Genomic DNA, 121,896 nt, shown 5'->3' on the forward strand with positions numbered 1-121,896 from the left:
TTTGCATGATGTGGAGTCCCACCATATCTGCACAAACACATAGACTTAGAGTAATGATGTCCACCATCATTCCACCATCTTTCCTGCCCCTATGTCTCCTCACCTGCATTGCCCTATCAAAGTTCCTCTCTTCTTCCCTTGACCACCGCCCTTGCCCCTTTTTGTTCAGCATCTACTTACCAGAGAGAACCATTGGACTTTGCTTTTTAGGATTGGCTTACTTTGCATAGCATGATATTCTAAACCTCCATTCATTTACCTGCAAATGCTGTAATTTTATTCTCTCTTAATGCTGAGTAATATTCCATTGTGTATAAGTACCAAGGCTTCTTTATCCATTCATCTATTGAAGGACATCTAGGTTGCTTCCATGTTTAGGTGTTGTGAATTGAGCTTGTATGAATACTGATGTGGCTGTGTCACTATTGTCTGCTGATTTTAAGTCCTTTGGGTAAAGACCAAGAAGTGGGATAGCTGGGTCAAATGTGGTTCCATTCCAAGTCTTATAAGAATTCTCTATACTGCTTTCCAGAGTGGTTGCACCAATTTGCACTGCCACCAGCAATGTAGGAGTGTGCCTTTTCCCCTTAACATCCTTACCTCACTTCTTGTTGATTGTATTTTTGAAAATTGCCATTATGACTAGAATGAAATGAAATCTTAGAGAAAATTTAGTTTGCATTTCTCTGTTACTGGAGATGTTGAACATTTTTTTCATGTATGTGTTGATTGAATGTATATCTTCTACTGACAAGTACTTGTTCGGTTTCTTAGCCCATATATTGATTGGGATAAGACCAAAAATATTAACACTAAAAACCAAATAACCAAATCAACAGATGGGAAATCACAATCCGTTCTCAAAAGAAGAAATACAATGGCCAACATTATTATGAAAAAATATTTCAACATCTTTAACAACCAGCGAAAAACAAATAGAAACAACACAGAGATCATGTCTCACTCCAGTTACAATGGCAATCATCAAGAACACAAAGAGGAATAACCACTGGCAGGGACTGAGTTAAAAGGAGCACTTACACACTATTGGGATTGGAGACTAGTACAACACCATGGAAATCAGTCTGAAGTTTCCTCAAAAGACTAGAAATGGAGCCAGCATGTACCCTAATCATAGAGCTCCTTGGGATTCATCAAAACAAAGCCAGCATACTATAGAAACACATGCACCCCAGGTGGATAGCAGTTCAACTCCCAGCAGCTGAGCTCTGGGACCAACCTTGGTGTCCACTGATGAATGGATACAGAGAATGTGGTTCATACACAATGGATTTTACTCAGTCATAAAGAAGGACTAAATTATGTCATTTACAGGAAAATGGATGGAACTGGAGACCAGCATGCTGATTGAAACAAGCCAGACTCACAGAGTCAAGGGTTGTCTGCTTTCTCTCATATGTGGAAAGTGCGCAGAAGAAGAATAAAATAGGTAAACCACAAAATAAGAAAAAGACCAGCAGAGTAGAGGACACAGACCTATATGTGAAAAACACTCACCGTTTCCTTGGATGAACCACTGAAAATACTGTTCCAGTGACTCTGGTTTCTTACATAGTTTTGCCATAGTCCAGTGATAATAACCTGACACAAGAACATCTTTGGGATTTCTCATGATATATGTCACCTTAAATTAGGGACAATGAGAAAATGAAAAATCAGTCTCAGTCACTCATTTCCCCACCTTGATCTTGATCTTTCCCTGGGCAGTTCTTCCTTAATCTTTATTAAACTTGTTGAGTTCCATTAATAAATTAGTTATACCGTTCATTCACCAAATATATAAATTATTATTATTATTATTATTATTATTATTATTTACATATAACAGCAGACTGCATTACAATTCTTCATTTGTTAGATCTTGGATATCCATGATCTGTACTGATCACCCATCAGCCATGGGGAGGCTGGAGAGGCTGCTGATCACAGAGCACAGTGACGTGAAGAGGGCTGGCGTCATTACCTAGCTAGCCACGACTCCTAGCAGTCCCCTGGATGTGAGCATTCATCAGTGTATGCAGGTCTGCTCCCCACATACAGGCAACACTGACTTGGGTGCTTCCTTGTACCCAGCAGGAGGCTGTGATTGAGTGAGTATTGACGGACATCTGTAAGAGCTGTATGCTGGGACACTCTAGTGTAGATGCAGTTTTAATTCTGCTTACACATGGAATGTGGTTTTCTAAGATTCTGACTTTAGCCAGTCATATTACCCCTGAATTCAGCTGAGGCTAATCTGCAGAATGGTCCACATCCTTGCATGCAAGTGTGGTCTGGTTGCGGCCACATGAACCTAAATAATATCTGGGAATGGCAGTGTCACCAATCTACCCAGTGAGCACTCACCACAGCAAGATCTACAAGGGTTATCTAGGCACATGGAAGGGGAAAGCTTGGGCTAAACATTAGACACTAACCTTGGCCTTGGAAGTGAATAAAGACTTGGGGAAGAGATGGAAGGGGAGGTGAGAGGACATGAGCCACGGGCCTTCTCTCTCATTTAAAAGTTTGTAACCATCATCTGTCTCTGTCCAGGGTGAGCGATCCCAGATGGCCACAGATCGAATCCACTTGGTATCACCATGGGAGTGAATCAGGCAGAGAATTTCAACCAACCAGTGGGTTCCTAGAGAAGGGAGGAAAAGTGACAGTCGCTCACTTCAACCTGGCTTGTGAACAAAAATTATGATAAAATACATAACATGCACTTTACCATCTGCCCATTTTAAGCATGCCATGGGGTGGTGCTGAGCAGTGTTCAACATGTTCCTGCTGTAGCTCAGCCGATGTCCAGAAGCTTTTGTCTTAAAAATCTGAAACTCTCTGCTGCTTAACATCATTTCCCTACTAATTCCATCTTTCAGGCCCTGGAACCCACCCCGGGGCTCTCTGTTTCTCTGAACTTGACTACACTTTGCCCCATGGATTCCTATACTATTTGTCATTTTGTGCCCATCAGACTGCACTTAGCATGAGGCCCAGTATTGACCTATATTGTAGAAGGAGTCAGCCTGTCGTCCTGGTTAAGGCTGAATCATACTCCATTGGATCAACTCACCACATTTTGTTTAGGCGTTAAACTACCAGTGGATTTTTGGTAGCTTCCAGCCTTTGGCTCTTGGCTGAGATCCTTCTAATATGTCCCAACTTCCCTTGACTTTCCAACCTCCTGTCTCTTCAAAGGTCATTGGCCCCAATCCTCGCCAACTTAGCAGTGCTCCTGCCCCCAGCCCCTCTCCTGTAGGTGCATGACACCTGTCCTTTCAGTCCCTTGAATTTTCCAGGCTCTTTCTGATTCCGAGGCTCTGTCCATGCTGACCCTCCTGAACTACAGAACCTCTACACCTTATGATCTCCATTCCAACTTTTCATTCCTATTGAGCTGGTATTTCAGCAGTAGGTCTTCACAGGTCACCCTTTTCCACCCCTTCTCCCATGCTACCAAACAAATGCCCGAATCTGCTTATGATTCATTCCTATATCTCACTCTCAAACCTCAGATGACCCCTGCTGAGCACTTATGTCATTCTGTCCTAGTCTGGATGCAAGTGGCCTCGGGCACTGCCCCTTCTTCCCCAAAGCAGGGGTCTCTGGCATGGAGAGGTCAGGCCCTCCATCTGCTGAGTAAGAGAGGAACGCAGCCACCGCCTTTCCCATGATGGTCCCTGTCCTGTTTCCTTACCTGATTTGGGGTAGGTCACCAATACTATGTCTTCATCCTTTATCACAAACTGAGCACATGCTTCTTTCAAAACTTCATAGCTGTAACCAACCACAGGGAAACCTATCCCTTCAAACCACAAGTAGCCATCTGTCATGGTGATGAGCTCTCTGTGCGAGGTGCAGGGGTTCCTGCTGCAGCCACCATTGGATGTTGGAGGAGGTACTGGGAGGCTGGACTTTGAAGTAAAGTCAAAAGAATCATTAACTTTTCTGGTTGTCAAATTAACTGGGTGATTAAACAAAATAGTGACTGGTGATCAAAGTTTCTTTGCATTGAGCAATTTTGGACTCATTCTGGGAACCACACGATCAGAATCTGAGCATGAGTTCATGGAAGGGTCCCCATAGCAAGTGCTGCAAAATAACCCACTGAGGAATGTGTGGGGCCTGAAGAAAGCCTTTTTTGTTGTTTATATGTATTTGGAAGAGTTTTCAAAATACAAATTTTACATGAAATCAATAGATACAGTGAAATAATAATAGCCTGGAAGGACTTTGTGGATCTGTGGATGGAAGACTCCTGACTTTAAAGGACAAGAACCTGCTTCAGAGTCAGCAGACAGAGGGGTGGACTGTCACTGACTCCAGGGTCCAGTCCTCCCTTTCCTCTGAATAACATGTGGGAGTGGGTTGCATGGTGTCAGGATTTAGGGACTGGAATGAGAGAATCTTCATATCTACCACATCAAAGATCTATGGAAGCTCTGTGTCATCCTTGGTGGAGCACTCTCAGTGCCCAGGGGACTTGGGGACCAACAGCTCCACATGTTCCAGCAACATGCCCATCCAGGGGGCCCATAAATAGCCACCTACTGATTCCAGGAATGCTGAAAGATGCACCTACATTTTTGTCAGTTCCTATGGGCTTCTTTCAGCCACAAGGAAAACCAGCTGATCAATGACATAAACCCCACATTGAAGGCAACAGGGTTTCATGTAGATGTTGATGATCAAGAACAAAAACACTTTCCAATTTTCCTGATATTTTTGGGAGAATCAATAGACTGAGCACTTGTGTGTTGAACTAGGAGCTGTGGACCCTGAATCTAGATCTATGTGGCCACAGACTGCTGTGTGCGTCCTGGGGAGAATGACCAACTGTCAAGGGCATGAGTATTCGTCAGGCTGAAGGCAGAGAAAAGTGAATCAGGCAAAGTTGTAGGAGCACATGTGCTCTGGACAGACAGAACACTGTGCACATCAAGACCAAAGAGCTACCTTTTATAAAAGGGGAAACTGTTTCCTGAATTTTATTTCATTACTAGTATTGCCAAGTAATTCTAGAGAGTTATGGCAATCACGTGACCCTGTGAGTGCTCACTAGTTATGGAGTGGTGACATGTGTCTAAAGCACTGTGACCCTCTTGAGTCAAATTTATGAAAGATGATATGTCATGAGCTTTGTAATGTTTTGAACAACCAATAAAAAAAGAACTTTAAAAAAAAATAAAGCAGTGTGCACACTTAATACGTGTCGCCAGTTGCACCTTCCCAGCAATCCCATGAGTTGAATGAGGAAGTGTGGGCACCACTCAGGCGACAGAGTAAAATGGTGAGCTTTCTGATGGTTTAGTGGTGCACCGTGGTGACACGTAATAGTTGGCTTCATTTTGACACAATCATACATGCATGGGATGTCATGTGCTCCACTTCCGTCCCTAGTGGCTGTGATGTTCCTCCCCCACTCTTCCCTCCTCTATCTGCTAGTATTTATGGACTTATGCTTTATAGAGATGCATTAAGATGGGGCCCACTGTGCTGTATTTATAATGCACACTTCATGATTTTTTTCATTCCATTCTCCATTTTCTCACCTCCAGTCCCTCCTACCCCCTCAGTGTTTTTCATCGTCTCTACTAATATTCCCTCTATCTTGATTATACCAGAGCACCTCCACACACACTTCTTGCCTTCACATTTTTCTTGGTTCTTCATATGAGCAAAATCTTCTCACCTTTCACTTTCTGAGTTGGCTTATTTCACTCAGCATGACATTCTCCAGTTCTACCTATTTTTTGGAAATGCCATAATTTCATGTTTTGTTATGACTTAGTAATACTCCTCTTTGTTTGTACACCACATTTCCTTAATCCGTTCTCCTTTTGATGGGTACCTGGTTCTTGTGAGTTCTGCTGGTGTATACGTTGGTGTGGCTGCATCACCACAGTATTCTGACTTTAGAGATGGATAAATGCCAAGGAGTGGGATTGCTGGCTCACATGGGGTTCCATTCCTAGTCTTTAGAGGAATCTCCATAGTTCTTTCCTAAGAAGATGTATCCATCTACAATTGTGAGTGTGGCCTTTCCCCACGTCTTCCTTAGCATTTATTATTGGTGTTCATGAAGATTGTCTTTCAGGGCAGAGTGAGATGAAATCTCAATGTCGTTTTGGTTTCCATTTCTGTGATTGTTAAGGATGCTGAACATTTTATTTATATATCTGTTGTCCATTTATATTTGCTCTTCTCAGAAGTGTCCTTTCAGTTCTTTTGGTAAAATGGTTATTTTATTGGAATGAGTCCCTGTGTCAGGATTTTGTGACACATATTGTTCCTGTGAAGCACCCTCTGCCTCCAATTGTCACCAGGTGTGACACAGTCATGCTCTCTGCTGGATCCCACAGTGTCACCCAAGTCCATTCTCAGATCTGAACTTCAGTCCATGCCCTGTCCTGGACCAATGCTATGTCTGAGGGACAGCAGAGTCCAGCACCCACTGGCCTACTGTGATCTCTGTGCGGCAGTACCCTTGTTGCTGGTGATAACCAAGTTCCTGTTCTATAAATGGAGAACACTGGGTGACCCCTGAGTCAGTGCTGCACTGGCCACAGTTATCCCAGTGCCCTCGAGTGCCTGCTGTGTACTGTCTGCAGTTATCCCTGGTGGCACAGGAGGCTCTGACTGTATAGCTACAATCTGTCCTTCCTGTCTAGTCCCTCTGCTGGGACTCTCCAAACATGTCACCCAGGAGTTTCCACAATGTAGTGCTACAAACCACCATGAAATGACTGTTAGCATTCCAAAGAGGAATCCTTCAGCACCAGCTTGATCAATAGCAGCATTTATTTGGGAACTCAAGTGTGGGCTGAAGAGTCCCTTGAGTGACAGATAGAGCAAAATATTCCATTCAGACTGGTGAGCGGTGGTGCCCCTTCTCTGGGAACACACTTGGGGCAGTAGACCACGGTTGTGAGCCTGCAGACTCCCCAGGGTTGGTTCTGCTCTCTGTCTTCTAGTTTCTCCAGCATTTTTAAAGCTGGTTTTTATCAAAGGCTTTTTCTGCTTGAGGGGCGATTGTGTAATTCTTGTCCTTAATTCTGCTATGTGAGGAATTACACTAACTGATTTATGTATGTTGAATCGACTCTGCATCCCTTGGAGGAATCCCACTTGACCATGGTGCCCCACCTTCTTGATATGTTTTGAATGTACTCTGTTAACAGTTTATTAGGTATTTTTTGTGTCTATGTTTAGAGAGAAATGGGTCTATGGTATTCTTTCCTTTTTCTATGTCTGGTTTGTATATAAGAAGGAGATCAGCTTCCCAGAACAAATTTGGGTGGGTTCCCTCCTTCCCTCCCTTTCTATTCCATGGAATGATTTGAGGAAGAAGAACATATTTCTTATGTGTTGTATTTTTGTGTGCACACTTGTGTTTTGTGTTGTATGTCTTTGTGTGCATATGTTCATATATCATATATGAGGAGTGCTCATGAAAAAATGGATCCAAATTTTTTTTTATTCACGTGATTTTAATGGTTTAATTTAAATTGGGTAAACAGCTATTGAGGATTGTTTTAATATGTGAACAAATAAGGACGTTAACAGATCTGCTTGTTTACTTTCACCTTTCCTTTTCATTATATTTAAAAGTTCTCTTCAGGATAATGTAAATTGTTCAGAAAATTGTTTTCTTAGTACCTGTTGGAATGTTACATAATTTTTTATCATCATTGCCAGAATTCCTATCTTCATCCCAGTGCCATTAAAGACAAAGATAAAACCATACTACAGTTTCTTTGATAGTTATCACAACAAACTGTATAAACTGATGCATCAATGAATAATAACTCAACAAGTAATGCTCAATCAAGGAGTCGATTTACTTTGGGAGGAAATGGACATATTGATAGATTCCTCCACTTTGAACTGCTTGCAGAAATTGCCTGGACTATGTATCACTTGTATGCATTATGAACTCTCTGTTGGTGCAGCGAATTGTGGTAATTCTGGAGTATCTTTGCTGATGGTGTCACCGGTGGTACAATTTTTTCAAAGAAGCCATCAATTGGCTGAGTGTGGTGGCATTTCTGTATCCTCCTCCCTTCTGCTAGTGATGGTATAAAATTTGGGGGCCAAGAGAGGTGAGGCAAAGAACCTCACCCCCTGACTGGTACCAAGGCCAAATTTGGGGGCCAACAGAGGTGAGGCATAGAACCTCACCCCCCCACCACTGGTGCAAAGGCCAAATTTGGGAGCCAACAGAGGTGAAGCAATGAACCTCAACCCCCTACTGGAACCAAGGCAAAATTTGGGGGCCAACAGAGGTGAGGCAAAGAACCTCACCCCCCCCCCACTAATGCATAGGCCTATCCACAAGTATGGCTGTATGCTGGACCGGTAGTCAGTAATGGGTATGATCCAATAGCAGTGGTACCAACCTAAGACAGGAGGCTGACGCCTAGCGGTCAGCTCATCTGATGACTGGTAAGGGCCATATGTATTATTGGACACCATAACAGGCACAGTCCCTAAGCCACATGTTTGGTGCTTAATTAAACAGAAGGGGGGAGATGCTGAGAGCCATAGCCAAGTAGGAATGATGCATGGCATTTTGGGTCCAAAGGTGATTCCAGCAAGCCATTGAGATGAGGATGATTATGTTAAGATATGCATTCAATTGGAGATTAGGAGGAAATGATTTCCTCCTACCACACTTCCCCAACCAATGGGAACTCTCCAGGAGTCCCCTGAGAGCTCCAAAGTAGCAGGCCAAGGCGAACAGCAGGGGTCTAATCTCCAACTGAATGCACATCTTAACATAATAATTACAGACAGACTTGCAGCAAGAAAACACTTCTCCAGTGGGTGTGTCTTGGGAACAGAGAAGGTGGCACAGGCACATGCATCTTTTTCCCCTGGAGAAGGGACCCTGGTCCCCTTACTGCAGCTGCTTCCTGTTCTGCTGTGTCCTCAGCAGGAGGTCAGTCCTCAGGGAGGAACCTAGGTGCCACCTTCAGCTACCTCATCAGCAAGCTGCACACTCCCTGTGATTCTCCCTCCAATCAACAATATGTTCTTACATTATTTCCACAGTTGGGTCTTCTGGTCACTCAGTGATTAGGGCTCACTAAAAAATAACTATAATAAAGGACTATGGTGCTGACAGGAGGTCTAGGTCTCCAAGGACATCCTCTCTTCTCATAATGACCTGTTCCCTTGCTGTGATCTCCCAGGAAAACCCATCGATAACCATGGGGTCAAGTTAAGGAGATATTGTAAAGCCCCTTGTGTTATTAAGTGTCAGTCAAGGGACACAGGGTCACTTGGGGTGAGGATTAGCCTTTGGGGACTTTGTCTCCCTGCCTTATCTTGAAATCTCAAGCATCTCCTTAGAAACCCCAGCCTCTGCCTTTGGGGTGTCCTGACTCAGACTCCTGGGAAGCCCCTGTGATCTTCAGGTCACCACATACCTCACGCCTCTACTGGCCCTGTCTCTGCCTCCCTCCATCTGGCGTCCACAGCAGGCTTCTCCCATCCTGATGTCATTCTCCCGCTCTTCCTCCCCACAGCCTTCCTAACACCCCTTCCCATCCTCCAGGTCCTGCTCTCCTGCCTGCTCATAACTTCCCTATTAATGTTCACATGTAGGACCCAAGAAGCCCCATAGAGAAGATCTGTCAATTCCTGGGAAAGAAGTTGAGTCCAGAAGAACAGGACTCAGTCTTCAAGAACAGCTCCTTCCAAGTCATGAAACAAAACAAGATGTCCAACTTTGAAATGTTACATGAAATTGTAATGACTAAGCCTTTCTTAATTAAAAGAAAAGGTAAATTCTCTGGATTCAGAATGGGTTAGACTACGTGGGCATCTTGTGTTTACCCCTGGCACTAAGAATACAGGTGTTAGGACATTTAAACTTGAATCCTTAATGGCCCAGAAAGCCTCTCATGCCCTTCTGGAAAACTGTGTTCATGGGACTGGGATGGGCTGCAGGTACCAGGACAAGGTTGCCTCAGTCTTGGGGAGAAGGGAGGTTCTGGAGATGGTGGTGTCTGGGCCACTCCACTGGTGATTTGCCACAGAGCACTGCCCTAAAGAGAGAGATACATAAAGAAAGACATGATTGGAGAGAGTAGAGAGGCGGGCATTTGCTATGAGACATTGTAAGGCCTACTTCCTGTGGGTTCAGGCCTACTGAAAATGTCTCCTCCACATAGTGGCAGGACCTGTTTTGCAAAATTCCTCCAGTTCACATGGATCTGAAATGGTGACACATGGAATCAATATACTAAGTGCTTCAAGGGATATTCAGGAGGTCAGGATTTTTGCTACCCAGTGAGCATGGAGCACAGAGCCATAAAACAGAGATGGGGAAGGGACTTGGGGAGAATCCCAGGCCTAGCAGAAGAAATCTGTGGTGAGCCGTTCCTGTGGACTGTGGTCGCCATTACATGATGGCGCTGGCTCCGCTGTGGTCTGTGAAGGACAACTCCGTACCAGAGAGAGTTGGCGTATTGTCAACTCCTTATCAGAGAGAGTTGGCGTGTTGTTTTCTAGCACCCTGTGAGAAGGGTCCACGTGGCAGCTTCGCATTGGGGTTCGCGGTGCTTTATTAAGGCTGGGAGGGGCATCCGAAGGGGATTAGAAGAATTATTAGAAGAATATCAAGGGCCTGAATAAACTGCTGAAAGAAGATTCCTGAGTCGCGTCTTCCTTGCGGGCAAGGGGGTCGTGACAAGTGGTGCCGAGACCCGGGAGAAAAAAGAAAAAAAAAAAAGAGTAGCCAGGGAGGCGCGCCGGTAAGTCCCAGGTAAGGTGGGACCCGCTGTTAAAAAGCGGAGGCTCCTCTATACATAAAGAGGGAGCGTTAAAAGGTACCTGCTCCTCTGTAAATAAAGAGAGGGCGTTACATCTCATAGCAATTGCACTCTGTATTTTCGTTTTGTTTTCTGTGTATTTTCGTTTTGTTTTTGTGTACTTTCACTTTCGTTTTCTGTGTTTTCTTGTGTTGCGTCATGGGTGCCGTGATTTCAAGTCCACTTCTTCTGGCCCTAGATGGCCTTTTACGTTCCAAGGGACTGGAGGTGAAACGCAGTACCTTAGAGAGATTTTTACAGAGGGTAGATACAGCTGCACCGTGGTTTGCATTTTTGGGCAGCCTCACTACACCCAGCTGGGATAAATTAGGCAAAGACCTTGATTTTGCTCATGAGCAGGGCATGTTAGAGGGCGGGGTGATACCCCTCTGGAAGATGGTCCGTAGTTGCCTTACGGATGGCAGATGCCAAGAAGCGCTTGTTAAAGGGCAAGAAGTTTTAGAACAATTACATGAGGAAAAATCAGAAACAACAGAGAGCGAAGTGTCTCAGGAAGAGGGGAGCGTGCGGGGCGTGGAGAACGGGAGGAGGCGACTGTATCCAGATCTCAGTGTGCTGCGCACGCCCCCATGCGAAAGTGGGTCAGAGGTAGAAGATAATGAAGAGGAGGAGCTGGAGACGCTGTCTCGGCAGCTAGGGAGTTTAGGTACAGGGAACAGAGATAAGCAAGGGCTCAAGAAAGGACAGCCTCCCGATCCGCCTCCGTATGGCGGGGGTGTTTCGGGACGAAGTTTCCATGCCCAAACATGGAGGGCTGTTAACGCTGAGATGGGTCTTGCTTATCCAGTTTTTCAGGATGATAATAGGGGAAGATTTCATGAGCTTTTGGATTTCAAAATGGTAAAGACCCTGGCGGAGTCTGTGCGCACTTATGGGGTCGATGCCGCTTTTACACTAACTCAGGTAGAGAATCTGTCTAGAAACTTGGCTCACCGAGGAGCCTGTTTGGGTGCCTCAGTGGCCCCTTCCCTCGGCTAAACTGGCAGCAGCCCATGACCTAGTTAAAGAACAACTTGACTTGGGCCACATTCAACATTCTACTTCTCCATGGAATACTCCCATATTTGTCATTAAGAAAAACTCAGGGAAGTGGCGCCTACTGCATGATTTACGAGCAGTTAATGCTCAAATGCAACTTATGGGGCCCATTCAAAGAGGGCTGCTGCTGCTTTCCTCTGTTCCTCAGGGCTGGCATATCATTGCTATTGATATTAAAGACTGTTTCTTTTCTATTCCTTTGCATCCTAAAGACTCACAGCGTTTTGCCTTCACCCTTCCCTCGTGTAATCACGAGGAACCAGATCAAAGGTTTGAGTGGGTTGTTTTACCACAGGGAATGTCTAACAGTCCCACGATTTGTCAGATGTATGTAGGGAAGGCACTCGCACCTCTCAGACAAAAATATCCTTCCATCAAGATTATTCATTATATGGATGATGTATTATTGGCAGCCAAATTACAACAGTCAGTTAATGAGGCCTATAAAGACCTGGTGAAGTTGTTAGCTCAATATGGATTACATATTGCACCTGAAAAGGTTCAAACAGGGTATTCTATTCAGTATTTGGGAGCGACGATTGGATATGACATGTTAAAACCACAAAAAGTTACTATAAGAACTCAAGATCTCCAAACTCTAAATGATTTTCAAAAACTGTTGGGAGATATTAATTGGATAAGAGGTTATTTACATATTCCTAATATCGTGCTCCAGCCTTTGTATGCTATTCTTAAGGGTGATCCAGATCTTACTTCCCCTTGTACCCTCACTAAAGAGGCCAGAGCGGCCCTTATAAAAGTAGAAGAAGCTATACAACATGCTACTCTATGCAGGCTCCAGAGTGATAAACCTTTCCAGTTATGTGTGCTTGCCACTATGCGGCAGCCTACTGGAGTACTGTGGCAAGATGGGCCTTTACTATGGATCCACCCACATGTATCCCCAGGAAAGTCTTTAAAATACTATCCTGATGCTGTTGCAGCGTTAGCACTTAGAGGGATTCAACAAAGCATTCAATTTTTTGGACAAGCACCTTCTTCTCTTATCATACCCTATTCTAAAGTTCAACTTAATGTTTTGTGTGCTACTCTGGACAACTGGGCCATTCTGTGTTGCTCGTTTCAAGGGGATATTGATAATCATTACCCTTCTTATCCATTACTCCATTTTGTTAAAGAACATCCCATCATTTTCCCTAAAGTAACTTCACCCACTCCAATTCCGGGGGCTGTTAATATTTTTACTGATGGCTCTAAGTCTGGAATGGGAGCTTATGTGATTAATGACTCTCCCCCTGTCCAGCATCAATTTGCTCCTGGAAATCCACAATGGGTAGAACTACAAATTGTCATTAAAGTTTTTAAACAATGTTCTTTTCCTTTCAATCTCATTTCGGACTCCATCTATGTGGTGCAGGCGCTCAAAATTCTGGAGGCTGTAGGAGCTATTAGTGACACCCATAATGTATCTGCTTACTTTAATCAGCTTCAACAGCTTATCCGTAGTCATAGTGCCCCTTTCTATCCAATGCACATTCGGGCTCACCCCTCTCTTCCTGGCCCGTTATCACAGGGTAATGCCTGTGCTGACTCGGCAACTAGAAGCCAGTTGGTATGCTTGGCCTCCTCCTTAGAAGAAGCTAAATTGTTTCATCACAACTTTCATGTCAATGCTATGACACTGCACAGACGTTTTTCCATCTCAAGAGCGGATGCTCTTCAGATAGTATTACAATGTCCCCATTGTGTCACATTTCTTCATCCTCCTACTTATGGTGTAAACCCACGAGGATTGAAGCCATTGGTTGTCTGGCAAATGGACGTAACTCACGTGCCTGACTTTGGTAACCTCAAATATGTACATGTTTCTATTGACACATACTCTGGAATTATTCATGCTTCTGCTTTATCGGGAGAAAAGGCGTGTAATGTCGTTACTCATTGCTTAGAGGCATGGGCAGCATGGGGTGCACCTGCATCCCTTAAGACTGATAATGGACCTGCTTATACTGGCAGACAGTTTACATCTTTTTGTTCTACTATGGGAGTACAACTTACTCATGGGTTGCCTTACAATCCTCAAGGGCAAGACATTGTTAAACGTGCCCACCACACCTTAAAAGAAACCTTAGAAAAACAAAAAGGGGGAATAGGAGTTGACCACACTCCTAAAGAATGCCTGTCCTTAGCTCTTTTTACCATTAATTTTTTGAATTTGGATATTCATGGCCGCTCTGCGGCCAATAGACATGTGTCCCCTCAGCCCTCTGTGACTGGCTATGTTAAGTGGAAGGATGTTCTTATGGGCCAATGGAACGGCCCTGACCCCGTGCTGACATGGGCACGAGGATCTATATGTGTTTTCCCCCAGGATCGCACGGAGCCGCTGTGGATCCCTGAACGCCTGACAAGAAGAGTCTCGAGATCTACTAACCAGCAGCGGGAGGTGCCACAACAGTTCCATGATGAGGAGCTTCATTCTGATGAGTGCTCTGGCTCTGATGCTGGTGCCAACGGTACAGATGACACCAATGCAGTGGTGGGCAGTGGCACGGGCATGGCCAATGCCAATGCCAGTTCATAGTAATTCTAGTGTCCTCCCCACTCTTTTTTCTATCTCATGTGAGATGTCTGCTCCTTGTACCTCTCCTAGAGGGGACATGGAAAATATTTTTAATCAGTCTCAAGTTAATCTCACAGGAGTTTTTTGTTTCAGCCTTGGGAACACTAATTGTATTAGCCTTAAGACCAAAAATTTGACTAACTGGGAGGACCCATTGCGGTCCAGTCAAGTCTCAGGGAGCATTCTCAGTGCTGTATTGAGCCAAGTAGTTTCAGGGAAGCAATCAGGCTCAGGGACCCCCGCAACTAGCTCTGTTTTAAACATAACTACTTTAGCTATTATCTCCAAGGTACTAATCCCAATGCCTCCTTCTTCTAATAGTACTTGCCATGCCACTCATTTCAAGGCCTCTCCTTACTGTACCCCTAATTTTGGTTTTCCCCCAACATTTACACCTTGTCAGGATCATTCTTGGGAGAAACATCAAGTTGCTAAAGGTTTCTCCTTTTCCCCCCCTCTTAAGAGATATGTTTACAACTTTAACAACAATGCCAACTCCTCTACAGGAACAGGTTGGTCCTGGTTTCAATGGCTCATTTCCAATGAGAAGGGGGCTTCAGCCGATATTTCTGCATTGGCTCAATTACTAGGAGACAAAAGTTGGCTGGCTAATGTTTCTGGCACTACTAAGGAGAGTGAACGAGGTAATAGGCTTACATCTGTTTCGTTCAACTCTCTGTTACATTATGCCACATTGCCTCCTGCAATGGTCTGTATCCAATCCCCGTTCCTGTTCCTTTTAGCTAATGACACCTCATCGGGGATGCTGGATTGTTCTAATATTACCTGTTTCTTATCTGAGTGTTGGAATGGTTCTTGGACTGTAGCAGTGATTATGAAAATTCCAACTTTTGTCCCAATCCCAGTCACTGCGGATCCAGATAAATTTCCTATTGTAGAGCTACTTAGAGTCCGCAGAGATTTTGGAATCACAGCAGCTATAGTGACAGCCATGGCGGCATCTGCTGCTACAGCAGTTACGGCCGGAGTAGCCATGGCCAGTCAAGTACAAACTGCTGCCACTATTAATCAAGTTGTTCAACAAACGTCCACTATACTTGAATCGCAAAATACGATTAATCAACATATTTTGTCAGGGATTTTAGCTACCAACCAAAGAATAGATTTTCTTCAAGCTCAGGTAGAGGAATTAGCTGACCTAGTACTTTTAGGCTGCATTGACCAACGTGCACATTTATGTATAACCTCTGTCAGATTTAATGATTCCAGGAATGCTTCCCACATCATTGGTGGATATCTGGCCGGGAATTGGTCCATGGAAGCGGAAGACATGATCCAGTCTCAACTAACCCAGATAGCTGTCTTGAATAGTACCCGTGTCGATCCCGTGACTCTGGGTCAATTCACCAATTGGATATCTTCTGCTTTTTCCGTTTTTAAGGAGTGGGTGGGAGTAGGCATTTTTGGTACACTGTGTTGTTTTAGTATGTTCCTCTGTTTGTGGTTTCTCTGTCGCCTTAAAGCTCGTAGTGCTCAAGATAAGGCTATGATCATACAAGCTCTTGCAGCTTTAGAACATAGCAACTCACCTCAAGTCTGGCTTGCGCATCTTAAACAGTAAATCTTTGACATGGTCATTGCACCCCAAGTTATTATAACATTGCACTGGGATTGACATGTCTTTCCTCGTTATTCTCTTAGTGTCAGAAAGCCCTTGCACTCTGCCGGTCTTGCTACCATTGCACGCAGATGGGTTTCTACACTAGTGCCTTTGACATGGTCGTTGCACCCCAAGTTATTATAAAATTGCACTGGGTTCGACATGTCCTTCTTTTGTCTTTCTTTTAGTGCTGGAAAGCCCTTGCACTCTGCAGGTCTTGTTGCCATTGCACGCAGAAGGGTTTCCACACTGGTCTTTATCTATCACTTTAAAGTCCGTGCCTTTCTTTCAGGGTGCTGCCAACTTGTTTGTAGTTGTACTTCTAGACAGCCACAGTTCAACCTCAGCTATTCCCTCTTACTCACCATCATCACGATACAGGATGCGAGGCAAGGCACTGCACTTGAGTGATCCATTGAGAAGAGGGACCTCAAGGGGAGCATGTCCTATTGCATGCGGGTTTGACGTGTCTCCGCCCCCCCCCCACGAAAAAAGGCGTCGGCTGATGTGGTGTCAGATCTGGGGAAGGCGCCCCCTAGGGCTGGGCCATACTATGCAGCCATTCTGCACAGTGGGATAGGACCTCTACTCTCGCCTGTATTGTCTTAGTGAAATAAAAAGGGGGAGCTGTGGTGAGCCGTTCCTGTGGACTGTGGTCGCCATTACATGATGGCGCTGGCTCCGCTGTGGTCTGTGAAGGACAACTCCATATCAGAGAGAGTTGGCGTATTGTCAACTCCTTATCAGAGAAAGTTGGCGTGTCATTTTCTAGCACCCTGTGAGAAGGGTCCACGTGGCAGCTTCGCATTGGGGTTCACGGTGCTTTATTAAGGCTGGGAGGGGCATCCGAAGGGGATTAGAAGAATTATTAGAAGAATATCAAGGGCCTGAATAAACTGCTGAAAGAAGATTCCTGAGTCGCGTCTTCCTTGCGGGCAAGGGGGTCGTGACAGAAATCAGTAAAGATTGTTCTACTAATGAAGATAACTATGAGTCATGTGTGGTATTAGGACAGCCATGACATATGACATAGGCTTCTACTTTATATTCATCTGAGTGTATGCTTTACATGCCTATCTTACATTGGGTTAGCTATTGTTATATTTTTAGTAATTAATTAGATCATTCTGCTATGTGAAAATTAATTTATATGACAAATAATGCTGTAATCACGTAAGTAAAGTGTAAGAATTATGTTCATATCTTTAGCATTCATTCCACCACCACCACTCTGTCACTGGGTAAACCCTCCAGGGTATTTTTAAAATCCTTCTCTGTAAAGCAGGGTATTATGCTAGTCTATTCCTCACTCTTTATCAGTCCTTTCAAAAAATTTTCATTAAGCACATACGATGTAATTCCTTTAATCAGTAATTCGTTGGCAATTTATGAAAATGATTTCATCCCCTAATATGTTAGATATGCATATCTTATGCACATTCAAAAAGAAAGTACACAGAATATCTCATGTTTGATCATTGCTATGAAGTGAACGAGGATGGAGATGTAGGGTTCTGAGCTGAGAGCCCCACTGAATCACTGCATTGGAGTAAACTTATGAGTGAGGCTAATGGACAGAGTTGAAGGTGTCTCCTGGGACAGCCCTCTGGGGTAAGGAGCAGGAAAGGTAAACACCCTGAGGAGGGGGCAGCCTGGCATGTCTGAAGCTGAATAAGAAGATTGTGTCATGGAGCCGAGAGAGCAAATGGGAAGTTTCAGGGATGGAGTCACAACCAACAAGGATCCTACACCTAGAGCCTCAAAGCACCAGGGAAATTGGCTGAAGTAGACTGGATGTCCTGGGAGACTCTGAGCCCCAAGGGACTGGACCCAGTGGGTTAGGCAAGGGTCAACATGGGTTCCTTGTGAAGAAGAACTGATCACAGGGATGGGCCAAAGCAGAGAGACTAGGTGAGACATGATCTCCTCACCCAGGTAAGAAATTTTGTTAGCTTAAGCCAAAGTGCTCAAAAAAACAATTGGTCAGAATTAGGTACAGTCCAGATGTTCGGTTTATAGGCAGGATCGCTGCTTGTAGATTCTGTGCAGGATGGTTTGGGAGAGAAGGGCAGTCAGGACACACTTTCCAGACAGGTAGAAGGGGAAATGTGCATGGTGGCCAGGCAGGAGGAGGCCTCACCAAATACCCAGGGGTCACTCTGCTGTCTTGACAGAGCAGGGAGGAGGTCGCCATTTTAAGACCTATCCCTATATCTGATCTGCATCTACTTCATGTTTTCCAGGCATCTGTGGGGACTGGAAGAATTACCTCACAGTGGCCCAAGCTGAAGCCTTTGATAAAGTTTACCAAGAGAAGATGGCGGGTTTCCCCAAAGAGCTGTTTCCATGGGAGTAACATCTAACAAATCCAGGATATTACATGGACACTGTGATGGTTTTCCTGTCCTGGGAATGTCTTCCCACAGTTATATGTAAATTAAAATTGAAAGTACGAACAAGGCTCAAAAGAATGAACAAGGCTCATCATCATAGAAATGCCTGTTTGGTGAGGAACAGCTCTGCTTATTCATAGAGCCGGGGGTGGTTTGACAGTTATGATAGTTTAATGGTTTGACAGTTGGCACGAGGTGCTTTCTGATTGGTGGGTAAGGATCATGTGATACAGCTGGGCTCATCATTGGACAGCTCTTCTGGGCGGGATGGGGAAGTTAGTCTTTGGAGCCAGGGCAACTCCCAACAATCCCCCCACTTTGTTATTAAATTGGAGCGTGTGCCATCTCATTCTGACTGCTTTCTGCTGAGATCAGGTGTCATGGGTGAATCAGAGAGGAGAGAAGTAAAGAGCCCCCACAGGAGGACATAGAGCACTGGTACAACTTCAGGAACAAGATGATGTCAGTCCATTCAGCATAGGTCTTCACGGGAGGTAGCCAGGAGTTGGTAATTCCTGAGGAGAGGCTGGTTAGAAGCTTGATTAGAAATTTTACCCACCTGAGTCTGAATGAACTTTATGATAAAGGACAGGAACAGGCACACGGAATTTTTATAGCACAAATCTAATGGGGTCTCTGAGTCTGCAAACTGCCTCATTGGCACAAGGGGGATTAAGTGTTCAGCTTTGAACGTGGGGTTGAGTGTTCAGCCTTGAGTGGGGGCTTGGGTGTTTGGGCTTGAAGCAAACAGGTGATAAAGAACCACACAGAAGGTTTGAGAAGCCAGGTCATCCTGCAGCTAACGTTGTTTTGCATGCCATGCAGACAACTTATTCAGCCTGGTCCTGCACCTAACACCTCCCAATTCCACTCTTTATTCCTAGTCCAATCTAGCTCTCTCCCCTCTCTATTAAGGCTCTTATTGACCATCAAACTCTCTCCTATTTGAGTGTCTCTGAAACCAGCTTGCTTCTCTCTTTACCTGTCTTGAAATGTCACTGTTCCCAGCTTTCTCCAGTTACACCAAGAAAGCATGGGCTTTGTAAAGAAAGCAGCTTCTCCCATGCTCTGAATGAAGGCGGCCAAGGGAGGACGGTGGCCCATTTTTACCAGATTTCCCTTTGAGAGCAGTGAGATCTCTCCAGGTTTTATGTGAAACACCTCAAGTTTAAATGCTGATAATGAAATTCCTATGAAACTGGGAGGGCAAACAAAACACACATATTTTTCCTTAAGCTCAGAAGGTAACGGGTCTTATGATAAGTTGGATATTAGACAGCTTGTGTTTAAAGGCTATGGAGGGGTGCTTTCTTCCCCACAGGTGTGCAAAGAGATAAGCCAGATGATAATCAACATATTGCAAGAGGGTGGATTCGGTGCACTGGGGGTGAAAAGATCCCTGAGGAAGGAGAGTCCAGGTTAATTGTGGAGACTGGTGGTGGGATCTGTCCAGGTAACCACGAAAAGATCTTGTGATTCAGGGGCAAGGGGAATGGAGAAGAAAGCATCCTTTAAATCTATGATCGAGAAGTGCGTGTCAGTGTGGGGGATCTGAGACAGCAGGGTGTATGAGTTGGGAACTAAAGGATATATGGACCTAAAGGAGATTTTGATGAGACATAGGTCCTGAACTAAGCACTAATATGGGAGTATTGTAAGGGCAATGAGCAGGACGGGGTACCCCTTGCTAAGAAGGTCCTGAATAATTGGTTGTAGGCCCAAAAGAACTTTTGTGGACAGAGGGTATTGAGCCTGATTGGGGAAGGTGTTGGGATCTTTGAGATGAATGCTAACTGGTGGGCAGGAAATGCTGGAGGGAGTTGGGGTATCCCATACAATTGGGTCAACCAGGTTCGTAGGTAAGGGGTCCTTTTTAGTGTGGTGTTTCATGTCTTCTGCCAAAAGGTCCAGGAAAGATGAACAGGCCAAAAACTGGGGCCTGACTGATACCAGGAGCCCCAATGTTGATTGTTGTATTGAATTTAGAGAGAATATCTTGGCTGAGCAAACGAACTGGACATTGTGGCATAACTAGGAATGTCTGAGAGAATGGGAATTTGTCTATGGAACAGAGTAAAAGGGGAGTCTTTCTTGGATAAATGGTCTTTCCTCCTACCCCAACAATAGAAAAAGTGGACAGCAGTTTTGTCCCTAGAATTCTGTCAGGACTGAGAAGGGAGCCCCAGTGTCAAGGAGAAAGTCAACCTTGCATCCATCCACCTGAATCCACGCCATGGGAGCCTGTGTATTGATCATTACTGATGGGGACAAGAACTCAAGGCTCCATCAATCTTCGATTGCCATGCCCAGAAGGTCCAAGTGTTCCCTGGCCACAGGCCTCCTATGGGATCTAGGACAGTCAGAGCCCCAATGACCTTGTTGTTGATATTTAGGGCATGGGGTACACGGAATGCGTGATGTGAGGCATGCCCTGTCCCAATGTCCCTCCTTGTCACACTTGAAGCAGGCGCCTGGGGGGTTTTGATCTGCAGTAATGGGCAGTGACCCAAGGAAGCACCCTGCAGGGCCTGGGCGAGCATCTGAAATTTATTGTGTTCGGCCTTTTGCTTGCGGCACTTGATTTAAAGGCTACCACAAAGATCTCAGTCTGGGGGGTGGCAGGGCCTTGTTTGAGCTTGTCCACATAGCTCTGTGAGAATAAATATGTCATAAGGACATGACTACCATCTGGGGTTTCGGGATCTAGGTTAGTATACTGCTTAAGGGCTTTTGTAAGTCAATGCAGAAATTCCAATGGGGTCTCCTCTCACTTTTGAATAATCTCTTGTAATTTTTGGAATTTGACAGCCTTACGTGTCGCTTTTTTGAGCCCAGCAATAATACATGTGGAGAATTATTCCCTACTAAGTGTGCCAGCTTGAGTATTATAATTCCTGTTGGGAGTCTGATCTGTGGCAGCATGTGGCCCCAAAGGGTGATGGGGACTGACTCAGTGTGTTTCATCCACATGGGCTCTGGCGAGTTCCTCAGGAAGGAGATCATTAGCCAGTAACATCTATATATCATGGTGAGGGAGGATAGAAGCCTGTAGGACCCATAGAAACTCTCTTATGTAAGTGGTGGGACTAAAGCTGTCAGATGAGTTGGGCGAGCACCAGGGGGGCTGGACAAAGCCAACAGGGGATGTCAGTAGTGTGGGGCTTCATTTGCTGGATAGGTCAGGCTGAGAACGAAGAAGAGGAAAAAGCGTCAACATAGGAAATCTCCTTTCACTTTTTTGAGCTCTCCCAGAAGTTAAATAGATTTCTGAGTATTGCGAGCGTCTTCAAGAGAGTCCACCATGACCATGAAGTTGTTGGTGGGGTGTGTTCTATCCTCCAGATTGGGGGTCAGAAGTTTGCTGGATGATCACAGTCAAAGCCCCTGTGTAGCCCGTCTGAAGTTGGATACCTGATAGGGGAACTCACCTACTGAAGAGCCCGTGTTATGTGAGTAGTAGCAGCACTCGAAAGAGTGGACGAGGACAGCAAGCCTTGAGAGAGGGGGCCCTCGAGCAGAGAGGCATTTCCCCTCCCAGGTTTGGGCCCTAATGAAAGAATGAACAAAGCTCATCATCAGAGAAAATGCCTGTTTATTGAGGAACAGCTCTGCATATTTATAGAGCCAGGTGGTTTGACAGTTGTGACAGTTTAAGGGATGAAGAGTTTGACTGTTGGCATGGGGAGCTTTCTGATTGGTGGGTAAAGATCATGGGAGTCAGCAGGGCTAGTCTGATTGGTGAGTATGGATCGTGAGAGTCAGCAGGGCTCACCATTGTACGGCTCTTCTCAGGGAATAGGGAAGTTAGTCTCTGGAGCTGGGGCAACCCCAACAAAAATAAAAAGAATAAAATGTGTATTTGGTGAATGAATGCTGTAACTAATTTATTAAAGGAACCCATCATGTTTAATAAAGATTAAGGAAGAACTGCCTGGGGAAATATCAAGATCACAGTGGGAAATGATTGACTGAAACTGACTTTTCATTTTCTCATTTTCCCTAAATTTAAGGTGATACATATCATGAGAAATCCCAAAAATGTTCTTGTGTCAGGTTATTATCATTGGACTATGACAAAACTATGTAAGAAACCAGATTCACTAGAACAGTATTTTCAATGCTTCACCCAAGGAAACAGTGAGTGTTCTTCACATATAGATCTCTGTCCTGGACTCTGCTGGTCTTTCTCTTGTTTTGAGGTATACTTATTTTATTCTTCTGCATGTGTTCCACATATGAGAGAAAGCAGACAACTTTGACTCAGTGAGTCTGGCTTTTATCAGTTTGCATGCTGGTCTCCAGTTCTATCCATTTTCCTGCAAATGACATAATTTAGTCCTGCTTTATGACAGAGTAAATTCCATTGTGTATGAACCTCATTTTCTGTATCTAATCATCAGTCAGTGGACACCAAGGCTGGTCCCAGAGCTCAGCTGCTGGGAGTTGAACTGCTATCCACCTGGGGGCATGTGTTGCTCTAGTGTGCTGACTTTGTTTTGATGGATCCCAAGGAGCTCTATGATTAGGGCACATGCTGGTTCCATTCCTAGTCTTTTGAGGAAACTTCAGACTGATTTCCATGCTGTTAAACTAATCTCCAATCCCAAGAGTGTGTAAGTGCTCCTTTTCATTCAGTCCCTGCCAGTGTTTATTCCTATTTGTGTTCTTGATAATAGCCATTGTAACTGGAGTGACACACGATCTCCATGTAGTTTCAATTTGCTTTTCTCTGGTTGTTAAAGACATTGAAAATTTTTCCCATGAAATTATTGGCCATTGTATTCCTTCTTTTGAGAAATGATTGTGATTTCCCATCTGTTGATTTGGTTATTTGATTTTTGGTGTTAAGATTTCTGGTCTTATCCCAAATCATTAAATGGACTAAGGAACTGAACAGGCACTTCTCAGAAGAAGATATACAATCAATCAACAAATACATGAAAAAGTGTTCAACATCTCCAGTAAGTAGAGAAATGTAAAATTAAAACGACTTTAAGATTTCATCTCAATCCAGTCATAATGGCAATTTTCAAAAATACAAGCAACAAGAAGTGTGGTAGGATATGATAATGGGAAAAGGCAGACTCATACATTGCTGGTGTTACTGCAAATGGGTGCAACCACTCTGGCAAGCAGTATGGAGATTCCTTAGAAGACTTAGAATGGAACCACATTTGACCCAGCTATTCCACTCCTTGGTGTTTACCCAAAGGACTTAAAATCAGCAGACATTAGTGACACAGACACGTCAGTATTCATACCAGCTCAATCACAATAGCTAAACTTGGAAGCAACCTAGATGCCCTTCAATAGATGGTTGGATAAAGAAGCTATGGCACTTAGACACAATGGACTATTACTCAGCATTAAGAGAGAATAAATTATAGCCTTTGCAGGTAAATGGATGGAGGTTTAGAATATCATGCTATGCAAAGAAAGCCAATGTTAAAAAGCAAGGGCCAAATGTTCTCTGTGATAAGTTGAACCTGAACCAAGAGGGGTGGTCAAGGGAAGTACAGATGAACTTTGATTGGGCAAAGCCGGGGAGGAGACATGGGGGCAGGAAAGACGGTGGAATGAGATGGACATCATTATCCTAAGTCCATGTGTGAGTGCAGACTCCACAATGTGCAAACCAGGGAAATGAAAAGTTGTGTTCCGTTTGTGTACAAGGAATCAAAATGCATTCTACTCTATGTAAAACTAATTAGAAGAAAGAAATAATAATAATGAAGTTATTTTGCGTTCTTTTTACGTTCTGGATGTTAATCTTCTGTCAGAAACTAGCTGGAAAAGATTTTGCTCCCTTCTGTGAGCCCTCTCTCTGTCTTGTCTCTGCACTGCAGAAGCTTTTAACTTGAGCCTCTCCATTTATCAACTCCTAGTTTTCTTTCCTGAACACTAGGATTCTTATAGAAGTAACACTTGCACCTACAGGTAGGAGGATAGGCACTACGATTTCCAGTAGTAGTTACAGTGCTTAAGGTCTAATTCCTGTTTTTGATCCACTTGGAGTTGATTTTTTCTGCAGGATTTAGCTTCATCAATCTAACTGTATATTTTCAGTTTTCCAAGCACCATTTATTGAATAGGCTTTGTTTTCTCCAACATCTGCTTTTGGTGCCTTACTTGAGGATCATTTGACTCCATCTGTGTGGATCTGTCTCTGAGTCTTCTCTTCTAATCTACTGATCTAAGTGAATGTTTTGATATTAGCACACTTTTTTGTTACTCTACCTCTTCAGTATGATTGCGACTAGATAGAATTTTTGAAATGATAACTTGAGCATTATTATTATTATTATTCTATGACACTGGGGTTTAGACCCATGGCTCTGCAGGTGTTAGTCAAGTGCTCTGTAACTGAACCACATCCCCAGTCCCTTTTCATACTTTATATAGAGAGAGGGCCTTCCTAAGTTGCTGAGGGAGGTTTGAACTCTTGATCCTCCTGCCTCAGCCTTCTGAGTATTTGGGATACAGGTTTGCACCATCACATTCCTCTACCTGGGTATTTGTTGAAACCTTGGTGAATGGAATTGCATTCTTGAATTCTTCCTCAGCACATTCATTCTCATGATGAAGAAAAGTGCTTATTTTTGCATGTTGATTTTGTATGTTGCTATTTTCCTCAATTGATCAGTTCTAGGAGTTTTGGGAGAAAGGTTCTTGGGTGTTCACAGCAGAGCCTCCTATCACCTGCAAACAGTGATCAAGCGGCTTCTTTCTTTCCCACTGGTGAGGTTTTGATTCCTTTCTCTGCCAACACCTCTGGCTCGAGTCTCTAGAGCTCTATTGAATGTCAGTGGTGAAAATGGACATCCTTGCCTTGTTTCTGATGTTAGGAGAGATTCTTCCAGTTTTTTCCCAATTAGCATGATGTTGGCTTGAGGTTTGTCACACTCAGCCCTCATGATGCTCAGCCAAGTTCCTCTGTCAAGGCAAATTCTATTGATGTGGTGGAATACATTTATGGATTTGCCTGTGTTGACCAACCTTACATCCCTGGATTGAAATCAGTATCTTGTGATGTACAGTCTTAAAGTGTGAACACATCATGTCCTGAGTATAATCTTAATGCTGAATAGGATTTGCTGATATTTTAATAGGACATGTAGGAACCAAGAGGCACCATAGAGAGCATCTGTCAGTTCCTGGGAAATAAGTTGACTCCAGAAGAATTGGACTCAGTCCTCAAGAACAGCTCCTTCCAAGTCATGAAACAAAACAAGATGTCCAACTTTCAAATGTTGCCTGAAACTTTCATTATTAACCCTTTTTTAATTACAAGAAAAGGTAAATGCCCTGGTTTCAGAATGGGTTAGACTACGTGGGCATCTTGTGTTTGCCCCCGGCACTAGGAATACAGGTGTTGGGACATTTCAACTTGAATCCTTCATGGCCCAGAGCCTCTCATTTTCTTCAGGAAAGCTGTGTTCATGGGACTGGGGTGGGCTGCAGGTACCTGGAGAAGGTTGACTCAGTCTTGGGGATAAGGGGGGTTCTGGAGATGGTGGTGTCTGGACCACTCCACTGGTGACATACCACAGAGCACTGCCGTAAGGAGAGAGATACACAAAGAAAGACACGATTGGAGAGAGTAGAGAGGAGGACTTTTTCTATGAGACATTGTAAGGCCTCTTTCCTGTGAGGAAAGATGAATCATGTCCCCACCCTTGGGTTCATGCCTATTGATAATTTTTAATCCAAGTAGTTTTGCTTAAATTCCTCCAAGTTACATCGATCTGAAATGGTGACCCATGGAATCAATATACTAAATGCTTCAAAAGATATTCAAGAGGTCAGGATTCCTGCCACCCAGTGAGCCTGGAACCCAGAGCCATCAAATAGAGATAGGGATGGGACTTGGGGAAGAGGCCAGGCCTAGCAGAAGAAATCAGTAAAGATTGTTGTACTAATGAAGATAACTATGAAAATGGGAGTCCTGTGTTGTATATGGACAGTCATGACATATGACATATGCTGCTACTTTATATTTACTGAGTTTAGTGTTTACTTGTCTATCTTACACTGGTTTAACTATTGTTATATTTTTATTAATAATTAGATCGCTCTGCTATGTGAAAATTAATTTATATGATGCAAATAGTTTAATCACCTAAATAAATGGTAAGAATCATGACTGTATATTTAGCACCCATTCCACCCCCACTACTCTGACACTGGGTAAACACTCAAGGGAGATTTAAAAATCCTTGTCTGTAAAGCAGGGTATTATGCTAGTCCATTCCTCATTCTTTATCAGTCCTTTCAAAAAAATGTTTATTGAGCATATGTAGTGTAATACCTTTAAGTAGTAATTCTTAGGCAATTTGTGAAAATGATTTTGTACCTAAATATGTTAGAAATGCATAACTTATGCACAATCAAAAAGGAAGTACACAGAACATATTATGTTTGATCATTGCTATGAACGAGGATGGAGATGTACAGTTCAGAGCTGAGAGTAAGGAGTAGGAAAGGTAAACACCCTGAGGAGGGGGAAGCCTGGCACGTCTGAAGCTGAATCAGAAAACTGTTTCATGGAGCAAAGAAAGCAAATTGGCAGTCCCAGGGATGGAGTCAACCAACAAGGACCCTACACCTAGAGCCTCAAGGCACCAGGGAACTTCATTGAAGGAGACTGGACGTCCTGGGAGACTCTGAGCCACAAGGGACTGGAGCCACTGGATTTGGCAAGGGGTCAACATGGGTTCTTTGTGCAGAAGAACTGATTACAGGCATGAGCAAAAGCAGAGAGACTAGGTGTGACCTGCTCTCATTACCCAGGTCAGACATTTTGTTAGCTTGGGCCAAAGTGCTCAAGAAACAAGCAATCAGACTTAGTTCCAGTCCAAATGTTCTGGTTTATATTCAGGATCGCTGCTTGTGGATTCTGTGCAGGATGGTTTGGGAGAGCAGGGCAATCAGGATCAGTTTCCAGACAGGCAGAAGGGGAAATGGGCATCGTGGCCAGGCAGGAGAAGGCCTCACCAATGACACAGGGGTCACTCTGCTGTCTACACAGAGCAGGGAGGAGGTCGACGTCTTAAGGCCTATGCCTAGATCTGATCTGCGTCTACTTCATGTTTTCCAGGCATCTGTGGGGACTGGAAGAATCACCTCACAGTAGCCCAAGCTGAGGCCTTTGATAAAGTTTACCAGGAGAAGATGGCGGGTTTCCCCAAAGGGCTGTTCCCATGAGAGTAACCTCTGACAGATCCAGGATCTTCCATGGACACTGTGATGGTTTTCCTGTCCTGGGACATGTTCAGGACTAAGGGGCTCTTCACATAAAAACCACTTCTACAGAAAAATGGGGTGAGGAGGATAGGATAACATAAAGAACCAATGAATATAGATAATTGAGGAGCAAAAAGAATTCTAGTCAGCTAGAGGAGGAGAATGGAGAGGGAGGGGCGTATGGGGAAGGGGAATCAGAAATGGAAATAGACTTCCACACATGGGTGGGTTTCTCTGCATGAACCCAACTCTTATGTTTAACTAGAAAGCTCTGACAAAATTTAAAACCTGTTTCTTCCTTCTGAGCCTGTATTTTCCTTCTCTCATCACTTGCTTGTAAAAATGACTGGAATTTCCCTATTCACTTTGTCACATCTTGCATTAAAAAAATCATGTTTAATTTTACACAGACAGAAGCCTACCAATGCAAAATGAATATCACCCAGACTTGCTTCTCATTCTTAAAACAAGAAATAAAATGTAGCAGCACTTAGGGTTTCTTTTCTTCACGTGCACCTCCAGATTGCGTTATGATGAGGATCTGGAGGAGTGTAATTTTCAGACTAGTTTTATTTTTCATCCCCACAACCAAAAATTGCTCTGTCTGGGACTTTTAAAACTTACATCAGTGGTGAAAGGAACAATATATTCTGAGCTCTCATTTCTACTCAGCATTTAACACATGGTTTTATCTGAGCTGAGTTGTAATGAGTGGTTAGGAATTGACTGAGACTTGGGACACAGTTTCCTGTTCTCCCTGTAAGTGACTCTGTGTTTCCCCCTCACCAGTTTTCTCATATTTAAAGCACTATATTGGAAGAGTGACACAAACAAAGGTACAAGTTTTCTTAGATACATTTAAAACTGAACTGGACAGTCCACTCATTGGCCCCTGGTAGGTGTTATGAAATATTTCTCCATAATCTTGTAATGAAGGTAAAGTCCAAATAAACTCTACTTTTGACTGCTTTTAGTTCACTGTACAATTCACTAAATTTAAAGGTCATGCAGCAGAGCTATTTAGTATTAGTCTCCCACAACTTACTCCTCAGTCTATACTCAAAGAACTTTAAATCTACATAAGATAATGGCACAGCCACATCAATGTTCAAGCTCACCTTGACAGAGTCCCTGGATTTTCTATCAAACAAAATGCAATCTAAACACAATAAATGGATTTTATTTATGATTTTTTATGAAAATTTTGTAAATCCCACCACCACCTGTGAACACAAAGCATAGGTAAGGCTTATCCCACCGCCCACCAACAAGGCTTTTCACACTGGTATCAGTGCAGCAGAGCTGGGCAACTGGATATCTTGGGCATCATTTCCAGCAAGGCCTAAATTTAGCTCTCAAGTCTTCAGATCCAGAAGTTCTAATGGGAAGAAATAACTGGTGAAAACACACAGTCATGAAGGTTAGCCACAGAAAAGACGTTGGAAATCATTCTCCCCTACTCTCTGGCAGGCGTGAACATCAGACATTACTTATGAGGATCACAGAGCAGGTCAGGGGCACTAGGCTCAGGGGCAGCAACAGTCATTCTTCTTCACAGCTCCACAGCTGCCCTGTTTGAGTCTGAATGTTCTATCCACATAGAGTCCCTAGTTCCTTACACCAAATCTCTGAGGAAGGCCTGGCCTGTGAATTCAGCCCATGGTGGTTGGTCATGTGCCCATTTTCAGGGAGTGTCTTGTCTGACTGGAGGCAGATTGTTAAAGCCAAGTCCCCCCGTCCTAGAGTATGCAGTGCAGATGAGGAGAAAGATAATAACCCCACATTCACAGAAATGAATGTCAACCTAGGTCAGGATCAAATGTAGCCTGTGGAGTCAGGCAGAGACACCCACTGTGGAGTATCACGTCACAGCGAGGGGAGAGACGGAGTCGTGAGAGTCCCCATTTTAGATAGTGATAAGAAGGGCCCTTCTGAGCCACTGACAGGGCTTTGCTAAGACATGAGGAATGGAGAGAGGGAGAGAGAGGGATCTGCCATCTTTCAGGAACACTTGTGACACACAGAGCCAACATGTAAGTGACCTGAAATGGAGACACATTCAGGCTGTTTGACGAATGGCAGGAAGGCCACCTGGGTTTATGAGTGTGGCTTCTCCTCAGCTCTGGAGGTAATTTGAGAGGAAGGTCCACTCAAAAATTCAAATACCTGGAGTTTCAGGAATTCCTGTGTGTTATATGTTCAGATGTTCAATCCTCAATGTCAATAAGTACTCAGCCAGAGGTTGGGATTCAGCCCTGAGCCCTAGCTACTATATGACGGAGGCAGGTGGATTGCATTTTAGAGGTCACTAGCGCAGTTTGTGAGACTTTATCTTAAAATATGGAATATTTGATGCTTTGGATGTAATGCAGGGGTAGAGCTCTTGCCTACCTCACATGATGCCCCAAGTCAGTCCCTATGAACATCACAACAAAAATCAACATACACTCATCACGGTTGAATATGTATGTTCGTTGTATAGTGTTCATCTGTGAAACACAGGTATCAAACCACCCCTATCAAAAAAGGGAGAATTTAGCTAAGGTGCTCACTAGCACAGAAGGATCTCCAGGATTCACATCTTGGTCTACCTGATGACGATGCTCACATGTCTCCACTGGATTGACAGCTGCACTGCACCATGTTCTAAATGCAAACTGGGAACAACATCTTCACTTCTGTAATAGATAAAAACTGACCCACTGCTCCCTCCATCTCTGGGAGAATCAATGGCAATTTTCACTGAGCTGTGATTCATTGTTCCCTATGGAAGACAGGAACCAATTGCAGCTCTGCCACTTGGTGGGGTGATGACCTTCAGTAAGATTCTGTTTCCTTTTTACATTACTATGTTATTGGTGCATGATGATCCCAGGAATAGCTGGGTTCATGGTGGCACCACATGCACACAGCATAATCAGGTCTGTTTCACTGCTGGACACCCTGCCCCTTCCCCTTCCCTCCTTCATCCCTCCCCTGGTTCATTTTTGAGACTCCACTGTCTCATCTATTTCCTTTTTCTTTTCCAGCTTCTGCATATGAGATTAAATGTACAACCATTGACCTTCTGAGTCTTACTTATCTCACATAAAAATATGTTCTCCATTTGAATTCAGTTTCCTGCAAATGACTTTACTTTGTATTTCTTTATGGCTGAATAAAGCTTCCTGGTGTATATATACCACATTTTGCATCCACTCATCATTTGACAGGTTGTTTCATAACTTAGTTATTGTGAGTGTCACTGGCATAACCAGTGAGTGCACATGTACTGCTGTTTACTATGCTGACTGGAATTCTTTTGAGTAAATGCCAAGCTGTGACAGAGCTGGGGCACATGGTAGCTCCATTCCTAATGTTGAAGAATCTCCATTCCTAACCTCATAGTGGTTGTGCTGATTTATAATTCCATCAACAGTGCAAAGGTGCTCCTTTCTCCCATGCCCTCACCAAATTTATTATTAGTCTTCACTATTGAAATTCTAATTAGAGTGAGATGAAATTGATTTTGCAGTTTTGATTTACATTTCTCTGATTGCTAATGATATTGAACATTGTTTGATACATTTGTTGACCATCTGTATTTCTTCTTTTGGAAAATGTCTGTTTAGTTCATTAGCTCACTTATTGCCTGGTGTATTCGAGTTTTTGGAGATTAGTTTCTCTGGGTTCTTTCTACATTCTGTCAGAAGGGTAGCTGGTGAAGATTCTCTCCCGTTCTTTAGCATCCTTCTTCAGATACTTGCTTCTGTCGCTGTGCAGAACTTTTAATTTGATGTGTTTTCATTTGCTAATTCCTTGTTTTATTTCCTAAATTTTAGGAATCTTATGGAGGAAGCCTGTGACTCTATGTTGGATACTTGACCCTCTGATTTTCATAGCAGTTATAAAGTTTCTGGTCTTACTCTAGTTTTTTGGCCCACTCTGTGTGAATTTTCTATAAAGATGAAGTACAGACATCTACTTCATCATGTTCCTGTGGAATCCCCTGAGTGACATGTTTGGAGAGTCCCAGCAGAGGGATAAGACAGGAAGGACAGTTTGTAGCCATACAGTCAGAGCGTTCCGTGCCACCAGGGATAACTGCAGACCTTACACAGCGGGCATTCGAGGGCACTGGGAATAACTGTGGCCAGCACAGCACTGACTCAGGGGTCACTCAGCATTTTCCATTATAGAACATGAACTTGCTTATCACCAGGAACAAGTGTACTGCAATGCATAGATCACAGTAGGCCAGTGGGTGCTGGACTCTGCTGTGCCTCAGACATAGCACTGGTCCAGGACAAGGCATGGACTGAAGTTCAGAACTGAGCATGCATTTGGGTGACACTGTGGGATCCAGCAGAGAGCATGACTGGGTCAAACCTGGTGACAATTGTAGGCAGAGTGTACTTCAGAGAAAATATATATTAAGTGTCACTACAATCCTGACACAGGGACTCAGTCCAGTAAAGTAACCATTTTACCAAAGGAACTGAAAGGACACTTCTGAGAAGAGCAAATATAAATGGACAACAGATATATATATAAAATGTTCAGCATCCCTAGCAATCACAGAAATGGAAACCAAAACGACATTGAGATATCATCTCACTCTGCTCAGGAAGACCATCTCCATGAACACAAAAAATAAATGCTGGGGAGATTGTGGGGAAAGGGCACACATTGTGAATGGAAATGAAACTTAGTATAACCTCTCAGGAAAGAACTATGAAGATTCCTCCAAAGACTAGGAATGGAACCCCATGTGACCCAACAATCCCACTCCTTGGCATTTATTTATCTCTAAAGTCAGAATACTGTGGTGATGCAGCCACATCAACGTATACACCAGCAGAACTCACAAGAACCAAGTTTTGGAACTAGCCCAGGTACCCATTAACAGGAGAACGGATTAAGGAAGTGTGGTGTATACACACAGAGGAGTATTACTAAGTCATAACAAAAGATGAAATTATGGCATTTCCAGGAAATAGATGGAACTGGAAGACGTCATGCTGAGTGAAATAAGCCAAATCAGAAAGTGAAGGGTGAGAAGTTTTTGCTCTTTTGGAGAACCAAGATTAAAATAAAGGTGAGAAATGTGTGTGGCAGGTGCTCTGGTATCATATAGATAGAGGAAATATCAGTGGAGAAGAAGAAAAGTATGAGAGGGCAGGAGGGACCGGAGGTGAGAAAATGGAGAGTGGAATGGACAAAATCATGCACTGTGCATTATAAATACAGCACAGTGGGCTCCACCTTAATGCATCTCTATAAAGCAGAAGTGCATAAATAATAGTGGATAGAGGAGGGAAAAGTGGGGGAATATCACAGCCACTGGGGACAGAGTGGAGCAAATTACATCCCATGTGTGTGAGGAACTAATGTGACTCCATTTTTGAGAATCCAGCCTCTGTCTCAGCAAGGCCTGTCCAAGGAAGGAGCATGATCTTTATCCTTGGAAAAACCCACAGAGCCTTTCTAGGCACATACCCACCCTGCTGAGTTGTTTGTCTGTAAATAACAGGAGAGGTCTGCAGAGCCAGGTGTCCCTAACTCAGACAAGATGAGGACCCATAGCAACCCCCTAGCAACCACCAATCAGCATGAGACAGGCAAAATACCTGGGATGCCAGATGACCCCCCCAGGAATTTATAGTGGTTGATAACATGTTGGGAAACCATGTAGTTTAGCACGTACACCCCTCATGGCTTAAACGAATCAGTTCAAAGGAATCCCCCTCTTGTAGTAACCAATCACCCCTACCCAACTTGCTCTAGCCAGTGAATGTGCTAATCAATGTTAAGAGTTGTTGTTTGACTTTCTCGTGGTTATGAATGATATGCTGTGTGATGTTGTGATGCAAAGAGCATTCCTCCCAAAAACCTAAAAAATCTCACTGAACAAAGGACGGGGGCTCACTCCATGGGACCGCTGTGTTGGGAACAGTTGTGACTCCAGGATCGAGCTTGCAATAAAGACACTTGTGTGATTGCATTGAATTCAGCTCCTGAAGTCCTATTGGGGTCTCATGAATCTGGCATTACACTTGTATGATTGTGTCAAAATGAAGCCACCTATTATGTGTCACCACAGTGCACCACTAAACCATTAGAAAGCTCACCATTTTACTCTGTCACCTGGGTGGTGTCCACACTTCCTCATTCAACCCATGGGATTGGTGGGATGATGCAACTGGCGAAACGTATTAAGTGTGCACAGTGCTTTAGGCACATGTCACCACTCCATAACTACTGAGCACTCACAGGGTCACGTGATTGCCATAACTCTCTAGAATTTCTTGGCAATACTAGTAATGAAACAAAACTCAGGAAACAGTTTCCCCTTTTATACAAGGTAGCTCTTTGGTCTTGATGTGCACAGTGTTCTGCCTGTCCAGAGCACATGTGCTCCTACAACTTTGCCTGATTCACTTTTCTCTGCCTTCAGCCAGATGAATACTCATGCCCTAACTGTTGGTCATTCTCCCCAGGACGCACACAGCAGTCTGTGGCCACATACATCTAGATTCAGTGTCCACAGCTCCTAGTTCAACACACAAGTGCCCAGTCTATAGATTCTCCCAGGAATATCAGGAAAAGTGGAAAATATTTTTGTTCCTGATCATCAACATCGACATGAAACCCCGTTGCCTTCAATGTGGGGTTTATGTCATTCATCAGCTGGTTTTCCTTGGAGGTGACAGGAGCTCATGGGAACTGACAAAAATGTAGGTGCATCTTTCAGCATTCCTGGAATCAGTTTGTCACTACTTATGGGCCCCCTGGATGGGCGTGTTGCTTGAACATGTGGAGCTGTTGGTCCCCAAGTCCCCTGGGCACTGAGAGTGCTCGACCAAGGATGAAACAGAGCTTCCATGGATCTTTGATGTGGTAGATATGAAGATTCTCTCATCTCAGTCCCTAAAACCTGACACCATGCAACCCACTCCCACATGTTAATCAGAGCAAAGGGAGGACTGGACCCTGGAGTCAGTGACAGTCCACCCCTCTGTCTGCTGACTCTGAAGCAGGTTCTTGTCCTTTAGAGTCAGGAGTCTTCCGTCCACAGTTCCATAAAGTCCTTCTAGACTATTATTTTTACACTGTATCTGTTGATTTCTTGTAAAATTTCTATTTTGAAAACTCTTCAATATGCAAATAAACAGGCCCCATGGATTCCTCAGTGGGGTTATTTTGTAGCACTTGCTATGGGGTCGCGTACATGAACTCATGCTCAGATCCTGATCGTGTCATTCCCAGAATGAGTCCAAAATTGCTCAATGCAAAGAAACTTTGATCACCAGTCACAATTTTGTTTAATCACTCAGTTAATTTGACAACCAGAAAAGTTAATGATTCTTTTGACTTTACTTCAAAGTCCAGCCTCCCAGTACCTCCCCCAACATCCACTGGTGGCTACAGCAGGAACCCCTGCACCTCCCACAGAGAGCTCATCACCATGACAGATGGCTACTTGTGGTTTGAAGGGATACCTTTCCCTGTGCTTGGTTTTAGTTCTGAAGTTTTGAAAGAAGCATGTGCTCAGTTTGTGATAAAGGATGAAGACACAGTATTGGTGACCTACCCCAAATCAGGTAAGGAAACAGGACAGGGACCATCATGGGAAAGGTGGTGGCTGCATTCCTCTCTTGCTCAGCAGATGGATGGCCTGCCCTGTCCATGCCAGAGACCCCTGCTTTGGGGAAGAAGGGGCAGTGCCCCAGGCCATTTGCATCCAGACTAGGACAGAGTGACTAAGTGCTCAGGAGGGCTCATCTGAGGTATGAGAGGGAGATATAGGAGTTAAACGTAAGCAGATTTGGGCATTTTTGTGGTGACACGGGAGAAGCAGGTGGAAGAGGGTGACCTGTGAAGACCTACTGGTGAAATACCAGCTCAATAGGAATAAAAAGTCAGAAAGGAGGTCATGTGGTGGAGGCGTATTGTAGATCAGGAGTCTCAGCATGGACAGAGCCTGGGAATCAGAAAGCATGGAAAATTCAAGGGACTGAAAGGACATGTGCCATGCACCTACAGGAGAGGGGCTGGGGGCAGGAGCAGTGCAAACTGGGCAAAGATTGGGACCAATGACCTTTAAAGAGACACGAGGTTAGAAAGTCAAGGGAAGTTGGGACATATTAGAAGGATCTCAGCCAAGAGCCAAGGGTTGGAAGCATCCAAAAATTCACTGGTAGTTTAACATGCAAAAAAAAAAAAAAAAAAAAACGTGGGGAGTTGATACAATGGAGTATGATTCAGCCTTAACCAGGACGACAGGCTGACTCCTTCTACAATATACGTCAATACTGGGCCTCATGCTAAGTGCAGTCTGATGGGCACAACATGACAAATAGTATAGGAATCCATGGGGCAAAGAGTAGTCAAGTTCACAGAAACAGAGGGCCTGAAAGACGGAATTAGTAGGGAAATGATGTTAAGAAGCAGAGAGATTCAGTTTTTCAAGACAAAAAGCTTCTGGACATCAGCTGAGCAACAGCAGGAACATGCTGAACACTGCTCAGCACCACCCCATGGCATGCTTAAAATGGGCAAATGGTAAAGTGCATGTTATGTATTTTATCATATGTTTTGTTCACAAGCCAGATGAAGTGAGTGAAGGTCAAATTTTCTTCCTTCTAGGAACCAACTGGATGATTGAAATTCTCTGCCTGATTCACTCCAATGGTGATACCAAGTGGATTCGATCTGTGCCCACCTGGGAACGCTCACCCTGGATAGAGACAGATATGGGATATAAACATTTAAATGAGAGAGAGGGCCCGCGGATCATTTCCTCTCACCTCCCCTTCCATCTCTTCCCCAAGTCTCTATTCACTTCCAAGGCCAAGGTCAGTGCCTAATGTTCAGCCCATGTTTTCCCCTTCCATGTGCCCAGGTTAACCCTGCAGATCTGCTGGGGTGAGTGCTCACTGGGTAGATTGGTGAGACTGCGATTCCCAGATATTATTTAGCTTCATGTGGCCACAACCAGACCACACTTGAATGCAAGAAATCGGACCATTCTGCACATTAGCCTCAGCTGAATTTAGGGGTAATATGACTGGCTAAAGTCAGAATCTTAGAAAACCACATTCCATGTGTAACCAGAATTATAACTGCATCTACACTGGAGTGTCCCAGCATACACTTCTTAGAGATGTCTGCCAATTCTCACTCAATCGCAGCCTCTTGCCAGGTACAAGGGAGCACCCAAGTCAGTGTTACCTGTATTTGGGGAGCAGACCTGCACACATTGAAGAATTCTCACATCCAGGGGACTGCTAGGAGTCGTGGCTAGCTAGGTAATGACGCCAGCCCTCTACACGTCACTATGCTCTGTGATGAGCAGCCTCTCCAGCCTCCCCATGGCGGATGGATGATCAGTACAGATCATGGATATCCAAGATCTAACAAATTAAGAATTGTAATGCATTCTGCAGTTATATGTAAATTAAAATAATAATAATAATATGTATATTTGGTGAGTGAACGCTATAACTAATTTATTAAAGGAACCCAACATGTTTAATAAAGATTAAGGAAGAACTGCCTGGGGAAAGATCAAGATCAAGGTGGGAAATGACTGAGACTGATTTTTCATTTTCTCATTTTCCCTAATTTAAGGTGATCTATATCATGAGAAATCCCAAAGATGTTCTTGTGTCAGGTTATTATCATCAGATTATGACAAAAGTATGTAAGCAACCAGAGTCACTGGAACAGTATTTTCAGTGGTTCATCCAAGGAAACGGTGAGTGTTCTTCACATATAGGTCTCTGTCCTGTACTCTGCTGGTCTTTTCCCTATTTTGTGGTATACCTATTTTATTCTTCTTCTGCATAATTTCCACGTATGAGAGAAAGCAGGCAACCCTTGACTCAGTGAGTCTGGGTTGTTTCACTCAGCATGCTGGTCTCCACTGCCATCCATTTTCCTGCAAATGACATAATTTAGTCCTTCTTTATGACTGAGTAAATTCCATTGTGTATGAACCTCATTCTCTGTATCCATTCATCAGTCAGTGGACACCAAGGCTGGTCCCAGAGCTCAGCTGCTGGGAGTTGAACTGCTATCCACCTGGGGGCATGTGTTGCTATAGTGTGCTGACTTTGTTTTGATGGATCCAAGGAGCTCTATGATTAGGGCACATGCTGGCTCCATTCCTAGTCTTTTGAGGAAACTTCAGACTGATTTCCATGGTGTTGTACTAATCTCCATTTCCAATAGTGTGTAAGTGCTCCTTTTCACTCAATCCCTGCCAGTGTTTATTCCTATTTGTGTTCTTGATGATTGCCATTGTAACTGGAGTGAGACAGGATCTCCGTGTAGTTTCAATTTGCTTTTCTCTGGTTGTTAAAGACATTAAAAATTTTTCTTATAAAATTATTGGCCATTGTATTCCTTCTTTTGAGAAATGATTGTGATTTCCCATCTGTTGATTTGGTTATTTGATTTTTGGTGTTAAGATTTCTGGTCTTATCCCAAATCATTAAATGGACTAAGGAACTGAACAGGCACTTCTCAGAAGAAGATATACAATCAATCAACAAATACATGAAAAAGTGTTCAACATCTCCAGTAAGTAGAGAAATGTAAAATTAAAACGACTTTAAGATTTCATCTCAATTCAGTAATAATGGCAATTTTCAAAAACACAAGCAATAAGAAGTGTGGTAAGGATGTGGTCAGGGGATATGACACACTCATACATTGCTAGTGGCACTGCAAATTGGTGAAACAACTCTGGAAAGCAGTATGGAGATTCCTTAGAAGTCTTGGAATGGAACCACATTTGACCCAGCTATTCCACTTTTTGGTGTTTACCCAAAGGACAATCAGCAGACAATAGCGACACAGACACTTCAGTATTCATACCAGCTCAATCACAATAGCTAAACTTGGAAGCAACCTAGATGACCTTCAATAGATTATTGGATAAAGAAACTATGTCACTTAGATACAGTGGACTATTACTCAGCATTAAGAGAGAATAAATTATAGCATTTGCAGGTAAATGGATGGAGGTTTAGAATATCATGCTATGCAAAGAAAGCCAATGTTAAAAAGCAAAGGCCAAATGTTCTCTGTGATAAGTTGACCCTGAACCAAAAGAGATGGTCAAGGGAAGTACAGATGAACTTTGATTGGGCAAAGCCGGGGAGGAGACATGGGGGCAGGAAAGACGGTGGAATGAGATGGACATCATTATCCTAAGTCCATGTGTGAGTGCAGACTCCACAATGTGCAAACCAGGGAAATGAAAAGTTGTGTTCCGTTTGTGTACAAGGAATCAAAATGCATTCTACTCTATGTAAAACTAATTAGAAGAAAGAAATAATAATAATGAAGTTATTTTGAGTTCTTTTTATGTTCTGGATGTTAATCTTCTGTCAGAAACTAGCTGGAAAAGATTTTGCTCCCTTCTGTGAGCCCTCTCTCTCTCTGTCTTGTCTCCACACTGCGGAAGCTTTTAACTTGAGCCTCTCCATTTATCAACTCCTGGTTTTCTTTCCTGAACACTGGGATTCTTATAGAAGTAACACTTGCACCTACAGGTAGGAGGATAGGCACTACGATTTCCAGTAGTAGTTACAGTGTTTAAGGTCTAATTCCTGTTTTTGATCCACTTGGAGTTGATTTTTTCTGCAGGATTTAGCTTCATCAATCTAACTGTATATTTTCAGTTTTCCAAGCACCATTTATTGAATAGGCTTTGTTTTCTCCAACATCTGCTTTTGATGCCTTACTTGAGGATCATTTGACTCCATCTTTGTGGGTCTGTCTCTGAGTCTTCTCTTCTAATGTACTGATCTAAGTGAATGTTTTGATATTAGCACACTTTTTTGTTACTATATCTCTTCAGTATGATTTGAGACTGGATCGAATTTTAAAAATGATAGTTTCAGCATTATTATTATTATTCTATGACACTGGGGTTTAAACCCAGGGCTCTGCAGGTGTTAGTCAAGTGCTCTATAACTGAGCCATATCCCCAGTCCCTTTTCATACTTTATCTAGAGAGAGGGCCTCCCTAAGTTGCTGAGGCAGGTTTGAACTCTTGATTCTTCTGCCTCAGCTTCCTGAGTATCTGGGATACAGGTTTGCACCATCACATTCCTCTACTTGGGGATTTGTTGAAACCTTTGTGAATGGAATTGCATTCTTGAATTCTTCCTCAGCAGATTCATTCTCTTGATGAAGAAAAGTGCTTATTTTTTGCATGTTGATTTTGTATGTTGCTATTTTCCTCAATTGATCAGTTCTAGGAGTTTTGGGGGAAAGGTTCTTGGGTGTTCACAGCAGAGCCTCCTATCACCTGCAAACAGTGATCAAGCGGCTTCTTTCTTTTCCACTGGTGAGGTTTTGATTCCCTTCTCTGCCAACATCTCTGGCTCGAGTCTCTAGAGCTCTATTGAAAGGCAGTGGTGAAAGTGGACATCCTTGCCTTGTTCCTGATGTTAGGAGAGATGCTTCCAGATTTTCCCCGATTGACATGATGTTGGCTTGGGGTTTGTCACACACAGACCTCATGATGCTCAGCCAAATACCTCTGTCAAGGCAAATTCTATTGATGTGGTGAAACATTATGGATTTGCCTGTGTTGACCAACCTTACATCCCTGGATTGAAATCAGCATCTCGTGATGTACAGTCTTTTTTTTTTTTTAATAAGTTTGAGGATCTAAGATGGCCATCTAGAGGGAGGCTGAATTTCTTTCTTTTTTTTTTTAAAGAGAGAGTGAGAGAGGAGAGAGTGAGAGAGGAGGGAATTTTTAATATTTATTTTTTAGTTCTCGGTGGACACAACATCTTTGTTTGTATGTGGTGCTGAGGATCGAACCTGGGCTGCACGCATGCCAGGCGAGCGCGCTACTGCTTGAGCCACATCCCCAGCCCCGTGATGTACAGTCTTAAAGTGTGAACACATCATGTCCTGAGTATAATCTTAATGCTGAATAGGATTTGATGAAATTTTAATAAGCTGTTCTGTATCTGTGTTCAGCTGGAATATGGGTCTGTTGTTTTCTTACTTGATCTGTGTTTCCCAGTTGGGTATCACTATGTGACTAGTTCCATAGAATGAATTCAGGAAAGATCCCCTCTCTATTTCAATACCTAGTTTGAGTAGCATTGATCAATAGTATGTGAATCAAGCTGTCACTGTGTGTAGAGTAACACAGATGGTACAGCCCTGTTTTGGCAGTGTGTAACCTGCACCCCTGTGCCTGCCCCACAGTGCTCTATGGATCATGGTTTGAGCACATTCGTGGCTGGATGTCCATGAGAGACAGAGAGAACGTCCTGCTGCTGAGTTATGAAGAGCTGCAGAAGGTGAGCCCCCTCTCATGGTTGGCGCCTACAGCACCCCAACATCCTCACTCTCCCCAACGTTCATGGTCTTCAGTATCTCCCTTCCACGTTCCCTGTCAAAGCACAGGCTGTGGACGGCACTGAGAGGAGATGAGCCTTTGCCTTCCCTACTTCTGTGAGATGCTCCTCAAGCTCCAAGTTCTTTCTTCATATCTTCCAACTAATTGCATCTGGCAACCTCTAGAGGGCCCTTCCCCAAACCGAGCTAGAGTGCCAGGACTTATGCCACCCACTAGGGCTGCCAGGGTCTCTGCCTGCAGGACCTCCTCTGTTCCCAGAAACCTAGCCATCAGAAGGAGTGGGGCAGAAAGCACTAATCCCAGAGTTAGGTCCACCTTTCTGGCTTCCCCCTTCACTGACAAAGTGACATGAATGTGAGGTGCCACTTTGGGTGACTATTGTGAGGGGTCAGGGGCTGGAGTAACAGGCAGGGCCTGTGGATGACCTCAGCCCTGGTGGGTGGGGGCAGGGTACAGCTGGGAATAGCAATGACTTCCAGTGATCTGAGGCACAAGGTGGCAACTGAGGAGAAGAGTAACTAAGTATATATTTCAAAATAGCAAATGGAAAGGATTTTGAATATTCCCAACTAAATAAATACTGTCATCTGACTTTGCAGATGTGCCACTTACACTGACTGGATTGTCACACATTGAGCAGGTACTTAGCCTAACACTATTTTTCTGCTGGTGCAGAGAAAAGTGCCTATGAGCTCCAGATGAAACAGAAAGCTTTAAAATATTTAGAAGCTTTTTCAGAAGTGGTCAAAATGAACAAAAAGTAAAAGAGTGAGCAGACCTTAGAAGACACTTCTCCTGTGGGTGTGTCTTGGGGACAGAGAAGGTGGCACAGGCTCAGACATCTGTTTCCCCTGGAGAAGGGACCCTGGTCACTTTCCTGCAGCTGCTTCCTGTTCTGCTGTGTCCTCAGCATGAGGTCAGTCCTCAGGGAGGAGCCTTGGTGCCACCTTCAGCCACCTCAGCAGCAAGCTGCACACTCCCTGTGATTCTCCGCTTCAACCAACAACATGTTCTTACATCATTGCCACCGTGGGGTCTTCTTGTCACTCAGTGACTGGGGCTCCTGAAAACATCACTATAATAAAGGACTATGGTGCTGACAGGAGGTCTAGGTCTCCAAGGAAATCCTCTCTTCTCATAATGACCTGTTCCCTTGCTGTGATCTCCCAGGAAAACCCATCGATAACCATGGGGTCAAGTTAAGGAGATATTGTAAAGCCCCGTGTGTTATTCAGTGCCAGTCAAGGGACGCAGGGTCACTTGGGGTGAGGATTAGCCTTTGGGGACTTTGTCTCCCTGCCTTATCTTGAAACCTCAGGTGTCTCCTTGGAATCCCCAGGCCCTTCCTTTGGGGTGTCCTGACTCAGCCTCCTGGGAAGCCCCTGTGATCTTCATGTCACCACATACCTCACGCCCTCTGCTGGCCCTGTCTCTGCCTCCCTCCATCTGTTGTCCAGAGCAGGCTTCTCCCATCCTGATGTCATTCCCCTCCTCTTCCTCCCACAGCCTTCCTAACACCCTTCCCATCCTCCAGGTCCTTCTCTCCTGCCTGTTCATAGCTTCTCTCTTCATGTTCACATGTAGGACCCAAGAAGCACCATAGAGAGGATCTGTCAGTTCCTGGGAAAGAAGTTGACTCCAGAAGAACTGGACTCTGTCCTCAAGAACAGCTCCTTCCAAGTCATGAAACTAAACAAGATGTCCAACTTTGAAATGTTGCCTGAAACTTTCATTAATAAGCCTTTCTTAATTACAAGAAAAGGTAAATGCCCTGGATTCAGAATGGGTTAGACTACGTGGGCATCTTGTGTTTACCCCTGGCACTAAGAATGCAGGTGTTGGGACATTTCAACTTGAATCCTTCATGGCCCAGAGCCTCTCGTTTCCTTCAGGAAAGCTGTGTTCATGGGACTGGGGTGGGCTGCAGGTACCTGGAGAAGGTTGCCTCAGTCTTGGGGAGGAGGGGGCTCTGGAGATGGTGGTGTCTGGGCCACTCCACTGGTGACTTACCACAGAGCACTGTCCTAAAGAGAGAGATACACAAAGAAAGACACGATTGGAGAGAGTAGAGAGGAGGGCATTTACTATGAGACTTTGTAAGACCTCCTTCCTGTGAGGAAAGATCAATTATGTCCCCACCTTTGGGTTCAGGCCTATTGAAAATGTCTGTTCCAAGTAGTGACAGAACCTGTTTTGCAAAGTTCCTCCAGTTCACATGGATCTCAAATGGTGACCCGTGGTATCAGTATACTAAATGTTTCAAGGGATATTCAGGAGGTCAGGATTCCTGCCACCTGGTGAGCCTGGAGCACAGAGCCATAAAACAGAGTTGGTGATGGGACTTGAGGAGGAGCCCAGGCCTGGCAGAGGAAATCAGTAAAGATTGTTCTACTAATGAAGATGAGTATGAGTCATGTGTGGTATTAGGACAGCCATGACATGTGACATAGGCTGCTACTTTATATTCATCTAAGTGTATTGTTTACATGCCTATCTTACATTCATTTAGCTATTGTTATATTTTAATTAATTCATTAATTAGATCAGTCTCCTATGTGAAAATTAATATATATGACAAATAATGCTGTAATTACCTGAGTAAAAGATAAAAATTATGTGCAAATCTTTAGCATTCCACCACCACCACCCTGTCACAGGGTAATCCCTCCAGGGAGTTTTTAAAATCATTGTCTGTAAACCAGGGTGTTATGCTAGTCTATTCCTCATTCTTTATCAGTCCTTTCAAAAAATATTTATTGAGCATGTATGGTGTAATTCCTTTAAGCAGTAATTCTTAGGCAATTTGTGAAAATCCTTTCGTACCTTAATATGTTAGAAATGCATACCTTATGCACATTCAAAAAGTAAGTACACAGAACATCTCATGTTTGATCATTGCTATGAACGAGCATAGAGATGTACAGTTCTGAGCTGAGAGCCCCACTGAGTCAATGCACTGGAGTAACATATGAGTGAGGCCAATGGACAGAGGAGAAGGTGTCTGCTGGGACAGACTCTGGGGTAAGGAGCAGGAAAGGTAAACACCCTGAGGAGGGGGCAGCCTGGCATGTCTGAAGCTGAATCAGAAGATTGTGTCATGGATCAGAGAGCAAATGGGCAGTCCCAGGGATGGAGTCAACCAACAAGGACCCTGCAGCTAGAGCCTCAAAGCACCAGGGAACTTGGCTGAAGGAGACTGGATGTCCTGGGAGACTCTGAGCCACAAGGGACTGGACCCAGTGGGTTAGGCAAGAGTCAACATGGGTTCCTTGTGCAGAAGAACTGATCACAGGGATTGGCCAAAGCAGAGAGACTAGGTGTGACCTGCTCTCATTACCCAGGTCAGAAATTTTGTTAGTTTGAGTCAAAGGACTCAAAAAACAAGTGGTCAGACTTAGTTCCAGTCCAGATGTTCTGATTTATAGACAGGATCGCTACCTGTGGATTCTGTGCAGGAAGGTTTGGGAGAGCAGGGAGGTCAGGACACACTTTCCAGACAGGGAGAAGGGAAATGCACATGGTGTCCAGGCAGGAGAAGGCCTCACCAATGACCCAGGGTCACTCTGCTGTCTACACAGAGCAGGGAGGAGGTTGCCATCTTTAGACCTCTCCCTAGATCTGATCTGTGTCTACTTCATGTTTTCCAGGCATCTGTGGGGACTGGAAGAATCACCTCACAGTGGCCCAAGCTGAGGCCTTTGATAAAGTTTACCAGGAGAAGATGTTGGGTTTCCCCAAAGGGCTGTTCCCATGGGAGTAACCTCTGACAGATCCAGGACCTTCCATGGACACTGTGATGGTTTTCCTGTCCTGGGACATGCTCAGGACTGAGGGGTTCTTCACATAAAAACCACTTCTACAGGAAAAGGGGGTGGGAGGATAGGATAACATAGAGAACCAATGAAATATAAGATAATCCAGGAGCAAAAGGAATTCTAGTTGGTTAGAGGAGGAGAATGGAGGGGGAGGGGCATGCGGGGAAGGGGGATCACGAAGGGAAATAAACTTCCACACATGGGTGGGTTTCTCTGCATGAACCCAACTCCCATGTGTACCTACAAAGCTCTGACAGAATTTAAAACCCTTTTCTTCATTCTGATCCTGTTTTTGCTTCCCTGATCACTTGATTGTAAAAATGACTGGAATTTCCCTATTCACTTTGAAATCTTGGCATTTAAAAAAATATTGTATAATTTTAAACAGACAGAAGTCCACCAATGTAAGATGAATATCACCTAGAATTGCTTTTCTTTCTTAAAACAAGAAATATAATGTAGCAGCACCTAGGGTTCCTCTTCTTTACGTGCATCTCCAGATTGTGTTATGATGATGATCTGGAGGAGTGTAATTTCCAGACTAGTTTTATTTTCCTTCCTGGTGGTATTTACATCATAAATAACAATTGCTCTGTTTGGGAATTATAAAACTTACATCAATGGTAAAAGGAAGGATTTATTCTGAGCTCTCATTTCTACTCAGCATTTAACACATGGTTTTATCTGAGCTGAGGTTTAATGAGTGGTTAGGAATTGACTGAGACTTGGGACACAGTTTTCTGTTCTCCTATAAGTGACTCTGGGTATCTCCCTCACCAATTTCTGCATATTTAAAGCACCATTTGTCAAGAGTGACACAAACAAAGGTACCAGTTATCCTAGGATACATTTAGAACTGAACTGGACTGTTCACTCATTGGCCCCTGGTAGGTGTTATGAAATTTTTCTCCATAATCGTGTAATGAAGGTAAAGTCAAAATAAACTCTACCTCTGCTGCTTTTAGTTCACTGTACAATTCACTAAAATTGGAGGTCATGCAGCAGAGCTATGTAGTGTTAGTCTCCTGCATCTTACTCCTTACTCTATACTCAAAGAACTTAGAATCCACAAATATTAGTGACAAGCCACATCATTGTTCAACATCACCATAAGAAAGTCCCAGGATTTTCTGTCAAACCAAATGCAATCTGAACACAATAAGTGTATTTTATTTATGTTTTTTCATGAGCAATTTGTAAATCCCACCCCCACCATTGAACACAAACGCATTGGAAAGGGTTATCCCACAGCACACCAACAAGGCTGTTCACACTGTTATCAGTGCAGCAGAGCTGGGCAACTGGACATCTTGGGCATCATTTCCAGCAAGGCCTAAACTTGGCTCTCAAGTCTTCAGATCCAGAAGTTCTAATGGGAAGAACTAACTGGTGAAAACACACAGTCATGAAGGTTAGCCACAGAAAAGACGTTGGAAATCATTCTCTCCTACTCTCTGGCAGGCGTGAACATCAGACATTACTTATGAGGATCACAGAGCAGGTCAGGGGCACTAGGCTCAGGGCAGCAACAGTCATTCTTCTTCACAGCTCCACAGCTGCCCTGTTTGGGCCTGAATGCTCTCTCCACATAGAGTCCCAAATTCCTCACACCAAATCTCTGAGGAAGGCCTGGCCTGTGAATTCAGCCCATGGTGGTTGGCCATGTGCCCATTTTCAGGGAGTGTCTTGTCTGACTGGAGGCAGATTGTTAAAGCCAAGTCCCCCCATCCTAGAGTATGCAGTGCCGATGAGGATAAAGGTAATAACCCCACATTCACAGAAATGAATGTCAACCTGGAGCAGGTCTTTGACAGCATCATGGAGAAGGAGGCCCCGGATCCCAAGGTGGTGAAGTGCATCCTGCAGACCCCTCAGGGGGCCCTGGAGCTGAAGCATGGCTCCCTGAGCATCAGAGCCACCGTGTCCAATGTTCATGTGGCCAAAATGGATGTGGTGATGGAGACCAAGGCCACCTAACTCTCCCTTGTCATTTCACCTCACTGCTGCAGCCCCCGTGGGCGGGTGACACCAGGGAAGGAGGAATGGCCCTGTCATGGACTAGATCCTCAGGGCCAAATCAGCTCTGAGGACACAGGTGTCTAATAAAGCTTGCTGAGTGACGCTGTGTGACCATGTGGCTCCTGGTCTGCTGTCACAGCACAGCCTCCCTGTCCATCTGGGCTCCCTTCATCCCCGCCCTGGGCCCTGTCCCACTTACCCACCAGCGACTCCCTTTCCCCCCTCTTCTTCAGGTGGACTCTGTCCCCAGCTGTCCCCTCTGCTCCTCTGGCCTCCTCCCTGCTCCCTCCCCTCCTGTCCTCCCCACTCCTCATCTGTGCAGCTGGGTTAGCACTTAACCTCTGCTGCCTGCTTGCCCAGGACAGAAGTGGCCCTTCACACCCTTGACCCCAGTCACACCTGGCTCCTGAATCCTGGAGAGGGTGACAGGGACTCAAGACCCCAGAGTAGCATCTAGGGTGGACCCAGTATTGAGGGACATTACCATTGTCTGTCACACCCTGCATTTCCTAAAGAAGGGCTCAGGAGTTGAAGTGTGTCCCACCAGAAGGTCCTGATGTCACAACCTCCAGTACTTGGACTGTGACCTTTTGTGGAAATTAGGTCTTTACAGATGTGAGCAGGTCATAGGGGCAATCCACCTGCCTCAGTCATATAGTGGGTAGGGCCCAGGCCTGAACCCCAACCTCTGGCTGAGTACTTACTGACTTTGAGGGTTGAACATCTGAACATATAACACACAGGAATTCCTGAAACTCCAGGTATTTGAACTTTTGAGTGGACCTTCCTCTCAAATTACCTCCAGAGCTGAGGAGAAGCCACCCTCATGCAACCCAGGTGGCCTTCCTGCCATTCCTCAAACATCCTAAATGTGTCTTCATTTCAGGTCACTTACATTTTGGCTCTGTCTGCCACAACTGTTCCTGAAAGATGGCAGATGGTTCTCTCTCCCTCTCTATTCCTCATGTCTTAGCAAAGCCCTGTCGCTGGCTCAGAAGGGCCCTTCTTATCACTATCTAAAATGGGGACTATGACAACTCCATCTCTCCCCTCACCATGACACGATATTCCACAGTGGGTGTCTCTGCCTGACTCCACACTCTACATTTGATCCTGACCTAGGTTGACATTCATTTCTGTGAATGTGGGGTTATTATCTTTCTCCTCATCAGCACTGCATACTCTAGGACGGGGGGACTTGGCTTTAACAATCTGCCTCCAGTCAGACAAGACACTCCCTGAAAATGGGCACATGGCCAGCCGCCATTGGCTGAACTAAAAGGCCAGGCCTTCCTCAGAGATTTGGTGTGAGGAACTAGGGACTCTATGTGGAGAGAGCATTCAGGCCCAAACAGGGCAGCTGTGGAGCTGTGAAGAAGAATGACTGTCGCTGCCCTGAGCCTAGTGCCCCTGACCTGCTCTGTGATCCTCATAAGTAATGTCTGATGTTCACGCCTGCCAGAGAGTAGGGGAGAATGATTTCCAACGTCTTTTCTGTGGCTAACCTTCATGACTGTGTGTTTTCACCAGTTAGTTCTTCCCATTAGAACTTCTGGATCTGAAGACTTGAGAGCCAAGTTTAGGCCTTGCTGGAAATGATGCCCAAGATGTCCAGTTGCCCAGCTCTGCTGCACTGATAACAGTGTGAACAGCCTTGTTGGTGTGCTGTGGGATAACTCTTACCAATGCCTTTGTGTTCACAGATTGGGGGTGGGATTTACAAATTGCTCATGAAAAAACATAAATAAAATACACTTATTGTGTTCAGATTGCATTTGGTTTGACAGAAAATCCTGGGATTCTCTCATAGTGAGGTTGAACATTGATTTCACTTGTCACTATCTTATGGGGATTCTAAGTTCTTTGAGTATAGACTGAGGAGTAAGGTGCAGGAGACTAATACTACATAGCTATGCTACATGACCTCCAAATTTTGTGAACTAAAAGCAGTCAGAGGTAGAGTGTATTTGGACTTTACCTTTATTACAAGATTATGGAGAAAAATTTCATAACACCTACTAGGGGCCAATGAGTGAACAGACCAGTTCAGTTCTAAATGTATCCTAGGAAAACTCGTACCTTTGTTTGTGTCACTCTTGACAAGTGGTGCTTTAAATATGCAGAAATTGGTGAGGGAGATACCCAGAGTCACTTATAGGAGAACAGAAAACTGTGTCCAAATTCTCAGTCAATTCCTGACCACTCATTACACATCAGCTGGGACTGCCCATTTGCTCTCAGATAAAACTATGTGGTAAATGTGAGTAGAAAAGAGAGCTCAGAATATATTGTTCTTTTCACCATTGATGTAAGTTTTAAAAATCCCAGACAGAGCAATTATTATTTATGATGTAAACACCACCAGGAAGGAAAATAAAGCTAGTCTGGAAATTACACTCCTCCAGATTGTCATCATAACACAATCTGGAGATGCACGTAAAGAAAAGGAACCCTAAGTGCTGCTACATTTTATTTCTTGGTTTAAAAATGAGAGAGAAAATTCTGAGTGATATTCATCTTACATTGATAGAATTCTGTATGTTTAAAAATTATACATGATTTTTTAAATGCTAGGAGATGACAAAGTGAATAGGGAAATTCCAATCATTTTTACAAACAAGTGATGAGAGAAGCAAAATACAGGCTCAGAATGAAGAAATGGGTTTTAAATTCTGTCAGAGCTTTGTAGGTACACATTGGAGTTGGGTTCATGTAGAGAAACCCACCCATGTGTGGAAGTTTATTTCCCTTCCCGATCCCCCTTCCCCGCATGCCCCTCCCCCGGCATTCTCCTCCTCTAAACAACTAGAATTCCTTTTACTCCTTGATTATCTTATATTTCATTGCTTCTTTAGGTTATCCTATCCTCCCACCTCCTTTTCTTACAGAGGTGGTTTTTATGTGAAGAACCCTTCAGTCCTGAGCCTGTCCCAGGACAGGAAAACCATCACATTGTCCATGGAAGGTCCTGGATCTGTCAGAGGTTACTCCCATGGGAACATCCCTTTGGGGAAACCCAACATCTTCTCCTGGTAAACTTTATCAAAGGCTTCAGCTTGGGCCACTGTGAGGTGATTCTTCCAGTCCCCACAGATGCCTGGAAAACATGAAGTAGACGCAGATCAGATCTAGGGATGGGTCTTAAGATGGCGACCTCCTCCCTGCTCTGTGTAGACAGCAGAGTGACCTCTGGGTCATTGGTGAGGCCTTCTCCTGCCTGGCCACCATGCCCATTTCCCCTTCTCCCTGTCTGGAAAGTGTGTCCTGACCTCCCTGCTCTCCAAAACCATCCTGCACAGAATCCACAGGTAGCGATCCTGACTATAAACCAGAACATCTGGACTATAACTAAGTCTGACCACTTGTTTTTTGAGCACTTTGTCCCAAGCTAACAAAATTTCTGACCTGGGTGATGAGAGCAGGTCACACCTTGTCTCTGCTTTGGCCATTCCCTGTGGTCAGTTCTTCTGCACAAGGAACCCATGTTGACCCCTTGCAAACCCAGTGGATCCATTATCTTGTGGCTCAGAGTCTCCCAGGACGTCCAGTCTCCTTCAGCCAAGTTCCCTGGTGCTTTGAGGCTCTAGGTGTAGGGTCCTTGTTGGTTGACTCCATTCCTGGGACTGTCCATTTGCTCTCGGCTCCATGACACAGTCTCCTGATTCAGCTTCAGACATGCCAGGCTGCCCCCTCCTCAGGGCGTTTACCTTTCCTGCTCCTTACCCCAGAGTCTGTCCCAGCAGACACCTTCTCCTCTGTCCATTGGCCTCCCTCAGATGTTTACTCCAGTGCATTGACTCAGTGGGGCTCTCAGCTCAGAACCATATGTCACCATCTTCATTCATAGTGATGATCAAACATGATACGTTGTGCATACTTCCTTTTTGAATGTGCATAAGGTATGCATTTCTAACATATTACGGTATGAAATCATTTTCACAAATTTCCTAAGAATTACTGCTTAAAGGAATTACACCATACATGCTCAATAAATATTTTTTGAAAGGACTGATAAAGAATGAGGAATAGACTAGCATAATACCCTGGTTTACAGACAAGGATTTTAAAAACTCCCTGGAGGGATTACCCACTGACAGGGTGGTGGTGGTGGAATGCTAAAGATTTGAACATAATTTTTATCTTTTACTCAGGTAATTACAGCATTATTTGTCATATATGTTAATTTTCACATAGCAGACTGATCTAATTAATGAATTAATTAAAATATAATAGTAGCTAACCCAATGCAAGATAGGCATGTAAAAAATACACTCAAATGAATATAAAGTAGCAGCCTATGTCACATGTCATGGCTGTCCTAATACCACACATGACTCATAGTTATCTTCATTAGTAGAACAATCTTTACTGATTTCTTCTGCTAGGCCTGGGCTCTTCCCTGAGTCCCATCCCCATCTCTGTTTTATGGCTCTGTGCTCCAGGCTCACCAGGTGGCAGGAATCCTGACGTCCTGAATATCCCTTGAAGCATTTAGTATATTGATTCCATGAGTCACCGTTTCAGATCCATGTGAACTGAAGGAACTTTGCAAAACAGGTCCTGCCACTACTTGGAAAAGACATTTTCAATAGGCCTGAACCCAAAGGTGGGGACATAATTCATCTTTCCTCACAAGAAGGAGGCCTTACAATGTCTCATACCTAATGCCCTCCTCTCTACTCTCTCCAATCGTGTCTTTCTTTGTGTCTCTCTCTCTTTAGGGCACTGCTCTGTGGTAAGTCACCAGTGGAGTGTCCCAGACACCACCATCTCCAGAACCCCCTCCTCCCCAAGACTGAGTCAACCTTCTCCAGGTACCTGCAGCCCACCCCAGTCCCATGAACACAGCTTTCCTGAAGGAAACGAGAGGCTCTGGGCCATGAAGGATTCAAGTTGAAATGTCCCAACACCTGCATTCTTAGTGCCGGGGGCAAACACAAGATGCCCACGTAGTCTAACCCATTCTGAATCCAGGGCATTTACCTTTTCTTGTAATTAAGAAAGGCTTTGTAATTAAAGTTTCAGGCACCATTTCATAATTGGACATCTTGTTTTGTTTCATGACTTGGAAGGAGCTGTTCTTGAGGACAGAGTCCAGTTCTTCTGGAGTCAACTTCTTTCCCAGGAACTGACAGATCCTCTCTATGGTGCTTCTTGGGTCCTACATGTGAACATGAAGAGGGAAGCTATGAATGGGCAGGAGAGCAGGACCTGGAGGATGGGAAGGGGTGTTAGGAGGGCTGTGGGAGGAAGAGGAGGGGAATGACATCAGGATGGGAGAAGCCTGCTGGGGACGCCAGAGGAGGGAGACAGAGACAGGGCCAGCAGAGAGCGTGAGGTATGTGGTGACCTGAAGATCACAGGGGCTTCCCAGGAGGCTGAGTCAGGACACCCCAAAGGCAGGGGCTGGGGTTTCCAAGGAGACACCTGAGGTTTTAAGATAAGGCAGGGAGACAAAGTCCCCAAAGGCTAATCCTCACCCCAAGTGACCCTGCGTCCCTTGACTGGCACTGAATAACACACGGGGATTTACAATATCTCCTTAACTTGACCCCATGGTTATCGATGGGTTTTCCTGGGAGATCACAGCAAGGGAACAGGTCATTATGAGAAGAGAGGATTTCCTTGGAGACCTAGACCTCCTGTCAGCACCATAGTCCTTTATTATAGTGATGTTTTCACGAGCCCCAGTCACTGAGTGACAAGAAGACCCCACGGTGGCAATGATGTTAGAACATGATGTTGGTTGGAGAGGAGGATCACAGGGAGTGTGCAGCTTGCTGCTGAGGTGGCTGAAGGTGGCACCAAGGCTCCTCCCTGAGGACTGACCTCATGCTGAGGACACAGCAGAACAGGAAGCAGGTGCAGTAAGAGGACCAGGGTCCCTTTTCAGGGGAAAAAGATGCCTGAGCCTGTGCCACCTTCTCTGTGCCCAAGACACACCCACAGGAGAAGTGTCTTCTAAGGTCTGCTCACTCCTTTACTTTTTGTTCATTTTTGACCACTTCTGAAAAAGCTTCTAAATATTTTAAAGCTTTCTGTTCCATCTGGACCTGTGAGCCTCCCTCAGAGCCCTGTGCATCTCTGTGCCGTTCATGGGCAGTTTTCTCTGCACCAGAAGAAAAATAGCGTTAGACTAAGTACCTGCTCATTGTGTGATGATTCAATCGGTGTAAGTGGCACATCTGCAAACTCAGATGACAGTATTTATTTAGTTGGGAACATTCAAAATCCTGTCATTTGCTATTTTGAAATATATACTTAGTTACTCTTCTCCACAGTCCCACCCTGTGTCTCAGATCACTGGAAGTCATTGCTGTTCTCAGCTGTACCCTGCCCCCACCCACCAGGGCTGAGCTCATCCACAGGCCCTGCCTGTTACTCCAGCCCCTGACCCCTCACAATAGTCACCCAAAGTGGCACCTCACATTCATGTCACTTTGTCAGTCAAGGGGGAAGCCAGAAAGTTGGACCTAACTCTGGGATTAGTGCTTTCTGCCCCACCCCTTCTGATGGCTAGGTTTCTGGGAACAGAGGAGGTCCTGCAGGCAGAGACCCTGGCAGCCCTAGTGGGTGGCATAAGTCGTGGCACTCTGGTGGAGGAGTCTGATGGTGCCTGCCTGTTTCCCAGATACTCGGGAGGCTGAGGCAGGAGGATCAAGAGTTTGTGGGAGGGCCCTTTAGATGTCGCCAGACGCTATAAGTTTGGAAGATACGTGGACAGAGCTTGGAGTTTGGGGAAGGAATCACAGAAGCAGGGAAATGGAGGCCAAAGTCTCATCTCCTCTCAGTGAACTCCACAGCCTATGCTTTGACAGGGAACATGAATGGGAGACACATAGGTCCAGGGACTTCGGGGAGAGTGAGGATGTTGGGGTGCTGTAGGTGCCAACTATGAGAGGGGGCTCACCTTCTGCAGCTCTTCATAACTCAGCAGCAGGACGTTCTCTCTGTCTCTCATGGACATCCAGCCACGAATGTGCTCAAACCATGATCCATAGGGCACTGTGGGGCAGACACAGGGGTGCAGGTTACACACTGCCAAAACAGGGCTGCACCATCCGTGTCACTCTAAACACACTGACAGCTTGATTCACATATTATTGATCAATGCTGCTCAAACTAGGTAATGAAATAGAGAGGGGGATCTTTCCTGAATTCATTCTATGAAACTAGTCGCATTCTGATACCCAACTGGGAAACACAGATCAAGTAAGAAAACAATAGACCAATATTCCTGCTGAACACAGATACAGAACAGCTTATTAAAATAGCAGCAAATCCTATTCAGCCTTAAGATTATACTCAGGACATGCTGTGTTCACACTTTAGGATTATATATCAAGAGATGTTGATTTCAATCCAGGGATGTAAGCTTGGTCAACACAGGCAAATCCATAAGTTTCACCACATCAATAGAATTTGCCTTGACAGAGGAATTTGGCTGAGCATCATGAGGGCTATATGTGACAATCCCCAAGCCAACATCATGCTAATCGGGGAAAATCTGGAAGCATCTCTCCTAACATCAGGAACAAGACAAGGATGTCCACTTTCACCACTGCCTTTCAATAGAGCTCTATAGACTTGAGCCAGAGGTGTTGGCAGAGAAGGGAATCAAAACCTCACCAGTGGGAAAGAAAGAAGTTGCGTGATCACTGTTTGCAGGTGATAGGAGGCTCTGCTGTGAACACCCAAGAACCTTTCCCCCAAAACTCCTAGAACTGATCAATTGAGGAAAATAGCAACATACAAAATCAACATGCAAAAAACAAGCACTTTTCTTCATCACGAGAATGAATCTGCTGAGGAAAAATTCAAGAATGCAATTCCTTTCACAAAGATTGCTACAAATCCCCAGGTAGAGGAATGTGATGGTGCAAACCTGTATCCCAGATACTCAGGAGGCTGAGGTAGGAGGATTGAGAGTTCAAAGCCAGCCTCAGCAACTTAGGGAGGCCCTCTCTATAGATAAAGTATGAAAAGGTTTGGGGATGTAGCTCATTCGTAGAGCACTTGACTAGCACCTGCAGAAACAAGGGTCTAAACCCCAGTGCCAAATAATAATAATAATCATAATCATAATAATAATGCTGAAGCTATCATGTTTTAAATTCGATCCAGTCTCAAATCATACTGAAGAGATATAGTAACAAAAAAGTGTGCTAATATCAATACGTTCACTTAGATCAGTAGATTAGAAGAGAAGACTCAGAGACAGATCCACACAGATGGAGTCAAATGATCCTCAAGAAAGGCACCAAAAGCAAATGTTGAAGAAAACAATGCCTATTTAATAAATTGTGCTTGGAAAACTGAATATATATGGTTTGAAGGAGGAAGGTAAATCCTGCAGAAAAATCAACTCCAAGTGGATCAAAAACAGGAAGTAGACCATAAACACTGCAACTACTAATTGAAATCATACTGACTATCCTCTGACGTGTAGGTGCAAGCATTACTGGTATAAGACTCCTACTGTTCAGGAAAGAAAACCAGGAGTTGATAAATGGAGAGGCTCAAGTTAAAAGCTTCCACAATGCAGAACCACTGTGTTTCTGCAACCTGTATACTCAGAAAAATGAGAAGTCATATCCCATCTGATTTAAATGTATGACATGTCAGGTATTGTACTGTCATGTGTAATTAATTTTAAAGAAAAAGGTTATACTCAGCAGAGACTGGACAGAGAGAGAGAGGGCTAACAGAAGGGAGCAAAACCTTTTCCAGCTAATTTTCTGAGAAGATTAACATTCAGATGGTAAAAAGAACTCAAAATAAGGTCATTATTATTATTTATTTATTCTAATTAGTTATACATACAGTAGAATGCATTTTGATTCATTGTACACAAACGGAACACAACTTTTCATTTCCCTGGATTGCATGATGTGGAGGGAGTCGCACTCACACATAGACTTAGAGTAATGATGTCCATCTCAATCCACTGTCTTTCCTGCCCCCATATCTCTTCTTCTGCTTTGCTCAATCAAATTTCCTCTCTTCTTCCCTTGAAAACTGCCCTTGTCCCTTTTGGTTCAGGGTCCACTTATCAAAGAGAATATTTGGCCTTTGTTTTTAGGATTGGCTTACTTTGCATAGCATGATATTCTAAACCTCCATCCATTTACCTGCAAATGCTGTAATTTTATTTTCTCTTAATTCTGAGTAATAGTCCATTGTTTATAAGTGTCACAGCTTCTTTATCCATTCATCTATTGAAGGGCATCTAGGTTGCTTCCAAGTTTAGCTATTGTGAATTGAGCTGGTATAAATACTGGTGTGGCTGTGTCAATATTGTCTGCTGATTTTAAGTCCTTTGGGTAAAGACCAAGGAGTGGAATAGCTGGGTCAAACGTGGTTCCATTCTATGTCTTCTAAGAAATCTCCATACTGCTGTCCAGAGTGGTACTGCCACCAGCAATGTATGAGTGTGCCTTATCCCCTAACCACATCCTTACCACACATCTTGTTGCTTGTATTTTTGAAATTTGCCATTATGACTGGAGTGAGATGAAATCTTAGGGTAGTTTTAATTTGCATTTCTCTGTTAATGGAGATGTTGAACATTTTTATAGGTATTTGTTGATTGATTGTATATCTTCTTCTGACAAGTGCCTGCTCCGTTTCTTAGACCATTTATTGATTGGAATAAGAACAGAAATCTTAACACCAAAAACCAAATAACCAAATCAACTGATGGCAAATCACAATCATTTATCAAAAGAAGAAATACAATGGCCAACAATTTTATGAAAAAAATTTCAACGTCTTTCACAACCAGAGAAAAGCAAATAGAAACTACATGGAGATCGTGTCTCACTCCAGTTACAATGGCAATCATCAAGAACACAAATAGGAATAAACACTGGCAGGGATTGAGTGAAAATGAGCACTTACACAATATTGGGATTGGAGACTAGTACAACACCATGGAAATCAGTCTGAAGTTTCCTCAAAAGACTAGGAATGGAGCCAGCATGTGCCCTAATCATAGAGCTCCTTGGGATTCATCAAAACAAAGTCAGCACACTATAGCAACACATGCCCCCAGGTGGATAGCAGTTCAACTCCCAGCAGCTGAGCTCTGGGACCAACCTTGGTGTCCACTGACTGACGAATGGATACAGAGAATATGGTTCGTACACATAATGGATTTTACTCCGTCATAAAGAAGGACTAAATTATGTCATTTTGAGGAAAATGGATGGAACTGGAGACCAGCATGCTGATTGAAATAAGCCAGACTCACAGAGTCAATGGTTGTCTGCTTTCTCTCATATGTGAAAAGTGTACAGAAGAAGAAGAAAATAGGTAAACCACAAAACAAGAGAAAGACCAGTGGAGTAGAGGACAGAGACCTATATGTGAAGAACACTCACCATTTCCTTCCATGAACCATTGAAAATACTGTTCCAGTGACTCTGATTTCTTAAATAATTTTGTCACATTCCAATGATAATAACCTGACACAAGAACATCTTTGGGATTTCTCATGATATATATCACCTTAAATTAGGGAAAATGAGAAAATGAAAAGTCTCAGTCAGTCATTTCCCACCTTGATCTTGATCTTTCCCTGGGTAGTTCTTCCTTAATCTTTATTAAACATGATGGGTTTGTTTAATAAATTAGTCATAGCGTTCATTCACCAAATATACATATTATTATTATTTTAATTTACATATAACAGCAGAATGCATTACAATTCTTAATTTGTTAGATCTTGGATATCCATGATCTGTACTGATCACCCATCAGCCATGGGGAGGCTGGAGAGGCTGCTGATCACACAGCACAGTGACGTGCAGAGGGCAGGCGTCATTACCTAGCTAGCCACAACTCCTACCAGTCCCCTGGATATGAGCATTCATCAAGGTATGCAGGCTCTGCTCCCCAAATACAGGCAACACTGACTTGGGTGCTTCCTTGTACCCAGCAGGAGGCTGTGATTGAGTGAGAATTGACGGACATCTGTAAGAGGTGTATGCTGGGACACTCTAGTGTAGATGTAGTTATAATTCTGGTTACACATGGAATGTGGTTTTCTAAGATTCTGACTTTAGCCAGTCATATTATCCCTGAATTCAGGTGATGCTAATCTGCAGAATGGTCCACATCCTTGCACGCAAGTGTGGTCTGGTTGTGGCCACATGAACCTAAATAATATCTGGGAATGGCAGTGTCACCAATCTACCCAGTGAGCACTCACCCCAGCAGATCTGCAGGGTTAACCTAGGCACATGGAAGGGGAAAGCAGGGGCTGAACATTAGGCACTGACCTTGGCCTTGGAAGTGAATAGAGACTTGGGGAAGAGATGGAAGGGGAGGTGAGAGGACATGAGCCGTGGGCCTTCTCTCTTATTTATACGTTTGTAACCCCGATATGTCTCTAACCAGGGTGAGCGTTCCCAGATGGGCACAGATCGAATCCACTTGGTATCACCATTGGAATGAATCAAGGAAAGAATTTCAACCAACCAGTGGGTTCCTAGAGAAGGGAGGAAAAGTGATGGTCACTCACTTCATCTGGCTTGTGAACAAAACGTATGATAAAATACATAACATGCACTTTACCATCTGCCCATTTTAAGCATGCCATGGGGTGGTGCTGAGCAGTGTTCAGCATGCTCCTGCTGTTGCTCAGCCGATGTCCAGAAGCTTTTTGTCTTGAAAAACTGAAAGTCTCTGCTCATTAACAACATTTCCCTACTAATTCCATCTTTCAGGACCTGGAACCCACCACGGAACTCTCTGTTTCTGTGAACTTGACTACACTTTGCCCCATGGATTCCTATACTATTTGTCCTTTGTGCCCATCAGACTGCACTTAGCATGAGGCCCAGTATTGACCTATATTGTAGGAGGAGTCAGCCTGTCGTCTTGGTTAAGGCTAAATCTTACTCCGTTGTACCAACTCGCCACATTTTGTTTATTTGTTAAACTACCAGTGAATTTTTGGATGCTTCCAATTCTTGGCTCTTGGCTGAGATCTTTCTAATATGTCCCAACTTTTCTTGACTTTCCAACCTTGTGTCACTTCAAAGGCCATTGGCCCCAGTCCTTGCCCAGTTTGCAGTGCTCCTGCCCCCAGCCCCTCTCCTGTAGGTGCATGACACCTGTCCTTTCAGTCCCTTGAATTTTCCAGGATATTTCTGATTCCCAGGCTCTGTCCATGCTGACCCTCCTGCTCTACAGTACCCCTCCACCACATGACCTCCATTCCGACTTTTCATTCCTATTCAGCTGGTATTTCACCAGTAGGTCTTCACAGGTCACCCTTTTCCACCCCCTTCTCCCGTGCCACCACAAAAATACTCAAATCTGCTTATAATTCACTCCTATATCTCCCTCTCATACCTCAAATGACCCTGCTGAGCACTTAGTCACTCTGTCCTAGTCTGGATGCAAGTGGCCTGGGGCACTGCCCCTTCTTCCCCAAAGCAGGGGTCCCTGGCATGGAGAGGGCAGGCCATCCATCTGCTGAGCAAGAGAGGAACGCAGCCACCGCCTTTCCCATGATGGTCCCTGTCCTGTTTCCTTACCTGATTTGGGGTAGGTCACCAATACTGTGTCTTCATCCTTTATCACAAACTGAGCACACGCTTCTTTCAAAACTTCATAGCTATAATTAAGCAGAGGGAAAGGTAACCCTTCAAACCACAAGTAGCCATCTGTCATGGTGGTGAGCTCTCTGTGCGAGGTGCAGGGGTTCCTGCTGTAGCCACCACTGGATGTTGGGGGAGGTACTGGGAGACTGGACTTTGAAGTAAAGTCAAAAGAATCATTAACTTTTCTGGTTATCAAATTAACTGGGTGATTAAGCAAAATTGTGACTGGTGATCAAAATTTCTTTGCATTCAGCAATTTTAGACTCATTCAGGGAACAAGATCAGGATGTGAGCATGAGTTCCTGGCTGGGACCCCATAGCAAGTGCTGCAAAATAACCCACTGAGGAATGTGTGGGGCCTGAAGAAAGCCTTTTTTGTTGTTTGTATGTGTTTGGAAGAGTTTTCAAAATAGAAATCTTACATGAAATCAATAGATACAGTGAAATAATAATGGCCTGGAAGGACTTTGTGGATCTGTGGATGGAAGACCCTTGACTCTAAAGGACAAGAACCTGCTTCAGAGTCAGCAGACAGAGGGGTGGACTGTCACTGACTCCAGGGTCCAGTCCTCCCTTTCCTCCTGATTAACCTGTGGGAGTGGGTTGCATGGTGTCAGGATTTAGGGACTGAGATGAGAGCATCTTCATATCTACCACATCAAAGATCCATGGAAGCTCTGTTTCATCCTTGGTCGAGCACTCTCAGTGCCTAGGGGACTCAGGGACCAACAGCTCCACATATTCAAGCAACACGCCCATCCAGGGGTCCCATAAATAGCCACCTACTGATTCCAGGAATGCTGAAAGATGCACCTACATTTTTGTCAGTTCCTATGGGCTTCTGTCAGCTACAAGGAAAACCAGCTGATCAATGATGTAAACCCCACATTGAAGGCTACGGGGTTTCATGTCGATGTTGATGATCAGGAACAAAAACACTTTCCACTTTTTCTGCTGATTCCTGGCAGAATCAATAGACTGAGCACTTGTGTGTTCAACTAGGAGCTGTGGACACTGAATCTAGATCTATGTGGCCACAGACTGCTGTGTGCATCCTGGGGAGAATGACCAAGATTCGTGGCATGGGTATTGGTCTGGCTGAAGGCAGAGAGGAACTGAATCAGGCAAAGTTGCAGGGGTACATGTGCTCTGGACAGACAGAACACTGTGCACATCAAGACCAAAGAGCTACCTTTTATAAAAGGGGAAACTCTTTCCTGAGTTTTGTTTCATGACTAGTATTGCCAAGTAATTCTAGAGAGTTATGGCAATCACGTGACCCTGTGAGTGCTCAGTAGTTATGGAGTGGTGACATGTGTCTAAAGCACTGTGCACACTTAATAGGTGTCGCCAGTTGCACTGTCCCACCAATCCCATGAGTTGAATGAGGAAGTGTGGACACCACCCAGGTGACAGAGTAAAATCGTGAGCTTTCTGATGATTTAGTGGTGCACTGTGGTGACACATAATCATTGGCTTCATTTTGACACAATCATATACACATGGGATGTCATTTGCTCCACTTCCGTCCCCAGTGGCTGTGATGTTCCTCCCCCACTTTTCCCTCCTCTATCCGCTAGTATTTATGTACTTATGCTTTATAGAATGCATTAAGGTGGAGCACATTTGCTGTATTTATAATGCCCACTGCATGATTTTGTCCATTCCACTCTCCATTTTCTCACCTTTCCCATTCTTCTCCCCACCCACTCTGCCTCCTTATTCTACACTCATCTTCCCTCTCTCTAACTTTATGATATCAGAGTCCCACCCCCCAGTTTTCCCTCTTACATTGCTCCAGCTTCCACATATGAACAAAGACATTAAACCTTCACTTTCTGAGCTGGCTTATTTTACTCATCATGATGTTCTTCAGTTCCATCTGTTTACCAAAAAATACGATAAGTTCATTCTTCATTATGACTTAGTATTATTCCACTGCACATATATATATACACACACACACACACCACATTTTCTTAATCCACTCATCTTGGTTATTTCCCAAAACTTGGTTCATGTGAGTTATGCTGTTTCATACACTGATGCAGGTGTGACACTACAATATTCTGACTTGGTATATTGCGAAGGAGTGGGATTGCTGGGTCATATGGGAATTCCATTCCTAGTCTTTGGGGTAATCTCCATAGTTCTTTCCTGAGTGATTGTTCTAATTTGCAGTTCTACCCACCATGTGTGAGTGTGCCCTTTCCCCTACAACCTCCCAAGCATTTATTCTTTGTGTTCTTCATGGTTGATATTCTGAGTGGAATGAGATGACATTTCAATGTAGTTTTGATTTTCATTTCTGTGATTGCTAGGGACGTTGAAATTTATACACACACACACACACACACACACACACATATCTATCTGTTGTCCACTTGTATTTGCTACTCTCAGAAGTGTCTGTTCATGTCTTTTGGTAAAATGGTTGCTATTGGGGAGTGGGCTCATGTGTCAGGAATGGTGACACTTACACATTGTTCCTCTGAAGCAGTGGGCCAAAGACCTAGAGTAAGACCAGAAACTTTATAACTGCTATGAAAATCAGAGGGTCAAGTCTCCAACATAGAGTCACAGGCTTCCTCCAAAGACTCCTGAAATGTATGAAATGAAACAAATAATTAGCAAATGGAAAGACATCAAATTGAAAGAGTTCTGCACAGCCAAAGAAGCAAGTATGTGAAGAAAGATGCTAAAGAATGGGAGAGAATATTCTTCAGCTACCCTTCTGACAGAATGTAGAAAGAACTCAAAGAAACCAATCTCCAAAAACCTGAATACACCAGGCAATAATTGGGTAAATGAACTAAACAGACATCTTCCAAAAAAAGAAATGCAGATAGTCAACCAATGTATCAAACAATGTTCAAACCTAGGAAATCAGGGAAATGTAAATCAAAACTGCAAATAGATTTTATCTCACTCTAATTAGATATCAAGAATGAAGACTAATAATAAATTCAGTGAGGGCCCGGGAGAAAGGAGCACCTTTGCACTGTTGATGGAATTATCAATCAGCACAACCACTATGGAGCTAGTAATGGAGATTATTCAAAGTTAGGAATGGGGCCACCACGTGCCCCAGCTCTGTCACATCCTGGTATTTACTCAAAAGAATTCCAGTCAGCCTAGTAAAGAGCAGTACATGCACCCCCTGGTTATGCCAGTGACACTTAACCAAGTTAAGGGAAACAACGTGTCAAATGATGAGTGAATACAAAATGTGGCATATATATATATACCAGGAAGCTTTATTCAGCCATAAAAAATTACAAAATTATGTCATTTGCAGACAAGTGAATTCAAGTGGAGAGCATCTTGTTATGTGAGATAAGTAAGACTCAGAAGGTCAATGACTGTACATTTTATCTCATATGCAGAAGCTGGAAAGTAAAAAGGAAATAGACGAGACATTGAAGTCTTAAAAATGAACCAGGGGAGGGATGAAGGAGGGAAGGGGAAGGGGCAGGGTGTGTCCAGCAGTGAAACAGACATGATTACGCTGTGTGCATGATGTGTGCCACCACGAACTCATCTCTTCCTGTGATCATCATGCACCAATATCATAGTAATGTAAAAAGGAAATGGAATCTTACTGAAGGTCATCACCCCACCAAGTGGCAGAGCTGCACTTGGTTCCCATCTTCCATAGGAAACAATGAATCACAGCTCAGTGAAAACTTCCATTGATTCTCCCAGAGATGGAGGGAGCAGTGGGTCAGTTTTTATCTATTACAGAAGTGAAGATGTTGTTCCCAGTTTGCATTTAGAACATGGTGCATTGAAGCTGTCAATGTAGTGGAGACATGTGAGCATCGTCATCAGGTAGCAGGGTGGTTTGGCAATGTTAACCACAAGTGCTGAGCATGTGGTTCCATTGATGTCTTGCTAGAGTGGAGCACCCCATCCTATGGGTATTCTTGTCAGGCCTGAAGGAATGTGGATCCCTCAAGCACTCCAAGCTGCTCATAGCTGCTATTTGCAACTGAAGGCAATTCCACCATTTCCTCCACTTTTATTAAATTTGTTGCCAAAGCAGAACATTGAAGAGAGAACAAAGTAAAAGGGAAAAGCATAGGAAAAAAATGCGAAGGACCAAGATGGAGAAAGGCATTCAGACATGGTCCATTCCAAGGTGCCAATCCTGGAGATCCTTCTGTGCTAATGGGCACCTTAGCTAAATTCTCCCATTTTTATCTGTGATAGGGGTTGTTTGATACCTGTGTTTCATAGATGCACAGCACAGAAGGAACATAGGTATTCAACATGATGGGTGTGTGTTTATTTTTGTTGTGATGTTCATGGGGACTGACTCGGGGCATCATGTGAGGTAGGCAAGAGCTCTACCCCTGCATTACATCCCAAGCACTGAGTATTCCATATTTTGAGAGGGAGTCTTACAAACTGCCCAGAGTGACCTCTAAAATGCAATTCACCTGCCTCAGTCATATAGTAGCTAGGGCCCAGGCCTGAACCCCACCCTGTTGAGGGCCACAACCAAGTTAAGATGGCGCCTGGCAGTTTGCCAGGAGGAGTGGTTTATGAGCCAATGCCACTGAGCCATTAAGATGGTGGAGATTCCTTATTGGCTGATTGCTGTATCTAGATGATGCTAATTGAATCAAGCTGTGTGTAATCAGTTAGGTATATATACCTCTGCTGTCTCGCAATAAAGCGGCTCTCTGTACCTTGATTGCCCGCTCAGTTCCCACTGAGTTTTCCTGCAATAAAGCAGTTCCTGCTTCAACCTTCAAGTTGCTTGTCACCTCCCGGTTATTTGGCCCAGCCAGACTGCGGCATTTGGTGGCCCATATGGGGAGCTACAGAATGCTTCAGAGTAAGTGACATGGTAAATTGCTTGCCCCTGAGAGGATGGGTGACCATTTCAAGAAACAGTGTGTTCTTGTTTCTTTTCATTTCATTTCATTTTTAAGCTGCCTGTCCCGAGAAATAAATAGGACGGGAGAAAAGCTGTTTGCCCCTGAGGAAGGTGTGCATGTGGCCACACCCTGGGGGATGCATGCCCCATCAGCGAGCCTCGGGATGCCGTGGTATCATCCATCGTTTCACGCGCCCCGTCAGGGTGGGGATGGCACCATGGAAGAACAGATAGTGCAAGAGGACGGATGGACATTTCAAGAAAATAGAAAAATTGATACAATTTATTTTTGTTCCTTTTTGTTTGTTTGTTTTGGTTTGTTTTGTTATCAGTGGGTTGTGTTATCTTTGTTACGGAAATATGGGATCAGAAGTTTGTAAGACCAAATCGAAAGGGTGTTAAGTAAAGAAGATATCTTAGATATAGTAAAAAAGGAAATCTCTCGAGCTAGTCAGAAAGGGGAAGAAAGTTTAGAGGAGGCTGCTACTAACACCGAATGTTTAGAGGAGGAAAGACTATCAGGGTAGAAGTTACAACAGGAGGCTGCTACTTACCCCTTTCTATCACCAGAGGGCGTAAGTATTCAACCAACAGCTCCACCTATGTATACGGAGACAACATATGCTGGGTGGCCCCCAACCCCCATAGTTGATAGATGGGATCCTGATACAGGACCTCAAAGATTAGCAAGCCCTGTATTTGAGAATGGGAGAGGGCAGCGATATCACCAGGTTTTGGATTTCAAAACTGTAAAAGAGTTGAAAGAAGCTGTAGCAGCCTGTGATCCTCAAGCCCCTTTTACTGTAAGCATGGTTGAATCCATTTCAAATTTAAACTTAACACCAATAGATTGGGCTAGCATGTGCAAAGCTGTGCTAAGTGGAGGACAATATGTGTTGTGGAAGGTTGCTAATCAGGAGATCTGTGTGGAGACTGCCAGGAGAAATGCAGCAGCCAGTTATCCTCAGAAAAATCTAGAAATGTTGCTAAGAGAGGATCCTCATGAGGGTCAGCAGCAACAAGCAGGATATGATCCTGCCATATACTTACAAATCGCTTCAGCTGCAGTTAAGGCATGGAAGACTTTACAAGGACAAGGAGATTTGCAAGGTCAATTATCTAAGGTTATACAAGGAGCTAATGAACCTTACACGGAGTTTGTGGATAGACTTATACAAACAGCATGCAGAGTCTTTGAGGATGTAGAACAAGCAATGCCATTTATAAAACAACTAGCCTATGAACTAGCCAATAGATGGTGTAGCAAGGCTATTAGACCTTGGAAATATAAAGACTTAAATGCATATATAAAGTTATGCAGAGATATTTATGAACCAGTGATGCAGGGGCAAGTCTTGGCAGCTGCAGTACAATAGGCTTTAGGTGCCAGGAAAAAACATGTTATAATTGTGGTCAAACAGGACATTTTAGAAGGAATTGCCTCATAGGAGGAGGGTTTAAAACAAGTAACAGAACTGGGTATGATCAAAAAAGAAGAATACCAGGTGTTTGACCACGATGTTGTAGAGGAAAACATTGGGCTAATGAAAGCCATTCTTGGGCTACTGTAGAGGGTACTCCATTGCCAAAAAATGGACAAGGGGGCCCAATGCCCCAGGGCCCACAACCACAAATATACAAGGCATTGAAGGAACCCAGCAACACCATCAGGGTAGTGCCCAGGACACATTATCCGTTAACTCCCTTATCAGACAAACCAGAGGGAGCACAGGATTGGACATCTGCGCCTCCACCAGAGCAGTACTAACTCCAGAGATGGGAGTTCAAGTAATTCCCACAGGGGTAAAAGGACCTCTTCCCAAAGGAACAGTAGGTTTATTATTAGGATGCAGTTCTTCTACTCTAAAAGGACTTATGATAAGTCCTGGGGTAATTGATCTCAATTATGAAGGAGAGATAAAAATTATAGCTAGTTTTCTAAGGGGTATCTCACTAATTTCACCAGAATATAGGATTGCACATTTATAAATACTACCCAGTTTACATGACAAATTTTCTAGTTATTCTGTAGAAAGTGGTTCCAAACGATTTGGCTCCACAGGTATAGATTGGGCTATGCTTTCTTTAAATTAAGATTCTCGCCCCATGCTAAAATTAACTATTCAAGGCAAGGATTTCAATGGGCTACTGGACACAGGTGCAGATCTTAGTATCATCTCTTGCTAGGAATGGCCAGAGCATTGGCCATTACAACAAGCCACTCAAATGCTTTGAGGCCTAGGAGTGGCGACTAATACCCATAGAAGTGTGATGGTATTAGATTGGAAGGATCCTGAAGGATGTGAAGGAACTATACAGCCATATGTATTGGATCATCTTCCTATAAATTTATGGGGACGAGATGTTCTAGGTCAGTTGGGATTAGCATTAACAAATAACATTCCACATATCAATCCAAATGCACCCACTATTATGGCTGGACAAGGTTTTAGGAAAGGAAAAGGATTAGAAGAACAAGGTCAAGGTATAGCGGCACCAATATTGGGTTTTCAGAAGGGGTCACTGAGACAAGAAAAATTACTTGGAAATCAGAAAGACCAGTATGGGTTCCTCAGTGGCCCCTGACTAAAGAAAAGATACAAGCAGCCCATGACCTGGTCAGTTAACAATTAGTGGAGGGACATATACAACCTTCTGAATCTCCCCATAATACTCCCATTTTTGTTATTAAAAAGAAATCTGGCAAATGGAGATTATTGCAAGATTTAAGAGCTATTAATAACTAGATGGTTATTATGGGACCTGCTCAATCATGGATTTCTCAATTGTCTGCTTTGCCAAAAGCCTGGTATATTTTAGTTATAGATATTAAAGACTGGTTTTTTTTCCATTCCAATTCATGCTGAGGATGGTCCACGTTTTGCATTTACTGTCCCTGCGCTGAATCATGAAGGTCCTGATCAGAGATATGAATGGAAAGTACTCCCTCGAGGGATGGCTAACAGCCCTACTATGTGTCAAATTTATTTTAACAAAGCAATCCAGCCACTTAGAAATCAAAATCCTGAACTACAAGTATTTTATTATATGGACGATGTATTCTTAGCACACAAAGATAAAAATACATTGTTAGAATGTTATGCCACCCTTACAAACTTATTAAAAAATTATAACCTAGAGATAAATAAAGTGCAGTTAAATTTTCCAATTAATTATTTAGGAATTCTATTATCGTCGACCATGATCTGCCCACCAAAAATTCAAATACGAGTAGATCAACTTAGAACACTTAACGACTTTCAAAAATTGTTAGGAAACATAAATTGAATAAGACCTTATCTAGGTATACCAACAGGAGAGTTGGGACCTTTATTTGATATTCTGAAAGGTCCATCAGATCAAAATTCACCCTGCATGTTAACACCTGAAGCAAGAAAGAAATTAAAACTCATTGAAACATATATGGAAAATATGCATCTGGACAGAATTGATATAAGTTTGCCTCTGCTATTTATTGTATTACCAACTAAAAATATTCCTATGGGAGTATTTTGGCAAGAAGGTCCATTATTATGGATACTTTTATCTTATTCTTCTAACACTATTCTTACTAGGTATCCTGAGGCTGTAGGACAATTAATACTCAAAGAAATAAAAGCAGCAAAGAGAGTGTTTGGAATTTCTCCTAATAAAATTATTACTCCATATACTATGGTCAGATTAATGAGTTAAATACTTGGGCAATAATCATGTGCAAATCTACTTGTTCATTTGATAATCACCTACCATCCAATCCTTTGTTGTCTTTTTGATCCTCACATCCTGTAGTTTTTCCAAAAATGACAAGAAAAACACCTATCATGAATGCTCCAATAATATTTACAGATGGGTCAAATAATGATACAGCAGCAGTAGTTACCCTTAAATCAAGCTTTTACATTTTTAGTACCCGAATAATCAGTTCAAAAAGTAGAGCTTAATGAATATTACAAGCTTTTGTGATGTTTAAAGATTCTGTATTTAATTTATTTTCTGACAGTCAATATATAGTTAATGCTATAATATCCCTTGAAGATGCTGGTAGGATTTCCCCTTCCTCTACTGTTTACTCTTTGTTTTCCACTATACAAAGTCTAATCTGGAACAAAAAAGATCCATTCTTCATAGGACATATCAGGGTACATACAGGATTGCCTGGGGCCCTTAGTTTGGGCAATGATTTAGCAGATAAAACTACATATGACATACACATTTTTTCAATACTAAAAGAAACTACAAATTTTCACAAATCCTTCCACGTTAATGCTAATACATACAAAATCATTTTAAAATAACTAAGGAACAAGCTAGACATATAATAAAGCAATGTCAAAATTGTGTGACCTTTTTACCACAAATTAATCTTGGAATCAATCCTAGAGGACTGATACCTAATCATATATGGCAAATGGACGTCACACATTCGACAGAATTTGGAAAATTAAAATATTTGTATGTTACAGTTGACACTTCTTCCAGATACTTGATGGGCTCCCTTCATAAAGGAGAAAAAAAACTAAAGATATTATATCTCATTGCTTACAAAATTTTGCCACTGTGGGCATTCCAAAACAGTTAAAAACAGATAATGGCCCTGGCTATACTTCTACTTCTTTCAAGCAATTTTGCTCATCATTTGGCATTACTCATATAACAGGTATCCTGTATAATCCACAAGGACAAGGCATAGTTGAAAGAGCCCATCGAACTATTAAAATGTACTTACTAAAACAAAAAGAAGGAATTGGGAAGGGATATAAATCCCCCAAAAATAAACTTAACATAACCCTTTTTACTCTAAACTTTTTAAATTTGGATTCATTAGGGCTTAGTGCTACAGAAAGGCACATGTGTCCAAAAAAAATGTACTTGGGAAGGATATTCTAACTGGACAATGGAAAGGTTCTGACCCAGTGATTGTCTGGAGTTGGGGGTCTGTTTGTGTGTTTCCACAGGGAGAACAGCAGCTGATTTGGATTTCACAGAGACTAACCAAAGCGATTTCTACAGACCAAAAAGAAGATGATTTGGCTCAAATCCATAACAGCTGATATCCAGAACTCCAGTTTAGCTATCCTTACATCTGCAACTATGGTTCTCCCACATCTGGAGGCTATGAATAATGAGCACCATTAAGGCCTATTTCAATCGTAAAAAACCTTGAGGCTTACTTGTGAGAATACCTTCAAACCCATATGCAAGTTACAGGAAGAAGGACGAGATATCAAAAGAAGAGTCAAACCCAGCTGGTAGAAAGGATGCTTTTTTCAATTTCATTTTTTGAGCTCATACAGACTTAGGTTAATGTTTTTCTGATCAGTTTTATTTTTTGATCAACTGTGGAGTTTTTAAACATTACAATGGAGATTTCAACTGTGAAAAGCTACAAAGCCTCTACTATTGTGGTATGTGTGCACATTTGTGTTATGTGTTGTTTGTTATGTGTGCACACTTGTGTTATGTATTGTATGTCTGTATGTGCATATGTCCATATGTCATTTATGAGGAGCGCTCATGAAAATTTAAAAAATGGATCCAAATATCTTTTATTCACGTGATTTAAACAGTTTAATTTAAATTGAGTAAACAGTTGAAAGTAAAGATATCTTTAAAATTAAGCTTACAAATTTTTCTAGGTGTTCAAAATGTTGATGTCTATGAAATAGTCTACCTAATTTCAGAAATTTACAAGGATTGTTTTAAAATATGAAGATTAACAGATCTGTTTGTTTACTTTCACCTTTCCTTTTCATTATATCTCATAATTCTCTTCAGAATAATGTACTAGATTGTTCAGAGGATTGTTTTCTCAGTACCTGCTGGAATGCTACATGGTTCTCTTTAGCCATCTTTGCCAGAATTCCTGCCTTCATCCCAGTGCCAGTGAAGACAAAAATAGAAGAGTTTCCAGTCCTTCAGAATTACAGCTACCATCATCACAGCTGTTGCTGTTTCTGCTGCTGCTACTACAGCTTCTGCGATAGCTATCACAACAAACTGTACAAACTGCTGCATCAATAAGTACTCAACAAGTAGCACAAGAAGCTGCTTACAGAACGTACCTGGACTGTATCACTTATATGCATTATGAACTAATCTATGGATAATTGTAATAGTACCAGGGTATCTTTGCTGACAGTGTCATTGGTGGTAAAATTTTTCCAAAGGAGCTGTCTATGGCTTGGTATCATGGCATTTTGTATCCTCCTCCTTCTGCTTGTAGCAAGTTATTTATGGTGCTTGTGTAAAAACCACTATGGTCGTTATCCACAAGTATGGCTATATATGTTGAACTGCAGTCAAAGATGGGTGAGATCCAATTACAATGGTACCAACCTAAGCCAGGAGGCTGATGATTTGAGGTCAGATCATCCAATGATGGGTGAAGACCATATGTAGTATTGGACAACCTAAAACAGGCACAGTCCCTAAACCACATACTTGTTGTTTAATTAAACAAAAGGGAGGAGATGTTGAGGGCCACAACCAACTTAAGATGGTGCCTGGCAGTTTTCCAGGAGGAGTGACTTGTGAGGCAAAGCCACCGAGCCATTAAGATGGTGGAGATTCCTTATTGCCTTTTTGCTGTATCTAGATGATACTAATTGAATCAAGCTGTGTGAAATCAGTTAGGTATATATACCTCTACTGTCTCGTAATAAAACGGCTCTCTCTACCGTGAGTGCCCGCTCAGTTCCCACTGAGTTTCCCTGCAATAAAGCACTTCCTGCTTCAACCTTCAAGTTGCTTGTCACCTCCCGGGTATTTGGCCCAGCCAGACTGCAGCACCACCCTCTGGCTAACTACTTGTTGACTTTGAGGGTTGAACATCTGAACAAATAACACAAAAGAATTCCTGAAACTCCATGTATTTGAATTTTTGAGTGGGCTTCCCTCTCAAATTACCTCCAGAGCTGAGGAGAAGCCACCCTCATACAACCCAGGTGGCCTTCCTGCCATTCCACAAATATCCCAAATGTGTCTCCATTTCAGGTCACTTACATGTTGGCTCTGTGTGTCACAAGTGTTCCTGAAAGATGGCAGATGGTTCTCTCTCCCTCTCTATTCCTCATGTCTTAGCAAAGCCCTGTCGCTGGCTCAGAAGGGCCCTTTTTATCACTATCTAAAATGGGGACTATGACAACTCCATCTCTCCCCTCACCATGACGTGATATTCCACAGTGGGTGTCTCTGCCTGACTCCACACTCTACATTTGATCCTGACCTAGGTTGACATTCATTTCTGTGAATGTGAAGTTATTATCTTTCTCCTCATCGGCACTGCATACTCTAGGATGGTGGGACTTGGCTTTAACAATCTGCCTCCAGTCAGACAAGACACTCCCTGAAAATGGGCATATGGCCAACCACCATTGGATGGATTCACAGGCCAGGACTTCCTGAGAGATTTGGTGTGAGGAACTAGGGACTCTATGTGGAGAGAGCATTCAGGCCCAAACAGGGCAGCTGTGGAGCTGTGAAGAAGAATGACTGTTGCTGCCCCTGAGCCTAGTGCCCGTGACCTGCTCTGTGATCCTCATAAGTAATGTCTGATGTTCACGTCTGCCAGAGAGTAGGGGAGAATGATATCCAAAGACTTTTCTGTGGCTAACCTTCATAACCGTGTGTTTTTACCAGTTAGTTTCTTCCCATTAGAACTTCTGATTCTGAAGACTTGAGAGCCAAGTTTAGGCCTTGCTGGAAATGATGCCCGGGATGTCCAGTTGCCCAGCTCTGCTGCACTGATAACAGTGTGAAAAGCCTTGTTGGTGGGCTGTGGGATAACCCTTACCAAGGACTTTGTGTTCAATGGTGGGAGGTGGGATTTACAAATTAATCGTGGAAAACCATAAATAAAATACACTTATTGTGCTTAGATTGCATTTGGTTTGATAGAAAATCCTGGGGTCTCTGTCATGGTGAGCTTGAACATTGATGTGGTTTGTCACTATCTTATGTAGATTTCAATTCATTTGCGTATAGACTGAGGAGTAAGATGCAGGAGACTAATACTACATAGCTCCGATGCATGACCTCCAAATTTAGTGAATTGCACAGTGAACTAAAAGCAATCAGAGGTAGAGTTTATTTGGACTTTACCTTCATTACAAGATTATGGAGAAAAATTTCATAACACCTACTAGGGGCCAATGAGTGAACAATCCAGTTCAGTTCTAAATGTATCCTAGAAAACTCGTACCTTTGTTTGTGTCACGCTTGCCAAATAGTGCTTCAAATATGGGGAAATTGGTCAGGGGGAAACCCAGCGTCACTTATAGGAGAACAGGAAACTGTGTCCCAAGTCTCAGTCAATTCCTAACCACTCATTACACCTCAGCTCAGATAAAACCATGGGTTAAATGCTGAGTAGAAATGAGAGCTCAGAATATATCCTTCCTTTCACCACTGATGTAAGATTTATAAGTCCCAAACAGAGAAATTGTTATTTATGATGGAAACACCACCAGGAAGGAGAATAAACTACTCTGGAAATTACACTCCTCCAGATCCTCATCATAACACAATCTGGAGATGCACATAAAGAAAAGGAACCCTAGGAGCTGCTTCATTATATTTCTTGTTTTAAGAATGAGATACAATTCTAGGTGATATTCATCTTACATTGGTAGACTTCTGTCTGTTTAACATTATACATGATTTTTTAAATGCCAGGATGTGACAAAGTGAATAGGGAAATTCCAGTCATTTTTACAAGCAAGTGATGAGAGAAGCAAAATACAGGATCCAGAATGAAGAAACAAGTTTTAAATTCTGTCAAAGCTTTGTAGGTACACATGGGAGTTGGGTTAATGCAGAGAAACCCACCCATGAGTGGAAGTTCATTTCCATTTCTGATTCCCCTTCCCACATGCCCCTCCCCCTCCATTCTCCTCCTCTAACCAACTAGAATTCCTTTTGCTTCTCGATTATTTTATATTTCCTTTGTTCTTTATGGTATCATATCCTCCCCGCCCCCTTTTCCTTAAGAAGTGGTTTTTATGTGAAGAACACCTCAGTCCTGAGCCTGTCCCAGGACAGGAAAACCATCACAGTGTCCATGGAAGGTCCTGGATCTGTCAGAGGTTACTCCCATGGGAACAGCCCTTTGGGGAAACCCAACATCTTCTCCTGGTAAACTTTATCAAAGGCCTCAGCTTGGGCCACTGTGAAGTGATTCTTCCAGTCCCCACAGATGCCTGGAAAACATGAAGTAGACACAGATCAGATCTAGGGAGAGGTCTAAAGAGAGCTACCTCCTCCCTGCTCTGTGTAGACAGCAGAGTGACCCCTGGGTCATTGGTGAGGCCTTCTCCTACCTGGACACCATGTGCATTTCCCCTTCTACCTGTCTGGAAAGTGTGTCCTGACTGCCCTGCTCTCCCAAACCTTCCTGCACAGAATCCACAAGCAACAATCCTGTCTATAAATCAGAACATCTGGTCTATAACTAAGTCTGACCACTTGTTTTTTGAGCACTTTGACCCAAGCTAACAAAATTTCTGACCTGGGTGATGAGAGCAGGTCACACCTAGTCTCTCTGCTTTGGCCAATCCCTGTGATCAGTTCTTCTGCACAAGGAACCCATGTTGACCCCTTGCCAAATCCAGTGGCTCCAGTCCCTTGTGGCTCAGAGTCTCCCAGGATGTCCAGTCTCTTTCAGCCAAGTTCCCTGGTGCTTTGAGGCTCTAGGTGTAGGGTCCTTGTTGGTTGGGACTCCATCCTTGGGACTGCCCATTTCCTCTAAGCTCCATGACACAGTCTTCTGATTCAGCTTCAGACAGGCCAGGCTGCCCCCTCCTCAGGGTGTTTACCTTTCCTGCTCCTTACCCCAGAGTGCTGACCTAGCAGACACCTTGAGCTCTGTGCATTGGCCTCACTCAAATATTTACTCCATTGCAGTGACTCAGTGGGGCTCTCAGCTCAGAACCCTACATCTCCATCCTCCTTCATAGCAATGATCAAACATGAGATGTTCTGTGTACTTCCTTTTTGAATGCGCATAAGGTATGCATTTCTAACGTATTAGGGTTTGAAATCATTTTCACAAATTGCCTAAGAATTTACTGCAAAAAGGAATTACACCGTATATGCTCAATAAATATTTTTTGAAAGTACTGATAAAGAATGAGGAATAGACTAGCATAATACCCTGTTTCACAGTCAAGTATTTTAAAAACTCCCTGGAGGGTTTACCCAGTGTCGAAGTAGTGTTGGTGGAATGGATGCTAAAGATATGGACATGATTCTTACCCTTTACTTATGTGATTACAACATTATTTGTCATATAAAGTAATTTTCACATAGCAGACCAATCTAATTAATTACTAAAACAATAATAATAGATAACCTAATGTAAGATATGCTTGTAAACAACACACTCAGATGAATATAAAGTAGCAGCATATGTCATATGTTATGGTTGTCCTAATACAACACACGACTCCTATTTTCATAGTCATCTTCATTAGTAGAATAATCTTTACTGATTTCTTCTGCTAGGCCTGGGTTCCTCCTCAAGTCCCTTCCCCATCTCTGTTTTATGGCTCTGTGCTCCAGGCTCACCGGGTGGCAGGAATCCTGACGTCCTGAATATCCCTTGAAGCATTTAGTATATTGATTCCTTGGGTCTCCATTTCAGATCCATGTGAACTGAAGGAACTTTGCAAAACAGGACCTGCCACTACTTGGAACAGACATTTTCAATAAGCCTGAATCCAAGGGTGGGGACATGATTCATTTTCCTCACAGGAAGGAGGCCTTACAATGTCTTATAGCTAATGCCCTCCTCTCTACTCTCTCCAATCGAATCTTTCTTTGTGTATCTCTCTCTCTTTAGGGCAGTGCTCTGTGGTAGTCACCACTGGAGTGGCCCAGACACCACCATCTCCAGAACCCCCTTCTCCCCAAGACTGAGTCAACCTTCTCCAGGTACCTGCAGCCCATCCCAGTCCCATGAACACAGCTTTCCTGAAGGAAACGAGAGGCTCTGGGCCATGAAGGATTCAAGTTGAAATGTCCCAACATCTGCATTCTTAGTGCCAGGGGCAAACACAAGATGCCCACATAGTCTAACCCATTCTGAAACCAGGGCATTTACCTTTTCTTGTAATTTGAAAAGGCCCAGTAAATAAATCCACAGGCAACATTTCAAAGTTGGACATCTTGTTTTGTTTCATGACTTGGAAGGAGCTGTTCTTGAGGACTGAGTCCAGTTCTTCTGGAGTCAACTTCTTTCCCAGGAACTGACAGATCCTCTCTATGGTGCTTCTTGGGTCCTACATGTGAACATGAAGAGGGAAGCTATGAACGGGCAGCAGAGCAGGACCTGGAGGATGGGAAGGGGTGTTAGGAGGGCTGTGGGGAGGAAGAGGAGGGGAATGACATCAGGATGGGAGAAGCCTGCTGGGGACGCCAGAGGAGGGAGACACAGACAGGGCCAGCAGAGGGCGTGAGGTATGTGGTGACCTGAAGATCACAGGGGCTTCCCAGGAGGCTGAGTCAGGACACCCCAAAGGCAGGGGCTGGGGTTTCTAAGGAGATGCCTGAGATTTCAAGATAAGGCAGGGAGACAAAGTCCCCAAAGGCTAATCCTCACCCAAAGTGACCCTGCGTCCCTTGACTGGCACTTAATAACACACAGGGCTTTATAATATCTCCTTAACTTGACCCCATGGTTATCGATGGGTTTCCCTGGGAGATCACAGCAAGGGAACAGGTCATTATGAGAAGAGAGGATTTCCTTGGAGACCTAGACCTCCTGTCCGCACCAAAGTCCTTTATTATAGTGATGTTTTAGGGAGCCCCAGTCACTGAGTGACAAGAAGACCCCACGGTGGCAATGATGTAAGAACATGTTGTTGGTTGGAGAGGAGAATCACAGGGAGTGTGCAGCTTGCTGCTGAGGTGGCTGAAGGTGGCACCAAGGCTCCTCCCTGAGGACCAACCTCATGCTGAGGACACAGCAGAACAGGAAGCAGCTGCAGGAGGGTGACCAGTGTCCCTTCTCCAGGGGAAACAGATGCATGTGCCTGTGGCACCTTCTCTGTCCCCAAGACACACCCACATGAGAAGTGTTTTCTAAGGTCTGCTCACTCCTTTACTTTTTGTTCGTTTTGACCACTTATGAAAAAGCTTCTAAATATTTTAAAGCTTTCTATTCCATATGGACCTGTGAGCCTCCCTCAGAGCACTGTGCATCTCTGTGCAGTTCATGGACAGTTTTTTCTGCACCAGCAGAAAAAAATAGCATTAGGCTAAGTACCTGCTCAATGTGTGACAATCCAATCAGTGTAAGTTTCACATCTGCAAAGTCAGATGACAGTATTTATTTAGTTGGGAATATTCAAAATCCTCTCCATTTTCTATTTTAAAATATATACTTACTCTTCTCCACAGTCCCACCCTGTGCCTCAGATCACGGGAAGTCATTGCTATTCCCAGCTGTACCCTGCCCTCACCCACCAGGGCTGAGGTCATCCACAGGCTCTGCCTGTTACTCCAGCCCCTGACCCCTCGCAATAGTCACCTAAAGTGGCACCTCACATTCATGTCCCTTTGTCAGTCAAGGGGGAAGCCAGAAAGGTGGACCTAACTCTGGGATTAGTGCTTTCTGCCCCACCCCTTCTGATGGCTAGGTTTCTGGGAACAGAGGAGCCCTGCAGGCAGAGACCCTGGCAGCCCTAGTGGGTGGCATAAGTCGTGGCACTCTGGTCAAGGAGTCTGATGCTGCCTGCCTGTTTCCCAGATACTCGGGAGGCTGAGGCAGGAGGACCAAGAGTTTGTGGGAGGGCGTCTCAGATATTTCAGGATGCAGTAGTTTGGAAGATATGAAGGAAGAGCTTGGGCTTGGGGAGGGTCTCACAGAAGCACAGAAGTGGAGGTCAAAGTCTCATCTCCTCTCAGTGACCTCCACAGCCTATGCTTTGACAGGGAACATGAAGGGGAGACACATAGAACCAGGGACTTTGGGGAGAGTGAGGATGTTGGGGTGCTGTAGGTGCCAACTATGAGAGGGGGCTCACCTTCTGCAGCTCTTCATAACTCAGCAGCAGGACGTTTTCCCTGTGTCTCATGGACATCCAGCCACGAATGTGCTCGAACCATGATCCATAGAGCACTGTGGGGCAGGCACAGGGGTGCAGGTTACACACTGCCAAAACAGGGCTGTACCATCCGTGTTACTCTACACACACTGACAGCTTGATTCATGTATCATTGATGAATGCTACTCAAACTAGATAATGAAATAGAGAGGGGGATCTTTCCTGAATTCATTCTATGAAACTAGTCGTATTCTGATACCCAACTGGGAAACACAGATCAAGTAAGAAAACAATAGACCAATATTTCTGCTGAACACAGATACAGAACAGCTTATTAAAATATTAGCAAATCCTATTCAGCATTAAGATTATACTCAGGACATGTTGTGTTCACACTTTAAGACTATATGTCACGAGATGTTGATTTCAAACCAAGGATGTAAGACTGGGTGACATAGGGAAATCCATCAATGTTCACCCATCAATAGAATTTGCCTTGACAGAGGAACTTGGCTGAGCATCATGAGGGCTGTGTGTAACAATCCCCAAGCCAACATCATGCTAATCGTGGAAAATCTAGAAGCATCTCTCCTAACATCAGGAACAAGGCAAGGATGTCCACTTTCACCACTGCCTTTCAACAGAGCTCTAGAGACTCGAGCCAGAGGTGTTGGCAGAGAAGGGAATCAAAACCTCACCAGTGGGAAAGAAAGAAGCCGCGTGATCACTGTTTGCAGGTGATAGGAGGCTCTGCTGTGAACACCCAAGAACCTTTCCCCCAAAACTCCTAGAACTGATCAATTGAGGAAAATAGCAACATACAAAATGAACATGCAAAAACAAGCACTTTTCTTCATCACGAGAATGAATCTGCTGAGGAAGAATTCAAGAATGCAATTCCATTCACAAAGGTTTCAACAAATACCCAGGTAGAGGAATGTGATGGTGCAAACCTGTATCCCATATACTCAGGAGGCTGAGGCAGGAGGATTGAGTGTTCAAAGCCAGCCTCAGCAACTTAGGAAGGCCCTCTCTCTAAATAAAGTATGAAAAGGGGCTGGGGATGTGGCTCAGTTGTAGAGCACTTGACTAGCACCTTCAGAGCCAAGGGTCTTAACCCCAGTGCCATAATAATAATAATAATAATAATAATAATAATAATAATGCTCAAGTTATCATTTTTAAAATTCTATCCAGTCTCAAATAATACTGAAGAGGTATAGTAACAAAAAAGTGTGCTAATATCAAAACATTCACTTAGATCAGTAGATTAGAAGAGAAGACTCAGAGACAGACCCACACAGATGGAGTCAAATGATCCTCAAGAAAGGCACCAAAAGCAAATGTTGGAGAAAACAAAGCCTATTGAATAAATGGTGCTTGGAAAACTGAATATATATGGTTTGAAAGATGAAGGTAAATCCTGCAGAAAAATCAACTCCAAGTGGATCAAAAACAGGAATTAGACCATAAACACTGTAACTACTACTGGATATCATAGTGCCTATCCTCCGACCTGTAGGTGCAAGTGTTACTTCTATAAGAATCCTAGTGTTCAGGAAAGAAAACCAGGAGTTGATAAATGGAGAGGCTCAAGTTGAAAAGCTTCCCCAATGCAGGACCACTGTGTTTCTGCAACCTGTATACTCAGAAAAATGAGAAGCCATATCCCATCTGATTTAAACATATGATATGTCAGTTATTGTACTGTCATGTATAACTAATTTAAAAAAAAAAAAAAAAAGGTTCCACACAGCAAAGGAGATGAGACAGAGAGAGGGCTCACAGAAGGGAGCAAAACCTTTTCCAGCTAATTTTCTGAGAAAAGATTTACATCCAGAACTTAAAAAGAATTCAAAAATAAGTTTATTATTATTATTTATTTCTTCTAATGAGTTATACATACAGCAGAATGCATTTTGATTCATTGTACACCATCGGAGCCCAACTTTTCATTTTCCTGGTTTTAGACGATGTAGAGTCCCACCATATCTGCACTCTCATATGGACTTAGGGTAATAATGTCCATCTCATCCCACCATCATCCTGCCCCCATGTCTCCTCGCCAGTTTTGCCCAAAGTTCCTCTCTTCTTCCCTTGACCACCACATTTGCCCCTTTTGGTTCAGCGTCTACTTACCAGAGAGAACATTTGGACTTTGCGTTTTAGAATTGGCTTACTTTGCATAGCATGATATTCTAAACCTCCATCCATTTACCTGCAAATGCTGTAATTTTATTCTCTCTTAATGCTGACTAATAGTCCATTGTGTATAAGTGCCACAGCTTCTTTATCCATTCATCTATTGAAGGGCATCTAGGTTGCTTCCAAGTTTAGGTTTTGTGAATTGAGCTGGTATGAATACTGATGTTGCTGTGTCACTATTGTCTGCTGATTTTAAGTTCTTTGGGTAAAGACCAAGGAGTGGAATAGCTGGGTCAAATGTGGTTCCATTCCAAGTCTTCTAAGGAATCTCCATACTGCTTTCCAGAGTGGTTGCACCAATTTACAGTGACACCAGCAATGTATGAGTGTGCCGTATCCCCTAACCACATCCTTACCACACTTCTTGTTGATTGTATTTTTGAAAATTGCCATTATGACTGGAGTGAGATGAAATCTTAGAGTAGATTTAATTTCCATTTCTCTGTTACTAGAGATGTTGAACATTTTTTCATGTATGTGTTGATTGATTGTATATTTTCTTCTGACAAGTGCTTGTTCGGTTTCTTAGCCCATTTATTGATTGGGATAAGAACAAAAATCTTAACACAAAAACCAAATAACCAAATCAATGGATGGAAAATCACAATCATTTATCAAAAGAAGAAATACAATGGCCAACAATTTTATGAAAAAAATTTCAACATCTTTAACAACCAGAGAAAAGCAAATAGAAACTACATGGAGATCTTGTCTCACTCCAGTTACAATGGCAATCATCAAGAACACAAATAGGAATAAACACTGGGAGGGATTTAGTGAAAAGGAGCACTTACACTATTGGGATTGGAGATTAGTACAACACCATGGAAATCAGTCTGAAGTTTCCTCAAAAGACTAGGAATGGAGCCAGCATGTGCCCTAATCATAGAGCTCCTTGGATCCATCAAAACAAAGTCAGCACACTATAGCAACACATGCCCCCCAGGTGGATAGCAGTTCAACTCCCAGCAGCTGAGCTCTGGGACCAGCCTTGGTGTCCACTGACTGATGAATGGATATAGAGAATGAGGTTCATACACATAATGGATTTTACTCCGTCATAAAGAACTAAATTATGTCATTTTGAGGAAAATGGATGGAACTGGAGACCAGCATGCTGATTGAAACAAGTCAGACTCACAGAGTCAAGGGTTGTCTGCTTTCTCTCATATGTGGAAAATATGCAGAAGAAGAAGAAAATAGGTATACCACAAAACAAGAGAAAGATCAGTGGAGTAGAGGACAGAGACCTATATGTGAAGAACACTCACCGTTTCCTTGCATGAACCATTGAAAATACTGTTCCAGTGACTCTGGTTGCTTACATACTTTTGTCATAATCCAGTGATAATAACCTGACACAAGAACATCTTTGGGATTTCTCATGATATATATCACCTTAAATTAGGGAAAATGAGAAAATGAAAAATCAGTCTCAGTCACTCATTTCCCACCTTGATCTTGATCTTTCCCCAGGCAGTTCTTCCTTAATCTTTATTAAACTTGATGGGTTCCTTTAATAAATTAGTTATAATGTTCAGTCACCAAATATATATTATTATTATTATTTTAATTTGCATATATCAGCAGAATGCATTACAATTCTTAATTTGTTAGATCTTGGATATCCATGATCTGTACTGATCACCCATCAGCCATGGGGAGGCTGGAGAGGCTGCTGATCACAGAGCACAGTGACGTGAAGAGGGCTGGCGTCATTACCTAGCTAGCCACGACTCCTAGCAGTCCCCTGGATGTGAGCATTCATCAGTGTATGCAGGTCTGCTCCCCACATACAGGCAACACTGACTTGGGTGCTTCCTTGTACCCAGCAGGAGGCTGTGATTGAGTGAGAATTGGCAGACATCTGTAAGAGCTGTATGCTGGGACACTCTAGTGTAGATGCAGTTATAATTCTGGTTACACATGGAATGTGGTTTTCTAAGATTCTGACTTTAGCCAGTCATATTACCCCTGAATTCAGGTGAGGCTAATCGGCAGAATGGTCCACATCCTTGCATGCAAGTGTGGTCTGGTTGTGGCCGCTGGGAATTGCAGTCTCACCAAACTACGCAGTGAGCACTCAGCCCAGCAGATCTGCAGGGTTAACCTGGGCACATGGAAGGGGAAAACATGGGCTGAACATTAGGCACTGACCTTGGCCTTGGAAGTGAATAGAGACTTGGGGAAGAGATGGAAGGGGAGGTGAGAGGACATGAGCCGCGGGCCTTCTCTCTCATTTAAAAGTTTGTAACCATTATCTGTCTCTATCCAGGGTGAGCGATCCCAGAGGGGCTCAGATCGAATCCACTTGGTATCACCATGGGAGTGAATCAGGCAGAGAATTTCAACCAACCAGTGGGTTCCTAGATATAAAAGGAAAAGTGACAGTCGCTCACTTAAACCTGGCTTGTGAACAAAACTTATGATAAAATACATAACATGCACTTTACCATCTGCCCATTTTAAGCATGCCATGGGGTGGTGCTGGGCAGTGTTCAGCATGTTCCTGCTGTTGCTCAGCCGAAGTCCAGAAGCTTTTTGTCTTGAAAAACTGAAACTCTCTGCTCCTTAACAACATTTCCCTACTAATTCCATCTTTCAGGCCCTGGAACCCACCCTGAGGCTCTCTGTTTCTCTGAACTTGACTACACTTTGCCCCATGGATTCCTATACTATTTGTCCTTTTGTGCCCATCAGACTGCACTTATCAAGAGGCCCAGTATTGACCTATATTGTAGAAGGGGTCAGCCTGTCGTCCTGGTTAAGGCTGAATCATACTCCATCGTATCAACTCCCCATGTTTTGTTTAAGCACTAAACTACCAGTGGATTTTGGGCTTCCAGCCCTTGGCTCTTGGCTGAGATCCTTCTAGTATGTCCCAACTTCCCTTGACTTTCCAACTTCGTATCCCTTCAAAGGTCATTGGTCCCAATCCTCGCCCAGTTTACAGTGCTCCTGCCCCCAGCCCCTCTCCTGTAGGTGCATGACACCTGTCCTTTCAGTCCCTTGAATTTTCCAGGCTCTTTCTGATTCCCAGGCTCTGTCCACACTGACCCTCCTGCTCTACAGTACCCCTCCACCACATGACCTCCATTCCGACTTTTCATTCCTGATGAGCTGGTATTTCACCAGTAGGTCTTCACAGGTCACCCTCTTCCGCCCCCTTCTCCTGTGCCACTACACAAATGCCCAAATCTGCTTACAATTCACTCCTCTATCTCCCTCTCATACCTCAGATGACCACTGCTGAGCACTTATGTCATTCTGTCCTAGTCTTGATGCAAGTGGCCTGGGGCACTGCCCCTTCTTCCCCAAAGCAGGGGTCCCTGGCATGGAGAGGGCAGGCCATCCATCTGCTGAGTAAGAGAGGAACGCAGCCACCGCCTTTCCCATGATGGTCCCTGTCCTGTTTCCTTACCTGATTTGGGGTAGGTCACCAATACTGTGTCTTCATCCTTTATCACAAACTGAGCACATGCTTCTTTCAAAACTTCATAGCTATAACCCACCACAGGGAAACGTATCCCTTCAAACCACAAGTAGCCATCTGTCATGGTGATGAGCTCTCTGTGCGAGGTGCAGGGGTTCCTGCTGTGGCCACCATTGGATGTTGGAGGAGGTACTGGGAGGCTGGACTTTGAAGTAAAGTCAAAAGAATCATTAACTTTTCTTCTTGTCAAATTAACTGGGTGATTAAACAAAATAGTGACTGGTGATCAAAATTTCTTGGCATTGAGCAATTTTGGACTCATTCAGGGAACCACAGGATCAGGATCTGAGCATGAGTTCATGGAAGGGACCCCATAGCAAGTGCTGCAAAATAACCCACTGAGGAATCCGTGGGACCTGAAGAAAGCCTTTTTTGTTGTTGTTTATATGTGTTTTGAAGAGTTTTCAAAATACAAATCTTACATGAAATCAAAAGACACAGTGTAAAAATAATGGCCTGGAAGGACTTTGTGGATCTGTGGATGGAAGACCCTTGACTCTAAAGGACAAGAACCTGCTTCAGGGTCAGCAGACAGAGGGGTGGACTGTCACTGACTCCAGGGTCCAGTCCTCCCTTTGCTCTGATTAACATGTGGGAGTGGGTTGCATGGTGTCAGGATTTAGGGACTGAGATGAGAGAATCTTCATATCTACCACATCAAAGATCCATGGAAGCTCTGTGTCATCCTTGGTCGAGCACTCTCAGTGCCCAGAGGACTCGGGGACCAACAGCTCCACATATTCAAGCAACACGCCCATCCAGGGTGCCCATAGATAGCGACCTACTGATTCCAGGAATGCTGAAAGATGCACCTACATTTTTTTCAGTTCTCATGGGCTTCTGTCAGCTACAAGGAAACCCAGCTGATCAATGACGTAAACCCCACATTGAAGGCAACGGGGTTTCATGTAGATGTTGATGATCAGGAAAAAAAAACACTTTCCACTTTTCCTGCTGATTCCTGGGAGAATCTATAGACTGAGCACTTGTGTGTTGAACTAGAGCTGTGGACACTGAATCTAGATCTATGTGGCCACAGACTGCTGTGTGCATCCTGGGGAGAATGACCAACAGTTAGGGCATGGGTATTCGTCAGGCTGAAGGCAGAGAGGAACTGAAGCAGGCAAAGTTGCAGGGGTACATGTGCTCTGGACAGCCCAAACACTGTGCACATCAAGACCAAAGAGCTACTTTTTATAAAAGGGGAAACTCTTTCCTGAGTTTTGTTTCATTACAGGATTGCCAAGTAATTCTAGAGAGTTATGACAATCACATGACCCTCTGAGTGCTCAGTAGTTATGGAGTGGTGACATGTGTCTGAAGCACTGTGCACACTTAATACGTTTCGCCAGTTGCACCGTCCCACCAATCCCATGGGTTGAATGAGGAAGTGTGGACACCACCCAGATGACAGAGTAAAATGGTGAGCTTTCTAATGGTTTAGTGGTGCACTGTGGTGACACGTAATAGTTGACTTCATTTTGACACAATCATACATGCATGGGATGACATTTTGTCCACTTCCGTCCCTAGTGGCTGTGATGTTCCTCCCCCACTTTTCCCTCCTCTATCTGCTAGTATTTATGTACTTATGCTTCATAGAGATGCATTAAGGTGGGGCCCACTGTGCTGTATTTATAATGCACACTGCATGATTTTGTCCATTCCACTCTCCATTTTCTCACCTCCAGTCCCTCCTAACCCCTCAGTGTTTTTCGTCTTCTCCACTGATATTCCCTCGATTTTGATGATACCAGAACACCTGCCACACACACTTCTCACCTTTACTTTTTTCTTGGTTCTCCATATGAGCCAAAACTTCTCACCTTTCACTTTCTGAGTTGGCTTATTTCACTCAGCATGACATTCTCCAGTTCCATCTATTTCCTGGAAATGCCATAATTTCATCTTTTGTTATGACTTAGTAATACTCCTCTCTGTGTGTACACCACATTTCCTTAATCCGTTCTCCTGTTAATGGGTACCTGGGCTAGTTCCAAAACTTGGTTCTTGTGAGTTCTGCTGGTGTATACGTTGATGTGGCTGCATCACCACAGTATTCTGACTTTAGAGATGGATAAATGCCAAGGAGTGGGATTGCTGGGTCACATGGGGTTCCATTCCTAGTCTTTGGAGGAATCTCCATAGTTCTTTCCTGAGCAGTTGTACTAAGTTTCAGTTCCACCCACAAAGTGTGAGTGTGCCCTTTCCCCACATTCTCCCCAACATTTATTTTTTGTGTTCATGAAGATGGTCTTCCTGAGCAGAGTGAGATGAAATCTCAATGTCGTTTTGGTTTCCATTTCTGTGATTGTTAAGGATGCTGAACATTTTTTATATATATCTGTTGTCCATTTATATTTGGTCTTCTAAGAAGTGTCCTTTCAGTACTTTTGGTAAAATGGTTACTTTATTGGAATGAGTCCCTGTGTCAGCAGTGTGTTGACACATATTGTTCCTCTGAAGCACCCTCTGCCTCCAATTGTCACCAGGTGTGACACAGTCATGCTCTCTGCTGGATCCCACAGTGTCACCCGAGTCCATGCTCAGTTCTGAACTTCAGTCCATGCCTTGTCCTGGACCAGTGCTATGTCTGAGGGACAGCAGAGTCCAGCACCCACTGGCCTACCATGATCTATGCATTGCAGTACACTTGTTCCTGGTGATAAGCAAGTTCATGTTCTATAATGGAAAATGCTGAGTTACCCCTGAGTCAGTGCTGCACTGGCCACAGTTATCCCAGTGCCCTCGAGTGCCTGCTGTGTACCGTCTGCAGTTATCCCTGGTGGCACGGGAGGCTCTGACTGTACTGCTACCATCTGTCCTTCCTGTCTAGTCCCTCTGCTGGGACTCTCCAAACATGTCACCCAGGAGTTTCCACAATGTAGTGTTACAAACCACCATGAAATGACTGTTAGTATTCCAAGGAGGAATTCCTCAGCACCAGCTTGATCAATAGCAGAATTTATTTGGGAACTCAAGTGTGGGCTGAAGGGTCCCTTGAGTCACAGAGAAAAAATATTCCATCCAGGCAGGTGAAGGGTGGTGCCCCTTCTCCGGGAACACACTTGGGGCTGTAGACCACGGTTGTGAGCCTGCAGACTCCCCAGGGTTGGTTCTGCTCTTTGTTTTCTAGTTTCTCCAGCATTTTTAAGCTGGATTTTATCAAAGGCTTTTTCAGCTTTTGGGGTGATGGTGTAATTCTTGTCCTTATTCTGCTCTGTGAGGAATTACACTTACTGATTTATGTATGTTGAATCGACTCTTCATCTCTCGGGGGAATCCCACTTGACCATGGTGCCCCACCTTCTTGATCTGTTTTGAATGCATTTTGTTAACAGTTCATTAGGTATTTTTTGTGTCTATGTTTAGAGAGAAATGGGTCTGTGGTTTTCTTTCCTTTTTCTATGTCTGGTTTGTATATAAGAAGGATATCAGCTTCCCAGAACAAATTTGGGTGGGTTCCCTCCTTCCCTCCCTTTCTATTCCATGGAATGATTTGAGGAAGAAGAATATAAGATTTTATTTCATCGAGCGCTAGAATTTGGCTGAGAACACAGCTGGTTTGGGGTTTCCCTTTTTAGAAAGCTTTTAATTTCTGCTTCAATCCCATAGTTTGATATTGGCTGTTTAGGTTTTCGATATCCCCATGTCTCGATTTGGGCAGGTCCTATTGTCTAGAAATTTGTCAGTATCTTCTAGATTTTCCAGTTTGTTGGAGCATAACTTTTCCAGACAGATTCTACGGATCCTCTCAACTTCAGATGTGTCTGTGCTGGTAGCTCTTTCTGAGTCTGTGAGTCAGTGGATTGAGTTCTTCTCTCTCTTTCTCTTGGTTGGTTTGGGGAGGGTTTATCAATCTTCTTGATCCTTTCACAGAACTAACTCTGTTGTATTGGTTCTTTGAATTGTTTTTTATTCTTGATTTCATTAATTTTGGCACTCATTCTAATTATTTTCCATTTTCTAATTATTTTGAAATTACTTTTTTTCTTCCTTTTCTAGTGTCTTGAGGTCTAACATTAGATTATTAGGGATCTTTCTGGTTTTTTGAGATGCACGCACTTAATGCTATAAACTGTCCTCCATATTGTCCCAGAGATTTTATGTTGTATGTCTTTTTCTCATATGTTTCTAATGTCTTTTTTAATTAAATTTCTCCTTTGACTCATTTCTCACTCAGAAGCATAATATTTAATCTCCAGATGTTAAAATGACTTGTTTCATCTTATTGATTTCTGTGTTTTCCATTATAATATGATATAAGGAATGATTGCTATTTTTTAATATTTGCTAAAACTTGCTTTGTATTTTAAAATATGGTCTATTTTCAAAAGTCTCTATGTACAGCTGAGAAAAAATTGAATTCTATTTTTGATGAATGAAATATTCTAGAGATGTCTGTTAGGTATACTTGATTAAATATATATATTTCTCAAGAGTCTTTCCTTAGTTTATGATGTCTGGATGACCTCTCTATTGGTTAGAGAGGTATGTTGAAATCACACAGTGTTATTGTATCAGGGTTCATATGATTCTTTATGTGAGTCAGGAATATTTTATGTATGTAAGTGCACAGATGCTTGGGACATAAATATTTACAATCTTTATATCTTTTCATTGGATAATTCCCTTATTTAGTATGATGTGACCCTTGTCTCTTCTGACTGAGTTTGTCTTGAAATCTGTTTTGCCAGATGAGATAGCGATTGCTGCTTGTTTTCGGTTTCCAATTGCATGGTAAATCTCTTTCCAGCCTTTCACCTTCAGCCTGTGGGTGTCCTTGCCTGTAAAGTGGGTCTTACATGGTGGGGTCCTGTTTTTTAATTCATTCTGCCAATGTCTGTGCTTGGATTGGAAAGTTTACATTCAGTGTTATTATGGAGATGATTTTTATTTCCTGATATTTTAATTGGTTTCTAATTCTTAATTCAGACTTGCTTCTTCTGTAGTTGACTACTCATCCAATGAAATTCATCCTGCACTGGCTCTGATGTTAATTTTCACTTCTTCTGCACGAACTATTTCATTGAGTGTGCCTGTAGTGCTGGTTTAGTGGTCATGTCTTTGTTGTTCATTTGTTGTTTTTAGTCTCTGCTTACCATGAAAAGTTTCTATTTCATCTTAAATTCTGAAGGCTTGCTTTGCTGAATACAGAATTCTTGGTTGGCCTCTGTTATCATTTAGGATTTGTGTATATTACTCCAGATCTCCTAACTTATAATGTCTGGACTGAAAATCCAGTAGAACTCTAATTAGCTTACTTCTAAATGTGACCAGCTTTTTCTCTTACAGCTATAATTCTATCCTTGCTCTCTACATAAGACATTTTCATCATAGTGTGTGTTGGAGAGGAAGGTTGGCATCTTGTATATTTAAATGTGCCTTTTGTGTTTGTGTTTCCATGTTGTTCTCAAGGTTTAGAAATTTTTCTTTTATTATTTCATTAAAAACATTGTGCATTCCTTTAGTTTGTACTTTAATGCCTTTTTCTATGCCAATGATTCTTAGACTTTGTATCTTAATTTTGTCCCATATTTATTGAATATTCTGGTCATGACCACTTAATATCTTTTATTTATCTTTTTGAGTTTGTAGAATTTCTCTTGAAGGCCTGAGTACCCATCTTCAAAGTAGTTTCATCTATTGGTGATGCTTTCAACTTAATTTTCAGTTTAATTTATTGAGACTTTCATTTCCAGAACCTCTATTACTTTATCTGAGTGTTCTTTGATTTCCTGGATATTCTTTCTGAGTCAGTTCCTTAGATTTTCTTGTAGTTGATGGAAAATTTTAATTATCAACTTTTTTAATCCCTTGGCATTCCCTCCCCTGTTGTGCTAATGGGGTCGGTTCTGTTGTGAGCTATCTGGGGTGGCTTTTCCCCTTGGTTTTATTTCATATTGTAACTATTCTACTCATCTTCTAGGACAATCACCTCATCTAGTATTACATAAGGGACTTTTTAGTGAGCTCCGTTCTCTTTACCATGTGTCTCAGGTTGGGCAATGTCCTGGTGTCAATATCTCATGTGATCTGAAGTTACTGCTGTGCACAGTTCTAGCACCACATTAATGGGAGCCACTAGTCCTCATTAATTGCAGTCACTTCAGAACAACACTTTATGCCAATAGTTTTTTAAAGAAAGCTTATTATACTGTTCTCCAGGAGTCCACCAATCTGGGTGTAAATGGTAGATATTTTCTTGAACATGTGGAGAAATTACGTAAGAAGAAATGTCAAATTGTTTTGATTAGAGCATTATAGTTTTCCATAGTGTTTCCATAGTTTTCCATAGTGTCCGAGAACCTTTTGATATGATTATCCACATAAGGAGTTGGACTTCACCTCTGTCTCCCCCCTTTCCTCTCTTCCTTCTGCCCCTCTTCTCTCTCACCTGTTCTACCATATCTGGGCTCTGGCCAGCTGCTGTCCCACCCTTGTGACTCTGGCCTGTGGAGAGGAGGAGGCTTATTCTTTCCCCTCCACCATTATCTGGGAGCCAGTGTATTCATTTTTCTTGTTGAGTTTTTTCTCACATTTTATTGGGGCCTCACAGTTGTACACCTGGAGGGATGGGCTGCGACCTATTTGGACGTGCACGCTGCACAACAATATGATTTTCCAATATCCCTCCCCATCTTGCTGAGGCTTTTTAAATAGAGTGATTTCTGGGGGTTTCAGTTACTGTTTATTCTCGGCCCTGACCCCAAATGCTTAGACTCATAGGGAAGTTGGGATGCGGAGTTCCACTGCAGGTCTCACTGACTCTCTGACTGGCAGCTCTGACTCACCCACAGACCCTGTGCCCTGGGGAAGAGTGGAAAGCGCCAGTTTCTTCTCCTGCCCTGACTAGGCATGGAAGAGATGATGCAGGGATCACCAGATTTTGTCACAATTTAAGTGGTCTCAGTTCTCTGTCCCTCCCCTGGTGTCATCTCGGCTCCTTTTCCTGTGGCTCAAACAACCTGTTTCAGGCAAAGCATCCTCAGTCTTCTCAGCTTTGCAGAATCTCTTTGCAGGTGCTGAATTGCTCTTCAGAGTGACTCTTGTGGATTTGCCATGAGGGTGTGGTTTTCCCTGAACCACCTCATTCCATCCACCAAAGGGGTAAACTGCATGGATGGAAAGGATGTTGAAAACTGTAGTTCATTAAGAGTAAAGAAGTTGGGGTGTGAGGGTGGGAATATTCAAGAGGTGAGAGGAGAGAAAATGGAAGCAAGGTAGCTCATGAAGGGGCTCAAGAGGGAGGAGGCCAGGGAGTGTCAGCAAGAGAACAAGCTGTTTTGTACTAGAGGGCGAGAGGAGACCAGCAGAGAAAACAACACCAGGAACCACCCCCCAACATGAAACAGAAAGAGACCCTTAAAAAACACTAGGAAACCACTACCTCTTAAAAAGAATGCAATGAAATGTATAAGGAAAATCAATGATGAAAGGAAAAACCCCAGAAACGTGTGCATGTGGACCCCGAGTCACTCAGCACCTGTAGCCAGAGCAACGTCCAAAAATATTAATCATAAAAAGAAAGAGAAGGAGAAATGAAAACTCTTAAATTAAAAGGCTTGAATTTTTCCACAGAGGGAGCTACATTGAGTATTGTACCCTTCCAGGTCATGCTCTGTCCCTTGCTTCTTGGGTTTTGTGCCTCTTAGGTCCAGCTAGGACTGGATGATACTGAACCCAACTCCTTTTGTAATTTCCACCTCTCTGTGAGCTGGAGCTGACGGTAATGTCGCTGGTTGAAATGGCTCTCCACTTTCCTGCTCACCAGCTCAGGGCGATGGAACTGGAAGAACCTTCTATTGGGTTTGGCCCCAGTGTCTTAGATTGCTGGCTTTTCCTGGCTGGTAGCAGTGCATAGATCTGTTTGGGAAGTTCTACCTGCTGTAGACAAGCAAAAACAGAACTTTGGACCTATGTTTTGTGTATCTATTCCATATTGATCCACTCCTGCAGCCCAGGCTGAGGAGGTGCCAATCTCAGCTAGGCATTTGGGGTTCTAGCTTCTCCTGTGAGCTCTCTGGTCAGGACATGGTGACAGCCCTCTCTGGGTGCATGCTGTATGGCAGGTTCCCTGACCCCTGTTCCCCTACCAAATATGAATTTCCCAGTTTCCGTCCCTGAATGTAATCACACCATGGGATCAACTTCCCTGAGGACAATATGATTTTCAGCTGGTTGTTCCCTCCAGAGATCTCAAAAGAACATGGGGTGCCCTCTCCTGTCACCCAGGCCACCACACCACCTGATCTGTTTCCCTGACCCTTCTTCCCTCGTGGCTTGCACCAGGGGACTCCAAGGGACAGCAGGTAGCATTCTCCTCTTTGCCCTGTTGTAAACCTGCTGGATCCTCTGTTCCCTGTGTCTTGTGGGACTGGGATCTGACTGGGGCCCTTTAGGGCATGCAGTTAGCACTGCCTGAGGCCAGAGCAGTACTTGCTGGGCCTCTCGGGTTCCCACGGGGTCTCCTGCTCAGTCCCTCCCCTAGGGCACACGTGGATCCCCAGCTCACTGAGCATCTGCACATCAGCTGGGCACAGACCTCCCCCCGCAGGAGCTTGCAGGCCCAACGTGTCCAGTGTTTCCATTTCCCTCTGTGTTGTCCCTTCCCTCCGTGGTGACAGGACACCTCTGCCACTGCCGGCCTCAGGGGCATTTCTTTATATCCTCCCTTCACGTTGCCGCAATCTCTCGGCGTCTCTGAATCTCTGACAGTTATTGACCTTCGATTTTTCTCCAGACGCTTGGTTAAGAAGCTGTAATCCTGTGGTTCTAATTCCAAACAGCAGAGCAAGTGCAGGGGCCTCCTCTCCCACTCCACCCTCTTGCTGTCCTGGCACAAGGCTTTGAAGGGTGCCCGCAGGAAGTGCTGGGCCTTGTAGAAATGCAGGGGTTCAGAGTGGACCCCTGATGGGAGGTAGGTCCCACCGCCTGAGAATGGTTCTCGCCGTCGGGAGTTTTCCAGGTGGGGTCCAGGGTCCGTGGAGGGAAGTTTTTCCCTGAGGCCCATTAGGTCTACACGCTTGTCACAGTCCCATGAGGGCTTGTTTGTCCTTCTCACTTTTGCTCTTTCCTGGGCCGACGGGGAGTGTCCCTGGTGCTCCTTGACATGTGATGATGTCATCTTTGGGCCTGATAAGACGTGTTCTTGTGGCAATCCTGGCTTCAAATGGTTCTGAGATTTAAGTTGAAATACAGTGAATATTGACAGATGCGGCCACATCAGCAAGATGCCCTGGGTAACAAGTTGGTCAAGGTTCTGCGGAAGGACAGAAACAATGGGACAGACACACGCAGTGGTGGTTTGGATGTGAGGTGTCCCCCAAAAGCTCACGTGCAAGAAGGCCCAGAGAAGAAATGATTGGGCTCCAAGAGCCTTAGCCCAGTCTGTGACGGAACCCCTGATAGGGATCAACTGAGAGGTAACTGAAGCCTTCGGATGTGGCTGGAGGAGGAGGGAATTGGGGCTTGGCTTTGGGGACATCTGTATCTGGCAAGCGGAGTCTCTCTCTGCTTCCTGATCCGCACCTGAGCTGGTTCCTCTGCCGATGCTCTGCCATGATGTTCTGCCTCCGCTCGAGCCCTGGGGAGGGAGCCGGGCTTCTGTGGACTAAGAGCTCGGAAAACGTGAGCCCTCAAATAAACTTCTCCTCCCCTACAATTGTTCTAGTCAGAGCAGTGAAAAATCTGACACACACACACACACAGATATAGATATATGAGAGAGGGGTCCCTGGAGGACTTGGTTCACCTAACTATGGAGAATTCCCACAACAGGCCTTCTGCAAGCTGCCAGCCGGGCTCAGTCCAAATCCAAAGGACTCAGACCCACTGAATCTCACAGCGTAACCCTCAGTCCAAGGCCAGAGTCCTGAGACCTGGGAGGAGACGGTGCAAGTTCTTGAGTCCAAACACGGAGAGCATGAAGTTCTGACGTCCCAGGGCAGTTCAAGGAGGGTGCCCAGCTCCACGAGATAGAGAAAGCAAAGGGTCACCTTCCTCTGTGGCCTCAGCTGAGGGCTGGTCCCCATCCACATCAAGGGCAGGTCTTCCCCACTCAGTCCACTGCTCCAATACCAAGGTTTCCAGAAACACCACACAGATATTCCCAGAAATATGCTTGCAACTACCTGTGTCCCTTAGCCGAGTCAAGTTGACACCTAATGTCAACCACCACAGCCTCGCTAAGTTGCTGAGTCTGGCTTCGAACCTGGGATCCTCCTGTCTCAGCCTCCCGAGCCGCTGGGCTTACAGGCATGTGCCATCAGTCGTGGCTATACACTTGTTTTTGATATAATTTTGATGATGTTCATCGCAATAAATCATCAGGATCAGAAGTTAATGTGAAGGAAGTACCTTACCAGACCGCTAGGTGATGTTCCAGTAAAAATTGGTCACATTGCTTGAACACCTCCAAAAACATGATACTAGGTTTTATAGAAGAGAAGAATACCACTATAATTAATTTTAATCAGAGAAAGCAAAAAATACAAAACAAGTTTGCGTAACTTTATTGATGAAAATGGCCAATGAGTGGCCAGGATTTCAAAACACAGTTCCTTAGAATTCCACGTCATTCCCAGCATGTCACCATTGCTAAAGGTTACCAAGTTGTTGGGACCAAGAAAGTAGATAGAATAAAATTAAAAAGTTCCATATCCATTACTTCTGCCTCAGGTTTTTACTGGGTTTTTAGTTTGTAGGTTAAGGAACTCACAAGCCCCTCCCTCCAGTGTTAGGAGAAGCCTGTGGAATGAAAAGGGAAATGAAACCACTGACTTACAACTTGACCTGCTGAACTTGAACTGGCTTCATCTGGAAAGATCCTAACACATAGAAAATACGTTGAATCCTGGTATTTATAAGCAGCATATTTCTGAAGCATGCTATTTGGGATTGATTTCCACATTTCTCTCCAGCATAACCTTTAAAATTTGCTGCCATGATATAATCTAATTTCGCCAGTACAAATATTTCTAATGGTATTGACCTACATGAAATTTAGCAGGTTTTTTCTCCCCTTGAAAAGAGAAAGAAAACAAAGGCAGCTGAGATAAGAAGAGAGAAAAAAATCTTAAATAAAACCAAGGGTCTTCCTACTAAGTGCATCAGAGTTCCTGGATAGTTTATGATTAGTAGAGAAGTTTACACGACCTGGCCATGGGTTTGAGCATCTCTCCCGACTATCACAACAGGAAACAGAAGGAAAACTGGATTTGGTGTGTCCATCTGCACACAGTGGAGTGCTGCTGTGTTGGTTTGGACGTGAAGTGTCCTCTGAAAGCTCCTGTGTTCATGCAGGAATGTTCCCAGGTGGGGTGCCTGGATTAGGAGACTGTGACCCAATCCGTCCCTCCTGGTTGAATGGACTGACTGGGGGTCACTCTAGAGAGGTGGGGCGTCCCTGGGGCCATGCCTAGGAAGGGTTCATTGTCCCTAGAGCTGGACACAATTTTTCTCTCTGCTTCCTGGATGCAATGAGCAGAACGGGGTTCCTCCACCCTCCTCCCCTTGAGCCCAGAGCAATGGAGTCAGCCAGCCGTAGATGGAGCCTCTGAAATCATGAGGCCAAATGGAACTTCCTCCTCTAAGTTGTTCTTGACAGTATTCTGGTCCCAGCAATGAACACAATTAGTCGTAAAAAACAGCAAGCTACTCACACTCACTGCCACGTGGGCGAATCCCAAAACCATTAGAGGGAGAGAAAAATCCAGCCACAAAAGCTGCACATTGTAAGATTCCTTTCAGAGGAAACATCCCAAGTCTGCAAAGCCGGTCTGTGGTCACCGGTCTGTGGTCACAGAGGACTGGAGGGAGGGGAGGTGGGGAGAGACTGCCGATGGTGTACAGGGTCTCCCCTGGGTGGTGAAAAGGTCCTGGTGGGAGTCGGAGGTGATGGTCAACAGCATGATGATTATATCACCTGGCACTGAAGTTCTCAATTCAAAATGGTCACATGCCAAGTAAAGTCCACCAGCGGTTTGGAAATGCCTATTCTATTTCAATTGAAAAACCTTTTTTCAATTCTGTGAAGGGAGCGTGGAGTTCTGTGGGAATCTAGTTACCTGGCCAAGATTGCGCTTTAGCAGCTCTTCGGTATCTTCATTTGAATGCAAGCTGCTCCCCACAGGCAGCGGGCTGGGTCCCCACCCACAGCAGCCTGTTTGTCACCGCTGACCTTTGGCTGGACTTTTTTTTCCCCCCAAGAAAATGAGTCATCTACGTGGAAAAGCAATCAGATCGTTATTGATCAGAAATGGTCAGGACTGGAAAGGAAGCAGCTGATGAATATGTAACTTCTGTCTCTGTGAAAACACCAAGAATCATCTAGAAGCTGTGCAGAAACAAAGAAGTGAGAGTCAGGACACAGCCCAACTCACCCAAGTCCCGTCAGTTCCCCTCCATGGTGAGTCCTCCCTTGGCCTCCCTAACGGGAGGTCTGCGCTACCCCAAGACCTAACTCGTGAGTTACCAGAGCAGGAGAACCACAGGTGCCTCGGAGCTGGGCAGCATAAGAAGGTGTGTTTTCCTCTCATGGTCATAGAGTATATCATTGTGGATCACGTTAATGACCACATCAGTTCTGCATTCCGTTATTTAAGCACAACATGTCACATTGATCATTTTCAGGTTTTTTTGTTTGTTTGTTTGTTTGTTTTTTAGTATTGGGGATTGAACTCAGGGGCACTCAAGCACTGAGCCACATCCCAGCCCCATTTTGTATTTTTATTTAGAGACAGAATCTCACTGCATTGTCAGTGCCTCGATAAATTGCTGAGGCTGACTTTGAACTCGCGATCCTCCTGACTCTGCCTTCCCAGCCGCTGGGATCACAGGCGTGCACCACCACAACAGGTTCCTAACACTGATGGAGGATAATTTGCAATAATTTAAAACTTCACACACATACCCAGCATAGACCAGGTGTCCTAGAGACGGTACTCAGCTATTCCTGTGAAAACCACACAGCTCACACCCTCCCTCAAAGATCAGCATAGGGTGGCGCGCACTTTTCCATGGTAACAGCAAAACATTTAGTACTTTTGTGGTACTTCGAGGGGGAATGCCTTCTCTAAATTGTGACATTTGGTGGAAGCAGGGTGAGAGGTGAGGTGGATTTTTGCATTTACAAAGAAAATCCCCATAACATCTATCTAAATGAAGATCAGGTCACAGGACAAGGGATCAGGTCATGTTTAAAAAGACCTTCAAAACGCTGGCGTCTGGGTCAAGGCGTGGACCAGCCCTGCAAGCACACACCCTGAAATGTGGGCTGCGTGTCCCTCTGTGGGGACAGTGGAAGGAAGAGGAGCAGGAGAAGGAAGACCCCCTCACTCCCTCTGGTCACTTAGCTCAGGTCTAAACGAGCACGTGCTCCTGGGCTCACTGTGCAGACCGGACCAGACACTGAAAATCAAGGCCAGGCTGCTCGCGGTCCCCCATTCTAGGGCCCTGAGGTCTCTAGGAAGGAGAAACTTGGCAACGACTCAGCGCATGCGCGGCCGTGATGGACAGCCCCTCACCAAAGTCTGCTCACAGCTTTCCCCAGATCCGGGGTGCGCTGGTGCTCCGAGGTTCTGGTGTCCTCGAAGTCGTCTGTCCTACATGACGAGTGACAAGGACACTGCTCATGTCACTCAGCAGCCCCTGGGCCCCTTTCTAGGACTCCTTTCATTTACCTTTCACCCTTCAGGCGCAGCTGAGGGTCGCTGGGCGGGTTCTCCTCACCCAACGCGCCCTGCTCACGCACCTTCTGTGCCGAGGCCCGAGCTTCTCCCTCTGCAGAGTGGAAACGACGAGTGGAAGCCCCTGAGTGGGGCCGCCGCAGTCACCGACGACAGTCATGTCCCCCAGGGGCTCACTCAGGCCGTGTTCTCCAGCCTGGGCGGGTGCTGTGGGAGCTGGTGGGACCTTAGGGGAGGGCCTGGTGGAGGGTGGAGGGTCAGCTGGGGACATGCCCTTGGCAGGCTGGTTTAGGGCCTGGCCTGGTGTCACTCTGCTTCCGGGTTGCCTGAGGTGCCAGCTTTGCCCCACCCGGGCTCCCTGCCACAGGCCCTTAAGCAAAGGAGCCCATGGACCATGGGCCAAGCCAGGGGCCATAGTAAAGTTTTCCTCCTTCAGCGTGACTTCCCTCAGGTATTTTGTCATAGCAACAGAAACCTGAGTGCCCAGGCACCGTGCGTGACTGTCCACCTGCAGCAGGATGAGCCACGGCTCTGCTTTCTCCTCGACTTTCCTTTTAGGAGCTGAACGGGAGTCTCTGCCTGCTGGGGAGAGCAGCCAACTGGCTTGTCTGGCTGGACATGAAGATTGCCATTTGGCTTCCAAAGGAGGTGTCTGGAATCTGGGGCTTGCCACCTGTCAACCCTCCAGCCCGGCCTGTCTCCTTGATGCCACTCCCAGCGAGGCTCTCTGGCAGCTCCCCTGTTACCCTGGGGACCCGGCCCATGGTGGTCCAGGTTCACCCTGGGCTCTGAGTGAAGCAGGAGACAGGTAGAGTGCCGCCACCCACAGGCCTCCAGGAACAGCTTCCCTGTCCAGGCCCCTGCACAAGCATTACCTCCCATGATCATCGGCCTCTGGAGGGGCCCAGTAGGGCAATGGGGGAACCCACAGGACCCATCATCATGGAGTCCAGGCACTTATTATTTTTTTAAGGGCCTAATTTTACTTAGAAAGTCAAAGTGCTGAAGATAGAACACAGATCTCCCTATGAAAACCCCATAATTCATAATTAAAACACCGAGTAATTTATAATCAGATCACCTACAATTCACATCCCAGGAAAAAAAGAATCTTTTAAAGAGGATCCCACATTCTCCCTCTCCCAGTCAATCTGTAAGTTATTTCCAATGAGAAAGATTGAGCTCCCGCCTCCTCTTCCGGTGAATCTCACCAGGGTCAGCAGTATTTCCAGGCCCGGTCCTTGTTGTAATTCTTGGTCAGCGAACACCATTTTCTCCCAAAGTCATCGCCATCACCCGTGCACTCCCAGTAGATCAAACGCTCGTACCAGAAGGGAAACACGCAGGGCGCGAAGTCTGCGGAGAGAGAGGTGTCGGAGGAGGAAACACACGCACACACACTTTCAGACTCTGACACACTCACACACACACACACACACACACACACCATCATACACTCACACACACACACTCACTTCCACTCTGCCCTGTTGCACCAACTGCATAGGAGGAAAGAACTGGGGGTTGCACCTCACACTGCTTTGAGGTTCCAGCTTCTTTCCGCGAGCGCACGGTTGGAGGACTCCTGACACGTCTCTAGTGCCACGAGATTTTCACACTGTCAGGAACTGCTCTCCCTTTATTTTCACAGCTGAATGGGGTCTGGGCTCTGTTCCAGAACATTCCCGGGCCCTCCCTAAAGCCCTGACATGGGTGGAGGCACCCGCTCACCTGTCTCGGAGCAGTACTTCCAGTGGCCCTCGAAGGTCTTATTCAGGGAGCACCACTTGTGCCTCATACCGTACTTGATGCAGTCGTAGAATAGTTGATTTTTATACCAAAATGGAAAGACACATTCACCATCTAGAGAAAACAAAGTGCCTCATCTCTCTGGGAGCGTTAATGGGGGTTAGGAAGTGAAGAGACATCCTCCTGGGGTCAGGGCCATGGCCGCAGCTCTGTGGAAGGTGGTTGGGCCATGCAATAATGAGACTCATAGAATAACTTAATTATTCCCCAGAGGATGCACAGTCTGTAAACACAGTCTTTTTTTTTTTTTTTTTTTTTTTTGGTACCAGGGATTGAACCCAGGAGCACTTAACCACTAAGCCACATCCCCAACTCTTTTTATATTTTTAATTTAGAGACAGGGTCTCACTGAGTTGCTTACAGCCTTGATAAATTGCTGAGGCTACATTTGAACTTGCATCTCTTGCCTCAGCCTCCTGCCTCAGCCTCCCGGGTCACTGGGATTACACGCATGCCCAGGGCACCTGGCTGTAAACTCAGTCTTACTTAGCATTGGCTCTAGACCCCGAAGCCTGCCCTAAGCTAGAAACATAAATGCAAGCATTTACCTACCAAGCAGGTCTCCACACACCAGGTATCTTTTTTCTTCAACTTCTTCTGTTCCTTCCCTGCCACATCCCTGGGATCCACACATGTGGATTAAACCAGGCCCAGGTCCAATATTTTCAGGAAAACAAAAATTGTGTCTACACTGCACATGCACAGACTTTCCTTATCATTATTCCTTAAAAACAGAGTGTAACAACGATATAACATGGCATTTGGTATTTTAAATATTCTGGAGATGATTTAACTCATATGGGAAGATTGCAAAGGCTTTATGGTTATATGTAAATACCACACCTTTTTATGTAAGGGCTTTGAGCATTTTCGAATTCTGGCATCTGTGGGAATGCTGAAACAAACCCCCCGCCCCCCACCCCCGACACTGAAGGAGGTAAATAATTGATGGGGAGGGGAGGAGTGGAGAGGAGATATTTGGAAATGAAACTGACCAAACTACGCTATGTGCATGTATGAATATATCACGAATCCCACTTTTACATATAATTATAATGCACTAATAAAAACTGCATTACCTATAAACCCACACACCATATGTGTGTGTGTGTGTAAAACCATATAACCTATATATACCAATGCAACACATACAGATGGATTTTTACTATCCTTTTTTTTTTAGAGAGAGAGTGAGAAAGAGAGAGAGAGAGAGAGAGAGAGAGAGAGAGAGAGAGAGAGAGAGAGAGAGAGAATTTTTTCAATATTTATTTGGTTATCGGCAGACACAACATCTTTGTTTGTATGTGGTGCTGAGGATCGAACCCAGGCCACACGCATGCCAGGCGAGTGCACTACCATTTGAGCCACATCCCCAGCCCAATTTACTATCCTTTGAAATGAATCATATTTTACACCCATAACTTAAGTTTCCAACAACACATTGTAGGAATCTGTTTTTCTCTGCACCCTTTGGTAGCATGATTAACTTCTTCTTTTATTGGTGCACTACAGTCATACATAATATCGGGGTTCATTCTGACATAGTCATACAAGCATGGAGAGTCATTTGCTCCATTTTGGTCCCCAGTACTTCCCCCTCCCTCCCTCCCCTCTGCCCTCCCCTCTACTTGACTGGTCTCCTTCTACTTATTTATAGTTCTTTAAAATTCATTTTGCATGTATGTGCAATGGTGGGCTTCACTGTGGTCTCTTCATGCCTGGACACAGGGCAGTTTGGTCAGGTTCATGTGTATAGCTCTAACTCATCCTCTCTGCTGCTGCTTCATGCTCTGTGATGAGGTTCTCACCACAATGCACTCAGTACTCCCCAGGAGCAGACTCTCTCTCCACCGTAAATACTGCAGGAAACATTCTACATACCTAAATCCCTAGGCACTGAAGCCCTTCCCCCTGTATAATAAGAGTCCACACAGCAAAGCCATTAGAAGAGCATCTCTGAAGTCCAACAAAGACAGGTACGGTTTCCTCCAGGGACAATAGCCTCTCCTCTTTCCCACCCACGTGCTCTTTCTCCCGCCTTTCAGCAGCATGCAGAGTGAAGGCACCTCAGCAATGTCTGTCTGTGCGTCACATGAGCTGTCTCTCCTTAAAAGCCGTCCCAGTCCTTGGGTCATACCTATGTTTTCCTACATTTTCTTCAAAAAAAAAAAAAAAGATTTTGTTTCTTTTACATTTGAAGTTTGATTAATGAAGAATTTAGTTTTGTATAGGATTCAAAAGGTGAATGCAACCCTTTTTTTTTTTCTCCAAGCAGATATTTAAACACGACAGATGGAGGATGAAATAAACCTTCTGTACATTTAAACACTTATGTTTAAATCCTAACATATCCTGGGATGCAGGCTACAGGTTATGGGAGGGGGGTAGAACAGCGTGGTGGGGAAATAGGTGCTTTCTGGAGCCAGCAAGCATCACAGAACACCGCTGCCCATGACAGATGCCATTATCTGACTCCTTGCAGGCGGGAGCTATGCTTTTTATATTGCAGTATTTACATTATGCTGTATTTACATTAGACCCAGTGGGAAAAATGTTTCTCTACACCCGTGTTATTTCTGCTCATAGTATTCTCATTATTGGATTTCTTTCTATATAAATTTTAAAATCTGATATTTTCTATCAGGCAGAAATTAAAGAGAATAAACATTTAGGGCTGGCCCAAGTTCAGGGTGACATCTATTTATCTGTTAACAAGGTATTAATATGACATTGTATAAAAGGAGAAGAATAGACTTTTTCCCCAGAAGAACATCATGAATTCCCCCAATTTTTGAAAAATGAAAAGAAAACATTCTGATAATGAAAGTTTTCTTATTGACTTACCCTCTACTTCTGGAAATTGAATTGTAGAATCTGAGAAATAAAATTTAAAGTGAAATTTATTTTACTTTTTATAGACTTTAAAGAGGCTGTCATATAAAATGGAATCAAATAAAAATGCTCATTTGAGGTGATGTTATTACTGGATTACGTCTTCCATACAAGAATATGACATAATTTTCTACTTCTTAGAACTAGTTTTATATGTTTTGATGACTTTATCATTTGCTTTATATGAATCCTAACCCTTTCTTGACTTAATTCTAAAATATTTTCATTATTGATATAAAATAGATTTTCTACTTTTTTCATTAATATTTGGTTCTTATCAGAATAGAGAAAAACTATTGATTGTTGCATGTTTATTTATAACCGGCCATAGAGCCAGAATCTCTTAATAATAAAACTAATAAATTCTCTTAATAATTCTCCTAATAATTTTCTTAATAAAACTAGTGTTTCTAGGGTTTTCAAAGTATGTGATTATAAAATAATTTTGCCTATTATTTTATGCAGGCTTATAGATTATTTCTTTCTTAATCACATATATTATAGCCCCACCCCAATAATGCTAAAAAGTATTGACAATAAGTAGCCCTGTGCTTTCCTGGTTCAGAATGCTTATTCGCATGGCTAATGTTAGCTCAAAAATAGAGATCAACTTAAAAAATCTATCACTTAGATAATTTTAAGTAAATGAGCTTTATGATGTTCTGGCCTCAACAAAGTTGAACACATAAACAGTAGATATGGAAACATGTGCACCTTATTTTTCAATGAGAAAGGGCTGTCCCTATTTCATGATGTCCCATAAAACTCAATTTTTACAAAAAAGAAAATCACATTTTGAAGTTGTATGTAATGTACTATTTACTCACTCAAAAGTATTGGTAATAAAATTATAATTTCTCTCTTCTTCTTCCTCAAATATTTTAAAAATGAAACATACTTTAACTTATGTATAAGGAAATAAAAATTAGTTTTCTTGAAAAATATGATTTCTTTCCAGGAAAATAAATATTCCATGACTTCACATTTTATTGCAAAATTTAAAAAGAAACTTTAAAACTATGACCAACTTACCTTCAGGTGGTGGGGAGTCATCTGAAAGACACAATTTTGGAAAAAAAAATAGCTATTTTACTAAAGCTATCATTTAAAATGAAAGGAACAGAAAATTTTCACCAATATTCAGTCCAGAAAAAGAAAAAAGATAATACTTTTGAAGGTATACACAAAATTCAACAGTGCTTATTTTTAGTGGTGTGATTGTAGGTGGTTCCTAATTTTCCTTTTCCTAGAATTATATTTTACAAATATGAATGAATTGACTCAGATTCAATAGCAAGTCTCTTAAAAATTCAGATTCAATAGGTGTGGAACAGAGCCTACATCCCACCCATCTGAGGCAGGTGGACGCAGAGATGCTTTGGATGAAGCACCGAGATTTGTAGACCTTGATTGGACTCTAATTGTCATGGGGTTCACAGGAGCTTTTTGAGGTGTCGGCGGTGATCTAATTCATGCTCTTTAAACATGGCATGGCTGTTGTGGAGGTAGGGGACGGGGTGGGGTGGACGCTGGGAGCCCAGAGGTGGACGCAGGGAGGGGTCCAGGGGAGTTATAGATGGTCCAGCGGGTGGCGCCAGGACGCCGCTTCCCCTAGAAGAACCCACCTGTCTCCGCGGGCTGTCTTCCCCGGGTGTGCCTCTGCGGCCTCTGCGTTCTGTTCTTGTAAGGACACTGGTCACTGGGTTGGGGACCACCCTTATCTATCTGACTCCGTTTAACTAACAACATCTGCAAAGACCCTGATTCTAAACACGGTCACTTTCGCAGGTTTGGACAGACGTGACTTTGGCTAGTGAGGGACACCGCTCCATCCCGGGCCTCCTGGAGGTGAGGATTCGGGTCACAGGTACAATGGGGTGTGTAGTACTGCCGCAGTGGGGCTCTGGAGTGTCCCATAGAGGCCCCTGTATTAAAAGCTTGGTCCCCAGCTTGGTGCCATTGGGAGGCCCAGTAACAGGTCATGGGGTATGTGTCCTCCCAGGGGACAGTAGGACTCCAGCCCCTGCCTTTTTCTCTTTTTCACTTTCTGGCCATGAGGCGAGTGGCTGAGTTCCACCCTAGGTTCTCATGCCGCCGCCTCGCCGCAGGCCCAAAGGAAGGGGCCACAGCACATGGACCAAAGCCTCCCTGTGAGCCCCAAGGAACCTTTTCTCATTATAAGCGGATTTCCTCAGGTATTTGCTATCATAATGGAAAGCTGACCAACACAACCCGCTGCTTCCAAGAGACCCACACCACCTATCACAACAACCAGCCCAAATAACGTGTTCCTGTTTATAGAAGCTCCCTTCAGCCAACTTCAAGCACAAGCTGTAGAAATTGCAGATGACCTTATCTCACACCCCAGGACAACAGTTTTCAAGAGTTCATTCTCAAGCTGAGGCTCAAATGTGGAAGGCAAGCAGAAATACTCCACCCAACTCTCCAAAGTCACCTGAGTCAAGACTGGTGACTGCTTAAGGCAAGGGTGGATTCCCGAGGAAGGTAAATAGCACAAGGACTTTTCAAAAACACAAATGTTTTAATTTTTTTAAAAGGAAAACAACAAAGACACAGACCTAATCATAATGGCCAAGTGTCCCCATGCCCTCACGGCATGGTAATGTAAATGATGCAGCCACGTTGAAAAATAGTTTGGAGGCTCCTCAACTAGGCCATTGGATGGTGCAGAAATCCCACACTGGAAATATATCCCAGGGAATAAAAGGTAGGGCCTTGACATGGTATCTGCACTCCCACGTGGTGGTACTCACAATAGTCTAGATATGGAATAAACCTGGGTTTCATCAGTGGATGAAAGATTTTTTTTCAAATGTGGCATATATGTAAAAGGGGATTTTAGAATAGGAATAGAAAGTCCTGCCATTTAGCTGTCAAATTCAGGAGGACATTACGCCAAGTGCAAGAGGCCAGCCACAGAAGGTAAGTACTGCATGATGTCCTGTATATAAGAAATCTAAAGTAGACAGACTCACTCTGTGAAGATTAACCACAGGTTGAGTGTGCCTAGTCTGAAAATCCAAGATCTGAAATAATCCAAAATTTAAATAAATTGAATAAAATAAAATTGAATATCTACATGATGCTGCAAATGGAAAATCCCACACCATTCAACTTTGTGTGTGTGTGTGTGTGTGTGTGTGTGCAAAATCATTAAAAATGTGGAGGAAAATAACCTTTAGGCTATTGGGTAAAGTGTATATGAAACATAAGTGAAATTCATGTTTGCACTTGGTTCCCATCCCAAAAATATCTCATTATGCATATGCAAATATTCCAAAATATGAAAAGTAAAACATCCCACACCCCCAAGCATTCTGGGTAAGGGATTTCAACCTGTACTAAATCTCAATACATATCCTGCCTTTTAAATAGTAAGAGTAGCTGTCACACAGTAATAGCGATAATAGCAACATACTAGTGGCAGAAACTAATTTCCCAGTAGCTCTGGAAGGCGGCAAGAGCCATTGTCCTCCTACATCAGAAGTGAGAAATAAGAGCCCTCTGAGGCTCAAGACTTTGCCTGAAGTCAACATGAGAAGCTCAGTTGGAACCAGGAGAGGCCAGAGGGGAAGCAGCCTCCTAAGAGCTGGTCTGGAGCCGAGCAGGAAGGAATCCAGGTAAGAGAAGCCCTCAGCTCTGGGCAGATGGGGACACGGGACAGCTCTGAGCTATCATCCATCTTCATCTCCATAAAATAATACAGGCTCGTGTAATGTAAGGCTCACTTTTTAGCACAAACCTTTGCAGAAATTAAATGATTGGCGGGCGAGCAGTCCTACCACACAGGAGCCTGAAATGATGACAATCCCAGAATTTGGGGTGCATAGAGCAGGTCTGGTTCTGCCCAGTGGGTCCCTTGCAGAGACCCCACTCTTGTAGTCCCTCAGACAACCTAACACCTTGGAACAGTAGAGAAATTACATTTTATACACAGCAGATTTTCATCTCTGGAACAAGATCACTCAACCGGGCCCTCTGTGAGAGCTTGCCAGTTCAATCACTTCTCTTCTCTGGGCCAGGAATGTAGATGATTTCGCCCCTAGCCTACAGGGACTCTTTCCTTTGTCTTCCTGCTAGCCGCGGCAATGGAGTGAAAATATTATGACTTTTAATCTCTTGTGCACCTAGCAGATCCCAAACCTACCAAGTTATTGCTGCCAAGGGGCTAAAATACAATGCTTCTCATGGTCTGTAGTCTCCAAAATCAGAATGCCCCTTACTCCAGGTAGCATCTACTTATCTTAGGAGGGTTGCTGTGGAGATGTGGTCATTATGTCCTGCACTGACTACAACCAGCAACAAAACTTGCAGTGTGAACTTCAGTGGCTCAAAAGACAACATGCCTAAGCCAGGCATGGTGGAGCACTTGAAACCCCAGCAGCTTGGGAGGCTGAGGGCAGGAGGATTGCAAATTCAAAGCCAGCCTCAGCAACTTAGTGAGACCCTAAGCAACTTAGCAAGACCCCTACTCAAAATATAAAATGAAAAGGACTGAGGATGTAATTTAGTGGAAAAGTGCCTCTGGTTCCAGTGCCCTGTGCAAAAAAAAAAAAAAAAGTAATAATAATAAAAAGTCAACAAGGCTCTAGTAACATGAGGAAGCAGATGGCCATGAGAGACCAAAGGAAGGCTTTGGACAAGCAGCAGTCCTGCAGGTCAAAAGCAGACGGGCTCTGCCATCATCTACAATAGAGGCCAAGGTGCCCAAGACCAATGGGCTTTTATTCTCTTACATGTTGTTTTGAGAAATGCTTTACCACTAGGGGTCTGGACAGCACCGAGATGAGATTTGCAGGAAAAATAAGACATCCACAATTCAGGAGGACAGACAGTGGAAGTGGAGAAGTTTTAGGAACCCCTGAACCAGCTTCTATCACTTACACATTCTCTTTCTTACGCAGGTATGAAAGGGATTTCTGACTTAAAAAAGATGAAACCTGTGACCAAGTCAAAAAGTGTTAATTTTCAATTGGTGTAAAGTAGAAACTCCAGCTGCTGGGCGTGCAATAACCACGTCAGGTTGAGAGCATCTTTTTAATCTCTCTCTCCCTTTTCCCCTCCTTCCCTTCCTCTTTTCCTTCCTTTTTCTTATTTTGTTTTTTAAAACATTCATGAGCACTGTTTCACTTATTTTTAAATGCAAAGATGTCCTAAAGGGTAATTAAAAAATACATATAATATTCTTGATTCGGCCATTCTATAAAAAAAAATGTTTCCACAAATAAGCATCATCCTAATCAAATGGTAAGAGGCAAACCCCAAGTTAATTCCCTTGTCCCATTATCCCCTTAGATTTATGAAAAGCAACATGACTTTGGTAAAGCAATAAAAAAAGACTTCACAAAAATTGGTTTCCTTTCACCTTCACATGAGGCCTTTGGAATGTACCCGGGTGAAGGGGGACACAATTTATCAAGTTACTCAACTGCTGCCAACAGATGTTTCCCTTGGCATTTCCATTTTTTATTTGTTGAACATTCCTATTTTAGAGTCTATATTGGTGGATCATGTTTCCTAGGTAAAAATGCCTGAAAGACAGACAAAGCTCCTTTTCTTTCTCAGGGTGCGTGAAGTCGGGGTGACTCGCACTCTCCTGGCATCTCCCATTTGGTCGTGTGGCACGCTGGGCTGGGAAGGTCCAACCCAGCGCTGTCGTGGCTTCTCACCTTCATAGGGAACACCGTCCAGGGGGTGAGGCGGGCAGACACACAGCAGCACCAGCAGGAGCCCCAGGCGCTGGGCCATGTTCCTCCTCTACGGAATGCTGGGCACCAGCTCACCGCCGAGTTTTATAGCCCTGAGAACCAGCACCACCACTGTCTGCACTTTGTCCCCTCCTCTCTCTTCCCAGTCTCCTCCTTGTCCCCGCCCACATCTACTTCCAGCGCCCCTCCTATTCCTCAAGCCCCTCCTCCCTCCCCTTGGGCTCCCTCGTCCATTTCTTCCTCCTCCTCCTTCCCTCATCCATCTTTGCCACTTACCTCTGACTCCATGTCCCTCTTCTCCACCGTCTCTGCCTCTTCCTATTTCTCCCCCCTCCACTGTCTTCCCTCCTGCTCTTCCACCTCTCCTCCTCCTCCCTCCTCCTTTTCTTCCTCTTTCCTCTTTTTCTACCCTGAAACTTAATCATCAGCCAGAAAAGTAAGAAATACGTCAAAAGAAATGCTTGACTGGCGTTCAATAGAGACAAGCCAGAGCCACGGTCAGGAGACGCCAGTGGTTCCCACGCAGCTAGTCATCAGGGATCCGCAAGCACTCACCATGTATGTCTCTGGGACCTTGATAAGGTCCCCAGGGTCCTATTGGGGATCCAGGGTAACGCGGCAAATCCTGAAAGAAACCAAGAAGGGGGCCTATGGAATTCTCTTAAAAATTCCCAGATGGTAGAATATTATTTTAAAATTAGGACTAATTGGATAATATAGTCCAGAGACCTAGTTTCAGGTCTCTCAGGTTTGCCTTCTCAATAGAAAATTCTAGGACTTTTAGCCTTTCATTAATCAGCTGAAACTTCTCCAGTCCTCTTCTCTGTTCCTTAATATTCTTGCCCCTGACCCCCACCCCCGCAAGACTCCATCAATATATACATGACTGAATTTTATGTCCTCACGGACATGCACAAGTTCATCACCTCAGGGTGATCTCATCCAAACTGCCTTCTGGTAATAGCCACTTGGAGAGCACCCTCCTCAGGAAGCCACTGTCTTGTCCTACAGACAGGCTGGGGCCAAAGCCATTTGGCCAATCCCCACATACTCTGGAGATCTTGGAGCAGAACCTTAAAGAGGATTTGTGAAGAGAGAGAGAGAGATTGATCTAGGGCCAAGAAGGACTCTCTTGAAGGTACAGAAACATGGGAGGGTGTGAAAAGTGGGCTCTGAGGGTCTCCACAATGGGGAAGGAAGGCCACTAAAATGACACTTGAGCCATGTGTCTAGTTTTAAATTTTATAGTAGTCATGTCTTTAAAAAGCAAGGAGGAACAAGTGCAATTTAATATATTTTGTGGAATCCATGATATCTTAACTCTTACCATCTTAGCACATAGGAATTTTTTAAAAAGCTGATATAATTTACATTCTTTGTACTTTGCCTTCAGAATCCACTTACAACACAGGACAATTTGGTGCCCACGTTTCAAGAGCTCAAGAGCCACATGTATTTAGTGGCCACCACATTGGATCTGGGAGAGAAAACCTAGAGAAAGTGGGAAAGGGGGCCTTAGGGAAGATTTCTCTTTTTAATTAAGAAACTTGAGGAGTGAGTTAGGGCAGATAATATGAATTATGTAAGGCCAATGGAGCCTTTCTGGGTCCTGAATTTGGGCAAAGAGAAGAAAAGGGAACTAGAGTGGATGAATTGCCTATTGAGTTCTCCACCCTTTATCAGCCTCAGATGAGCAGGAACTTCACCTTCCCGGTTAACTGAGAGTATCACATACCAGGTGCACAATCAGTATTTATCTACGGAGTCAATGAGTATAACATGGTTCCAAAATAGACACAGATATATCTATACATACAGAGTGTCATGGTACATTCTCTTTTTTGTAACTTTCATTTAATATTCTCTTTATTTTCCTACAGAAAACACAGGGTGAACTCATTATATTTGAAGGCATCTGCTGTTGGTTGACTTAGGTGAAAGAAAAACTTATCTGACCAATTTTCCAATGGTTACCATTGTGTTTATCTCTGGTTATTCCTATTGTAAGTAACCTCGTTCAGCTACATGTGAATCTCAGGGTCTCCTGCAATAGGCATGTCTTTAGAGTTCCTGAGAATTAAATAATAATTAAACAAACTCAAATTATTAAACAAACACAAACAATCAACTCACACAGCGATGCTCAATGAACATGAGCCACTGTTATGTTTTGAACACCCTCCCCACCCCACGTACCGAGAGCTCTGTCTATACGGGATCATCTAGCTCCTGGAGCAATCCTATGGGATGGATTTCAGCAGACTCATATATAGAAAAATAAATTGATAGCCAAACATTTTCTGCTTCATGCTCAAGGTCACGTGTATGGGCTGGAGATCATATCCAGGCAACTCTCAGCCAAGGTTTACCAGTCACAGAAACAGAGACTCTGAGCCATGAACTGTGTTGCTCAAATCCCCACGACCTGCCTAGGACCTGGGGTCTGTGTTTCTGGACACCTTCAGGATGACTGGCTCAAACAGGAGCAGTGATGGTGGAAACAGTCATGACTGGTGTCTACTAAGCACATTCCAGGTGCCAGGCAGTGTTCAGAGACACTTCTGTGTGCATCTGTGTCCTGCACCTGCCAAAGCACACAGAGACACACTTACCTGACGTAACTCACCCTTCTCCTGCAGCTCTCTAGGTCAGCAGTCTCCCTGGCTAAGATCAAGATACCCGCCGGACTGCGTTGCTTCTACAGACCCTGGGGGATCACTCCCCATCTCCAGGTCCTGAGTCCCTTCTTGCAAAGTCCTTTCTACCTGGGAACCAGGCAGGAGCACAGGTCCCAGGGATTAGGGTGGATGTCCAGGGTGGGGGCTGGGCTCCACTCTACCTCCTGAAGCACCTTTGGCTCCCTCCTGTTAACATCCCCAGGCACCAGCCCTGGTCACCATCATTAGCTCCTTTCTACAGATGTGGGGACTGAGACCTGGAACATGGAGTAACTTTGTTCAGGTCAAAAGGGAGCAAGAGGCAAAGCCTTAAAGCTGAGCTGTCCTCGCTCTGGGGCTGGCGGTTCTGAACAGTACAGTGTTCTTCCTGTCTGGATCTCAGGACCTAAACAGAAAGTTGTTTGTTGAATTTGAATCTTGAGAGGAAAGGCAGAAACGGCATTTGAGGTTAGTGAATGAACTAAGGTGTGGATATGAGGGCTTGGGATGAGACAGGAGCATAAGCATGAAGCTGTAGATGGTAAAGGGTTTAAAGAAGGGGTGACATTTGTCTCTCTGCCACCTCCATAGGTGGTAGTCAACCCCAAGTCTGCAGGCTCCCCTTTGCCACTGTCCAGGACCTGCTGCCTGTATCATACCATCTTGACGAGGAGTTTACTCTGTGTCACTTGGTACCTGGAAAAGCTGCACACGTGTCTGAGTGGTTTTCTCCAAACCCATCAGGACACACTGCGATGGCTGTGGCAGGGTGCCAGTACTACGTACCCATGGCTTGGGACAGAGAGTCCTCCAGGTGTTTGAATGTGTCAGTGCTCAAAGAACAACTTGGTCCTCACCTGAATGTCCCAGACACGGTGTCTGGCTCCCTGAGTGGCCTTCCAGCTTAATGATCACCTTGAGCCACCCCAAGACATTTTCTGTTGCTGTCCCTGACTTGGTCCAGGTCGTCTCCTGAACATTCCGGCCTGTCCATCAGTATTGCTTCCTGGTCTCTCTCAAGATCCTTTGTGGCATGAAGCATCAGCCTTGCACGTGTGTAGGGGGAAAGCGTCCAGGTGGAGAGGACAGCAAGAGCAAAAGTCCCATGGGGTAGGCGAGCTGGGCTCATGCAGCGGGCTGTAAAGAGCCAGTGAGTGGGGGCTGGTCAAGGAGGGCAGCGGACGAACGTGGAGCCTCGAGGCGAAGGCCGCGGGTGGATCGTCTAAAGGTGCGTGGATTGTGCTCTAAAGGAGGAGGAGTTGGAATTAATACGCGCTGCCTCTCCCGGGGACTCCCTCCAGTAGCTTCCCGTTGCATTTAGAGTGCGGGAAGGTCGGCAGCCCCAGCCTGGCCCTGCCCAGCTCCCCTCGGGCTCCTCAGCCCACTGCTCCCACTGTCCCCCAGACACGTCGCATCTGCCTCAGGCCCTTTGCACATGGGTTTCTTCTGCCTGCAGAGCCCCCAACCCCACTGCCCTCATGCCCACTTCCTCTTCCTCCTCTTCCTCCTGCTTGGTTGGTATGTGGGTCTCACAGGAGCCCCCTGACCCGACCAGCAGTCAGCCTGCCCCAGTTCCTCCCTGTCTCAGCCTCTGCTCTCCCTTTGGTGGCCACGATCACAGCAGAGTTAAGGCTGGCTCCTGGGCACTCACCTCCTGTCTGTCTCCTGGTGGCCTCAGCCTGGGGAGCAGGGGCCACACTCCCACACACTGCAGTGCCTTCCTCACCCCGAGCCCCTTCCTTCTGAATGAATCCACAGGAGCCTGCGTCAGGAGGGACCCACTGCAGGTGGAACTGGAGGACGTCCTGCGCTGCGAAGTAAGCAGACTCCGAAAATCACGGGTTGAATGTGTTCTGTCCTCTGCAGAAGATAACAAGAAACATAAAAAGAACCCAAAAGGAGGATTTCACAAAAATGGAAGGGAGGTCGGTTTAGTAGAAGGAGGGGGAAGGCGGGAGGAAGGAAGGGAAGGAACTGGGATGAACTGACCAAGTTACACCAGGTTTGTTCATAAACCACCAAAATCAATTCCAAGGTTACATGTGACTCTCCTGTGTCAACTAAGATAAATTAATAAACAGAAGGAATCCAACCGAGCAGAAGAATGGGATCCAGCGGAGGGAGGGGGAAAGAAAGGAGTAGTAGAGGGGATTGAAATGGAGAACTCTGTTGTGCGCATTTATCAATTTGTCAGGATGAACCTCGCCATTACTTAGAATTGTGATGCACTAAAAATACATTTGTAAAACCCTGATTGGGTTGTTTGCTTTTTTGATGTTAAGTTTTTTGAGTTCTTTATATATCTTCATAAATGGGCTAAGGAGCTGAACAGACACTTCTCAGAAAATATACAGTTGATCAACAAATATGTGAAATGTGTAGTTGACACCGATGCTCTGACTCCAGAACCGGTAAGTCGCTTTCATAAAAGCAACTTAAGGATTTACAATTGAAAACCATTTTCATATCAGGGTCTAGCTGGACCCTCCTGGCCACCCTGAGAGGCAGGACTGATCACCCCCACTCTCCGTGGATGAAGGAATAAAGGCCCAGGCCGAGGAAGACTCTGGCACAGTTACGAACAGGCGGACATGAGCTCAGAGTGTCACTTACCACGTGTCGTCTCTGGGTAAGTTACTGAACCTCCCCAGCCTCAGTTTTCCCCTGAGGTCAAGTGGAGACGGCCACGGCTGCTCCTTGGGTTGTCAGGAGTTAAACATGTGGTGGGCACTCAACAGCGGGGATCCAGGATTGGAAGCAGTAGCTCAGCCCCAAGGTAGCTCCAGACCACCATTCCAAACTCTGGGTTCTTGTTGCTGCAGAGAATGGCATGCTCTGGGGTCATCCAGGCAAATGTCAGGAAGGAAAATAGAGCTGGTGGCAATTATAGTTGATGAGGATCGAAAATGCTATTATCAAGGGACTTCGCTATCCAGAGGTGTTGATCCAACTGGAGAATGGAAGGCTTTTGAGATTCCAGTGATGGATGTGGTCTTGGAGCCATCCATCTAGGGGGGTTTAGAATCCAGGCCATCCCTCATGGGGTAACCAGTCCACTTCTCTCTGACCATTGATTTTCTCATCTGTAAAATGGATATTTGAAATAAATTCTATCTCTGGATTTATGAGAACCAAGTGGCCTAAAGTATCCTGAACATCTACCCTGCAATCTCACAACTGTTCAACAAATGTAATTTCTTCTTTCTATCACATACTCCTCTCATAATGACAGTATTCTTTTTTCCTCCAAAAGTAAATTATATGTTAGTTACTATTTGGGGATGGAAAGAAAAATGGCATACATGACATCAAAACTCGAAGTCAGTTGTAAGAGAAAGGAGACCTGTGGGAGCAAATAATTTTTGTTTTCCTTCAGTTCAGAGAAGGAAAGAGGTCAGCCATGATGAATCAGTGGTCCAGTTACCCATTTGGATGCTCAACCTTCCTCCTCTGTTCCTGAGACAAGTGGATGTGAACACACTGGGGAATGGTGGAGAGGATTTAGAACCAGGAAATATTGGATGGGCCAAAGTCGGGCTTCCTGGGACTACACAGGGAGGGAATGGCTTAATGGAAATCTCAGACGGACCCTGGGTTGAGACCCAAGATCTTCTACTTTTCCTCTGTGACCTTGGCCAAGCAGTGCCACCTTTTTGAAGTCAATTTTCACCCTGTGAAATATAAATAACAGCATTTATCTCTCGGAGTTGTACTGAAGACTAAATAAAATTACGGACACAAGTGTCTGTCACAATGCTCAGCATATGGCACGGACATCATGAATATGTTGATTTATAAAAGAGGTTGTGCTATTGCAATGAACTCAGCCCTCAGACCCCAACCTGGACACCCTAATTATACTCATTGCATCTTTAGGGCTCTAAATTAGTCACCAAAATACTATAGAGTAGGCATGGATACGGAGCAAAGAGAGACCTGGTTCTGACTGTCCGCTCAGTTGAAGGTTCTCCACAGTGAGACCCTCCTCTGCCTGCAAGTCCTTCTCCCCTGGACAAGGCTCAGGAAGCACTGCCTGCTCATGCACTTTGATTATTTAAGGGTCACATTTTTATTCTAGAGATGCTGTTATGCTCGAATTCGGGACCCCCAAAGACCACCAGAGACCAAGATCGATGTAAACAGCAAAGAGGTGTTTATTGCGAGCTAGCTCCGTCCTCCGCGTGCACACACAGCAACTGGTGACGCTGAAAGGCCCCGAGCCCAGGGTTTGCAGCAGTTTTATGCATTCTTTGGAGAAGGCAGGGACCCCCACATACATCATAGCAAATCATCACACACCACGGGAAAATCAAATAACAACTCTAAAACATGATTAGCGCATTCACTGGCGGGAACAAGTTGGGTAGGGGTGATTGGTTAGTACAAAAGGGGTATTCATTTGAACTGATTGGCTTAAGCCAAGAGGGGTGTTTGTGCTGAAGTACATGGTTTCCCAACATGGTATCAACCACCATAAACTACTGGGAGGGTCATCTGGCATCCCAGGTATTTCCTTGTCTCATGCTGATTGGTGGCTTCTAGGGGGATGCTATGGGTCCCCACCTAGCCTGACTGAGTCAGGGACACCTGGTGCTCCAGATCTCTCCTGTTATTTGTAGATAAACAACTCAGCAGGGTGGGTATGTGCCTAGGAGTGCTCTGTGGGTCTTTCCAAGGACAAAGGTCATGTCCCTTCCTTAGACAGGGTTTGTTCTGAGATAGAAGCTGTTTTTTCAATGCTTAACCTGGGGGTCACTGGATGAGTGTTTTTGAATGTGTGTATTTATCAGAATAGTGAGGAGAGTTATTGTGACACACAAATTCAAAATTTTCAGCTTGACACCAAGCATTTTTTTTTTCTGGCTCCCTGTTATAGTTTGGACCTTCGGTTCCATTCCATAAAGGCTTGGTCTCCAGCCCGGGGTGCTACTGGGAGGCAGTGGAGCCTCTGAGAGGTGGAGCCCAGTGGGCAGTCCTCAGGTCAGGGGTGGGGCATGGTGGGTGTGCCCATAAGGGTTATCCCAGGACTTCAACCCTTCCCTCTCTCTTGCTTCCTGGCCCTAAGGTAAGTGGCTCTGCTCTGCCTTGTGCTCCTGCCAGGATGGGCGGCCTCACAACAGGCCCAATGGTAGTGGAACCTCTGAAACTGTGAGCCAAACTTTTTCTCTTAGTAAGCTGATTATCTCAGCTATTTGTTATAGCAACGAAAAACCTTCTAAGATTCTTTCGAAGTCCAATGAGGGTGCCCCTGGTCAGCAGGCAATGTTCCACACGGTTACTCAGGGGTCCAAGTTCCTCACAATGGGGGGCTTTGGGGTCCTCTGAGGCTTCTCTGCTCTTAACTAGGCAGTAAAGGTCAAGGGAGTCAAGGTTCTTGGAGGAGAGGTATTTTTGTTGTTGTCTTTGGTTTCTGGCCAGGCTAGGAAGTGACGTCCATTATTTCCTCTCACTTCTGCCGGCCAGAACCATGTGCTGTTCAGGTCCAAGCAACTCTGGGAAATACATTCTAGTAGGGCACTTGACAAGAAAATGAAATTTATTCATTTATTTCCCAAGCATACGAGCATGGGAGTATTTTCCTAGAGAGATGTTCTCTGTTCTCAAAAGAATAAAATCCCCAAGAGGTTAAGAACCCATGTTCCTGGGGGGAAGTTCTGCATCCCCAAGTTGCTTCTGCACATATTGACAGACAAGTTTATTCAGTCCACATTTATTAAGTGTCCCCTAAGTCCCAGGCACCCTGTCATAGACCAGGAATCCAACTGTAATCACAGGGGGCATCTGCTCAGAGAGCTGCAGGGAGTGGGAAGGCAGGACGCGGAGAGCTGCTTGGGCAGTAAGTGCAAGGACTGAGCTTGGCTCTGAGGGCTGCAGCCTGGGGAGGAGGCTTGGCTCAGAGGGCACCAGGTCCTCAGGCTGGGCACAGGGAGTGAGGCCAGCAGGACAGGAAGGGCCTGGGGTGGGGGAGGGCACTCTGGGTGGGGGAGGACAATGGGGGGGGAGAGCAATCAGGGAGGGGGAAGGGCCCTGGGGTGGGGGAGGTCCATGGGGTGGAGGAAGAGCAATCAGGGAGGGGGAAGGGCCCTGGGGTGGGAGGAGGACCCTCAGGTGGAGGGAGGACCCTCTGGGTGGGGGAGGGCACTCTGGGTGTTAGAGGACCCTCTGGGTGGGGGAGGCCACTCTGGGTGGGTAGGAGCTCAAGCCCTGGAGGAGACAGTGCCTGGGGTGAGGACACAGAGAGGTTAATCAGGGAGTGAGAACAGGCTGGTCCAGAGGCTGGATTATGGAGGATTGAAACCCAGCTAAGAAGGCCAGGCCATCTGTGGGGTTTCTCTGCAGAGGCTAATAGTATTCATTATGGTGAGTCTTACTCACAGCTCCCAGGGATAACCTTAATTCCCCACCCAGGGGCCTCTGCCCTGCCCCTCGCCACAGTGTCCATGTACCCAGGGGAGCACAGGATTGTGGAAAAGCCCCCGTGATGACAAGGATGGTCCTGACCATGACGATGACAGGGTCCTCAGGGGTGACAGCTACCACTTATTAAGCGACAGGCACGCACCAGGTACTCTCTAAGCACTGTCCAGATTTGAACTGGCTCACACTTCACCAAGATGAGACCCAGCGTTTTTGGAGGCAGGAAACGCAGTGTTGCTCAGGACCTAAGTCACCCGCCCATCCCCCACCCACCTGCGGGGGCTGCAGGGTGGAAGTCCACCCCTGACCCTCTGCCGGCCCCAGGCTCATCCCCAGCATGGCCAGCATCAGCTTCTGCAGGGGAAGAATCTGACCCAGAACAGGGGATGGGCCTGGATTGGGGGCCTGGAGGCAGAGACTGTCCTGTCCCTCTGTGTGGCCGAGGGCTAACTGCCTAACAACCACGCACCACGTTGGTGGCTTAACAGAGATTCGTGTCGGCCCTTCTAACCCTCCACGTGAACCATCAGCGGGAAACCTCATTTTGCTGGGAGCAGAGAGCAGGCCCTTCTGCTCTGTGTGTCCCCACACCCCCCAGGACCTCAGAGCTCCCTGTCACCTTGAGCAACCCCTCTGTCCTCTGCCTGGTAAACTCCAGAGATGGGGCCTCCAGCCTTGTCCACACCAGTGCCACCAAAGGCATCTTCAGGCATTTCTGACACCCCCGGGGGGGGGGGGGGGGGGGGTTGTGATGCCTCCTTCTCTCCTGAGAACCAGGCTTCATATTCAGGGGCAGAAGAATAGCACAGAGGAGGCCTGGGCCGTAGCTTAGTGGGTAGGGTGCTAGCCTGGCACACACAAGGCCCTGGGTTCAATCCCCAGCACCACACACACACACACACACACACACATAGGTACACACACACACAGATACACACAGATAGACACACACAGATACACACAGGTACACACACACAGAAACACAGATACACAGAAACACACACACAGATACACATATACACACACAGATACACACAGAGACACAAACACACACATACATATACTCAGAGGTACACACACACCGAGACACACACAGATACACACACACATAGACACACATACACAGACACATATACAGAAACACAGATACACAGACACACACAGAGATACACACACACAAATACACAGATACACACAGATACATACACACAGAGATACTTACACACAGACACACACACACACACACACACAGGGTTTGTGTTGCTTGGGACTTGTTTTGAGCCAAGAGTGGCCAACACCATTTCCACGGGCACAGATCTCTTATTGGGGATCCTACTCATGAAGTGCCCTGGGTGTCTTTGAGGGGGAGAGAAAGGAGGAGAATAAAGGGGATGAGGGAAGAAGGAAGCTGAGGTCCTGGCCAGGCGGAACAGAAGCTGGGACCTTGCTCCTCTCCAGAAAGGTCTTCGCTTCATCTTATGGGGGTGGGTCTCCTTGGAATGAGGACTTGGGGCCAGAAGAGCATTTCTTTTTCCTTTTTCTTTCTTTCTTTATTTTTATTTTTTTTGATACCAGGGTTTGAATCCAGGGTGCTTACCACTGAGCCCCATCCCCAGCCCTTTTCATTGTTTATTTTGACACAGAGTCTCACTCAGCTGCTTAGGGACTCACTAAGTTACTGAGGTTGGCCTCAAGCTTGGCATCCTCCTGCCTCAGTCTTCCAAGCCTCTGGGAGGTAGGGCTGAGCTCCCAGCTGTGGAACAGCGTTTCTTAACACGTGTTTCTGGATCACTGATCTCAGGGGTGACTGAGTGGTGGGAAATAGGAGAACTTCATTCCTCATGTCCTTCATTGCTCATCCGTATAGTAGCCGATCCCTGAGTCTGTCATTAAAGAAACCCATTTATCTTTGCTTCATGGGTCATTTATCAAGTTATTTTATTATTTTTATTCCTGTCAGGTGTTTCTGGAGCTTCTACTATGAGCAGGTCCCATTCTAGAATCTGCGGATCCACCAATGAAAAGACAGAGCTCTTGCTTCCACACAGAAGGATGAGGAGCTCAAGGGTGATGTCCCAAGCTTTATTCACCTGAGTGTACCATGTCACCAATGCTATTACTCAGCATTTTTCTTTAAATTCACCCCCTTTACTTCATGTTAGTAAATTTGCTTTAGAAGAATAGTTAACATCAGTTTTGTAATATAAAAAAGCAGTACTATCTGCCTTACATAGGAAATACCAATAAAAGTAAATACTGTAGAAAAATCCTTTATTAAATTCCACTAGATACTACTATCCTAGGGGTTTGAGGCTGAGTCCTACCCTCTTTTTTGACTAAAAAGGGAAATTATTAATATTAGAGATGTGGTAGAGAAATACCAGCATTAAATTGAAGCCTTCTCTTTTGTGAAATCAGAAAGACTGTAAAAACCATTGGAAAAGGATTTTTCTCTCTGTTTCAAAATTCCTAATGTGTGTTCCTGTGTGACCTAAGTTGACCTTGTGACCCACAGAGACAGCCTGTATATTGGTGGCGCCCATTCCATGGTCAGGGAGGCAGTGGCCTGGAGGAATGACACCTCCGGGTCCCCTCCTTGTGTGTGAAAGCCTCCCCTGTCTCCATCCAAATGGAAACAGGTGTGGCCTTTAGCCCTCCAGGCCAACGCTCAGCCTGCATGGGCGGCTATAACACAACGCCACAGGCCGGTGGCCTATGAAGAACAGAAATGTCTTTCTCAAAGTTCAGGAGTCTGAGGTGTCCAAGGCCAAGTCTTGGCAGGTTCAGTGTCTGAGGAGGACCCTCCTTCCTGTTTCTTAGGGGGCACCTCCTCCCTGTGGTCTGCCATGGTGGAAGGGGTGAGCTAGCCAGCTCTCTGGGGTTCTCTTTTGTAAGGGCTGTAGTCCCTGTCCCCTCACCATCTGGTCACCTCCCAAAGCAGCCACCCCCTGCTGCCATCCCCAAGGGGGTTACAGTGTCAGCCTCTGAATCTGCCGAGATGAATCCCGCCTCCTGCATAGTGATCAGGAGCAGATTTTGAGGCAGATGGAAGTACTGCAGCCCCAAAGGTGAGAGGTGGGATCCGACAGCCTGGGGAGGTTGGGACGTTGATTTCTCAGAGTTATGTCCCTCTGTGACTGGCCTTCAGAACAGGGTGGGTGACAGAAATCCGTGCATGGGTATGACATGACTTGTGTTTTTGCCGACAAATGATAATATGATCTGTGCATGGAAAATGCCCCTGGGGGCCAGACATGAGGTGCTAATACCAGGTGAGGTTCCTTCATCCAAAATGCTTGGGATCAGAGATACTTTGGGTTTGGTGTGCTTTGCTTTAAGACTTATTTGCATATACACAATGAGGTATCTTGGGAAGGGGACCCAAGTCCAAGCATGAGACTCATTTGTGTTTTCTATACACCTTATTTGCATCCGTACAATGTTTTTGGAGTGCCCGTGTTTTGCCTGTGACCCCAGGACATGAGGTCAGGGGTGGACTTCCTACCGCTGGTGCTTTGTTGGATCTAGAAACATTTTGTGGACCTCAGAACATTTCAGATTTTCAAGTTTTGGATTCTGGATGAGGGATGCTCATGCTGAAGTAGGTTATGACATTAATATTGATAGTGTCGGAACTGGTCGTCCTTGGCCTCCTGTTCAGTGAAAGAAGCCAGACTCAGAAAACCCAGGGGCCTGTGTTTCCTCTCACACGTGGAAGTTAGAGGGGGAAAGGGATGTCAGGAAGGTACAAGGGAGACCTGGGGGAGGAGCCTTGGTGGAGGGGGAGGAGCCAAGGGAGGAGGAGGCGGGGTGTGAACTGGTCACGTGTCTTACGTGTAATTGACGCCCCCTGGAACAGGCAGGCTCCCCTCCGTGTGGTCAGTGGGCACCTGTGAGCCTCAGGTGTGAGCCGCGGGCTCTCTGAGAGTGCAAGATGGTTAAGGCCAGAGGACCAAAGGCTCCGTGTTCGCTGCCTCTTTCTCAGTCATGTAAGTTAATAAGGCATGTTCGACATTACATCATGATTTTTGATTTTTTTTTGTACACAGAGGCAAAAGACATTTAGTTTGTGTTAACTAATAGTCTAGAGTTGGACACTGAAATAGTTCCACGTGTGAGAGAAAACACAGCTTTTGAATATTTAGGGTTTACCTTTCCCAGTATTCACCATTCTTGAGTCTTTTAGATCAAATGGCCCCCTTTTATAATGGATGTATTATTGCATTGCTTTCATTATCCTGAAATGAAATTTACAAATCACCTCGCCAAGCTATACCCATAGTTTCAAAATAAGTCAACTTGATTCCTTACCTATAAGACACAAATAAAAGGAAAGTAATTCATAATAAGGTAACAAACACGTGTTTGTAAGGGGGGGTCCCCTTACAAACGGAGGGAGAGACCACACAAGAGACTTACTCCATGCAATTGGCAAAAGGGGATTTATTGGGGATCCATTCCAGTGCGCTGGGACTCTGTGCCCACTCGAGAAGGGAGAGCAGCCCAGAGCAGAGGTCAAGCAGAGCTTAAGTACACTTTTTGGAGAGGGCGGTGGGCTTTGCATACATCAGAACAAATCATCATGAGGCGCGGGGAAATTGAACAACAACTCTGAGACGTGATTGGCAAATTCATTGGCGGGAACAGCTCGGGCAGGGGTGATTGGTCATTCCTAAATGGGGTACACATTCAAACTGATTGGCTCGGGCCCTGTGACAAACTGCACAGGGCCCTAGGCTAAATGGCTAGTAGGGTGTTGTCTTAAGTATCTCAGGAATCTGGGTGTAACAGAGGAACTCAATAATACCTAATCTTTTACATTTTAATTCAAGCCTTCCAGCTTAGAAACTTTACCCTTTCAGTGTTGTCACAGCTAACCCAGGAGACAGTGCAAAGGAGCCAGAGAACTGTCCTTCCAGGCCATATCTCTTTCATCATAAGAGCTAAGCATCATCACAGGAAGTGCCTCACACGCTGGGAACATGGCCACTAGCCTTGGGAACATGGCCCTGCTGTCGAGAGCCACCTCTCTGGCTAAAACAAGGCAAGTCAGGATCCACAGCTAGGAATTGGAAATACACGCTTTCTCTTTTCCAATTCTGTAAAAGAGGTCCCAAAAAGGAGTTTTTACAAAGGGCAATACAACTTTCAACCATGTGTACACCAGCACAATCAGGCCTAGAGGTACTCACCTCCACCCCACCTTGGATTGGAGCAAATTAAGGAACTGAGTGACCCCGTGTTTGAGTACCTTTCAGTCACGTGTCCCAGGGCTCCTGTTCAGACACAGGCTGCCTCCTGAATCTCTTCCCTGTGGCTCTGGTCTCTGAACCAAGTACTGGATGCCTGAACACACACTGGTGACTTTCTATCCCGCCACCCCATCCTCGCCCATTTGTTTTTTATTTAACATGCTCTTTCTCATTCTGAAATACTTCTCAGTACAAAACAGATTTTTTAAATTTTTTTAAATAAATGTAGATGGACAGGATGCCTTTATTTATTTAGTTTTTTATGCAGTGCTAAGGACAG

At 44.4% G+C, this 121,896-nt stretch overlaps 5 protein-coding genes and 1 long non-coding RNA gene across 9 annotated transcripts in view; 2 read left to right on the forward strand and 4 right to left on the reverse strand.

Moving 5' to 3' along the window:
- Positions 1-3,897, reverse strand: part of LOC101965284 (sulfotransferase 2A1) — a 16,127-nt gene extending 12,230 nt beyond the window's left edge. The window contains exons 1-2 of one of the 3 annotated variants that reach the window (XM_078031744.1): positions 3,704-3,897; positions 2,439-2,647 (exon numbers count right to left, since the gene is read on the reverse strand). In XM_078031744.1, coding sequence (XP_077887870.1) covers positions 2,439-2,647; positions 3,704-3,839 — 345 coding nt within the window. In that variant the 5' untranslated portion in view covers positions 3,840-3,897. Of the gene's footprint in view, positions 1-1,518; positions 1,646-2,438; positions 2,648-3,703 lie in introns of those variants that run through there. The other 2 variants (XM_078031745.1, XM_005336607.4) reach the window with 2 other exon arrangements.
- A 5,856-nt stretch (positions 3,898-9,753) lies between these two features.
- Positions 9,754-18,583, forward strand: LOC144370734 (uncharacterized). Its single transcript, XR_013430664.1, has 2 exons — positions 9,754-9,793; positions 18,331-18,583. It is a non-coding gene; the product is annotated as an uncharacterized LOC144370734 (long non-coding RNA).
- Positions 18,584-35,106: 16,523 nt separating this feature from the next.
- LOC101964325 (sulfotransferase 2A1) lies at positions 35,107-45,383 on the forward strand. Its single transcript, XM_005336602.5, has 6 exons — positions 35,107-35,306; positions 36,352-36,560; positions 37,336-37,462; positions 40,948-41,042; positions 42,686-42,863; positions 44,749-45,383. Exons 1-6 carry the CDS (start codon positions 35,171-35,173, stop codon positions 44,859-44,861), a joined length of 858 nt encoding a protein of 285 aa, XP_005336659.2. The 5' UTR covers positions 35,107-35,170; the 3' UTR covers positions 44,862-45,383.
- A 3,514-nt stretch (positions 45,384-48,897) lies between these two features.
- LOC101964048 (sulfotransferase 2A1) lies at positions 48,898-59,687 on the reverse strand. The gene is made up of 6 exons (XM_021734105.3): positions 59,481-59,687; positions 58,218-58,426; positions 57,318-57,444; positions 53,846-53,940; positions 51,919-52,096; positions 48,898-50,032 (listed from the first exon to the last, which is right to left on the reverse strand). Exons 1-6 carry the CDS (start codon positions 59,614-59,616, stop codon positions 49,920-49,922), a joined length of 858 nt encoding a protein of 285 aa, XP_021589780.3. The 5' UTR covers positions 59,617-59,687; the 3' UTR covers positions 48,898-49,919.
- A 12,807-nt stretch (positions 59,688-72,494) lies between these two features.
- LOC101963557 (sulfotransferase 2A1) lies at positions 72,495-83,303 on the reverse strand. The gene is made up of 6 exons (XM_005336600.4): positions 83,101-83,303; positions 81,837-82,045; positions 80,951-81,077; positions 77,454-77,548; positions 75,530-75,707; positions 72,495-73,628 (listed from the first exon to the last, which is right to left on the reverse strand). The coding sequence occupies exons 1-6, from the start codon at positions 83,234-83,236 to the stop codon at positions 73,516-73,518; spliced, it is 858 nt and encodes a 285-aa protein (XP_005336657.2). The 5' UTR covers positions 83,237-83,303; the 3' UTR covers positions 72,495-73,515.
- Positions 83,304-97,817: 14,514 nt separating this feature from the next.
- Positions 97,818-107,643, reverse strand: LOC101963272 (binder of sperm protein homolog 1). Of its 2 annotated transcripts, XM_078031747.1 has the most exons (6): positions 107,567-107,643; positions 107,252-107,382; positions 102,594-102,614; positions 101,514-101,543; positions 98,592-98,723; positions 97,818-98,216 (listed from the first exon to the last, which is right to left on the reverse strand). In XM_078031747.1, exons 2-6 carry the CDS (start codon positions 107,328-107,330, stop codon positions 98,077-98,079), a joined length of 402 nt encoding a protein of 133 aa, XP_077887873.1. In that variant the 5' UTR covers positions 107,331-107,382; positions 107,567-107,643; the 3' UTR covers positions 97,818-98,076. The 2 variants fall into 2 exon arrangements, with proteins under 2 accessions (XP_077887873.1, XP_040135550.1); XM_040279616.2 differs by lacking the exon at positions 107,567-107,643 and having other exon boundaries at positions 107,252-107,407.
- Between the last annotated feature and the right edge of the window lie 14,253 nt (positions 107,644-121,896).

Source organism: Ictidomys tridecemlineatus, chromosome 15, assembly GCF_052094955.1.
Source record: "Ictidomys tridecemlineatus isolate mIctTri1 chromosome 15, mIctTri1.hap1, whole genome shotgun sequence".
Taxonomy (NCBI): Eukaryota; Metazoa; Chordata; class Mammalia; order Rodentia; family Sciuridae; genus Ictidomys; species Ictidomys tridecemlineatus.

Excerpts from the sequence above, each read along its gene's own strand:
- LOC101964325 (XM_005336602.5), top strand. The coding sequence starts at position 35,171 with ATGACAGATGGCTACTTGTGGTTTGAAGGGATACCTTTCCCTGTGCTT. Across the intron at positions 37,463-40,947 it reads GTGGTTCATCCAAGGAAACG|TGCTCTATGGATCATGGTTT; the intron begins GTGAGTGTTCTT and ends CCTGCCCCACAG. Across the intron at positions 41,043-42,685 it reads GTTATGAAGAGCTGCAGAAG|GACCCAAGAAGCACCATAGA; the intron begins GTGAGCCCCCTC and ends GTTCACATGTAG.
- LOC101964048 (XM_021734105.3), bottom strand. The coding sequence starts at position 59,616 with ATGACAGATGGCTACTTGTGGTTTGAAGGGTTACCTTTCCCTCTGCTT. Across the intron at positions 58,427-59,480 it reads GGTGACCTACCCCAAATCAG|GAACCCACTGGTTGGTTGAA; the intron begins GTAAGGAAACAG and ends TCCCTTCTCTAG. Across the intron at positions 50,033-51,918 it reads TTTCTTAATTACAAGAAAAG|GCATCTGTGGGGACTGGAAG; the intron begins GTAAATGCCCTG and ends CATGTTTTCCAG.
- LOC101963557 (XM_005336600.4), bottom strand. The coding sequence starts at position 83,236 with ATGACAGATGGCTACTTGTGGTTTGAAGGGATACGTTTCCCTGTGGTG. Across the intron at positions 77,549-80,950 it reads ATGGTTCATGCAAGGAAACG|TGCTCTATGGATCATGGTTC; the intron begins GTGAGTGTTCTT and ends CCTGCCCCACAG. Across the intron at positions 75,708-77,453 it reads GTTATGAAGAGCTGCAGAAG|GACCCAAGAAGCACCATAGA; the intron begins GTGAGCCCCCTC and ends GTTCACATGTAG.
- LOC101963272 (XM_078031747.1), bottom strand. The coding sequence starts at position 107,330 with ATGGCCCAGCGCCTGGGGCTCCTGCTGGTGCTGCTGTGTGTCTGCCCG. Across the intron at positions 98,724-101,513 it reads TCAATTTCCAGAAGTAGAGG|ATGGTGAATGTGTCTTTCCA; the intron begins GTAAGTCAATAA and ends TGTTTTCTCTAG. Across the intron at positions 98,217-98,591 it reads GAAGTACTGCTCCGAGACAG|ACTTCGCGCCCTGCGTGTTT; the intron begins GTGAGCGGGTGC and ends CTCTCTCCGCAG.